The 144,179-nt window shown below is 41.5% G+C and overlaps 5 protein-coding genes and 1 long non-coding RNA gene across 22 annotated transcripts in view; 4 read left to right on the plus strand and 2 right to left on the minus strand.

The window, feature by feature from the left end:
* Positions 1–704, plus strand: part of npy2r (neuropeptide Y receptor Y2) — a 2,208-nt gene extending 1,504 nt beyond the window's left edge. The window contains exon 1 of the mRNA XM_086297563.1: positions 1–704. This exon is cut by the window's left edge and continues 1,504 nt beyond it. The gene's annotated coding sequence lies outside the window, so the exon portion shown is untranslated.
* Positions 705–8,170: 7,466 nt separating this feature from the next.
* On the minus strand, positions 8,171–20,196 carry LOC147327579 (PDZ and LIM domain protein 3-like). 2 transcript variants are annotated; one of them, XM_086295287.1, is made up of 7 exons: positions 20,079–20,196; positions 13,566–13,717; positions 13,057–13,141; positions 12,773–12,960; positions 10,966–11,093; positions 10,163–10,274; positions 8,171–8,670 (listed from the first exon to the last, which is right to left on the minus strand). In XM_086295287.1, the coding sequence occupies exons 2-7, from the start codon at positions 13,631–13,633 to the stop codon at positions 8,481–8,483; spliced, it is 771 nt and encodes a 256-aa protein (XP_086151413.1). In that variant the 5' UTR covers positions 13,634–13,717; positions 20,079–20,196; the 3' UTR covers positions 8,171–8,480. The 2 variants fall into 2 exon arrangements, with proteins under 2 accessions (XP_086151413.1, XP_086151412.1); XM_086295286.1 differs by lacking the exon at positions 20,079–20,196 and adding an exon at positions 19,721–19,998.
* Positions 20,197–24,193: 3,997 nt separating this feature from the next.
* On the minus strand, positions 24,194–88,403 carry sorbs2a (sorbin and SH3 domain containing 2a). 15 transcript variants are annotated; one of them, XM_086295281.1, is made up of 29 exons: positions 76,108–76,703; positions 68,604–68,755; positions 58,991–59,046; positions 58,205–58,294; positions 56,971–56,997; positions 56,718–56,842; positions 54,678–55,094; positions 51,531–51,657; positions 50,992–51,167; positions 48,743–48,809; positions 47,942–47,992; positions 47,596–47,812; positions 47,341–47,455; positions 45,648–45,719; positions 40,914–40,970; positions 40,045–40,094; positions 37,985–38,160; positions 35,714–37,546; positions 34,185–34,261; positions 33,854–33,951; positions 33,351–33,465; positions 33,112–33,240; positions 32,332–32,526; positions 30,644–31,684; positions 29,395–29,856; positions 28,846–28,929; positions 28,490–28,527; positions 27,173–27,279; positions 24,194–25,794 (listed from the first exon to the last, which is right to left on the minus strand). In XM_086295281.1, the coding sequence occupies exons 3-29, from the start codon at positions 58,998–59,000 to the stop codon at positions 25,733–25,735; spliced, it is 6,018 nt and encodes a 2,005-aa protein (XP_086151407.1). In that variant the 5' UTR covers positions 59,001–59,046; positions 68,604–68,755; positions 76,108–76,703; the 3' UTR covers positions 24,194–25,732. The 15 variants fall into 15 exon arrangements, with proteins under 15 accessions (XP_086151407.1, XP_086151395.1, XP_086151397.1 ...); XM_086295269.1 differs by lacking the exons at positions 28,846–28,929; positions 29,395–29,856; positions 30,644–31,684; positions 76,108–76,703 and adding exons at positions 55,778–56,401; positions 87,959–87,997; positions 88,265–88,379; XM_086295271.1 differs by lacking the exons at positions 28,846–28,929; positions 29,395–29,856; positions 30,644–31,684; positions 76,108–76,703 and adding exons at positions 55,778–56,401; positions 88,265–88,403.
* On the plus strand, positions 85,109–98,197 carry tlr3 (toll-like receptor 3). Of its 2 annotated transcripts, XM_086295285.1 has the most exons (6): positions 85,110–88,682; positions 91,805–91,947; positions 92,863–93,330; positions 94,701–94,895; positions 95,055–96,907; positions 97,280–98,192. In XM_086295285.1, the coding sequence occupies exons 3-6, from the start codon at positions 92,872–92,874 to the stop codon at positions 97,509–97,511; spliced, it is 2,739 nt and encodes a 912-aa protein (XP_086151411.1). In that variant the 5' UTR covers positions 85,110–88,682; positions 91,805–91,947; positions 92,863–92,871; the 3' UTR covers positions 97,512–98,192. The 2 variants fall into 2 exon arrangements, with proteins under 2 accessions (XP_086151410.1, XP_086151411.1); XM_086295284.1 differs by having other exon boundaries at positions 85,109–91,970; positions 97,280–98,197.
* A 2,376-nt stretch (positions 98,198–100,573) lies between these two features.
* cyp4v2a (cytochrome P450, family 4, subfamily V, member 2a) lies at positions 100,574–106,575 on the plus strand. The gene is made up of 11 exons (XM_086295288.1): positions 100,574–100,869; positions 100,972–101,084; positions 101,671–101,756; positions 101,939–102,129; positions 102,670–102,739; positions 102,822–102,948; positions 103,051–103,224; positions 103,427–103,529; positions 104,866–105,000; positions 105,187–105,366; positions 105,468–106,575. The coding sequence occupies exons 1-11, from the start codon at positions 100,677–100,679 to the stop codon at positions 105,644–105,646; spliced, it is 1,551 nt and encodes a 516-aa protein (XP_086151414.1). The 5' UTR covers positions 100,574–100,676; the 3' UTR covers positions 105,647–106,575.
* Positions 106,576–139,035: 32,460 nt separating this feature from the next.
* Positions 139,036–141,395, plus strand: LOC147327583 (uncharacterized). Its single transcript, XR_015130027.1, has 4 exons — positions 139,036–139,427; positions 139,796–139,948; positions 140,310–140,399; positions 140,984–141,395. It is a non-coding gene; the product is annotated as an uncharacterized LOC147327583 (long non-coding RNA).
* The last annotated feature ends 2,784 nt before the right edge of the window (positions 141,396–144,179 follow it).

Genomic DNA, 144,179 nt, shown 5'->3' on the forward strand with positions numbered 1-144,179 from the left:
CACCAGTACAGCTCTCTTACAATATCTGCATAACATGAATTGATTTTAAGCTTTTCTGATTTTTTCCTTCAAATTCTTGGTTCGGCTCCCACCCTTAAGTTGCCACAAAATCTTCTCAAACATCAGAATAAGCTTCATCGACACTAGAATGAAACAACAATATATTATTGTGACAAAAAAGCGGAAAAGCAAAAACCTCTCATAATCTCACGTTTTTCTGATTGTTCACCCTAATCATTTATTTTCCTGCTCACGCTGATGCCAGGCTGCACAGACTTTAATGGCGTATTTATCGACACATTTTACTGAAATGTAGCAAAGTCTTGACATGTTTAATTAATTAATTAATTAGCTAATTAGATTATTTTCTCACAATATGAATAAATAATTAAAACAGTAAGCATTTTTATCATAAGCAATTAAAAAAAATTGATGTTTGTAATCATTAATTTATTTTTATTTTACTTTTTTTTTTTTTTTGGTCCCTGCCACACTTTTTTAAGGAATTTGTCTTGTTGTGTTAGAAATGCACACACTGATAAGACACAAGACTTGAAGACAAACACCAAACTTCTATGTCAAAATGAAACTTTGCAGTCTAACCTAGCAATTGCTTTTCAAACAATTAAACCTTTAGAGGGGCAATAACTGTATCTGCTGCTCACATTTGTGAACACAGAAACAGAAAAGTTTAACAGCTGTATTGGTTGTTCTTATAGGGTTATATAGAAACTCACTGAAACAAAATAAATACGGAATAATGAAAAAAAGTACTGTTTGATCCTGTCATTTGTTATGCTCCACACGTCACATCGTCCACATCACGAGCTGTGCCATCCGTGGCTTGGCAACGGGGAAGATATCACCCTGCTCTTCTGTCGAGTGGACTGAAATCACATTGATGTACTTGCATGCCTTTCATTGCTTGAAAAAGAGGACCGGACCAAGGTATGTTCTTGGTTCTGATCTTCTCCCTCCTATTCCCCTTATCTTCCTCTTCCTCCCACCCTCTTTATCTCAAAGTTTGCAGAGTTCTTACAAGGGAGTTGAGCTACTAAGGTTCAGACTGCCTGTTGTATAACTGAGTTCAAGCATGTGTGGGTGTTTCCAGGTATGTTTGGCAAAGACTGGAGAGAAGTGTTATCTCAATGATTGCAAGAGATTTCATTCTTCACCAACGTGTTGGAAGAAACACGTGTGGTGTTTAACAAGCAGTGTTCTGCACAACTGCATCAGATTACAAAGTATTAAAGAATATCTGCTCTTGCAGATATTCTTTAATACTCATTTTGTTCCATGAATCTTTGTTCGACAGCAGTCTTTTACACAGGAGCATGTAGAATAAATAAAATAAGAAGAATAAATAGAACCTAGGCTGTACTAAATTGGCTGTTGCTAAGTGTTTGACTTGGATTGGGCAATTAAGAATAAATACTTAATAATAAATAACAGACAAATTATGATATAATTGAAAGAATTGAATATCCAGTGAATTTAATGTTTAAGTTGCCAGTTCAGCTCAGGCTTCCAGGGTTGTAAAGATATAGTTGGAAAAGTTAACGTATCCATGCTTCTGTTTAAGCATTCACTTTCAACATGCAAGAAAGCAGCAAAGCTGTAATGGTTTACAAGGTTAACAAACTGTGGCAAAATGAAAATGTGCTATTATGAGCTCAGTGTTTGCAGTGATGGTTCAAATATACTATCATTATGTTGATCATGTGCTTTCTTGTGCTTCTCATAGCATCAACACGTTTAGAGACGATTCAGCAGAAGAGCCCAGCTGAGACAAGCAAGTGAAACCAAGAACAGGCTTTTTACCCGAATTATCGTATTCCCGTTAAATCCTTGCATCTATTTAATTTTTCCTTAAACTTTTACGTGTGGTTAATGCTAAACTCCTAAACTTTATTTCTGACATAGAGTGGCTCTTTTCTAACTAATCTGCATCGTAAACAACACTTAATCTGACTGGGTTTTAAAGATTTCTTTGATGCTCTTGTTAATGGTCATGATTTGAATGCATGGTTTGAAGTACAGGAGTCGTGAATACGTTGAAATTTTGACTGTGATCATCTGTGGTCACAGTTATAAAACTGTGTACAATGATGACGTTATTGCCTTCCTGTGTGAATTAACCTTCATACACACTTATTTTATTGATAGATAATGAATATGAAATACATTTTAATCCGTGACATGTAAATGTAACAAATTTAAGAAATGGCATGTGAAGTAAATTCCACTAATTATTCTGTTCTTGCTTTAAATTTGAGAATCATTTGATATTCAGTGGTGTCTTAGCTGTAGTTGCAGATGTTTGCATGTTTTTGTTTTTTAATTTAATTCTGAGTTCAACAGGAAAGTAAAATAGTTCCCACCCCTCCCCGAATTGTCTTTGTTTGCAGTGAGCATTGTAATCACCACTATTCACTCTTACACTGATTATCTCGGCACTCAGGTTTTAAAGTGTTCTTCCTGTTGACCGCGTCCTTAGTGATTTACTTTACGTGTACGTGAGGACCCAAGGGACTGGGATATTGGCTGTGGGTCTCCATTTTTAGTAAGCTATTCATGGTGTATTCAGCATTAAATCAATAATTGTTTCTTTGGCTGTTTGGCAGAGCAGGTGCTGCTGTCACAAAGCATCTGTCCAGGATGAGGGTACATACTAATCAAATAAATTGAACAATAGCTTGAAAACAAATTCGATTTTATTATTTTTTGCTGATCGCCATGTCCTTTGGCTTTCATACAAGAAAGCACTTAAGTCATCTGCCATGTCAATCTCACGACTTTCTGTCAACATGTATTAATATTTAATTAATGACATTTTGTTAGATATCGCGAGCATTGATTTTGCCAATTAATTGTATTCCCATTGTGAAATAATTAGATGGTGTGGCAGGATACTAATCAGTTGATTCACATGTAGAGAAGAAAATTTTATTGGTTATTGGTGATTCCCTGGGTTTCTTCAGCCACTTGAGTGGCTTTCTGTTATTATATATACAACACAGTGTAAAAGTCTTGAGTCCTCCCTGATTTCTTCACGTTTTCCCAGGAAAATTTGAAATAAGTGCAGTGATTTACTGAAATGTGCACACATGGAAATACAGCATATAAGGCCAAAACAAGGTTTATAATTTTAATGAGCTTGAAAGTAAATGTTCGGTATGACCACCTTTATTCTTCAAGACAGCCTGGAAGCTTTCTTGTCTTGTTTCTTTAAGTGGTCTTCAGGAACAGTTCTCCAGGCTTCTTAAAGGACATTCAAAGCTCTTCTTTGGATGTTTCTGCCTTTTGTTCTGCTCTCTGTCAAAATGATCCCCCCACACTGCTTGCTGAGTCCGGGCTCTGGTGAAGCCAATCCATGACTCCCCGTGTCCCACAGTGTGTTTCGCTTTTGTTGCATTAGCAGTGTGTTTGGGATAATTGTCATGCGAAAAAATGAAGTCATGCTTTCCCGGTCATACTGCATGGTGAATCAAAATCTGATTTTTTTTTACAAGATGTCCAACACTACTGGCTGAAACACAGCCCCAAACCATGACAGAGCCTCCACCATGTTTTACAAATGGCTGTAGATACTCACTGTTGTACCTTTCTGCTGACCTCCTCCATACATACTGACGACAGATTGAGCTAAAATGTTCAATTTAGATGAATTACTACAAGGCCACTGATTTTCAGTCCAGTTCCTGTGTAATTTGGCACACCTCAGCCGTTTCCCTTCACTTCCTTTCCTGAAGAATTGCTTCTTGATATGCACCCTTCCACTGAAAGCGTTTCTGATGAAGCTTCAGTGAGGAGTAGATGGATCAAAGTTTCAGATGTATCTTTTAGGTCCAGTGTCTGGTCTTTGCTGGATGGTTCCCCCCATTTCTCAAGGACATGACTTTCAGACACTGGTTATCTGCCAAAGATCAGTTTTAAGCTTTCCACTTACTCTTTTGTCTTACACTTGTCCAGTTTCCTCAAAGGACACACTGCACATCATGTTGGGATATGCCAAGGTTTTGGCTAATAGTTCTTTGGGAATCAGTGTGTTGGTACAACATGGTTATTTCATGTCTGTCAAACTGTATTATCTTTGACATTTCTGATGTATTCAACAAAGGAAATGGAAACAAATGTTGTGTTTCTGCAACAGCGTCATAGTAAAACTTAAATCTTGGTTCTCTCTTAAGCTGTCAGTTACTTGTAGAAACAACAATTTTTCATCCTTTGGTCGTTTTTTTATGCTTGAATCATTCGTAGGTCAATGTTAAGTGTTGTAACAAACAACAACATTTATCTGAAAACGATCAGGTACAAGTACTAGACTGAAAATGAGTGGAAAAGCAGTATTTTCTTTCTACTATACGTTAATTGCACAACTGAAATAAATTATATCTGGTTGACTGAAATTTGCATCAGATGGTAAAGTGGTGCAGGTGAAGTCTAAAATGTATGTTAATGTGTTGATCTAAAGTGAAAGTTTGTGTGCAAACCTTTTCCAATAAACTTTTAAGTAATGTGACCAACATCAGATTTATTTTGTATAAGCAAACAACATGTTAGCAGCAGCTACAGAAACAGAAAATGTCCATTCATATATCATATAAAAAGTAGCTCATACCTACCGTGACATCTCCAACTGGTGTGTGAGATACCAAGTCTGGCATTTTGGTCCCTTATTTATTTTATTTTTTTAAAACTTGGTCCTCGGAGTGGATAAAGCTAGGTTTGTTAGCTAGGCGCGTCACTGATTATGTTGTAATAGTAAATGTTATAAAACCTCCCGAGCATTTCCTCGTTGGAATCGCTCAGCTCTAGGTGTCACAGTTTGTTTGTATCCTTAGAAGTTTTTCTTTCCTCAGAGAAAGAGTATAAACCTAAACAGTAAATGGCTTTTGACTGTGATTTTGTCCAGCTTCTGCAAGAGTTTTCTGAATATTCAACGTGCTAGATTTGTAGATTAGTAACGTGTTGTTGATAGCAATTATGTTTTAATTGACTTAACCTCCTGCTCGGGTTAATGTGTGAAACTTCTGGCTAATTTCCAGCACCTGATTAAGATGTAGGTCAAATATACTGACAGGTTAAAAAGCTTAGAAAGTGCTGGAGGGTTTGACTATCAGCCGTTAATCAAGATGTTTTATGAGTGCAGATTAAAGAAATTAATTTAGGTACAATCTCTTGATTAATAATTCACAATTATCTTAAATGTTAAATTCGGACCTAGAGAAAATTCACCACAATTGCTACTTAGGTAATTAATTTAACCTCAAAACACTTCAGAAACATCATGTAGAATGGTCATAACAGAACAAACAATAATGCTATGGCTCCCCCTGCTGTCTCAACAGGTTCATGTCATATAAACTAAAGTTACTCTCCAATATTTTAAGACAGTTAATCATAGTATTGGTAATATTGAGTATTATTGTTTATTTAACACTGGACTAGATCCAGCACTGCAATAGTTGAGATCATGGAGAATTTCAAGGATTTTATAACACTTAACCACATGCTGTATTTTTATTTTATGACTCCAATTGTGTGCTACCACAGTTTCAATCTGACATCCTGGAAATTAGAATCGGATGTTGACTGAGGATAAAAATAAAGTTATGCGGTTTTGTGCGTCTGCAGTGACAGATTCATCTGCCTGTTTTGCTCTTTTGCAGACTCAGTTGTGTAACTCTCCATTGTTCTTTGAAATGGTGCATAACAAGGTTAGCTACTCATTCACTCAAGAGGAATTGTGCGATATGGTGCACAACAAACAATACAAAGAGGCCAACGAACTAAGGAGTGGCTGTCGTATTGCATATAGGTGATCTCACAGGGTGGTTGCTGCTACGTTGAAAGATATATACATGAGTGCAGGTGGTGATCAGTGCCAAACATGGAATGATGCAGTGAACACAGCGTAGGGTCAGGTGTTAGTGGTGGGAACAGTCGTACGTTTATTGTTCATGTGTCCAACAGCAGAGGGGAAGAAACTGTTCTTATGGCGAGAGGTTCTGGTGCGAATGGACCGGAGCCTCCTGCCTGAGGGGAGCAGGTCAAACAGACTGTGTCCAGGGTGAGAAGGGTCAGCTGAGATCCGAGCTGCACGCCGCAATGTCCTGGAGGTGTACAGGTCCTGCAAAGATGGGAGTCTGCAGCCAATCACCTTCTCAGCAGAGCGCACAACACGCTGCAGTCTCTGTTTGTCCCTGACAGTGGCTCCAGCGTACCACACGGTGATGGAGGAGGTGAGGATGGACTCGATGATTGCGGTGTAGAATTGCATCATCGTCCGTGTTGGCAGGTTGAATTTCTTCAGCTGCCTCAGGAAGTACATCCTCTGCTGGGCTTTCTTGATGACGGAGGTGATGGTGGGCTCCCACTTCAGGTCCTGGGTGATGGTGGTACCCAGGAAGCGGAATGAGTCCACAGAGGTGATGGGGGTGTCAGTCAGGATGATGGGGGGGAGTGGGGCTGTGTGCTTCCTGAAGTCCACAATAATCTCCACTGTCTTCTGGGCATTCAGCACCAGGTTGTTGTGGCTGCACCAGGACACCAGACGTTCAACCTCCCTCCTGTAGGCAGACTCGTCCCCGTCCGAGATGAGTCCAATAACGGTGGTGTCATCTGCAAACTTGATTAGCTTGACAGACTGGTGGGTGGAGGTGCAGCAGTTGGTGTACAGGGAGAAGAGCAGAGGAGAAAGAACACAGCCCTGAGGGGAGCCGGTGCTGATGGTCCGGGAGTCCGAGACATTCTTTCCCAGCCTCACATGCTGCTTCCTGTCCGTCAGGAAGTCAGTGATCCACCGGCAGATGGGATCAGGCACATTCATCTGGGAAAGCTTGTCTCGGAGATGGTCTGGAAGGATGGTGTTGAAGGCAGAGCTGAAGTCCACAAACAGGATCCTGGCGTAGGTTCCTGGGGAGTCCAGATGCTGCAGGATGAAGTGTAGGGCCATGTTGATGGCATCGTCTACAGACCTGTTGGCTCTGTATGCAAACTGCAGGGGGTCCAGGAGGGGGGCCGTGAGGGTCCTGAGATGGGAGAGAACTAGGCGCTCAAAAGACTTCATGACCACAGATGTCAGAGCCACAGGTCTGTAGTCATTTAGTCCAGTGATCCTAGGTTTCTTGGGGACAGGGATTATGGTAGAGGACTTGAAGCAGGCAGGCACATGACATGCCTGCAGTGAGGAGTTGAAGATGCCAGAAAACACTGGGGCCAGCTCGTTTGCACAGTGTCTGAGGGTGGCAGGAGACACACCGTCTGGGCCGGGAGCTTTCCGAGCATTCAGGTTCTTAAACTGCTTCCTCACATCTGCTTCATGAATATGAAGAGTTGTGGTGGGAGGAGGTGGTGTGAAATCCTCTTTTGTGTGGGGTGAGGAGGGGGGTGTTGTAGGTGAACGGTTTGAAGGTGGTGATGGCTCTATGTAGGGGGGAGAGGTGGGGGAATTAGTGTCCAAAGTGTCTCTATTGTTGGGGCCGTTGGAGTTGTGAAGGCTGCCTGATGGCTCGTCAAAACGGCAGTAGAAGTCGTTAAGGGTGTTGGCTAAGAGCAAGTCATCAGTGGAGTGGGGGTTTTTTTTTGTTGTGGCTAACAAATGCTTATAGCCATAAAGCTTATAAACGGCCAACATTTAATATCCACCTTTCAAATATGAAGCAGGTGGATATTTCACACCAATGATGGGCATACAACCATGCCAGAGATTTAATGAGTTTGTACATGTTGAATTTTAACAAATACATTCATCGTTTTAATTTGCTAACATCTGTTAGCTTAAACCACAGGTGTCGAACTCCAGGCCTCGAGGGCTGATGTCCTGCAGGTTTTAGATATGTCCTCGATCCAACACAGCTGATTCAAATGGCTAAATTACCTCCTCAACATGTCTTGAAGTTCTCCAGAGGCCTGGTAATGAACTAATCATTTGATTCAGGTGTGCTCACCCAGTGTGACATCTAAAACCTGCAGGACACCGGCCCTCGAGGCCTGGAGTCCGACACCTCTTGCTTAAACTATGCATAAACAGAGCTGGATCTGTTAGAGCAGGGGTGGGGAACTCTAGGCCTCGAGGGCCGGTGTCCTGCAGGTTTTAGATGTCACACTGGGCCAACACACCTGAATCAAATGTTTATTTCATTACCAGGCCTCTGGAGAACTTCAAGACATGTTGAGGACGTAATTTAGCCATGTTGTTGTTGTTATTAAGGCTACACATACAGAGACCTTTAACATTATGAGCAGAGGCCTTTATTGGAAAGACAGATTGTGGTTTCGCTGGACTCTCTAAGCAACCAGGTGTTTACATTATTGCCTAGAAAATACATCATATCAGTAAGAGTGAAGAGTGTATTCTTACTGAAATATTATTACACACAGCACCAAAGTGCAGACGAACACATGAACACATATGTAAGGAATAGAAGGGCTTCCTAGATTTTATGTGTCTGTGCTCATATAAGGGAGGCAGGGTTCTATACAGAGGGAAATGTTGTGACGAGGTCGTGTCCCTCCGCTGGTCTCATTCTGGCACGAGCGTGGATCTCACAGTACAGCTGTCCCTCCACAAAGAAATAGCCCTTCTGTTTCAGGTTGACATCACAGTCAGAGCACACAAAGCAACCAGGGTGACGATATTTGTCCCGAGCTTTCACCACTGTCCCACTGAAGCATCAAAAACAAACTGATGTCAGGAGCACAGAATATACGGCACTTAAAAAGTGGTACAGCTTCACGATAAAGCATAGAACCCAGTTACTGCTGTGCTAACTGTTTATAGGTTAGAAACACTGGTAGATGTACTCTAAACAGGCTCCAAGTGTAAAGACAATAGATGGACACAAACCCAAATAACTGGAACACTTGTTTTCCTGCAGTGCAACCTCAATGCGACTTGTGTTTTTGCAACCAGAAAAGTCGCCCTCTGCTGCCCATCTAAAAACACACAGGTTTAACAGACTTCTCTTTCCCCCAGTCCCAGAAGCTTTTGATAATGTATTGAGTTTCAAAATGTAAGACATTTGTGTTTCTAGCTGACATTCAGTGGCCACTTTATTAGGTACACCTTGCTCGTACAGAATTGGATCCCTTTTTTCCTTCAGAACTGTCTGAATTCTCTTTGGTACAGATTCAACAAGGTTTTGGAAGCATTTCTCAGAGGTTTCGGTCCATCAGACAGGTGCTGCACATCTATATTAGCAATCTCTGATGATGGTGGAGGCCATATGAGTGCAGTGAACTTACTGACACATTCAAGAATTCAGTTTTTGATGGTTTGGCTGTGCGATTTAAATGACGCTGAGCCAGTACTGGTGGGCTGAAAGTGTGCCAAGAACACATCCCCCATACCAGGAGCCTGAACTGTTTGTACAAGGAAGGATGGATCCATTAATTGCATGTTTATAACAAATTCTGATCCTGCCATCCAAATGTTGAAGCAGAAATTGAGACTCGGGCCAGGCATCATTTCTCCAATCTCCTGTGGTCCAGTTTTGCTGAGCCCATGTAAACTGCAGCTTTAGTTTCCTGTTCTTAGCTAATAGAAGTGGTACCCGGTGTGGTCCTCTGCTGCTCCAATCCATCTGCTTCAAGGTTCGACGTGTTGCACGGTCACGTATGCTATTCTGCATAACTTGGTTGCACTGAGTTACTGTTGCCTTCGTATTAGCTTAAAGCAGTCTGGCCGTTCTTCTCTGACCTTTGACGTCAACGAGGAATTTTCACAGAGAGAACTGCCGCTCGCTCGATATTTTCTCTTTTTTAGACCATTCTCCGTAATCCCTAGAGGTGGTTGTGAGGGGAAAAATCCCAGTATGTCAGCAGTTTCTGAACTACTGAGACCAGCCTGTTTGGCACCAACAACCATGCCTCATTCAGAGTCACTTAACTTTCCTTTCGTCCCCATTCTGATGCTCAGTTTTCACTTCAGCACTGTGTTACTGCCACTCAGTGCATTATTAGGCTGATTAGATTTTTGCATTAACAATGAGGTGAACAGGTGTACCTAATGAGGTAGCAGGTGAGCGCATATAATTTATGCAGTTTCTGCGATCTTCAAACGATGCTAGAGCCTCTGGGTGTACTGCGCTGAACTGTGCTGTTTCTGCATAGATGGTCTTAATGTAAATCGCAGATGAGTCGTTCTATTTTTACTCACACAATCCCATTCCCACACTTGTCACAGACAGGCAGTTTCTGCAGGTTTCCTGTGGGCGTAGTTGGTTTGGTTGTGGGCGCTTTTACTGTCCTGGTCACAATGGGGCGAGTGCCTGATCACATTAGAAAGAAACCACTCAACACAAAAACCCTGCGTGATCATAACACACACATGAAAAGAAAAACCACGAGACGGGGACAAAGCGGCATGAATGATCATTCATTTTGGGTTTCTGTTTTTTGTTTTTCAGCATATTATACGTATTCTGCTAACAAAGGAAACACGTGGAAAAGTGCTTTTGTATTAATAATACTCCAAAAATAAGGAGAATGACACACACTGTGGAGCTTTAATAGGGTGTGATATGAGACATTGTCACAGTATTGCATAAATGATCTACTTACTTTCAGTCCTTTTTGTCCAAGTAAATCACAGTGTAATTTATTGAAAATGTATTAATGCCACAGGTAAGTCATCAACATGTAATTTCAGCTATGACTTTAAGCCAAAGGGTTTTTAGATCAATCCCTGAGCCCTTCTTCCAACCAGGGTTGAAAAAGATATGAAACCTTCAAATTTGTTCTTTATTTTTCTTACAGGGGGAAAGCTGAAAAAAAAAAGGTTTAAAACGGCAACTTTATGTGAAAAAACAGCATCTCGTGAACTGAAAAGTGTTTGATGACAAAACTACTGCCTGTCAGTGTCACTACAACCAGGTGAAGACTGAAAAAGTGGGAAGAATTATGAATGATTTATGAATTGATTTTTTGAGGAAGAGATGCATAATTTAGGAGAGAGCTCACCATCACTGTCAATAAATTCCTGGAGGGCTTTGAAGGAGCCAGACTGCCGAGGCTCCTGGGGATCCTCCTGGTCTTTCTGTAACATCCGGTAAACGTCAGAATCCTCAATGCTGGTTAGAGCTCTGGGACTGAGCAGTGCATCGAGACACACACAGAAAAACCCCATCAAATTCTACTAACTGCAATACAGGAGTTTTCTTATAATTCTGACAAAAAAAACCCAATGAAAGTTTCACCCATCACGCTTTAAAGTTGGTGTCTAGTGTGTGCAACAAATGTGCGTAACCAGGTGACGATCACGCAGCATGATGGGTCAGCCTTACAAGGAGAAAATGGATGCGAGACAAAAATAATCACACGGATTTGATTAACGTACAATTTGAGCTGTAATTTAACCATAATTATGGTTTAATAAACAATGATCCCTTCCAGTGTACTGATAATGTGCTGCAGTGCTCGTCTAAATCAGTGCAGAAGTAATGCATGAGTGAGTGGCTTTGGTCGGATGTGACCTATTCAGAAGTTGTGGTTGAGCCACAAAGAGATTCTTTCCTATATTCCCTAAGACACCGTACATCAAACAAGCTAATGGAATCCATATGACTGCATGGGAAGGCTGAAGGCTAACATGCTGTAGCACATCTGTGTGACTCACTGGACGGGTGATTCTGGAGGTGAGTTATGTAAAACGGGCAAAAACAATTGGTGCAATAGTAGCTCTGTAGGATCTACAGTGGTTATTATTCATTCCTGTTGTTGTATTGCTGGATCCTTATCACCCAAATAAAGAGAGTTGCCATAAGAGAGGCTCCAGAGGAAAGTAATTAGTTAATCAGTTATTTGGTTAAATATTCTTAGGTCAGCTCAGTTATTTTCAACCATAAACACACACACGCACAATCTTAAAAGCTTCCCACATACTTAATAGAAGAGTAAACAGCTATTTGCTGTGTATAATTACAACGATGCAATGATGTCCTTCGCAGAGGAAGAAGGCCTTTGTAAAGTGAGACTAAAAGCCACAAGGCAAAAACTACTCCAGAGAATCAGTATGTGTACTCATTTCATTTAAGCTCATGTAAGAATTTCCACTTATGTTTGCTGTGGCAAAGTAGACACACAGGGCAAGTGACGCAGAACAGCTTTACATTAGTTGGTTAAGTGGAGTATATAATGTGTACAAAAGTATTGTGAAAGTATTGTGCACCTGTTAGGCTTTGGATTCAGGTGCTTTCAACCACAGGTGTATAAAATAAAGCACCAATAAAGAATCAGTTGTACTAAAGAGCTCGCTGAATTCAAGCATAGTAGTGTAATAAGATGCCAGCTATGCACTTGCAACAATTTAGTACATGGAATTTCTTCCAAAATTAAGTGTAAGTGATATCATTGCAAAGTGGGAGCATTTAGTAACCCTAACTGCAAAGTGGCAGACCCCAAAGTTACAGAGCAGGGTTGCCAAGTGCTGAGGTAGTGCATAAAAGTCACCAATGCTCTGCTCACTCAATAGCTGCAGACCTCCAAATCTCCTTGTACATTAACATCAAGCACTGAAACTGTGCGCTGGGAGCTTCATTGCATAAGTTTCCTGTTGATGTAATGTGTTGGTGGCACAGTGTGGCATGCTGTCGTGCTAACATTTTTCTGTGTGTGTGAACCATTAGGCTTTACACTTACGCACCTTTATATTTCTAAACATACCAACACAATGACTGATGGAAAAGTATTTCTAAGCAACAGGTTTTTAGCACTTAGTTTGTGTAATGTGGTGCTTTTAGACAAACTAATGATTATTTGCACTGATCACCTCTCAGGCTTGTGCTGGACCAAGCCTCGGATCTGGCCCTCCATAGCATCCTGGATGTTGCCACTGGAGTAGAGGCCTATAGGCGTGTTGTAGGATGTGCTGACTACCTGGCGCTTGTCATCAATGTTCGCTGCTGCCACAAATGGCTGAGCTCTTCTATTGTGAGCTGTGCCAATTGGTTTATATTCCTGGTAGGAGAAGAAGGAAGCAAGGACACTACTGAAGCAGTAACAAGATACAAAGATTTAAGGCATCATAGCTACTAAACATACAGTCTCACAGACCTGCTGCTCTGCTTCCAGGTTTATTTTAAATGGGTGAGCTCTCCCGTCCTCCATGGCACGTGGAGTCCACAGTCTTGATTCGTTTCTGGAATTTAAAGGCAGATCCTGGTCAGAAGTTCACCACGATGAACTGACTGTTAAATGCCTGTTTTTGAAGCTTGTGCGCACATGTGAGCCTAATCCTGGCACATAAAACATCTAAACTGACCTTAGATTTATGTCTTTCCTTAAGTACCACAGGCTACATATTTCTTCCACATTTTTTCCCACAGCTTTTTTTGTAGTAGCAGTGGATATTATTATTAAAATTAAGGGGTCAACACACAAAATAATTGCAGTAACAATCTGTATTACAGAATGTGGATACATTAGTCATGGATTTATACCTTTATAGTAAAGCGAACACCTGTGAAATAGCTAACACCAAAAAATCCAACTTCAAATTTAACTTGAATCAAAAGCTGAATGATCCAAAAAAAGGTTTGTGAGCATGTGTATACTCCCGCAACCTTTCAATGGTGAGACAGAGCTGATGAGTGGATTCCTTTATCTTGTTCTGAGCTTCACAATGCAGCATGTTTGTTGCTGGGACTCCCTCAATAGCCAGGATGACATCACCAGGGCACAGGTTGGCAGCAGATGCCTTACTGCCAGGAGTGATCTGGATGGGAGTCAACAAACAAGGCGAGCATCATAGACAAGTGGATAACAAAAAAAAAAGGAAAAACAAATATCCATCCATTCTCTTCAGCTTGTCCTTATCAGGGTCGTGGGGTTGCTGTAGCCTATTCCAGCTGGCATAGGGTGAGAGGCAGGGTACTCCATGGACAGGTCGGCAATTTGCCACAGGGTTCACACAGTGACAGATCACCAATTAACCTAACCCCACTGACTGCATGTCTCTGGACTGTGGCGAGAAGTCAGAGTACACGGAGAGAACCCATTCAGTTCACTGAAGGTTAGCCCAAATCCTCACCCTTCCACCACCGTGCTTGACTGTTGGTACAAAGTGTTTGTGCTGCTATGCTGTGTTTGGTTTTTACTGAAAGTAGCACTTAGCCTTTGTAGAGATAAGAGGCTTTCTCCTAGTAACTCTTCCAAATAAGCCATACAGGACTTTTCTATACGTACTGCCATGAACTTCAATATTTGCTGTCCCAACTAAGGCCTGTAGAGTCTAGGATGTAGTTGTTGGTAATTTTAGTGTTTCTCTGAAGATGCATGGCCCAACCTTGGGGCAAGATTACTCCTGTGAGGATTAGCAGCTGCCTTAAATGTTTTTGACTTGTAAATAACGTTTCCCTGTAGAATGATGGACTTTAGAAATTGCCTTATAACCCTCTCCGGATTGATTGGCACCTGAATGCTCCAGGCAAGCAAACTCCCAAAATTTGCTGATGATCAGTTAATCTGGTGAATTTGATCAGTAGCTCATGGCTGCTACTTATCCTCTTAAGCAATACAGGTGTACTTCACAGACACAGTTCATCTGAGGGTGTATTTATCCAATTGTAAGTCCAGATAAATTTTAAACTGGGTGTGCTTTCATTTTACTGTGGCGGTCAGTAATAATGCAAACAGCTCCATGTAGGACAAAGGATACTTTAACAAGCATATTCTATGGCCTGTTTCAGTTCCTAGACAGTGTTCCCTGGGAACACTGAATGGGGGATCTTTAAGAAACACAACAAGTTTTTCACCGAGCAACTATTTCTGAAAATTATGGGAGTTACACACTTTACTAAGACACACCATTCATTAGCTAATTCCTAATTAGTCTGTCCAACGTCCAACTTTTAATTTCAGCAGCAGCTGTCTTCATTTGCTTTTCGTCCTACGATTTAACTAAATTTTCATATCAGTTTATTCCTCTCAGTTTCAGTGACAAACAAAAACATGCCCTCGACGAATTCAGGGATGTACGGCTGTAGCTGGTGGGGTCATGGGAAAAGTTTGGGACCAGAAGACCAAGTTATGCAGCGGAAAAGGTTGAAGCAGCCTGAATTAGTATCATTATCAATAGAGGGAGTGGAAAATGAGCACGATATTTACGTCTGTATTAAAACTATTTCCTGTTTGTTGTATCATAGTTTGCTAACAATCATAACAAAGTGTTCTTTTCTCAAAAACAGAAAACTTGGCATGTTTGAGCATTTAAATCCAGCTTCAATAGAGTCCAAATGCAGTTCTTTTCAACAACACCTTACACGAACGAGCAAATACATAATATGCTTAAACTTATACATGCTTACACACAAAGACTTGAGTAAAAAAATAAAACAAAACCCCAACATATTCCGGTGATCTCATTTCTACTGTATGGTCAAGATTCTTACATGGATTGAAGCTTTAGCTTTATTAAACAGAAACTCTGCCCTTGACTTGGATTCCCTCTGTACATTGCCTTTATACAGTCCAGTACGTCCAGATGTTGCAGTGCTGTGAAAAGTCTGTTCTCCATCACTGGCACGTCATCTTTTAATACAGTACTCAGGGGCTGGGCCCCTTGTTTCTGTTCCCCTGCTTGGATCAAAGCTTTATAACCTCCCCCCCCCACACACACACACAAATTCAAAACACAATTCAGACCATTGATGAGCTAAATCTATAAATTCAGCAGCTCGTGCACTCTCCACAGTAGCTGCTAACAGAGAGACGTTGCTCTGGTTGGTATGCATGTGTGTAAACTCTCCTGTCATGGAGCCAAAGTAAACACCGAGTGACAGCGTCCAGATGGTAATATGTATTCTGATGGTCAGGAAGTGACTGGAAAAAAGAGCAAGAACTGCCAGAAAGCCACCAGGGTCACAGCTCACCTCTCCCGAGGCAACATCAAACAGTACCCAAAATGTCCACTTGCGCCACACAGGGCACGACCTGTGCTCAGTCATATTGCATTACTGGACATTGCAGACTGAGCTACACTGAGATGTTACGGTGAAACTTAAATTAGGTCATCTGCCTATAAATAACAGCGGATAAAAGTGGTGAGGGGATGTCTCATGCTTCCAAAAGAGGGAGCGGTAATTTACAGTGGAGCATTTGTTTGAGAGCGCTGTCAGACTTTGTCTCGCTGCTCTCATGTCTGGATCGAGTAGGTACACAGCCATGCTTTTATTTTTTTCTTTAATTACATTCTTTTGCTTCCTCGGAGTTCAGCTGTCATGTCAAACGTTTGTCTTTGTTTAAATTACAACCACCTGCCTGCCTTTTCTTTCTGCTTTTCTTCCGTCCTGCCTCTCTCTTCTCTTTTTACCTCCCTTGCTTGCTCTAAAACTATTTTCTTAAGAGTCCGGGATAAAATAGGGGATGCAAGTAGCAAGACTGGGAATGTGACAGGTTGAAGCTCGTTGTGAAGGAGTACCTCAGCCTTCTTGTCAGCTGCAATCTTCTTTTTTTTTTTTCTGCCTGTTTGGACCGCTGGACTCTGATAAGCATATACAGTTGTAGTCTTAAAAATTAAGCCAAAGTAATGACATCATGGGAGTAGTTCTCTCACAGAGATCCTGCAGAGACACGTAATGCATGTTAGGCAATTGAATCCATGTGCTTTACACCCCTCATGGAGACATCACACAGAGATGCAGATCTTCATGGGTAAATCTAGAGCGGCGCCCACTTTACAGCCCCTGTGTGCTGAAGAAAAAGATGATTATCACTTGTGTTTACTTTCACCAGCTGGGAACACCAACGGCTCATGAAGGGGAGGATGTTCCTAACCAAAAATGGCATTGAACGGAGCGAGTCGAATCACTTGTGCTCTCAAATAAATCTTGTGGGTTCACTGAAGTAGCAGCTTTTTAATCTGCCCTGTAGCCATTTTTTTTAATCATAGTTTGTTTTGGGGTTTGGTTTTTTTAACAGTTGTCTCTGTTACAAATGCATTTGAGGATACAGCTTCTCATATTACTGATCTCATATCGTTTCCGCTTCCCCTCTCTCTTCAATCTCAGCCTTCTTTCATCACTGTGCTCATACAGGCCTCTGAGTGTCCACTAACACAACAGGTGTGAGTTTACTGGAAAGAGCTGGTGGTTTGTGAGCTAAAATTGCTTTTGGTCAGTATTTCCTGAGGTCCCTCTCTAAATATAGATTCACATAACCCCATCATACATAACAGGATTACTGATCTCCATCTCTGGCTGACTCTGGGGATTCAGCCCACAGGCAAGTTGTAACACAGATGGAGAAAGCAGTGCTCATCGTCAAAATCCTAACTTTTGTATTTTGCAGTGATCAAAACAGTTATTTGGAGCAGTAGCCAATATAAATGTCTGTTAACTGTGTGCATCCTTTGAAATTCTTATGTGTTTATTAGGTTTGTGGAGTCTGAATTATTAAAAAGCTAAAAAAAAAAAGTTTTGATTTTGACCAATATGGAACAAAAACGCTAAAACTTCCAACTACAAGGGACGATGTAATCTCATTTAGAAATAATCCTCATCAAAGTAACAGAGACTGGTTTTCTTACTCACAGGCTATGCTCAAAAAATATTGGATTACCTACATGTTACACCCCATGAACGTCTGCAGTTGTGCAGTTCGCAGAGCATCTCCTAAGCACCACTTTCATCCCCGCTCAGCAACTTACGTGGCTGGCATTGCTGTGTTTCCTAAATGCTTCCACTTTGGAATAATGCTTAAAGTTGAAGACTTTAAAGTAGTCACCGTATTATGATCAAATTCATTGAGCTGAGCATGGCTGGACACTTTATTTTATATGCCTGTGAGAATGGAACTGAAAACATCTGAAGTTACACTAAAAGCTGACAGGAAGTCACCATTTTACAGAGACTACAACAAAAATGACAGATTTTTCACCCATAAGGAATAAGTTCACATCCCGTTTAGGACATCTGTTGAGACTTTGCTTTTGACGGTATGATTAGGTTAGATTTTGGCAGCAAAAGTTAGCTAGCTCTAAAAAAACAAAATAGTTAATATAATCCTTTTTAAAATATAAATTACATACTGGAAAGCAATTTCTACCATCTACATCTAATGGCTTCTGTTTTAGATGTTGGAGGGTTTTATTGAAGTTTATTGAACTACTTGGTACTGTTAAAAATTTTGCTAGTGTGTGAAAGAGTGGCAGCGAGGTTTCCTGCCCAAGCATTAGTAAGCTAGGTGCTACACCACTTTTCTGAAGTTGTAGATATGATTCCATAAATGAATGAAAAAACATTTTATGATAGCTTTGACTGGCGCTTCAGAATAACAGTCTAAGTTTGCTGGTGGCAAAAACAAGCTTTTACATTCACACAGATCTTTGCTAAGTGGGATTAGCGTGCTTGACGGTCGTTGGTTTCTTGCTCTATTTTAGAAAGTACAAACATTTTGGTCAAAAATTATTTAGGTCAAAAAACATTTAGGTCCCCCAAATTAGAAGATATAAATAGGTTTGAAAATTACCTGAATTTTCCTTTAAAAATGAGACAATAGGAGCCACTGGTTAGCATAGCCTAGCTTAGCGTTCTGAAGCGAAACAGATAGTTGGACTCTCTAAGTTTACCTGCACTCCCAAAACTTACTTATTAGAATGCTATTTGCACTCTCACACACGCAAACCACAAAAACAATAATATAAAATTTATACAATTAGACTAGAACCTGGTGACTTAAGGACAGCAACATAAAGAGTCAGTGAGGTTTGAGATATGAAAGACTATCTGTTATCATATTTGTACTAAACTAACAACAACACCCAGTCACTTATCTACAGTATTTATCTTCTTATCCAGCTTTGGCCTACAAAATACATGAACATATTTAACATATTTTCAGAAACAGAGAATGTGAACTGTACCATTTAATTTGTGCTAAATTTACAACATCATTATTGGTATCTGTGAGGATTCCCTTGTTAGTACTTCGTGTCAACAGGAAATACCTAATTTCTTCCAGGAAATTATCGTTTTCATCACCGATGACCCCATACAGATAAGAGTTTCTCCATTTTCTTATCTTCCAAGTCCACCTACAGTCAGTCATTCACATGTCCAAATGACTTAATCTAGTTGGAATTTTTTTTTTGTATTTGCGAGTTATTTTTGTTTCTTCTCTCATCTTTTATCTCTCTCTGTGCTGTTGAGGATGACGAGCTGCCTGATGCTGTAAGCTGATCCAAAGTTGGTGTACTTTCTTCTCAACAGCTGCACTGTTCTAACAGACATTTCATAATGCTGCGCTCATCACTCCAGCGTCGGCACTGTCTGTTCGTCCTGTAACGTGAGGAGGTTCACACAGGTTTGTCCAAACATTTGTTTAGATCATCGGATTTAAGTTGGTGATTATTCACACAGGCAGCGGGATTAGAGTATGATTTTGGAAATATTTTCCATGCTTCAAAATTTACTCAATGAGACATCCGTGTTTGTGTGTGTATTCGTGTGCGTGTGTGCACATATGTTGGATAACAATGCAAGCTGCTATTTGTATCTAAGCCTCTTGCATTTACTGCGGCACAGGTGCAAGCTTCATACCACACCAGAATGTTTCTAGAATGAATCGTCTGGAAGCACAATGTTTACCCTCAAGCTATTTGAAAAATGCACTGGGAAAAGAAAAAAATGATTTAAAGAACTACTTAAAAAACTGGCAAACTGATATCACTTTGCTTCTGTTCTTATAATGCAGACATTATGCCACTCACTCACTCACTCACCCTGGAGATGGTCAGGGGCTGGTTGAAGTCCTTTCCTCCTGTCAGACGAAAGCCCCAGGGGGCCGGCCCATCCAGCACCACGTTAAGTGGCATGACCCTTTAAAGTCTCCCTGCTGTTTTGACAGCAGCACAGACAGTAAACTGCACACTGTGGGGATCACAGTTAAAGAGCAGTGGAATATCAAAGTGATGGAGATTTTGAACCAAGTGAGGGGGTCAGGGGGAGGAGGATGGACAGCTCCCGCCCCGTGAGTGAGGTAATTGGTCAGATTTTGGGAACTGACTCTCAAGTCTGTCTGTACTAATTCTGTTTGAGCGTGTCTCGTTGCTTCTTTTACAGTACTCAGTAACTGCTTACCTAAATGAACTCGTGTCCACACACAGACTGAAGATGTAAACCAGCTTCTGTCAGAAGCCAGCCCCCACTAATGCTTCTCATCCCTGGGCAGCTCGAGGTCTGGCTGGCCTCCTCTTGCTCTGGTTGATGGGTCTTGCTGCTCCTGCCCTTATTTGGTCTGAAGGCAAAGCTTCTCTCTGAGGCCTTGGAGGTCTCACAGGCACATTCCAGTCACTATTGATTTGGAAGGGACCCAGGACTCTCACTCCTAGCCGAGCTTGATAACAATCCAGCTCTGACTTGAAGTTTTTTTTATTTTTTATTGTGTTTACAGCAGAAACCGGGCTTTGTCTACTCTATTAAACTGAGCCATTTTTCATGTCTTTAAAGACTTCTTCTAGGCCAAAATCTGAATTCGCTCTTTGTGATCTCAGGAATTTATTTTTCAGCCAATACAGAATTTTCTTTGCTCCCCTTTCATATCTGTGTAGTACTATTAATAAGTTAAAATAAAAAATAAATAAAAACATCAAATGGTCCATGCCTGTGAGTAAGGCATACTAATCTGTGTCAACAGTGATAGCCATTTAGGCTGAGCAGGGAGCGGCTTCATCATGTAAATGTGCCATTATGAATCCACACCACAAACTCCGCCTTCGGCCTTGAAAACCCTTTCCCACTTGCAGTATTTCAGCGTGGATCAGATTCATGGTTTGTTTCTGTGGTTGCCATGACATGGAATCACTTGTGTTTCCACATTTCTTTCTCTCTGGACAGAATTAACAGGCCGTAACAGTAAGAGTACAGATCTAGGCATCCATTCTCTGTAACACCAAAACCATATTTAGCACACGTGTAGCGTTCAAGTACATAAGCATATAGGCATTATATGAACTTTATGTTTACCTTGCTTTACCTGAGGAATGGAACAGTTATATATGTCATGCAAGTTTAATGCAACATAGATCAGGACTGCTCTACTGGTTCAATGTGTGATGAAGCTTCAAAATCCACCAATAGCAACACAGTAACTCTGTAACTTCTGTCGGTGCTGTGCTTTTTTGGAAATCGAATTTCCCAGAGGAACCCACCTGAGGGATTAATAAAGTTCTATCTAATCTAATCTAATCTAATCTAGCGCTGTTGAACGTGACTGAAACCAGGACTCTGCTTGTTTGCAGACCCACTGAAAGAGCTCTCCTTATTTATCCTTTATTTATTCTTGTTTTCAAGTCTGCCTAGAGGAGCCGTGCATATGGTGGATTGTAGCCAGAGTGTCGTGACAAACTGCAGGGCACACGTTCCCCTCCTGATGGTGAAATTTACATCGCTTGGACTGAAGCGGACCTTCCACACTCACAGACACCAACTGCTGTTTCTTTGCTTCTTCGCAAAGAATTTGTGACCTTTTGCAAAAGTTTTGTTTGTAAGAAGAAAGAAATGTCCTTGTAGCTGAGAGCCAAAATACTGAGATGGTTTACTTGAACATGCAGCTGCCTTCTTATTGGCACACGACCGCCTTTTACTGCAGATTGGTTTCCTCTACTGGCTCCAAAAGAGAGTCAATCTCTGTCAACTCCTGTATTAAAAGATTGCCTCTGGGGTTGGGGATTCAGTTCAGTGATTTTACGTCACCTGAAGCAGAGATGGGCAGTAACGCGTTACTGTAATCCGATTACTTTTTTCAAGAAACGAGTAAAGTAAGGGATTACTATTGCAAAAACGGTAATTAGATTACCGTTACTTTCCCGTAGGAACGCTGCGTTACTGCGTTACTAAAACAGTGATTTTTTGCGAGAATGTCTCATGACAGTGACATAAGCGAGTGCGCCTTTAGTGACAACAGCTGTGTGCAGATCAACAATGGATCACATATCGATTGTGGGAGAGAGTATGAGCGTGTAGCGTTTAAAGCGTGGAAGTACTGACCTTACTTTGAGTTTGATTCCATAAAAAGTGACAAAAACATTAGCGTCCGTTGTGCGTGGGAAGAAAACTTCTTTTTACAGCGAAAAAACCCCAAAACTTCCAAGCAAGCACCGAGTAGCTACGACGTAATGGGAAACTCACAGAGAAACTCGCGGATTCTTCCACTGACCGCGGCACACCTGCACCAGGGTAAACCTCCGCCTACCGCAGTCCTGCTTTACAGGTGAAAATAGAGCAACAGGACCGCTGAGTCTTTGACTTTATTTATTTTCTGCTGTGTTTTACTTGCATCTATTTGAAAGACTGAGTGTAAACACAAAATTTTTTTTATTTTATGTGCTGGAATGTGCAGAAAATAGGTTTAAATGTTAAACTAATTTATTCAAGTCAGAGAATGTTGCATATAATTAAATTTTTGCTTGATGCATAAAGTTAAAAGATTAAAACTGATAAAACAAGCTTTAAAAAGAGACTTTTCCATTTGATTACATTTTGTATGATGGATTATGCAGAAAAAGTAGAATTGGGCTGAAAGATCTATCGCTTTATCACCTATTCAGGTTGTAAATCGTGTTTTTAAAAAGTAACTAAGTAATTAATTACTTTTGAAAATAAGTAATCAGTAAAGTAACGGGATTACTTTTTTGAGGAAGTAATAAGTAATTAGTTACTGATTACTTTTTTCAAGTAACTTGACCAACACTGACCTGAAGTCAACTGGACTGAAATGGATGTTTGAATTCTTTTTGTGGCACTGACACCACAAACACTTGCCTGGTTGCAGGGAATGGAATTACGTGCCCTGCTTTGAGTTCCAGTCTACAAAATTTGTGTTTTTAGTCAGCTAGCACTAATTAGTAGGTACTCGTGTCCATCTAAATTATATGTCCTACCTTAGCTAGGGCAGGCAACAATAAAATAATTCAAGTCTGAGAGGGAGCGACCCGCCTCCAGCTACTCTGGGCTCTGTTTTCTGGTTTAAAAAACAAAAGAAAAAGCATCCGACACAAGATTTCTCCAACCACAGGGCTTTTCACCGGTTATACATTGGTAGTTTCCAGTAGTCGTGTATACGTTGTAGCAGTTTACTGTCACCAGGGGGCGGTGTCCATGACAATCGGTCTGTTGGTCCTTTAGCTTAGCGTCTACTGAGAATAGGGCTGAAGTAATAATAGACAAAGACCTTCTTAGTAGTGAAGTGAAACCAAGTGTTAAAAACGGTTTAAACGGTTGTTCTCTGCAGGTGCTTCCTTTGCTTTTCGTGCTGCTCTTTTGATGTTTTACGTTTTAATGAAGGGGGAAAAACCCTTCATGCTGAATTCTGACGTTACTCGCTTTCGTATTCCAGCCCACATTTCTATCAATCAGCTTTCAACCTATGCTTAATGTGAGCACCTAAGAACATCTGTGTAGGTTGTATACCCAGAACTTTTCACTCTGTTCAGTCCAATACCGATGCAAACCGCTTTGCAGTTTTTAAATTCTGCTTGACGTCAAAAGTGAACATTAATTCACGCGTGTGTCCTGTGACCTTCTGGTAGGAGAGGATTTATGCCAGGGATTTCTAGATTTCTGCCTATGGCACCTGAGATTTTCATTTCAGGTGGATGACATAATCTTTTTCTGTTGAGCTGAAAGAAAAAAAATTGTTGGAATATTTGATCTACCAGCTGGATTTTATTAGCAATACAGCCCCTTAAAATCATCCAACAAGTCCTACAAGAAATACTCAGGTCCAAGAGTGTGCATTGAGTTCAATAATAACATGAATAACATAAGATTTACACCTTCATACACGTATAAACATATCAGCAATCAAATTCATCTCCTTGCTTCGAATTTGTTCTTACGCTCGTATCAAAGGCAGGCAGAGGGCCTAACGTTTAAACACTGAACACTTTGTATGTTCTCTGCACACTTTCATACACTTTCTAAACTACATATGCATAAATTATTCTTTTTGTTTTTGCATCACAGGTTTACATATACATGGCTATTAAATTAGTGAGCTGGATTTAAGGCAGCGATCACCAACTCTACTCGGTCTACCTACAGTAAATTCACTTTAAATACCCCACCAACGTAAAAACGACGAACTGGAGCAAAGAAAATCCTACGAGCCCGGCTACACGAGACGTTCTCAGAAGAATGCGGGTTAGCACCACTGATGATGCGAAATGGAAAGAAAGAGGAAACCAAACGTGATGGTGGATGAGAAAAAGCCGACTTTATAAAGCAAGTGGATGTTGGCCATTTTACAGCTCACATACAAAAACAAAAAAAGGCTTACAAAAACACGACACGCTCACACTCGCACACAGTGAACTCACGCCGGCTGAAATGGTGAATGACAGAGAGTGACGTGAAGGACAGTGAATGATAAAATATTTTAAGGTGCTTTTACATCGTTTTGTTGTCAGTGTCCATTCTTTGTGAAGAAAACAAAACAGAGATCAGTTACTGAGAACGACACGCTAAGATGGAAATTGCCAATCATTTCACAACAGTACAAACATGAGTAATGACACACTACCCACTCACTCTGACAACAGCTATAAAAGATCCAACAGCAGTTCTGTGATTTCCAAAGGTTTTCAAAATTCCCGTCCTGTATCTGACTTAAATAAATTCATCATAAAACAACAGTAAGTTCTTTTTAGCCCATTAACCATTGTGTTTTTGTTTTTCTGTAATCACTCAGAACCTGGACTTTGAATAATGATGACCATAAAATAACAATCATTCAAATGTAAGTTAGGTACTGTTAAAATATGCTTAAAAAAAATCCCAAAAAAAACAATGTGGTGCTCCGTTCTTTCTAAAAATCATCGTATAACACAGTGAGACCAGCCTTCGTCTTCTAATAAATATAATACCTAAAAAAGGTCAGTAACCTTTCTGCATACACTTTCAACACACTCCTCTCCCCCGAAGCCAGGCGCAGTCAAAATGACCTCTGCTGTGTAAAATCTGAAGTGAGGTTAAAAAAAGAAACCAAAGAGATTGTTTGTGATCAAGTTCAGTAAAAGTGCTTCAATTCTAACGTGAAAATAACTGAACAGCAACAACGTGTTTACTAATCTGGAGCTAAGTCTGTGATAGTGTTTTTCTTCACGTCTGCAGTATTTAAACTTATTGTTCATTTTATTAAATAATATCCCCCAAAGTAAAACAAAAAAACATTTGCTGAACCATCCTTTTACCTGGCATGATGATGCAACACGTTGGCTCCTAATTTGCCAAAACACATCTGGCCTCTGACACAATACTGCTTTCCTTTAACACTCTCTGCACTAAATCTTTGTGGAGACATCTGTAAATAAACACTGAAGTTAACTATAAGTGATTTAAATTTTGAGTTACTGGAGAAAAAAAAAAGGTATTCTTGGTGATCTTAATGTCCTTAAACAACTGAAAAAGAAAGGAAAGCATCACTGCAGATATACTTCCGTTATTGTCAAAAGTCAAAGGTCACTGGGTGCAGCACAAATCTTCGGTTCTCCATAATAGAAAAATAAGGGTAAAAAGATAAGTTTAAAAAATGCGTTATTACTTTATAGAAGTCTTCCATTAAAGATGGCTAGTTAGAGCTAAGTATTTTGTCTGTGTGAAGCTGACAAGCCACACACATACACGCAAACACAAACGTGTGCTGCAGGTCTTTGTTGATGTCCTGCGGGTGCTGTGCTGAGGAGGGCGATGAACGGGTCATAGAAAGGGGCGGGGTCAGCGGGAGTTTGGAATCATTATAGCTGCTTCACGTAGTTTCCTGGGAAGGTTCCAAACAACTTGCTCCTTCGAGAGGTCCCTTCACAAACACAGAACAATGAAAGGAAACTGTCAGGGCTGAAACACGACTATGGCACAAATGTCAGCTGTAGTCTAGAAATCTGCCAACTGTGGAGATTCAGAACTACACCAACATTTAAGCAGGTTTCATTTTTGAAAAACAAAGAAATGACACTTAATCTGTGCTCAGCTGTGAGGGATATGGTTGTTTTGTCTTCTCCCCCAGTCAGTGCTGAAGCCACACTGACATCTAGTGGTGTGTCTAGTTTTTCTACATTTTTATGCTTTAGTTTTCCTCTATTTTTTAGAAGGTTTTAGGTCGTGTTTGTCTTTACACCCTGACTTTAGACATTAAATTAAGGAGGGGGTCCAAAGTTGGTGTTCTCAAATCACATTAATTTCATGGTCCATTCGGTCCATTGTAACTGACTAAACCTTTAACTCATACATTAGTAATGGTTAAAAAGCTAGAAACCAGCACAAACACAACAGGAAAAAATAACAAACAAAAGCACAAAATGCACTGTATAAAGTGTAAAAGGTCCTTGAGGTAAATTCTGTGATTTTTGTGAGTATCTATAAAATTATATCGATTTTTTTGATATATACAGTGGTGGACAGAGTTATCAAATTCCTAATTTAACTGAAAGTAGTTCAGCACTTTATTGGAGTCATTATCAAGTTAAACATTGACTGTATTTATTTTCTGCATTCTTCCTGCTTATTCAGTCAGTGCGCTCATTTCTGCTTCATTTATTATGACAATTATCGACGTCTTGCTGGTACTTCCTTAATTCTTTGTGCCACAGATTGAACAAAGTGCTGTGGAAACATTCCTCAGAGATTCCAATCCACATTGGCACAATGACATCAACAACCTGCATGCTGCAGCAGAAATCATTTTTTCAATCTTCTGATGTCCAATTTTTCTGAGCCCATGTAAATGGTAGCATCGGTTTCCTGTTTTTAGTTCACAGGAGTGGGTCCCTGTATGGTCTTCTGCTGCTCTTTGTATTCAGAGATGCTCTTCTGCATAACTTGATTATAATGAGTGGTTATTTTAGTTACTGCTGACCTCCTATTAGTTGGAAACAGTCTGGCCATTTTCTATTTTTCAGGCTGTTCTGCAGAGATGGTTATTTGGGAAAATCCTGTACATTTTCATCAGGTCCTCCTGATCATTACTACATGCCTAAATTCATTGAGATGCTGCCATGTGACTGGATGATTGGATTTTATACATTTATAGAAGAGGCAGGCAAGTGTAACAATATAATTCTACTACTTTATACACTTATATAGTGATAAACTCACTTTTAGTTCATCATGTGTTTGGCTCAATGCATTTTGTATTTCTATCTCTATTACTTTTGTTGGCTGATGCCTGTTCATCTTACCAACAAACCAGCCATCATCGCACTTCTCCATCACATCAACGACGTCTCCCTCCCGCAGCTCCAGCTCATCCTCATTGCGAGGCATGTAGTTGTACAGCGCCTGGTACCTGGGTTGGAAAAGATTTGATTTTTATTCTTTGGCAAGTATTTCTTCACTATTAAGCAGAGATGGGCAGTAACGCGTAATCTGATTACTTTTTTCAAGTAACGAGTAAAGTAAGGGATTACTATTGCAAAAACGGTAATTAGATTACAGTTACTTTCCCGTAGGAACGCTGCGTTACTAAAACCGTGATTTTTTGCGAGAATGTCTCACGACAGTGACGTAAGCGAGTGCGCCGTTAGTGACAACAGCTGTGTGCAGATCAACAATGGATCACATATCGATTGCGGGAGAGAGTATGAGCGTGCAGCGTTTAAAGCGTGGAAGTACTGACCTTACTTTGAGTTTGATTCCATAAAAAGTGACAAAAACATTAGCGTCCATCGTGCGTGGGAAGAAAACTTCTTTTTACAGCGAAAAAAACCCCAAAACTTCCAAGCAAGCACCGAGTAGCTACGACCTAATGGGAAACTCACAGAGAAACTCGCGGATTCTTCAACTGACCGCGGCACACCTGCACCAGGGTAAACCTCCGCCTAACCCACTCCTGCTTTACAGGTGAAAATAGAGCAACAGGACCGCTGAGTCTTTGACTTTATTTATTTCCTGCTGTGTTTTACTTGCATCTATTTGAAAGAGTGAGTGTAAACACAAAATTTTTTTTATTTTATGTGCTGGAATGTGTCAAAAATAGGTTTAAATGTTAAACTAATTCAAGTCAGAGAATGTTGCATATAATTAAATTTTTGCTTGATGCATAAAGTTAAAAGATTAAAACTAATAAAACAAGTTTAAAAAAGAGACTTTTCCATTTGATTACATTTTGTATGATGGATTATGTAGAAAAAGTAGAATTGGGCTGAAAGATCTATCGCTTTATCACCTATTCAGGTTGTAAATCGGGTTTTTAAAAAGTAACTAAGTAACTAAGTAATTAATTACTTTTGAAAATAAGTAATCAGTAAAGTAACGGGATTACTTTTTTGTCAAAGTAATCAGTAATTAGTTACTGATTACTTTTTTCAAGTAACTTGACCAACACTGCAGTTAAGTACAGCTAATTTAAACTGGATGGGTGCAGTTGTTTTGATTACAGTTAATGCCACACACACACACACACACACACACACACACACACACACACACACGCCTTTTAAAGCACAGAGAAAGATGTTAATAGCAATTCAAAAAAAAATTAAAATCATACTACTTACGGGTCTCCTCCACCGTGGAGTGCATCTTGTACTGACCGCTGAGTTTTAGAGACAAAGAGAGAAACACAAATGATTAACACAAATTTGTGTTTTGCCATTTGTGGAGCTTTTGTTTAGTGTTTGAGGAGAAAAGATTTTAGCAAGTTTTTTTGCTCTAAGATACTTTTGATTTTTATCTTCTCACAAAGTGAAATTATAAATCATCATATGACAAAAGAACAAAAAGAAATGAACCAAAAAAAGCATACTGTAGCACGTTATCAGTCATGAATGATATGGTTATTCCCAACATCTCCCTCCTGCACAGAGACAGGAGTGCACTATGAGCATGGTTGAATGAAGACATGCCCCCCTACCCTTCGACCTCTAACGGGTGACAGATAGGACCTCCGGGACAAGATGGGGCTACGAGGGGGTTTACCACCAACAATTGGATCCTGCTTAACAGGCAGAAAGACCAGAAGCAACACACCTATAATCTTTAACAGTAACCAACAGCAACCTCGACTCTGAGCTCTGCACACAGACAGAGAGTCTAAAGACATGCTGTAAAACATCATCAACATGCTGATGCCAATAAAAAGCCTCCTAATCACAACACAGTACAGTTACAGCTCACAACTCTATTAACAGTTATTCAAGCATGTATTCTGCTGCCTCTAAAATCATCAGCTGGGTACTTACATGTTAATATAATGAGAATTAGTGCCTGAAACTAACAGTACTGCTTGCATTGCATCTATAAATCTGATTATAAATTGTAATTAATCTTTGATATATATAACCAATCAGTTACTTCTCAATTCAGTTCACGTCTTAGTAGTTAGAGAAATACACTATTATGAGAGTTCTTATCATCCTCATCACCACAAATCAACGGCATACTCGTTACATGCCAGCTTTACCTTCACCTTAGGCGACCTACGTCCTTGATGTGGTACAGTTGGGGCAGTGGGGGGACAGCGCTGAGTGGAGGGTGGAGGGGCAATGTTAGCGGGAGGAAGGGGAAAATTTGGCTCTGAGATGGGACATGTCGTGACCGGACTACAAAGAAAAGGAGAGCTTGAGGGGTGAGAGACAGACCGCTGAGAGGGATCGTCTGGAGGGAAGTGGAGGGGAGGTGGTGAGACAGATGGAGAAATTGGAGGCAGCAGTGACGTTGTGAGCTGAGGAAGGGACGGAGGACGAGGGGAGGCATGGTCACAGGAAGGGACGATACTACGATTGTGCTGCTGTTGTGTGTGGGAGAAAGAGGATGAAGGGCAAGCAGAGGAAAAAGAAGTGGAAAGCAGGGAGGTCACAGGGGGTGGTGTGGAGGGGGAGGAGGGACCATTGTGGGGAAACTGAGTAGATGGAGACACTTCAGCCTACGGGGTAAAGACACACATGTGAATACTCAAGTGTAATCACGGGATGAGCTGTTCTGTTTGTGATTTACTAAACCCCAGACGGGACATGGAGGAAAGTATAATTATATATATATATATATATATATAAATAAAAATCTTGTGATAAGTATCCTAATTAACAAAAATATATCCACTAGTTTCCACTGAGTATGAGATGTTTCCAAAAAATCTTGTGATCAGTGTTGAATGGAAATAAGAACACAAGTCTATAATGCGCCCTAGACTAGACTAGATAACAATAATAAAAATAACGTATTATTTTTTAAATCAGATGCCAAAAATAACACAATTTTTAAAAAAACTGGAAAGAGAACTCGAGTGCCTCTTGAACACTAAATACACCCCCCCACCCCAAAAAAACAAACAAACAAACAAACAAACAAAAAAACCAACCCTGGGTGTACTGCACCTACAGGAGCTGCTCGGCCATGGAAACCAATGCCAAGAAGCTCCTGGTGAACAGTTTCTATGCTGATGTTAATGCCAGAAGAGGTTTGGAGCTCTGCAGTTAATGAGTCAGCATAGTGCTAGCGACTTATACGCACTATGCGCCTCAGCATTTTGCAGTCGCGCAGCAGGAGATGGGAGAAAACAAAACAAAACATAAAAAAAGGACGATGGGACACACTTGCTAATTTTGGCGGGGAATGACATCATACAGTATATTAACTTAATTCCTCAATGTCCCTTCTAAGGCCCTATAGCATTTCCAAACTCAACAGATGTAGTGCACACCATGCTGTACCTGTGGGCTGTGCATCTGATTTAAAACTCTAACATCCTGCTCTTTCTCACTTCTAGCTTCATCGTCTTCTTCAATGAACAACTCAGTGTATTCCTTTGCTTGTACTGACGGTGGTCTATGTGAGTCAAAACGTTGCCCATTCACATTTTTTGACTGCTCTCCCCACGAAACACATAGGGGCTCCATTGTTACAGGCTTGTGAAGCTGCACTGCTAACTGAAAGCTGCCTGTTGAGTTGCTTGCAGGAGTGACCGCTGGGGGCTTTACGTCCGACTGATGGGATTCTTCCGCTTTTAATGGGAAGAGCCTGCTTTGGGACGTTTTGGTCAGCTTAGCTGCTGAAGAATCTACTGGAGATGATCTCAAAACATCACCATCATCTGTGCTGCTGGAACCATCCAAAAACATGCACAACAGCTCATCATAAGGGTCTTTGACTTGCAGTTTAGTGTCCGGGGTTTCCCTGCTTTTGTTTACTCGTACTGTGGATTTGTGCTCTTGTGCAGGAGGTGTGGCTGATTTTATCGGCTCTGATAAAACCTCAGGCGTAGTAATTCCTAAGTTTGAGTCTTCCTCAGTGATATGCAGTCCTCTGCCACAGTTATATTGAAATGAAGAGTCAGGCAGTGGAGAGGTTAATGAGAAATGGGGGTCTGGAGGAGGAGGAGTAGGGGGGGAGATGGGTGAGACAGCTGTGGTGTGACCTAAACTGAGGTTTGCGTCTTTAAAAGTGGGCGTTCTGGAAAATTCTTTGCAGGCTGTGGTTGCTAGGGATGACAAGGTGAAACTTTTTTGTGGCTGTGCAGATGAGAGTGCTTTGGGCTCTTGAGCCTTTAGGAGAGATGCAAGGTCAGAGGGGAGAGGAGGCGGTGTGGGCGGCAGAGGGGTGTTCGTGAGGGAGCGAGCTTGAGTGGATGCTGACGGCTCCACTGTGAGGGACAGCCACTCGGTGGTGATGGCTTGCAGGTCAAGGCTTCTCAAAGAGGGGTGAGGGGAGGGGGGTTTGTGGGTGGTGGGTGGTGGAGGTGGATGATAGAAAGGCTCCATGAAAATAAAGCAAAAAAAGAAGGAACAGTGGGTGATTTATGAAACTAGAACAGAGACGTGCTGTGTGTTTTTATGTACGTTTTGACTCTTCAAGGTAGAACAGAAGACTTACTATAGTTAAAGTATTCACTAATTACTAGACTACCGTTACACCAGAGGGAAGTTTTGGATCTTTATTTTCTTTTTATTTGGGGTGCAAGTTGATAACCAACAGCTTTTTTTAAGATGAAGAAATGCCCCCCAAAATCACATCTTAATGAATTTATGAAGCCCCTGAAAGAGATGCATTATTTACATTATTGCACTGTCGTACAGTCAAGTAAAGTTTATTTATAGAGCGCATTTGAAAATAAACAGTGTCCTCTGTAATAAACTTTGACTATACATACATCCCATACAACTGTGAGGAAAACTGCATAAAACAGGAAATAAAGAGACCATCACACAAACACGTGATTTTAAACAGTAACAATGTAATTTAACAATAATTAGGCTCTGATTACTTATAACTTTGATAAAATAAATAATAAAAGCCAAGTTCAAGTATAACTTAATCAATATCTTCAAGGCACAAATCTGATCTGAAGTTGCTCTATTGTTTTTTGTGGCTTGACGAGTAAGCAGGCTCTAGACTCTCTTACCTTCACGGGTGTGGAGCTTGGTGTCCTGTTGCTGGGGTAACCATGTGGATCTATGTGATGGGCGGAGCTTTTGGATGGAGATCGCTTGACAAGGTCAACGTAGGACACAGGAAAGATCCCCTGTTTGGTTGTGTCTGGGATTTTCCCCTCATACCAATTCTGATCCACCTGCCTTATCACAATCACTCTCTCACCCTGCACACATCAGACACACCAACAACACACAAACAAGGCACTTAGCTGCAAATCAGGAACGGTGGAATGAACAGGACCCCACAGCAGGTCCTCTCACACTTACTTAAACCACAATGTGGCTTTTTTCCCCATGTCATTTTACATCATTTTGTCCCACTCTTCTTAACGGCGTTGCTTCAGTTCTTTGTCATCAATTTATGCGCATATCATTATGCACTTTCTTGCTTTTGACTCAATCATTGTAACACATCGATTCTTTTCTTTTTCAGCCTTTATGTTATAAATTTGCTGCTGTGCTTGAGATCATTGTCCTGTTGCATGGCTCAGTTTTGGCCTAGCTTTAGGCCTCAAATCTGATATGAATAGAGGAATTTATACAATATGTCTGCTTTATCAAACTGCATTTGATTAGAAGTTCCTTCCTATGGAACAGAGAATACCGGGAATTTAGTTCTTCAGAGGACTGCATTTTTTTTTACTACAATTTAGTAACATCTTTACCTTTAGATATAACTGCAAAAGCCAGCACTTCAAATATTTAAATCAATGACAAAAACATTATAAACATGCTTTAAGTTGAAATACCTTTCTCAGTGACAACTCCACGTTAGTATCAGCGTTAAAGTTGTAGCGGGCCACTGCCTCTCCAATCTCTCTGACATGTGCTGGAGGAGGAGGACGGATTGGCTGCTGCTTCTCTGGAGACGGCATCTTCTGTAAATGTGTGAAAAATGGTGTAAACCTGTATGCGTGTCATGTTGGAGGAGATGCATATTCAAATACAACCAAGCCATATTCAGACCAGAAATCAGCAGCCGACTTACCTCTACATATGCTATAGGGAATATTCCCACTCGCCCACGGTGTTCTCCTTCATACCAGTTGTTATCTATCTGCCTGATGATGTTCACTGCATCACCCTTTTTAAATGTCAGCTCCCTGTAACACAGTTTTATGAGTGAAGGGCCTCTGCATGCATCTTTCATCCACTGCATGGACATAACATAGCAGCTGAACAAGACACGGTGACTTCTGCAGCACGAGCATCGGTGACAAAATGTCAGCCAGGAAAGCAAAATAATATAAGTAATAAGAGCAAAATAATAAGAGACAGCAATGCAGAAAGCAGCTTTATTCATGCATACATCTAAAAGAAAAAACCCCCCCATCAGATTATGGTGGTAAGGTGTTATACTGGTATACATGAAAGCAATATTACAACTACAAAATGTAAATAAAGGACATTGAGTTTGCTGACGTGCAGTTAGATGTCTGCGTTCTTAGACTCGGCTCTCTCACGCGTGCACTCTAAGCTTGTTGTACTCACTTGCTCGTTTGTGCCTTAAAATCATAAATGGCTCTTGCAGGTTGTTTCTGATGGAGGAGAGAGAACAGAATAAGTTGTGTCATCTGTTTATGGGAGACCTAAAAGAGTGGAGTGAGAGAAAGAAAGCCCACAAGCATTACCAGGTATATGAAACACGTATGTAACATAATTATTTTGAATTTTTAAGAATAAATATAAATATCAATGTGCTACAGAACTGGGAAATTAAAGACAAAGACGTTATCCTTTTGAGCACATTGATTACATGTTATTTGAGAGAAATGCACCGTGTATAAATGTGTTAAGTGCACCACCAGTTCCAATGTTGTACCTCTCTGTCAGGAGTGGGTCTTCTGTTCTGGGGTGTGTGGCGTCCATCCAGTGTGGAACTCCTGGAGATGTCCTGGTCTGTGATTAGCAGAGACGCATGAAAAGGTTCACAGGAGTTACTAAGCGAACATGCCACATCACCTACAATACAAAGTGTGATCTGGGAAACAGTGATGATGCCACTCAAACAGGTAAATGAGGGAATGGAAGCTTGGGTCATAAACAGGTGTGTTTTATTTGTTTTTCATTGGAGAAAACAAGGTGATTGGACAACAGCACAAATAGACACATGCGATGCTACAAAATACCCGGAAAACTAAATGAAACACGGGGAATACAGAGCAAAAAAATATGGCAAACAACAAAAACGTAGGATCAAAAGGATTACGGGAAAGAAAATGACCTGGTAATAATGCGATAACTATAAATAAATGTTTGAAACAGACAAATGATACAAGAAAAACAAAATGCATTAAAAAAAAAAAAAAGGAACATTCACAACAATTTACCCCAAACATCAACCTTGTCTCTTAGAAGTTATATTTCTTTACAAATAAACTGAAATAACAAATACGGTTTGAAGGAAACTGTAACCAGATTATTATTTCTTACTCTGAACATGAAAGTAGATTTTTTGAACACATTCACTGACAACACATTTAAAACAAAAGTGTTTGATCAATATCCACCTGAAGTAACTACACATCCTGTTCTGTTTTGTGATTTGAGGTTTAGACACTGCCTAAACCCAACTATAAATTCAAGTCTACACGTAAACCTCGGCTTCTGGTGAGAGAATTCAATTCTTTGTATAGCCAAACTCCAAAATCCAGTTAATGACTCGTTCATTAGGAGCCTAAAAGTAAGGTGTAAAGAAATATTACATCTTTGAGACAGGATTACAGAGCAATATACTGTAAATTCTCAAATATCTGTCTTCCAAAATTGCAGAAAACAAAGCCAGCATTTGAAACAATCCCTCTCCTGTTTCAAACCCTTTTCATCAGTGCTAAAACAGACTTATTATACTTGGACCATGTTATTTGTATCCCTCACTGTACTTTTGTACTATTTCACTGTAATAGTTCAGCTTCTCCACTGTTTTCTTCATCTGTTCATTGAGGATCTGCCAATAAAACTCCACATTCTGTGCAGTGTTTCAAATTAAAGCAGAAGCACTGTCCTCTTATTTTACTAAAAAAATAGCAGGAAGCTTCACTCACATTAACTTAACAAAATAAACAAATAGCCAGATTTGTCTCGAGAATTTACAGTAAATGGGTCTTAATCAATGCCATACAATTAAACAGAAAAGCATGGTAATGGAAGTGTCGGCAGATCAATGAGGAGAACTGGGCAACGAGTGCAGACAAAACTGAAAGAGACACTGAGATAAATGTAAGTGGATGTATATGTGCCTTCGTGTATTTATGCTTGTATGCATGCATGTATTTGTTGTGAAACACACTCATGTTAAGTGACTGCTAAGTGTAGTGTGTATCTGAGGTGTTACATGTGTGTTATTTCCACCTGAGTAACAGAGACCATTTCCATTGCCCTGCTCCTCTCCATAATCATTGTTGTTTGAGGTCTCCAACTGTCGTCCATAACAGGCACTGATTGGTGACTGTATCCGTGGTGACTGTAACCGTGGTGTTGAGGGCTCTCCTCTATATGAGGCATACCCAGTGGGGCTACTGTCTGGGTACAACGATGCAGAGGAGTGACCGCCGTGCCAACACCCCCTCCTTCCCCGCAACGAGGAGCTGCGTTCTGGCACATTTGGCAGCAGTTCTGCCAAGATTCTTCTCAGGATGCTATCATCAGGTGCCCGAGGGTTTCTGTGGCCTCTCTCTGCTTGAATGTGCTCATATATGTCTCTCAAAGCTGCATCTAGCGCTTCGTAAATTGCCTGTTTAGACTTGGGTCTGCTACCTCGACCTCCGCCCCCACTGCATCTTCTAGAGGTAGGTGGTGAGCCCTTTTTCCTGCGGAAAGGCACTGGACTGACCAGGAAGGCCAGCTTGGACATCGATTGCTGGGATTGTGAGCTCTGGTTTTGGGAATGGCTGCTGCGGGTCTGCTGTGAAGGTCTCTGGTGCTCCTGTCGCGCGCGTTCCCGCTCATGACGTATCATGGTTGTGAAACGGGTATATGAAGCCGGGCAGCGGCCTTTGCAGGTGCTGATGAGATGGCGGTGTTGGTAGCCTTGGCTCTGGCCAAGACTCTGGTGACCAGGATGATGGTGGTGATGGTGGTGGTGGTGACGGAGGTGGTGGTGATGGTGGTGGAGGGTGGAAGAGCCGTATAGGCTCTCAGAGGAGGTTAGTGAGCAATGGTCAAAGTCACTCTCACTGCAAAATGACGAGCCTTCAACCTGAATGAAGTCACTGAGGTCAGAGGCAACAGCGTCTTGTTCACTGTCAGAATAGTCTGGGTTGGCTTGGGGGCCTTGGAGAACAGGAGGAGCGGGGAAGGACCGTCCACGCCCGGGGTCTGGTCCAACACGAGGCTGTCCCTCAGGGGGGCTACGAGGTCGGTGTAAGTGATCCATGGTTTGAGGTACTGTTCCACTGTTTCCATTGTTGTCTTCTTCCAGTAAAGACTCTATTGAAAAACGGCGTTTTGGATAACTGGGTGTGACACCACCACCACTGCTAGCTCGAGATGATGAGCCACCTGGTGTGGTGGTGCCTGAAGGCACCTCGCCATCACCCAAGTTAGGCATGGATTTGGATTTCTGAATAAGACGCTCATATTCAGAAATGCGGTTTGGCACCATATCACGTGGCACTTCCACACCCCAGGAGGGTGTCCAAGGAGAGAGGCGATGCCGAAGCAGATGAGGCTGACGCTCTAGATCCAGGATGCGCGCACGGACCGACCGGATGACTTCAGATGGAATTAGCTGAGCTCTGTCGATCTGGTGCATCTTTCGATAGAGCTGGAGAAAGCCCGGCGAGTCGTGTGCTCGTCGTCGATGGAGACGGGGTAATGAACGAGTAGATGATGATACTGTGGAGAGATTTCCATCGCATACCAGTGACCCAGCACTCTCTGAGCGGGTAGCATTTCGTCCACCCGAGCTAGAACGCCCATCGTTGAGTAGGTCATCACAACTGCGTGACTTTAGCTTGGCAGGAGAAGCTGGCGCTTCCTCTGCACTGCTCCACGTCTCAGCATTCTGGCGTTTTGTCTGCCAGCTGTTCTTACAACAGACAGACTGTTTGGAGGAAGAGCTGCCATCTTGGCTGCCATCCTCATTTGAATTGAGAGGGTCAGATGGGACTGGGGGAACAAAGGGCTGCTGATAAGGACCTGGAGAGGTCAAACTGTTTGAATACATGCTGCATGCGTCCCCACCTTTTAGATGTCCAATAGAGAGCAGCGTGGTGAGAGAGAAGAAGGAGGAAAGCAAGTTAAGAAATAATACCCAGCAAAACAGTAGAAGAGCTGGGGAGAGGGAGAATAAACAGGAGAGAAGAATGGATGGAAAAAACAGATGACTTGATGTTCTTTTTTTTTTTCCTTCAGACTTCCACCAATCAGTGAACTTTAAGGTTTATACCAGAAAGGCATCATATTGCAAAAAACCCAACAAAATCATATAAGCACAGTTCACATGCATGTGTTGGGAAAAGAAGGGAAAACAAACACAACCTGACCTAGGGTGAGCCTTTGGTGGCTAAACAGTAATGGTAACTTTCTTCTGGATTTGCCAAACAGCAAAATACAAAAAAATATCTCTTTTCATGAAATACCCAGAAGTGAAAGAAGCTGCATCTGTGAAAGCGTGGCTACCTTTGGCTCTGGAGGGTGAGGATGGTGAGGAACGAATGACGGGTTTCTTTAGGCTGCTGCTGGGTCTGTAGGCATCCACTGGTTTAGGGGAAGTTGCAGCTCGGCTCTGAGATGGAGCATTCACTTGGGAGCTTGACGGCTCAGACTTCCTTCTCTTCCTGTAGTCACTGGCAGCACTACAATAAAGAATGGGCCAAACAGTCAGTGAATCCAGTTTGCAGAAGGCGAATACAGACACTATAAATCTCCTGTGGGAGCACTGTTTATTTACCAAAGTCATGAGTAGTTGAATTGACAACAGGCAAAAAATAAATTAATTAAAAGTAACCCAGTAGTTTTAAGAAATAACCTCTTTTGTAAGAAATGATGCTACTGACAAAAGGAGATGTTAAATTTACATAGAATATGTCTGTGAAGGTTCTCAGTCATCCAGGTCATCGTAGTCAAAGGAGCTTGCAAAGAAAAGTGTCTGGACTTCTTTAAGTTGCTTGAAGACGTTTCACCTCTCATCCGAGAAGCTTCTTCAGTTCTAAGGTCAAATGGTGGAGAGTCCCAGATATAAAACTAGTGGGAGTAACCCCCCACAGAGGGACAAAAGGACCCCCTGATGATCCTCTAATCGCCTGAGCCAAGGTGTGAGACTGGGTGTGGGTCCCAATCAGCCAGAGTTTCGGGTGTGTTCATTGTGAAACCTGGCCCCACCTTATCATGCGAATTCCTGAGGTCAGATGGCCCAGGATGTGAGTGGGCGTTAAGGCGTCTGGGAAGGGATCTCAAAACTGGATTATAGATGGCAGACAGTTGGTGTCGTAAACCCCCGCCTCTGTTCAAAGATGGTCGCTCACAGTGGACATAGATGGCTTCTTTCACTCCTCTTTCAAACCATCTGTCCTCTCTGTCCAAAATGTGAACATTGGCATCCTCGAAAGAGTGTCCTTTATCCTTAAGATGCAGATGGACTGCTGAGTCTTGTCCTGTGGAGGTGGCTCTTCTGTGTTGTGCCATGCGCTTGTGAAGTGCCTGTTTGGTCTCTCCAATGTAGAGGTCTGAGCATTCCTCGCTGCACTGTACAGCATACACCACATTGTTAAGTCTGTGTTTTGGCGTTTTGTCTTTCGGGTGAACCAGTTTTTGTCTGAGCGTGTTACTGGGTCTGAAATGCACCGGGGTGTCATGCTTGGAGAAAACACTCCTGAGTTTTTCTGATACACCGGCTACATAGGGGATGACAATGTTGTTGCGTCTGTCCTTCTTATCCTCCCTCGCTGGTGTCTGGTCTTCTTTTCTGTGCCTCTTTGCTGACTTTAAGAAGAAGAAGGCCCGAAGAAGGCCACTGAAGAAGCTTCTCGGATGAGTAGTGAAACGTCTTCAAGCAACTTAAAGAAGTCCAGACGCTTTTCTTTGCAAGCTCCTTTGACTTTACATAGAATACTTTATAGGTTTTATATATTGAGAGAATGTTAAAATCACTATGATCAATATGAAAACCTTGAATACATTTCTAGTATATCTAAGATCATCATACAAAGTACCAGATTATACTTAAATCCAAAAACAAAACAAAGGGAATAAAGTAACTTGAGTTTTAAATGTTAAAAATCCAAGGGGGCTTTCTGTTCAGGACAGTTAAATAAATGACCCGGCCTATTCATCACATCCCCGCTCTGCCCTCTCTCTTCACAGAGTATAATGCATCTGAATAAGCAGGCCATTGATGAAAGGGAGTGGGATGAGGGGAGGAATGGGGGTTGAGGGAAGGACAGGAGGTGAAGAGCAGCATCAATAGGTTTGCTGGGTTCATTTATTCTGGCTCAGCTCATGAAAAAAAAAAAAAAAACGAGGCAAAGCGCCCTACCATCAGTGACAAAAGCAAAATTAAGACTTCACAAGTCATCATTTACTGCACACGCACGAGATGTTTGTGCGAGCGACAATATGAGAAAGACCTTAGTTTTTCTACTGAGCTGAATCACAACACGGACAGCTGCTGGTGAAAGGATGGGGGAGGGGGAAGAGGGGATGAGGGTGATGCAGAGGAAAATAAAAGAAGCAGCAGTTACCTTGCAGGTCTCTCTGGAGCCTTGTCAGCAGGAGTGATGTGGAGGGATGTCTGGAATAGGGCAGACAACAAAAGAGAAAAGTGAGCCCCGCAGGAACAAAGACTTGAGGCAGAGCAGCTTACAATACACAGCCTGCATGCGGTTGTTGCTGTGCCACACTCAAAACACTCCCCCAGCGTAAGGCGCAATGGATGCTGGTTCCACATGGCACACCTGACCAAGAAGAGGCCCTGCTGGTGCACACATACCGAAGACAAATTTCTGGTCTCTGTCGTGCTGCTCTGAAGGATGATGGAAAAGGTGATGCACTGAAGGGTGTTATGGAGGTTCAGCTCAGGGGGGCAAATGTTACCCTGCAAAAACTGGCATGGATCAGCTGGAATGGGTCTTAGTGGTATAGAGTGTTCAACGCTGATGACAAAAGTAGGGAAATCAACAGCATCGATTGCAATCACATTTATACTGGGATAAATGTGTGATTACCCTATGATGACTTGGGTAGGTGCAAGTCCCCAATCCCCATGATCATGAACTAGACTGAATTGGATTGAGAAAAATGATGGGTGGACACTTATGTCTGAAGCATCTATTGGTTTTCTAAAGTTTTGAGCTCATACTGTAATGTTACCAAAGGCTGATAAAAAAGAATGACGTGAACCAGCACTTCAAAGCTTCAAATGTTCAACAGCCTTCACAAAACAACCCACTCAAATTTTAGTAAATGGCTAGCATTTTAATTTAAACTCACAGTACATTCATTTTTAGCAGTCGTATCTTAAATATGTCTTAGCAATCGAGATCCTGATTGCTGTAACGGGTTAGAAATGGTACAATTAACACTACTGGAACACTTGTGAATGTGAGATTACCTCAATGCGCTGGCGAGCGGAGATGTCTGGATTATAATCCAGCCGTTTTTTAGGAGGCTTGAGCCCCAAGCAGCAGCAGTGAGCAGGAAGGGGAGGAGAAGAGGAGGAGGAATAAGAAGGTGAAGATGGAGGAGGTGAAGGAGGAGAAGCGGTGGTGACATCATGGGGGGGAAACAAACAAAAAAAAAAAAAAACATATGGAGAGAGTGACACCTGTTAGAGAATCTGAGTAACCACAGACAACCACAGCACATGTGATTTGCTTGTATCAGACACTTGTGCACTTACACCAACACATTGACACACACCTACATATATCTATTCATCACACACGTTCTTTGATATACACTTTCTAATGTATTCTATTTATTAGTTTTTTCCCTTAAACTGCAGATTGTCGAGGCTAAAACAACGCAGGCCTACTACACCAGTCTATAAACCACACCAACACACGCAACTGTGCCTATTTACCACACACACATGCAGAGTGTAAGAACAAGCTGTAAGCAAAAAGCAAAGTGAAGCACAAGCTGCGACATTGTGTTTCTTTGAGAGTGCAAGGACTTGCACAATCAAATGCTGTGACTTATCGCCTCAATCGAAAACTGAACACAGTGTGTGGTTCTGACCGTGGCCGTATCAGTCAGATAAAATGTCTACACTCTAAGGGCTTATTGAATGATGTGAAACAGTGAAAACATTGCAGGTAGAAATCTCACAAAACAGCTAAACATGACTGTGAGAAGACAGAAAGTCATGCTAGATCTGAATGTGAAATTTTCACCTGAACATTTCGAATAAGCCCAGCAAGTCAACACCTGATGTCATGCGCTGGCATGGACAGAGGCATGTCCATGTGACACTTTGTAAATCAGACAGGTTGTGGGTAATTTGATCCCACATTTATGACTGGAGGCGATCTCTGTTTCAAGTCACTATGACATTATTACCACTTACATCCATCAGAGGGCACTAAAGCATTTAGCTTCAAAGTATGCAGAGAGTTCCCTCATAGTACTGCAAGGATCAAATGAATAAACAGGGTATGTAAAGGCAGATTGACAAATAAATACTGGCATGTACAGTACTACGCAAAAGTCTTGAGCCATTCTTATTCTTTATGTTCTTCACCACAGTCTGAACTCTCTCAGGCAGCTTTCTTGTCATTTCTTTAAGTAGACTTCAGCAATAGTTCTCCAGGCTGCAGCTCTTTTTTCAGTGTTTCTGCCTTTTGTTTTGTTCTCTGTCAAGATGATACCACAAGGCTTCATTAATATTAATGTCCCGGCTCTGGGAAGGCCAATACATAACTGATAGTGTTTTACTTCCTAGGTATGCTTTACAGCATTGGCATTGCTTTTGAGGTCATTATCATGCTGAAAAATTAAGCCACCAGACGCTTTCTCCCAATACCACAGGCTGAAATGCCCCAAACCATGACAGTGCCTCCACTGTGTTTTATAGATGGCTGCAGACACTGTTGTACCTCTCTCTAGACCTCCTCTGTACATACTGATTACAATTTGTGAACAAAAAGTTTCAAATTCAGATACATGATTATAAAGCCTGCTGCCAATCAGCTGAAGGATTAGCTGCATCTCTCAGGTCTTGTCAGGTCTTTACTGATTTTTTCCTACTTCTCGAGGACATGACTTTTAGCTGTAACCATTTTTTTATGCCTTCTTAGGTCATTTCTTATTTTGTCCCCAACTTGTCCAGTTTCCTAGAAATTTTTAAAACTCACACTGCACACCAAGTTTTACAACAATAGTATGTTATGCCTGTCAACTATTTTCATGGATTTAGCTAAAGAAATGGGAACAAATTATGTGTTTTTTGTGACAGGCTGCTAGTAACAAAGTGCCTAAAGGTAATATTTAAAACTGCTTCTTTGCCAAGTTGCCATACAGTGGGGCAAAAAAGTATTTAGTCAGCCACCGATTGTGCAAGTTCCCCCACCTAAAATGATGACAGAGGTCAGTAATTTGTACCAGAGGTACACTTCAACTGTGAGAGACAGAATGTGAAAAAAAAAATCCATGAATCCACATGGTAGGATTTGTAAAGAATTTATTCGTAAATCAGGGTGGAAAATAAGTATTTGGTCAATAACAAAAATACGACTCAATACTTTGCAACATAACCTTTGTTGGCAATAACAGAGGTCAAACGTTTACTATAGGTCTTTACCAGGTTTGCACACACAGTAGCTGGTATTTTGGCCCATTCCTCCATGCAGATCTTCTCGAGAGCAGTGATGTTTTGGGGCTGTCGCCGAGCAACACGGACTTTCAACTCCCGCCACAGATTTTCTATGGGGTTGAGGTCTGGAGACTGGCTAGGCCACTCCAGGACTTTCAAATGCTTCTTACGGAGCCACTCCTTTGTTGCCCGGGCGGTGTGTTTTGGATCATTGTCATGTTGGAAGACCCAGCCTCGTTTCATCTTCAAAGTTCTCACTGATGGAAGGAGGTTGTGGCTCAAAATCTCACGATACATGGCCCCATTCATTCTGTCCTTAACACGGATCAGTCGTCCTGTCCCCTTGGCAGAAAAACAGCCCCATAGCATGATGTTTCCACCCCCATGCTTCACAGTAGGTATGGTGTTCTTGGGATGCAACTCAGTATTCTTCTTCCTCCAAACACGACGAGTTGAGTTTATACCAAAAAGTTCTACTTTGGTTTCATCTGACCACATGACATTCTCCCAATCCTCTGCTGTATCATCCATGTGCTCTCTGGCAAACTTCAGACGGGCCTGGACATGCACTGGCTTCAGCAGCGGAACACGTCTGGCACTGCGGGATTTGATTCCCTGCCGTTGTAGTGTGTTACTGATGGTGACCTTTGTTACTTTGGTCCCAGCTCTCTGCAGGTCATTCACCAGGTCCCCCCGTGTGGTTCTGGGATCTTTGCTCACCGTTCTCATGATCATTTTGACCCCACGGGATGAGATCTTGCGTGGAGCCCCAGATCGAGGGAGATTATCAGTGGTCTTGTATGTCTTCCATTTTCTGATGATTGCTCCCACAGTTGATTTTTTCACACCAAGCTGCTTGCCTATTGTAGATTCACTCTTCCCAGTCTGGTGCAGGTCTACAATACTTTTCCTGGTGTCCTTCGAAAGCTCTGGCAGGGCGAAGGACACTGTCTCAGCTGAACTATGGACACGCACACACATACATATACTGATACTGATAAGCACTCACTGACGCAACACCCTCCCTACCCCGGCTCCAACGCCACCTCCAACGCTTACCTCCCCCATGATGTGGACATCGGGTCAGCTGGAGGCGCAGTCGAAAGATTGTAGCGGTCCCAGATCAGATGTACACACTGGAACTCTTTCCCATGTTGCTTGTCTGTGTTTATTGTGTTATTGTGAGTTGATACCTGTGCATTCCTGTATTATCCTTTTGTGTTGTACATTTCAATGTTTTTTTTCCTCGCTACCTGGCCTGACCTGTCTCCCCAATGTGATGTTTGTATTGTATGTATGGTCGGCAAGGTCTGTCATCTCGGTTGTGGGCAAAAGACCTGCAACTGACAAATAAAGGCTATCTCATCTCATCTCATCATCTCTTTGGTCTTGGCCATGGCGGAGTTTGGAGTCTGACTGTTTGAGGCTGTGGACAGGTGTCTTTTATACAGATGATGAGTTCAAACAGGTGCCATTCATACAGGTAACGAGTGGGGGACAGAAAAGCTTCTTACAGAAGACGTTACAGGTCTGTGAGAGCCAGAGATTTTCCTTGTTTGAGGTGACCAAATACTTATTTTCCACCCTAATTTACGAATAAATTCTTTACAAATCCTACCATGTGGATTCATGGATTTTTTTTTTCACATTCTGTCTCTCACAGTTGAAGTGTACCTCTGGTGCAAATTACTGACCTCTGTCATCATTTTAAGTGGGGGAACTTGCACAATCGGTGGCTGACTAAATACTTTTTTGCCCCACTGTATGTGTAGAGACAACACTGATTCATTCCTTGACTTAGGAGCCTGTTTCATGCTTGAATGATTCATAGGTCAGCGTTGTGAGGCTTAGCTAACAAAAACACATTCTTCTGAAAATGGTGAGGCAGAATGACTGGAATGAAAAAGCAGATTGAAAAAGCAGCCAATGTCCAAAGAAAAACTTCAGAAAGCCCAGAGAACTAAAGAAATTACAAGAAAGTCTGGCTTCTTAGATGCTAAATATGAAGAATTTAGAAGTGGCTAAAGACTTTCGCAAAGAACTGTATGATAGATACTGAACAAAATTACACAAATTATTTAAGAAAGAGTTTAGAGCAAAAAGTAAATATCAGTCGAATCTCTGCTACTGCATCTTTTTTATTAATGTTTTGACTGTTCATGACCTCAAGTTATCTCAAACGTTTGGAGGCCACTGCCTTTAAACCATTTCCTGCTTATTTTTGAACAAGATGCAGAAATGAACCAACTGAAACAAAAGTGTCGAGGTTCACGTGTGAGCATTTTAGTGCCTGCTAGTCAAAGAACCAAAAACCCAGCAGCAGAGAGATAAACCGCAGTTTGTCACAAAGGTGTTTTGGGGGTAAGGAAGGGGGCACCAAACAAGCACCAAACAAGTATCACATGCCCAAACAACTAGCCCCACCCAGTCTAATAGCACAGACATAAAAAAAAAGTCCCGGGTGGAGTGGAGATAGTGGGTGTATGCCTATGACAGAGTTGTGTTTAAAGGAGTAGCTAGGCCCTGACTTACCGGCCGCCCAAACTCCAGCTCGGAAAAGAACTTATACCAAGGCTCGTTCTCTAAATCTATGTCATCATAGGTCTGGGAAAGCATGACAGTGACAGAGAGAGGAAGTAGAAGAAAGACAGGAGAAAGGAAGTGTGGAAAGAAGTCACACACAAAGAGAGACATGGTCCTCGTGGTTAGGAATGGGCACAGGTGGCAAAGGGAGATGGGCACAGGATGAACCAGGATGAAGGCTTGCCCATGGAAACAAAAGTGTTGCAGCAGAGCCCATTTACAGCTCAAGTTTCACTCCTACAGTACAGTGGTCAGTCAGTCTAGAGCAACAAACTGCCACAATCCAAAAAGGGCTCAGGCTAAACATGTAAATAATAACTGTAACTGACTACGCTTTTGTGCTGCTGTATGCATTTATACAGTCTATAAACATCAAACACAAACAGCACCATGAACCACTCAGAAGTGAATGTTTGTGAATGAAAAAAGACAACATTTAGATGTTTTTCACGTTTTAAAATGATGTCCATATTAATGTTTTAGTTGCCTTAGTTTTCTTGTATGTCTTGATGCCTTTTAAGACACATTTTAATAAAAGGTCAGCTTGTTTGATTTGTTTCCATTTACTGTTACTTGAACTGTAGAGATGGCATTGTGTGTTTTACCACGCTGTCTGCTCTTTCTAACCCCAATCCCACATAAAATTGAGTTTTCATGCCAAATGAAAAACTGCCAGGAGATGTTTTGTAGGTGTTGTAGTGCTACATCTCTGGCTTAAAAGGAAATTCAGCTTTCAGATGGATGAGTCACCCTGGAAAACAAAACAAAACAGAAGCCTGGAGCAGAGACTGCCAATCACACAAATGCATTAGGGACACTTGCACACACACATCTAAAGAACAAGAGTAACAGAAAAACATTTTTTGCCTCTTAAAGGCCATAATTACCCAAACGAGTGCGTCATCAACATACAGGTTGTTTTAGGGGTGACACTTTTTTACTTTGGTTAATGGAGAAAAAAAATTATACCGAGCAGCACATTAGACAGCGTGGGTCCTTCTACAGCTTTCTCCTTTATTACCTCTGTCTATCAGGAAGTGACTCATGCATTATTGCCCTGGAAGCACTCTCAGCAGTCATCACATAAAACATCTGCGAAACAGCCTTTTTTTTTTTGCAAACACAACTCATTTATAACACATTATTCATTATTCCGTCCTAATCTCAAATACTATTTTTTTCAGTCCCGCCTGTCAACACAGTCAGTTTTTGCATTTTTTTCCTGCTATCTGCTTTGTCCTTCACCCCACACAAACATTAACACTGAGTACTGTCGCTAGCGGATGTAAGCACTGGAAGCTTTTAACGCCCACATTGTCTCTGACAGAAGAAGAGCCATGTGAAAGCCAACAATATAATGACATACTAATGTCTGTCTACCAGACTAGCAAGTTTCAAAAAAAAAAAAAAAAAAAAAAAAAGGCGCTCTTGCTTGTGACTATTTTTTCACTCTAAAAACAGCCTGAGCAGTGACTGAATTATTTAATCTTCTACCAAACGATACCAAGAAACACTGTGAGGAAATCACTTGATGTTCTCACACGATGCCAGGGTGAAGATAAACAGGGAGGCATTTCTCTGCATATTTTAAGAGGGGTGGGAATTTCAGTATTTAAAAAAAATAATAATAATAATTACTCACTGGTCTTTCATGCTCCAAGATAGAGGACTTCCCAGGCTCGTACTCAAAAATACTCTTGGGCTCTGCGCGGTACTTTCGCGTGTCCACTTTTCGGTCTGGAGGACCCCATTCATTGCTGGTGTGAGAGAAACAAACACATGCTTTTTCAGAAAAAAACGCTTGAGATAACTGACATTAAAATAAAGATTATTAAAAATATTACAGCATATCAATATATCATCAATATTAGTTAATATTGAGAAAGTTCGCACTTACGCGTCTGTCAAGTCCCTCTCGCGATCACTGTCTCTCGCCCTCAGTTGGAGAAGGGATGGCATGGGTGGAGGTGGTGGGGGTACAGGGGATGGTGAAAGCTCCCGAGGTCCAAGATGCCCTTCATTGTTATCCGAGGGGCTCTTGGACAGAGGCCTGTACGTATGTGTCCGAGGGGCAGGGTGGGCCATGGTGGTGCTGGATGACAGGCTGTAGTTATCTGGCAAGGACAGGATGGAGGAGAGAGTGGAGGCAGAAGCAATGAGGCCAGTAAGCCAGAAAGGAAGGTTGGGAAGAAGTTATTGATTTTTAGGAAATACAACTTGTGTTACACAGGAGCAGGTCTCACCATTGTTTACGAGAGCATATGAAGCATTGTATGTGTCGGAATAGTCGTCATCTGTAGAGGAAATGTACAAAACAGTTGATTGGGAACACGTGTAAGCACACTTTGTTGTACACAGGGTACAAGTTTGTCCTCAAAGATAGCACTTTTAACCAGCCTGGAAATGAACAGTTACACAAGTGATTTTCTTTTCAGCTACAAGTATATTAAAAGCACCAAAGCAACATGATCCACTTTCCCAGAACTCTTTCTGAACTTTAAAGATGAAAGATGACTGAAATTCTGACTAAAACGAATCAAGGTTGCAGGATGGGGAAAGCATACTACTGCCTGTGCTTCCAGTAAAATCAAAAAAATAAAATGCATCAAGACCATAATGAGCCTTTGGATGAGTTCTCAGCGCACACACCCGTGAAATAGTCTGTGTATCTGAGAGTGCATGAGTTTTTTGTGTGTGCTCTTGTAGCAGAAGGCTGAGCAGTTTAGAACAAACAAGCCTTGTACTGATTCTGTGATTCTGTCAAGCCCACAAAATTAGAGCAGATTTCCCAGGATGGCTCTGTGTCTATTAGAGGTTTCTCTCCATTCCTCCTCCTCTCCAGGCTGTTGCTCGCAATCTAACGAGCTCTGGCTCTGGGATCATCTGGGTCTTTTGGTTTAATGAGAACTGGCATGCAAACACACACACACACACAAAATATGCACACGCATACAAACAGCATGCATACATGACCAATTCTGCATGAAATGTCTAATAATCTAGTCGTTGCACATCATTTCAGCACGCTACAGCAGAGGCCTTACCTGCTTTGTGAACTTTGTGAATCTGTTTGAACATAGTTTTGTACCAGTCTTTGGGCCTATCCACCGTCTGCAGACAAAGAAATAACCAGAGTTATGTGCCGTTAAATGTAACACAAATGTGAAGGCTGAATTTAGAAACTATAAACGGACTCACAACATGTTATTGGACATTCTAGAGCTGAAAAAACACAGTAAGCCTGTTGAAGCATTTATACTTCACACAGGGATAATATAACTAATATAAATAATTTAACTAATATAAACAGACTAATACTAATATAACTATAACTAATATAAAGAATAAAACCAAGACTGCGTCTTATCCGAGAGAAATATTTGTATTTGCCAATAAGGTTATTCTGTCATGGCCACTTGTGTGTTGTCGTTTTCTGTTGATTAAACAAACAAACCCGTTAAATTAAGTAAGCACTAATTATGAAACCCGGGCCAACGTTTAGTTGGTGCATCCCTACATCAAATATCAGGCTAGTGTCTGACCACTGGCTAAAGTTGCTTTATTCACACAACTCCTGCTCTGTATGGCTGCTTTTCACATATAGTGTGTTTGTAACTTGTATAACTGTTTTTCACTTGACATTTGTTAAAAGGTTAAGATAGTCTTTTGTTTAGACAGCTTTTAGACAGAAATTTTGATAATATTCAGTAACCATACAAGTCTCACCAAGAACTTACACTGAATATTCATATGAAAAGAAACACAAGAGCTGTGAAAAAACAGATTTTTAGAATATTTGGCAGTGATAGTGTTTAAATATGTGGATAATATGTGGAACCTCTGTTTGTGTCTGCATATTCCTCAGAGACCTTTAGGACATTTTTTGGTTATATCAACTATTATATTGTCATTTTTGCAAGCAAACAAAATGGCTAAAATTACTAAATTTTAGCATTTTGTGCCTATAACACCTTATAAAATCATTTCATAGGTTTAATTTCATGAGAATAACCTTCAACAGATATACACAAAACTCAAATTATGCATGATACATTATTATTACATGACATCATTACTTAGCAATGGGCTAAAATGATCCGTTATTAGCATATGGCCTGTATTTACCACTCCTTTTTTATGCTTTTCTCAGTGTGATTAAGTGTGAACAGGACAAACGATACTGTAGCATGGGCAACTACTTTTGTAATATTCTAAAATCAGGCACTTGCTGCAGCCCTTAGTAGGGCTGTGGGGTCCTTCTTTCTAACTATGACTTTGAGATCTTAAAGTGAGCAATTAAAAAAACATGATGTTTATGTAAGGTCAGAATATTTAAATGCATAGTTTAAATAGCCACAAATGACACACTATCACTTACCTGAATGACTACTATGTCAGTTTGTTTTGGTATGACTATCAGTGCGTATGTTCGAGTCAAGCTGCCTCAGCAGGTTCAGTTTTGAACCACAAAGGTGTCGAATCCTTGTTGGTACAAAGTGGGGGCTCTGCTTGCTGTGGCTGGAGAATCAAGGAGAGACCCTGGTATGTGTGCCTTTGTGTAAACAGTATAGATCTAACAGACACTTAAAAAAAGACCCATCAAATGGCAGAGAGACTTAATCCTCTCTTTATTCAGTAGCACTAAACAATGTGCCTGGATTCCGGTCAGAGAGGAGGCAGTTTGGCTCCACAGAGAAAGAGCATGTGACTGTGCACGCAGCACTGGCACAGCCAAGAGACGCGCCAATTACCACTTCACTCTCCACGGTTACCAAACAGAGTGGCCACAAAAATGTTTGCCCGCTTAAAACAAGGAGCATCTGTTTTTCTTCTCTCCTGCTTTCGTCTCTTTTCAACTCTTTTCGTTTATTGCTCGTCTCTTATTCTCCCCATTTCTCTTTCTCTCATTTTGTAGCTCAGCGAGCATTCCTTTAAATGCTGCTCTTCAACCAACCAATAACTGAGTGAAGTGTTAATACACGGAAAGCCTTAACAGAGATAACACACAGGGACACGCTCCTTGACAAGTAATCAGCAAGGACCTTGTAGTACCAAAGCAAAGACCTTGTTTGAGCTCATCTTCATGACTAGCACACAGAAGGAAGCGAAACTGAGATAGTGAGAGCGGGAGAGAGTCTTTGAACATGGGGTCAAAAGCTGCTGACAGCTTCAAGTAATTCCTTGCTTAAAAAAACCTGTTCACACAAGGAGGCAGGAGAAAATGGCTTCAAAGAAACTCCTCTGCTTTACTACAGCATCTACGAGAGCAGGTCTACTGTACGAGTTCTCTCACCGTGCGGATGGCGATAGGAATGCCTGACTCATCAACTGGGCCGATGCCTTCGTAGTGGGGGGCTTTAACGACCGACACCTTCTTTTCTTCTTCTGAGAAACGGGCAATGGGCACAGTGCTGCTGATGCTGGTGTGCCCTGACATCACAGACTCTCTGGTGACTGTTTCACTGCCCTCTGGATCCAAGAAGGAAGCAGAGAAAGAGGAGACAGACGTGTTAGTAATACAGGTCCTCCACAAGCTCCAGTTAAATGTTTGTAATGGATAGACTGCTACAGATATAGATTATATATGAATCCTGAGACATAGATACATACACCTTACTTGGCATCTTAACGTTTACAGTTACACTGTAAAGATCCTTTTACATTTACAATGATGTAAGCAATGATGTAACGTTTGTTCCTCTGTGAGAGGTTTCAGTTCAATTATCTGACTGAACTTAGGTTCTATTTTCTGCATGTGCTTGTGTAGTCTTAAGTCTAATGTCTTTCAATCTTTTTAGGCATGTCATATATCACCACAGATCAGTGACTCACCTGAACTCCTGCTCTGTCTCTGAAGCCCCGTGTGGAGTGAGACAGGAGGTGGAGGATATGACGGGGGAGACAGCGGCCTATGTGGATGGCTAGTACTTCCATTCATTGCGTGAGAAAGAACCTGGCCCTAGGAGCGACCCAAAACCCAGAAACAGGGAGTGTAAGAAAATCACCAACAGCAGACAAAACCTACACTACTTACAGTTGTAAAGCTCTATAACATTGGCTTAACATAATATATATATTTTTTAAAAATTGTGGAAACAAAAGGATTAGCCGCCAGATAACACTTCATGATAACCATTGCTAAGGATGGATACTAGTGGACTAAAAATCATAAGAGTTGGGAACCTGGACAGTGACGTCTCTGTCGGTGTGTAGTTTTATTGTCACTTGCTGTTTACATTTGTTGTTTGGTTTGGTGCAGGCCCTCAAAATACTGCATATGTTTATGAAAAGATTGTGTTTTAGGTAAATATTCAAGGAACCAATATAAGACCAAGGCTAAAGGACACCTTGTGCATACATGTGAGACACCTGCACAGTTGAATAAACAGCAGCATTTAATCCCCCGGGAGTGAAAACAGGCAGGTTAATCATTACCGAAATGCTAATGCAGTTTTGCAATAAACACATAACAGAAGTTTATAAAATGTTGCTTGTGTTGGTGACATCATAATGTAACAGCTACTAAATCTAAGTTATAACTTCATTAACACTAAAACAAATCATTGTTTGTTTCTAGTAAATTAACCGCTTAGTAAAGATTAATTAACAATCAATTTGTGGTTTATTAGCAATGGCTATTACAAAGTCTTACCATCCAACATTAGTCATCACATTGTTCCAATCAGAGCGGGTAAAAGAACCAGTTCTGATTAAGAGTGGATGGACATGTGAACATACAGTGAACGTGATTCACAGTAAGTTGTGAATCTGAAGTGACTAAAACATAAAGACAGTTAGTGGGGGGAAGGGTCACTCACTGAAACACGTCACAGTGTACATAAAATACATGAAAAAAGAAAAAAACAAAAGACTAAAACAGAGACAGTAAGCCCATTCACATTCACACACATCTCATTATTTAGTTAACAAACATCTGACATAAACAAGATAGTGGACATGATATATTTACAATGGGATGCTCTTCCCATTCAATATGCCACAGGAAGAAGTTACATTAACTGAAAAAGAATAAAAAGCCTGTACAGTGCTGTGAAAACCATTTACCCCCTTCCTGATTTCATAGTTTTGTTATTCCCCAAATTTCTCCCTCTTAAATGATTCAGATCATAAAACAAATTTTGACATTAGAAAAAGATAACCCATGTAAAAGCAATGCAGTTTTTAAATGATGATTTAATTTACTAAGAGAAAAAAAAATGGCATCCATGGGAGAGTTCCAACGAGCAAACCACTGCTGACCGAAAAGAACAGAGCGACTGTCTCACATTTACCAGAAAACATCTTGATGATCCCCAAGACTTGGATACAAAAGACAACCAACAAACCAAACCAAACCAAAAGGTAAAGTCTGGACTTTAATCTCATTGAGACTTTCTGGCATGACCTTATACGGGTTGTTCATGCTGGAAACCCCGCAAAGCTGCTAAACTGAAATAATTCTTCAAGATTCCTTCATAGCGATCTGACACAGATCATTGACAGTTATACTTGCTGCTGTGGGTGGCATAGTTATATTTTCTGAAACGTGTGAGAACTAAGCAAAGATCTATGAACTCATGAAGGGCGAATACTTTTTCACAGCACTGCATTTCAGTTTTAAAGTTTGCCTGTTCACACCAAAGATTCATGGTGAAGCAAGAGGGAGGTACTACAGAGCCAGAGCACCATCATCTTCGACTCAGATAACCCAAAGAAAGACTGACTAAAAAATGAATTGCTTTTTTAAGTGTGCTTGGCATATAATGCTATTATGTTGTCATATGAATAGTATAAAATTATGTAAAAAACACACACACACACACACACACACACACACACACACACAATTATTTTTATACATAGGTTCAAGTGAGATTGCCTGCCTGTAGTACCCTAATCTACTTACACAGAGAATACTAATTAAAGCTACTTATTAGAATATGATTTTTTAATAAACTGAATAAAGAAAGGCCAATATGATATTTTAGTCATAGTGGTCATATAGCAGAAAGATAAAGTATTATTTATAAAGCGCCAATGTGCCTCAATGTGTTTCATGCTGTAAGGTAGGGACCCTACAATAATAGAGAAAACCCCAATATCAGACAACCCCCCTATGACCAAAAACTTTGTAACAGTGGGAAGGAAAAACTCCCTTTTAACAGGAAGAAACAACAAAAATGACTAATTAACTTCTCATGGTAACATTGTATATCTCATTGAAAAAAAAGGTTTGAAGAATTCTGTATTTAGAGTACTTTTGCAAACACTTGTTATCCACATAGTGATTAGCAGTGTAGTTACATGCATTTACAAAGCACTGCATGCTCTCCCCAAAGGCAAAAATTAGATTAAAATACTAAGAAACAAGTTTACCAAAATGAAATCTACTGCTTTCAATATCATACTTGCATAACTGCAAACACAGCATACACATGTATGTTCTCCTAGCATAACATAGAGAAACAATAAAGTAGAATATGTCTATTTGCAGTGTAATATAATGAGATGAATGGTCACATAATTACAGTCCAAACACATGCTGCAGTGCTAAAAAAAAAAAGAAAGAAGAAAAACAGCAGGAGTTCAGTCTTTTTAGATGCTAATAACCCATAGCTAATGGCTTCCAGCAGTGTACTGCACCTTCACCTTAGAAAAATCACTCCATTGCATCATGAATTTTTGATATGAACTGGCCTTAAGAAACACGATGGCAAAAACGACAAAAGGAGAAATATAGACACGCATAGACATGTTTGAATGAGTACAGACAATAACATAATAAGGGAACGAAGAGGGCTGGATTTAATTTCAGTATCTGACAGGTAGGGTGTAGATAACAGTTAGTGAAAGTTAAAAATTGGTAGTGATCACACACTTTGTAGAGTTCTGATTCAGCCATCAAAATGAGTGGAGGGAGCGTGGGAACCAACTGTTCTTGGTAATGATGTATGTTATAGATGTGACTTGGATAATTACATTAGTGAAAGTGGCTGCTTCAGCAGTGGAGGCCACAGAGGTTGTTAGCACATCATCACGGCCAGCAGTGGGCGTGTAGGTAGAGACATGGCTCAGAGTGGGCGATGGCGTGGGTGAGGCGACAGGCGAGTCCAGGCTACAGATCTGCAGCTCGTCCAGCAGACCGACCGTGGATGTCGAGTAGTGGCTGAGAGCTGACACGGTAACGGGGGAAGCCGAGGGCGAGGCACAGCTCACACTGCTGACTGCGCCGTGGCTTGGCCCGCTGGCCGCACCAGCTGTGCCACCAGCTCCACTTGGGACATACGGAGTGGGTGATAGTGCCTTGGGCATTAGACCTGACAGGTAGTCAAGTGACTCTGAGCTGTGGTAGCGATAGGGGGAGTGCCGTGCTGTGGGGTCAGGCGAGGGAGGCCCCTGAGGTTGGAATAAAAGGTAATTCATTGGAAAAGGAGGAAAGGAGGAGAGTGCTTAGTGATATAATTTATTAGACATGGCGTCAAAAGGGATGTGTAAAAATAACATGTGACAACAGGTGAATTACTGTTGTGAAACCACACTGTGTCATAAAGCTGCAGCACCCTCTTCTGAACGCATTAATGCTGGAAACTGAAGATGTTTTGTTAATTCACACTTTACAGAAAAAGCACCAGATTACATGGTAATTAACTGTGGTGTACAACATATTATACACTTGGTTAAAATGCAGTACAAGTTCACACAAATGTAGAATCACTGTTTGGTTCAGTGGAAGGTATTATCAAGAACAAGAATGAACTAAAGGGCAACACACACAAGTAGGAGACATGCATTAAAACCCCTACGGTATATCTGCTTTAACAGAATGCCACAGTCAGACTCAACATATAAGAAAAGAAGCTAGTTTAGAATTTGGGCCATCACTGTAATAGTAGCTTGACTACTTCTGTTATTTCTGGGGACCTACTGCAACCAAGTGACATGATGGCAGTTGGTGTGTTACCCTTTAATCAGTCTTGATGTCACCAAGACATAAACCCAGTGTCTGGATTAAAGTGACCTTTAAATGAACACAACTGTGTATTTTGCTCTGCTGTACCGGTCTGTAGTCAGTTATGTACCAACAGTTTCGCAGGAGAAGGCCTTGGTGGAATTGCAGGAGGAGGCTTCGTCATCTCCACCTGGGATGGAGCTGGAGCTGCCATTTGATCTGAGACCTCGAGTTCCACTTTGGAGTTTGTCTTAGATGAAGCAGGATTTTTTTTATTCTCTTTGTCCAAGCGGACAGAAATCGAAGCTGTCTGTGTCACGGGTTGAGATAGGATGGGACTTCTTTGTGGAGGTGAGGAAGTGGGTGGAGGGGACCCTGTGGTTTGGGTCTTATGTTGGGGATCAACACAAGAATTGAGGTGTGCAGGAGGGTCAGGGATGGTGACAGGAGTTAGTGTAAGGGAAGACACCTTACGTTCTTTTGTATTAGCATTGCTTGTGTCATTCGAGACAACGGACTCATTCAGCTGCTGGACTGTGTTTGCACTGGTTTCTGAGTATGAGTAGGATGATGTGCTTCTTACAGTGTAGGACTCTTTCAAGACTGCTTGCTCATTTTTAGTGATTGTTAGCATTCCAGGACTCAAATCATTAGCCAGGCCAATAAGGGAACTGTAATTTTGAGGATTAGTGCCTGCAGGCGAGAAGTGAAAACTCTCTTTTCTGGGGGGTGGCAATGGCAATGGACTGATATCCTTGTTAGCCAATTAGAAAGTAGCAACCAATGTAAGTTCAAACAGCAAAAAAGAAAAACAAAACAGAAAAAAAAAATCATCAGCACAAAGCATGAGATCAGAAAGTTTAAAAGACTTGTTTCAGAATACAGCAACAATATATGTATATTATCCAAATTCCTAATGACGTTAAAAATAACTTTTTTCCCCACTCAGACACTCAAAAGCCAACAGAAGCACATCACATCATGAAATTACACTTGTAATTAAATTTTAAATAGCAACAACAGAAATAAATGCGTGAGTGTCTGTCAGTGTACTGTGAATGATGTTTCACCTGTGAGGGGGACTTTTTGTCCTGCAGATTGGGTCTGACGCTGCGAAAGCCTTTGGCAGCAAGCGATGAGCTGCTAGCATCTCCGTTTTTAAGGCCGTCTGTTGCGCTGTGTGACCGCCAAGAATCTGAAGATAAATTTAGTAATTTTACCATTACTAATGTTTTCTGACCAAGTTTGCTGGGATCATGTGGGATGTTTTACAGCAGTGTTAGGATTGTCCACCAGAAATCACCAAAAGCATCAGGCACTTACCCAAGTCCGATGAGTGAGAATCACTCCCTGGGGAAAAAAGGACACAGCAATAATAAGCAACATGGCTGAGTGTTCCTTACATTCATCTCTGCAACAAACTCCAATATACACCTACTGTGCAAACATTTTTAAAAAGCTCTTAAACATCAAGATACAATTCACACCTAATTACCAAGAACTGCTTCTACTGCATTTTTAACAGCTAATGATTTTCCCCCCTGCATGCTACAACGTGTCTGTGGGTTCCCTCTTGAGGTTGCTTTCCCGTCAGCTTAAAGGATAGAGACAGAAAACTCATTCTTGAAGCAATTTTCACGCTTCACGCTGTAACAGGAGCATCATCTAAAGCAAACGTTAAAATCCACTATGAGCCACTTCAAGAAAGGCAAGTTGGAGCTTTAGGAAAATATGTGAGATAACCTAAAAATGTCTTTGAGTGAACTTGAAATTATCTAAAAGGAAATCAAAGAAATCGAGACTCTATAGAGACAGTTATCAAACTGTAATATCAAAATCTATGCCAAAATGATTTTTTTCTGCATTTCAAACTCCTGGCATAAAAAAATATCAGCATTTGCTTCAGTGACTGAACTTGCTTCCTATGACTAAAAATACAATCAAATAACTGTAATCTAATTTAACACTGAACTCACAAACAATAGTACTCTGTGGTGAATCTAGTGTAACAGTAATTTCATTAACGATGCCATTTTCTGTACACAGAGTATCTGAGGATAATTTAGCTTAGGTCAAGGAAACAGTGTAATGCCTAACCAAAAAAAGAAACATATATTAAAAAAACCCTTTAAAAACATTAAGGTAATATACACATAGACAGGGAGAAGACATTGTGGGATGTGAGAACATAATATCACTTCTACAAAGAAGAAGCAAAAGAATAACAGCACATAGATACAAATATGACGAATGAGTGAAGGAAGCAAAAGAAGGAAATGAACAAAAGGAAATGAAAGAATTACACAATGAACTGATTAGGAAAAAATAGCATCCCACAATCCAAACATTGCTTAAGCATACCGAGGCAGCCACAGCCTATTTCAAAGTATTTCAAATGTGTTCAAGCCATAACAGGATTTTCAACAACAACAAGCCACTTAGATGTACCTCATGTCCTTGACCGATAGTTTGGCTCAGCCAACACTTGCAGCGGCCTTTTATTTGGGTTATTTTGGGAAATAGTTATGTTCATTTGTATGTTTGTGAGTGTTAGTACCTGTGGCTAGATTTGGTGAGCTCTGGACCCTCTTCATGGGAGAGAGCATGAGTGACAAGGCCACACATTTGCGAGCATATCCTCCGCTATCTGAGAAATCACAGCCAGGCAGATGATCATAGAAGCAAAAGCTGAAGCATACATGCACATGCTTGTGCGCATACTGCCATAAACAAATGCATTCAGCCGGAAAGATAATAATTACAGTAACAATATTGCAAACAAAGGCAGATTTGGAGGCAAAGCACATGCATTTCAAGTAGCTGATTTTTACTGGCACTCAATAGAAAATTAGGAAAAAGCTGTGCAAACACGAGAACTGCAAAAGTGAACAAATCAAAGTCAATATGATTTACTGCATTAGCTTCCACTAACCTAAATATTTACAAGAGATAAAGTGAGACATTAGTTGTTTTTAAATCAACGTGATTCTGAACTGGGTTATTACCAAAAAATAAATTTAAAAAAATCCCAAACTAATGATTTTATGATCATGACATGACGACAGGCAGAAATGTAAAACATGCTCTTTCTTGTTATATTTCTCCCATTTTTCTCATAGATGAATACATTTTACACTTATAACCTGAAGTCTTATATAAGACACTGTTTTGTAGTAAAAGTTTCATGTATGCTCATCACCGTCATGGCTGATAAACCCACATGACAAAATTATTTTAACTTTTCCAAACAAAAGCAAGACATGGATCGGACAGGTGGATGGGGGACTTCCCAACGATCCTGTAAACGCTGCACTCTGTACTTGTTTTTGGATATATACTGTACCTGTATTCATATTGAAGAGCACTTCTTACTGATCGGCAGCAGGGGCACACACTTTCCTAAAAAACAAAACAAAATACAAAGTATTTTAGAAAGAGATTTAAACTGTTTGAATAGAGTTTCAAATCCAAGACCTCAAATAGATCTTCTTGAGGGTAAAACCTCAAAAGCAGATTTTGGAGATTCCGGTGTTAAAACACAAAACTGTAGCGAGGTACCTGCTTTACTGCAACCAAGCATATGACTGTGATTAGTTTTTAGTGTGCTCACTAATTTGGCTTTTTTTCCATTCTGAGAAATGATGGCAGGCTGGGTGCATGATAGTATTTTGTAAACATGGAATAGATCATTTTTCACTGAGAAACAGCAATAAATGATTTCTAAAAAACTATATAAACTATATAAACTATTGGATATACGAGTGACAGGAAAAGGACACAAATCAAAGGCAAAGAATCATTACAACTGACAAGCAAACAGCACACCTGTTTTACAAAGAAACAAGACTCACATCGCTAACACTGCCTGATTCTGTTTAACTCTGTTTTTTTATCTTTCTATTCTTAGAGCTGAGGAGAGAAATGCACAGATGTTTGGGCTATATGCCCCATAGCTGTATGTTGCCAGTTTGTTAAAAAGGATGAAACAGATTATATTCACCAACAAAACACATGTATCACCAGACATTTGTTTCAACACTGTGACAGCTTAGGGCCTCTTTGCACGCATGTGAGGTCCTGATAATTACAGCTGTCATTTACTGGTGCTTATTTGGGGGACGGTATGCAATTGTATTCTGACATAAATGTGTAAACTGCCTTAGCAGTTGTCCCCAGTAATGAGTGGCACGAGATGGATGACCCAGCATTTTAGTACATACTGTATTAGACCATACTCACAACTCCAGTCTTAACAAGGAGATAAATACAAAACAGTTTTAATGACAGACTAAGTTTGAAGTAACTAAGAAACATTTATTGCTGCTAACTATACAAGTAACTACAGCACCAGCCTCTCAGAACCATTTCATTTACAACTAAGTAGTTTATGTACACATAACAAACAAAAGACAAAAAACATGCAGCTACAACCATTAACTTGTAATACAAAACATAGTGAAACACATCTACCATCACAGGGACTTTATTTTCCTGTCAGCAGATTCTATTTGATTGCTTGTAATGGTTTTAAGAAATGCACAAGGTGTGATGAAACTGTCTTGGGCCCCAGTCACACAGAGCTTAAACTCATTTGGGGCTAAAGACCATCAGGAAACTACCCGCCATGAGGGAAAAATCTATAATCCCTGATCGGTTAGCAGACAGTTGCTAGCATCTGCTGTGAAATCAATTGATGCAGGCGTAGAGACTGGAGACCCCTGGTAACCACTAGTCATTAGGGAAAAGTGTGTCGTGGGAGCCTGTTGACAGTCGATTTGGTTGCAGGGGTATACAGTGCTGCACGACAAACCTTCTTGTGATTGCTTTGGTTCCCAATTGAAGACACAGAATCTTCTACAAATAGTAACAAACTACTTGCTAAGCAATAGTAAAACTAAGAAGTGTGATGCAAACGGGGGATGGAGACTACTTTCCTTCATAGTAAATGTTTTGAAACGTGTTGGTTGCAGCAGTTATGAACAACTTTTACTATGAAGGCAAACATTCTTTGTTTCCAGATTGTGTTGGACTTTGAAAAGTTTCTCAGCTTGGAGAGTAGACGGCGAGTGTTTGTAGATGAGGGGCATCTGTGCAACAACCTCTTTTCAACTGATTTTTATCAGGCATCAGCCAGATGCCTCCAGCCAACACTGGGGGAATAGACTACAGCAAGAGGTTGCCAGGGGGTTGCCAAATGGCCCAAGCCAGTGTGACTGAGGCCTTACCTGATTTGGCCAGTCACCCAATAAGGTTGTCCTTTTAGATCACCCTTTTGGCCTGATAATGCTCCTCACTTGACTGTAAGGAGCATCATCATTGATGAGAACAGCGATGCAGAAGCAGTTTTCAGCTGCATCATATCCTCGACCCCAAGGCTGAGACCGTCAGCTGTACTATAACTGTGTTTTCTAGCCACACAAACACAACCTTCACTCACCACCTGGACTAGGTGCCAATCTTTGCTGCCTGCAACTTCAACCACTTTCCAAAATTCAAAATCAAGCTGAAGGGTAGTCACTTTGACAATGGGGGAGATTCAGCATGCACTGCAGAGGCACAAGTGCAAAAGGATAAAATGTAGCAGGTACACAGTGAGCTCAAAATGCTCGAGAGGTGTGTAACAAGTTGAGGTGGGCCAAATATAAATCAGGTAAGGGTTTTTATTTTGGCCATAGATCTTTATTATCATAACTTATAGATATTTTGCCCTGGCTTTGAGATTTTGAGTGCTGAATCTTTTATCACTTACAGTTACACAATATTATTTTTACTACACTTTCCTCTGCTCAGCCCTGTGTCCATCTGCTTCAGAGCAGGGTAGACCCACAGTAAAGCAGTTATATAAGCAAACTCACCCTGAGATGGAACGAAACAAGAGTACATTAAATAGATAAATTAAATTACAAGAGGTATCCTGCTTATCACCCAATAAGAGATGGGATCAGCATGTTTTTATCATGAAGTAACGTTTACTGACAAATTCTTTTTTAATCTGTATTCTTCTTGACATAACCTTCAAGCACCATGTCTTTGATTAGTTTATCCATATTCACTGCTTCATTCTTCCAAACACAGCTAATTTTGGTTGGCAAATAAAATCCTAATATTTGTGGGAGTGCATGAAGACAACATGGGATACTTTCTGTCCCTCAAGACCTAATCCTCACCCTCATACCCTGTGTCCTCATAAATCTTGCTCTCAGAAACAAACACGCACACATACACACACACACACGCACACGCGCGCAGGCACCCAGGGGTAAATCATGGGTCTGGCGTCGCAGGCTGTCGGCGTCCAAATGATGGTCAGATTATAAACAGCATCATGTTTCTTGGGGACAGATCAGCGGCGACACAGCAGCTGTGGCCGTGGTGTAATATTAAGGCTACACACTGGAAGTAAAACGCTCCGGGCTCAACACCTCAGTTCAACTCTGCCTGCTTGTCAATATAGAGCTTTTTAAAGCTTTTAAATACAATCTAGCAACCCCGTCTAAAGCCTGGGATAGACCATTAGTAGCTCTTTAGCATGTGCCTCACTCTATTTGAAAGAAAGTTTCCAAAATAATCCTGCAAATACTCCCCTAAAATGCTTACTGTGTTGCTTGAAAAGGAAGCCTGGAAATAAATGCAGACAGACCAAACATCTGATACTCTGTCAGCTCTCAAAACCTTAAATAAATACTCAATAATAAAGAAGAGGACTTTGTTTTCCAGCAAGATGCTTTGGATTCTTGTACTACTTTTTAAAGTTGGTATGTCAAGTTTCTTTCGAGACATTTTTTTTTTTTTTTTTTACTTTGCTGTGGTTTTTCCACCGACTGTAATTTAGACATCGGTTGGCCACTCTGGAGACCAGTGTGTATATAATTACTGAGTGTAATAGCTGTGGGACAGCAAATATACAACTCAGAGCTAGAAGCTGCAGAAAGCTGTGATGTCCAGTATCGGGGCCATCAAGTCTCGTTAGTCTGCCATGTGGCCCTCTGAGACCTACCTGGTTTACATTATTGGACTAATAGGGCTTAAACTTTATAAACTTTATTTATAGACAAGAGACTGTTACTGTAAGAGGAAGTTTGTGTTGTTTTGTGTCAGTACTAGAAAAACATTTTTGCTAATCTGAGTTTCTCACCATGAGCCGTTTTCTTAATTTTCCTTCCCTTCATCACATGGTAAGCTTAAACAGGAAGACTTTTAATATTGTTGACTTAATCAATCACGTGTTGACACAAATGTCCTTCTGAAAACAACTGATAAGTTTGAGTACATGTATGGGAAATTCCATGTGTAATCTGAGCGCTGTTTTAATTATCTCATAAAATCCGAGCGGAGACAGCACAACAAAGCTGGACCACCAAAGACCGGAAGGAACAAGTGTCTTTGCCAGTATTAACAAAAACAAAACAACAACAGTCACTTAGCTAGGATGCTGTGAAAAATAAAGATATGCCCTCAAAAAGTGTTCGACAGGATACCATTAGTCACTGACTGCTTTGACATAAACAAAACAAGAGTCTTAAGAATAAACATGCCACCATCTTTTAGGGGGAGTACTTAAAGAGCTGAGAGAAGCACTTTTCAATATCATGTGCCTGCTAAACGGACCTTATACAACTGATGGTGTTTTCTTATAAGCTATAACTGCATTGAAAAAAAATAATTATAAAAACAATACTTTGCTGTTCAAGATTATGCAGAAGAGTGTGTATGGGGGAAAATCACCAGGTGAGAGTGAATGGTCATTAGTGATGAGGGGACATCAGCCTCAAAGGTTCTGGTACTGAAGTGGTCACTCACTAAGATGCACTCACAGATTAAAATTTGTAGCAAATCTGTTAAAAGTGTTGCATATGACCCTGAATGTCCCACTGGAGGAACATCTGAGACCAAAACAAACAGTTGCACTGACCACACCTTTGTGTTTCATATACAACCAGAAACTCTGTGTGCACACAGTCCTGCAAAACACAAAGCCAGCCTGCTTCAATGGCAGCTTTAATTACATTTACATCAACATAAAGGCCAAAGTTAAACCAATGTAAACTCTGGCTGACTGAAACTGTACCTACTCTTTAAATGATCAATTGGTCTTGAGGAAAAAATATGTAAATCAATGCACTAAGACCACTGTATATGATAGCTTTATTGGACTATGAGTAATCAATACATTTAATAGGTAGCATTTGCAGTATATTAAATCTCTGTATTTTACACAGAACTGAGAACAACAGACTCAGAGCTGCCCGGATTCATCATCCGTATGATGTCAGAAAAACAGAACAGCTATATATCAACTTTATGTCCAGCTTGGTTTGGCTGTTGCTGCTTACTTGAAGGTGAGGCTGGGCATGCCTCTCCATATAAAGTGACTTTGATATTTTGGGCCTCTGTTTTGACAAACTATAACCGCAGCAATGTCTTCTTTGACTTCTTGTCTGTTTACAGTTGAGATTTGTGCACATAAGTTGCGTAAATCAAACAAACCAATTTTATTGTTACTCTTTATTTTCTGGGGAGACCAGCTGATGTGCCCGACTGCACTCTAAGGGTGGGGAAAATGTTTGATACAACAGAGCATTGAAATATTTTGCATGGCAATATTGTATCAATACAGGGGCACCAAATATCAAAAACTATAAATGATAACTCATCCCAAGATGAGCAAACTTATATTAAATCAGTTCACCTGAAAAAAACAAAACAAAACAAAAACAAACACTGGACACACTTAGCTTGACAAAGTTGCCCTTTTAATTTAGAACAAGTTAACGGCGCAGTCACACAAGTAAAATATGACAGCGGCCTCCGTACGTCACCAAAAGTCAGAGGCAGCCTGGTGATTGTATTGAATTTTCCCCACGTTCTGCCACATAACCCGTGGTGACTACCCAGAACTTGAGGGCGTTGTACACTCACAACCACTCTGATCTGATTTTAATGCAAAAAAATAATAGATGTGAGACAAGTTTGTCAATATCTTTCTTATCCAATAAGATACTGACAAAGTATAACTTTCTGAACATACTTCGCAGTTGAAAAAAGGTGATGAATCACAGTTTATGTTATTGCAATACTCAGCATATTGCAAAATGTTAAAACAGCTTTATCAATGTTCAAAATGCTTGTTACAAGCTTCAGTGAGAAAAAGAAGAAGCAAAAAACAAAAAATACTGAAGCAGAAATATTAATGGACACGAGTTGGAATGTGTGCTCTGCGTATTACCTGTAGGGATGCTACACAGTAACAGCCAGGCCAGTGCATTTTACGCAGATACAACAACAGCAAACAGAGAAATCTGGAAAACCTATCTAGGAGGAATCAGAGAAAACAAACTCCTTTTTTAAACAGGGAAACAGAAGGTCCCGGGAGATTCAACATAAATCTCAGTCAAGACATGACCAGAATGAAACCAAACCGACGGGGACAACAACCCCTCCAAAAAAGGCAGGATTTAGCATTGCTTCATTCCTTAATTACTGAAACTGAGCCAAATTTTTTGCTTTTTTTTCTTCAGTGTTGCATTTTTGTGGTAAAAATGTGGGGAGTGTGGGATTGTGGTAAAAGAAACGAAAGAATCAAAACAGTAAAAAGAATTGCCCACTGTGCTTTAAATGGACACTGTAGCCACGTTAGCCCAACAAATGTTAATAAAAGTAAACATTGAAATAGTTTATAAGCCTTTTAATAAAGCTGCAGAGGAAGCGTTAAGAGCTTGTAACCTTTTCCTTTTTCAAATAATGAAGAACATAAAAAAAAAAAACAAGTTTTTGTCTATGCTTAATTTAAAACTCCAAGTATCTTGGCATCATTTAGCCACACAAATGTCCTAACAAAGTAATGAAAAATATAACCTCCCATAATGGTGGCAACAAAGTCAGATTTAAATATTACATTCAGAAAGCGATGAGTAATCCATGTCACGGTGATTTTAAGCACTTTAACACAGAGGCATGTGTCAAAATCTCTGCTGAGCAGCGGTGTTAAAAATCCTTTAATGGCCACATCACAATGATTCCTGGTAATATGCCGGTCATTTCCCATTCATATGATTGAGGTGCTATTGTTTCAGCATGCTGCCTTTCCTACATACCTTAAGAAACTTCTGACCTGCAATTCACTTTAGAAAAGCGGATTACTCGAACCATGAAACAGTTTAGGCCCCGCACTCCAGCCTGTTAGAAGTATGTTAAATACCCGTCCATACCACTAAATCTGAATAAATGGTCTTTAATGATTCCTTTAAAAAAACGAAACCTTTCTAAAGTACAAAATGAACAGCTTCAATCCTCAAGCAGAACACAGTTTAAGCCTCTCACAAAAGCTCTAAAGTATTTGTTGTTAGATGCAGGAATGTTTTGTCGGTGCCATGTTACTGTTCTACCAGCACATTACTGCCAGTAGTTGAACAACAACCACTTGCAACAAAGTCTCTGTTATCAGCCTTGTTTGCTCAACCTTGCCACTCATTAGCGGACCCCCCTCCCCTCTGGCTGTAAGAATGGACAGGGGAGGTCAACACACTGACCCTGCGTGCCCACTCACTGCCCATACGGCAAACAACAGAGAGTGTGTTCTCCAGATTGCATCACAACGACGCTAACGAGCACAACCATTGGCCCGAGAGCACTAATGCAATTATGTAACACAATCCCTGGTACTTTGAGTCGGGGATATGGGAGAAAAAGAATGAATTGGATGTGACACTTGGTGGGTTTGTTATCTCAGTCTTCCTATACAGAATTTATGATGTGCTCTGTGTGTAAGGAGAGAGCAATTTAAAAATAAAAAATAAAAAAGTGCATAGAAATCTAATAAAATCAAGAGATGAAGAGAAAACCTTCCTATTGTGTTGTGTTTAGTGAAGGAAGTGCAAAATAACTGGCATCCTACTGAAAATGGAAAATTATATTAGTTGCATTATGTAAGCTCTGTGCCAAAAGCTGCCCGAGGACACATCTGAGCAGCCCCGCTCAACAATACATTTAGAGCTGCCACAGTTTCATGCCGGCTCCTTAAGAATAAGCACAACACACACAAAGATATCTAACAAAAGCTTGAAAACTATTATTCAGACTGCAGCCCACACAACAAGCTAATATAGGCAGAGCTACGAGAAGAAATGAGAGGACAGTGTGACATTAGGCTAAATGTCAAAGCAATTTCAAAGATGAAGCTTGAGCGTTTCCTGACTTGTCATTTTGACGTAATGTAATAGTCAAGCTCCAGCTTTCTGAGTGAAGGAAGAACAACTGTTGTTCAGCTTGGAATCTGAAACATTTTGAGTTTAAAATATGATGTTTGAACTACAAATACCATCAGCCGATGAAAACTATTCATTACAACTTGGTGTGGACTTCATAAAAGCAATATTTTCCTTTGTGCTTGCAGAGGATGCAGAAGTTAGTTTTTCCACATGCTACGAGTAAACACGCCCATCTCGAGGGCGACAAAGTGTGACGAGGTAAAGAAATGTATCCTGAAAATATGCAAACACGTCAGAGAGATGACAACAAAAAGAAATTCCAAATTACAATATGTAAAACAAAGTGTTTACGTCTAAGACTTTGTTAAGACAAACAGTTCAAAAATATATTTTTTGATTTGAGACAGGAGGTACGCTGAAGCGGCAGGGCTATCTGTTGTGCCCAAGATTAAATTCCCCATGCATAGTCTGGATTCCCCAGGTACCAGTGTTAAGTGTCGAGCATGAAGACAAGAGGAACTTGATTAGAGGAGGCGCTATATTTAATGTCATTAGCCGTGACCTTTTAACCTCGAAGCTGGTCAAGAACATTAGAAAAAACTTTTTCCTATTTCCAGGATTCTAGATATTTGCATGAGAGCCTCAAATAAGAGCCTTGCATTCGCTTTGATTCAGTAAAATAAAAAAATTTTCAGCTTTAGAACAAACAACCAGTAATCAGGAATGCGGAAAAGAAGGGCTGAAACAACAGTCCGGGTAAGCTCATAATCATTTATCTAACCAAAAAACCTTTACAAAAGTATCGCTGACCTCTGCAATCAGTTTTAATGAGGCTGGAATGACGCATATGAATGAAGAAAAAAAAAAAAAAAAAAAAAAAGAAGAGGTTGCCCTGTGACGTTTGCAGGGAACGCACAAAGTGAATGTGTATGTGAGATCCGGAAGAAAACAAATCCAGCCGCCCGTGATACAAACCGAGGCTGGGAACCACCCCTTACTGTGTACCCAAGGGGTCAAGGTGACATTCCACAACACCTCTGAGATTGGCCTAATGGAGGAATTGGTGCATGGCTTTTGTTGAATAGGAAATAAGAAACCATGAAAAAAGGCTGTAACAAGAGACTGAAGTATGTAAAAGGGCCCGAAGAGGGAAAGGATTCTGGGGCAAAAGTTAAGAGGTTACGGAGTTCTTATAAATATATTTACAAACAAACAAATACACAAAAATCTGATAAAGTCATGCTCAGGAAGTTAACGCTCACAACTGTAATCTAAGCTTTTTTTGTGATCCTATTTCTTAGGTGACCGCGGTCAAAACCGCTGTTTTTATTTGACACCATTTCCTCTGTCCACTGTCACAAAAGACAAAAATTCTACTCTTGGGCTATAATTTTTGGTTTTGGCAGCACAGATAAATACTATTCCCTTTGGGTGTTTGGGCTGTAAAAGCTATTCGGATCTCTTTTAATTTAAATCTTTTTAAAGCATCTGTGTTCATAACAAGTAAATATAGACACATGACAACCGAGTAGACAGCGCTGCAATATCTGCGTGCCTTGAAGAGGGTCTTTGAAGAAAGCAATATAAGATATTAGGACAGGTTAAATCCAAAATATCCACACTCGGATTTAAATTTGTTTTAATAAAAATGGTTTTCCTGTGAACGCCAACGAAATGCAATCCTGCCCCACTGCAGACAACAGAGTGCAGGTGCAATGGTCCATCAAGTAAAGTAAATGTAACTCTTACCGTCATAAACCCAAAAGACTGGAGAAGTGCTAAGAAGAGTCACGTATGGCGTTGTGACTTAAAGTCCCCCTGTGCCTTCCACTTTCTCTCCTCTGCTCAGGACAAGTATCTCCTCCCGCTCAAGCTTTAGTCCCAAGATCCCCGTTCAATGCCTGGGAAGCACAGAGACAACAGACCGAGGAGAAAGTTAAGAGACGGAGTCGAAGAGTGGGAGTGACAGGGAAAGAGAGTTGCCTGTTTGGGTGAAGCAGTGATCAGATACGGTTATTTTCAGACTCTGGCATGCTTGTCTTTGAGACTGGAAAGTAACCCCCCGGTGTGGATGGGTGGGGGATAAGTGACAGGCCTGAGTATCTCTATTTTGCCACACACATGTTTGCATGCATGCCACGCAGTATAAGCGCACGCATGCCCATGAAGACAAACTACTTCTAAGCACACGTTCACACAATTCATACATTCCAAAGGAGTCGCAGAGTGATTCTACTGTATGCTACATCGGGTAGATACACCTTTCAGATGTTAGGCTCGCCTGAGGTGTGAGAAGGGTGTAAGAGAACCTCAATGTACTCATCTCCTCCTAACAGGTTTTATGTCACAGTGGCCAGAGTTGTCAGTTTGTGGCTATGTAAAGTGGCAGCATCCACACAGAAACTGACAGGAGTCTTAAATCCTTCTCACATGAGATTTTCTTTCTTTCCTTTTTTGTTGTGGTCAGCTTGACTTTGTGTCAAGAATGCTCCCTCGGAGATGTGAATATCCAGCCACATAGACATGACATGCAATTGCACTTTTTCTTTTCCCTTTTTAAATCCATGTAAATACATCTTGTACTGTCAACGTCATACCAGGCTCTAAATATACAAATTATATGACCACTCACCTGTACCATTAATAATCTTTCCCGCGCTGTAATCCATATGGGACTGTATATTTGGAAAATGACCACACACATGCACACAGACGCCGAATATACACAGGAGAGAGGTCAGCCAGAAGCACCTCTAGACCCCAGACTCCCTGCTATTCCTAGAATGATGATGTAACTACTGCTATTAGCATGTCATATTTAGAGCCTGGATACCTAAAACCAGCCAGGCAGCTACTGTGTAACATGCTATTTGGACAACATCCAACGCATCCACTTAAAACAAGTTTTTAACAATAAACAGAAGAGGCGCAAGAATCCGCAACTTACAAATTAAAGTGCGGTAAAGGCTCGGGCAGAGCCGAGGTGCCACTACAAAAGAAATTAATTAGCTTCCATAAACCAAATCCTGAGATATGACAAAAACAGATGAGATTCATACTACAAACCTTCCACCAAACAGTGGGCGGATCTCTTTAGTTTGCTGTCATTTTAAATGTATTTATCTTACTCTACAGTAGCTGACCAGCAACTATTTTAGTATAAGGCCATAAATTAGAAAAAAAAAAAAGCTTCATAGGCTCTGCCAAACCTGTTGCCAACTTTTAAATCAAACATGGACATAGCTAAGTCTTGATCAACACTCTCTGTGCCTGCTGTCATCATGCAGATGATGAAGTGGTAATGTAAAAATCCTGTCTACATGGGCACGAATGGATCCAGTGACGAGTAGCGCTCCTCCAACTATGTCTCCCAAACACCTAGGCTTCAGACTTTAGGGTTCCTGAAAGCCCCACAGCAGCGATCAGTGTGTCAACAAACATAATCAAACAGCAGTTGCCCCCCCAGAAACATCTCATCATGTGGGAAGGATCACTGAGGTATGGTGAAAAGCTGACAACTGACAGGTGCTAATGATGCAACCTTGAGGCCAAAATCAGGGCAGTACCAGGGGACCAATAAAGTTCTATCATAAGTGCTATCAACTATAGACTTAATCTTGTAACCTGGCATGACAAACACAAGCAGCAGGATCTGCATCACACATCAAAGCAAACAGATTTTTGACCACATTCCTTACTTGAGATCATATTTTGGCTCTTCTAGGTGTGTCCTACTTAGTGCTGCATGTGGAAGAATGATTTATAAGACAATTTAAAGTAAACGGACAGAGCAGCAGCTTAGTAATGATCTTATTAAAGTACCAAAGCAAACTATTTTTATAGTGACTGACACAAACTCACACTCAAACGCACCGACACTTTGACCTATGAGCCACTCTGGACTACAGTAGCCGTGTCGACATGCTCTCACCCGTACAGTTTCAACACCTAATTCATTATCAGCTTCTCCAAGGCCCTGCCATTCCCAGTTAAGTAAGTGGTAGGATATAAAAAGCAGAAGAGCTGCGCATGTAGTAAGTGTCACTTACTGGAAAACACTTAAATCTGAAGATCAAAAAAGGAAAAGCATATTCACAAAGCAGCGTGCTCTTTAATAGAGATATAATAGTTTAATAATATTTGTTTTTCTACAAACTTTTTTTAACATGTATTACATAACTGGTGTTGTGAACTCCTTCAGTATAACTCATACATTCAGATCTGGCCATTTTTGAGTGGCCAAGTACTGTACTGGTTGGCCCTCTCAAAGACGATTCTAGATTTGAACCAGCTGGTCTGATGGGGGCATTTGCGTGATGAGTTTGCACATTCTCCCTGTCCCCGTTTGGGGTTTTGTTCAGGTTGCTCCAGCTTCCTCTCACAATTCAAAGACACAAATACTAGGTTGGTAGATAATTCTAAAATTGTCATATGTATGAGCGTGCATGTTTGCCTCATGTGGTAGCCCTGTCTATGACGGTATAGTGACTTGCTGAGGGTGTGCCCTGCATTTTGCCCTTTGTCAGTGGGGTTAGGCCTCAGCCCCTAATGATATAGGGATACACGGGGCTTAATCTGATGTATGACAAGCTGGATGTGACCACAGCAAGTAACTGTGGTGTTGCACGGGCTTTTGGTCCACTTTTCTAGATTTACCATAATTTGAAAGCACCTGGCAGGACTTGAATAACATGAAGTGTAACAGAGGTATAGCAGGCCCACTCAGTGTACTCAGAGGCTTAGTGTTTCTGCTGTTTAACAAAGCTGGCTGTGTATTACTTTCTGTGTTTAGCCTTTATATTTAGAAACCTGTGGTTGTTCTTACAACCACTGAAATAGATTAAAAGGCCTCATGACTGAAATAGGATTGATGTGCAAGGATTAAATTAGGGAAAGATCTTGGCTGGAAATACAGATGAAGATATACTTGTCAACTTGCAGTGTAAGTTTTTAGACTTTTAATTTTCCAGATACAGTATAATTTGAACATCCCTAGCGGTGTATAGATGCAGAGGTTTTTCACAAAGCCAGAAAAATGTGTTCAAGTCCATTTTATAAGATCAGATATTGCCATTTTTACACATTTGATTATTACACATCACATACATATGCACAAGTTTGCCACTAAGCAAACCATATTGGGTGGGATTAAGGTCCCTGTATGGTCATCCGCAGGTGCAACAGAGGCTGGCTGACCTGCGTCTGTGTGCTGTCGCTGTGTACTGTCTCCAGGGGGCAGTGTAAAAAATATGTGGAACAACCGGTAATGTGGGCTCTTGTTTGCACTCATGTTAGTCATTTTGGTTTGGCCACTGTCAAGTCATGATCTACTAGAACGTCTCTACAATGGAGTAGGACTAATAAAGAATCAGAACTGTCCATCACAGCCATTGTTTGTGTTTCCTATCCATGCTTCTTTCATCTCTGTTGTTTTTTGCTTTTCTTTGTCTTTGTGGTAACTCAACTACATTGCACACCACAATCAGCATTTGGCCTCGACAGCAGCTTTTTGGGGCCGTCTCTGTTGCACAGCCAGATAACTAAGCAAAAATGATTCCAATGCAGGACCGTATCAAGTCTTTTTTTGTGCTACAATGTGTTGCTTATTTGTCAGAATAAAGTATCTCTGGTTCAGTAACAAAGAATTACTGATTACTGTGCAAAAAAGAGGATTTCTTTAGATAAAAGTGGCTCAGCAGATGAGATTTAAAAAAAAAAAAGTCATCAGCATGACACTTTATGATGCACGCTACAGGACATTGTTAATGGGCTCTGGGAGCAGGCACACACCACTTCTCAAACACTACTTGAGCCATGACATCAGACTCTGGAGAAGGGCACAGTGAGGGGGAGATAAAGGAGGAAGCAGAGCAGAGGATACAATGAGAAAAGAGAGGGCACCAAAACAAAGAATAGACATGGGAAAATTAAAAATGAGTGTGAGAGAATGATAGAGTGAAATAAAGGCCACTGTGATAGTAACCCCCAGAGGTGTGGACTCGAGTCACATGACTTGGACTCGAGTCAGACTCGAGTCATTAATTTTATGACTTTAGACTTGACTTGAAAAAATGTTCTAAGACTTGTGACTTGACTTGGACTTTTACACCAATGACTTGGGACTTGAATTGGACTTGAACCGGTTTACTTGAAAAGACTTGATATTTTACCCCAAATATAAAATTTAACATGCATATTATATAGAGATTGAAAATGTGACGTCATTCACGGGTAGAACCGCAAAGGATTCTGGGAACTCGTGGCAAGCGGTACTAGCGCACGCAGGCTTTCAATTAAAATCAGTTATACAGCGATAAAAAGAAACACAAAAATGTCAAGAAGCCGTTGTATTATTAACTGCAATAGCTGGTCGCATGACAGCCACGGGAAGCCGACGGGTAAAGAGATCGGTTGTTATCGGATTACGTCGTTGAAGAGAAATTGTTCGAGCCATGTTTCCGAAGTAACAAAGATGCGACTGGATTGCAGCCATTCAAAGACCAATTATAACGTCCCAGAACACTCCAGCTCACAGGTTAGTCTGCTCCAAGCATTTCCACAAAGGTCAGTCTGCTGTTGTAGTTAATGCGTCATTTTTCTTAACATAATTGGTGATATAGGTTACAAGCAAGTCTGGCGCTGAACAGAAATTGTCGCGCTATGCTCCTTTATTTATTGTGCATAAATAGTGAATTGTCCTGACAGAATATTGTGTTTCGCTTCTGTTATTATGGTACATTGACAAAAACATATACTTTTATTCACAGGATAAAACAGGTTTTTTGTATCACTAATTGTCCAGTACGATTACAGCATACAATATTATTGTCACTGCTACATTTCTGTGATGCTACCAGAAATTATTTCCACTGCTAATTAATTACCGTTGAGCTCAAAGGTCCTATTAATAAACGGTTAACGAATGTGTATTTATGACGACGATTTGTGAGACTGGTAAACTTATGATACGTACGATGGTCTTTACTTTCTACACGGTGCATTTCAAGGTCCTGTACCCATCCGTCGGTAAACTGTACCTGGGCTTGTTGCAGTGACCGGAAGTTACTAAACTTCATGAGTGTATGCACTCACTCCAAGAAGCGTATAATTATAAATATGCATATAAATATGCTACGATGAGATAGCTGACTTCATCTAACTAGCAAATGTTTTCCAGGCTACGTTGGTGATGCAGTTTTTTTTTTAATTATATTTTTTTTAAAATATCATTTATTTATGTATGATATTTTTGTCATGCGATTTTAAAGCCGGTCCTACAAGCGCATCCAAGAATAACATGCAGCTTATCTCAGAACTGTCGGTGAAAATTATTCTTGGAGCTAGGTTTAATTGAGCTGCATTTTAAAGAGGTGCAATTTCACAATTTGTGTATATTTTCTAAGTTCACTATTTTGTCATGTGTTGAGAAAAACACAGATTTAAAAATTACATGGTCTAATATTTACATTTAGCATATAACTGCAACATGCTTTTTTTCGTTTTTTTTTTAAAGACTCGAAAGGACTTGAAATTCAAAATTTCAGACTTGTGACTTTACTTGGACTTTTACACCAGTGACTTGAGACTCGACTCTGACTTGCCTGACATTACTTGAGACTTGACTTGAGACTTGAGGATAAAGACTTGAGACTTACTTGAGACTTGCAAAACAATGACTTGGTCCCACCTCTGGTAACCCCCTCTGCTACATTCTGTACTTTCAGAAGAAAATGTATCACATTCACCCATTCCCTGACAACCTGCCTTGATCCTCTTTCTTTCTCTCTCCCTCTCGGACACACATGCACCACACAGCTTCTCTCCCAGTAACTCTAAACTAGCAGGTGCAACTGAGTTAGCAACAGAGACACTTAGTTTTGGGCTCTCTGGCCATTAATCAAATCAAAAATGCTATGATTGCTCATTATGAGTGTATATTTAAGTCCCTGTTATTGGTCCTCTGCGAAACAGTCAGTAGCCAACTGTTGCTCGTCACACTGCATCCTGCCCGCTGCTTCCTCATCAGAGACAGAAGTGTGTAGTCACAGAAATACAAGAAAGACAACATCAGAAACACCGGCCAGTATGGCCTAAGGCACACACACACACACACACACACACACAGCAAAAGACACTCACAAGGCAGGTAGAAAGGTAGGCCTCACTGGGAGTGGTATGTGGTTCCCGGAGTGATAGTGTTACAGTCTGTGCATCCTGGACACATCCCCATTTTCCCTGCTCATCCAGCATTCATATGCATCTTACGGATACTACCCGTTGCCCCTCATTACATCATCCGTTTAACCAAGTTAGAAGACTGGACAGAAAAAGCTGTGTTATCCGTTTTATTTTTGTTTGCTTGTTTTGAACTGGGACAGCAATGGCTTTGAGGAAGTCAGACAGCAAGGCAGCAGATGAGTTTTCCTATCTGCATAGAGACTGACTGATAAAGCTTTAATGGCAGATGAATGTGAACTCAGGAAGCAGGAATAAGGAAAAACTGCAACTCAGTGATGACTGTAGGGTGGCCCTGCGCAGAAGCATTGCTCTACATATTACACACAAGATGAAATGAAAGAATTGCAGGGTAACAGTGTTACTATTATCATCATAAAACCAAACTCAATAAGTTATATGTTCTTCGTCCAGTTAGAAAATAAATATCTGCTATACGCTTATATCCTTTTTTCTTACACATACGGGAAACTGTATTGACCAATGCACAAGTGCAAGCTAACAATAGAGATTATCCTAAGCGTTTAAGATCTAGGTTAAACGTGGATATTTCAGTTCATGTTTACAACTATCAGGAGGCTGCATGTTCTTCCCACACTGCTCTCATAATGTCGGTCCTTACGGTTTTAGAAATATTCTTTGTAAAGCTTAAAAGCTTGTGGTTTCGTCATTTATCATCCTCCCAGTCCCAACCGCATCTTCCTCTAATGCACTGGAGACACCAGTCCACCGGAATGCACTTTAAATGGAAACCGAGTCGACCCGACCGCATCCCGGATAAGCTAATTCATTTTCTCGAGTTTCGTCAATTACAACTGCAGGGTCATAACTGCTTGTAAGGCAGTTAAAACAACCCAAATAGCCTTGTTTACCAGCTCTAACACCACGAAATTAAGCCGAGGGTCAGATCTAGTGCTGCTGCTGCTGGTGGTGCAGCTGCTAAAAGCGACGCGGAGGGAGAGATAAATATATAGCCCCCCTGTGTTTTTTAAACAACAAACTGGTAGTGTGTACTTACCTTAACACAGCTGCCACCTCACCGGACAAATTCCCGAAACATGTCTAATAACATGTCTTTTCCATATAAAACGAGTGAAGTCCTCGGACAGGCGCAGAAGTGACACACACCGTGAAGCTACGGCGGCTTCGGGAGCTACTGTGTGATGAAACCGTACACCTGTTTTCAACGCGCATGGATGTTGTGCCAACCTTGACTGAAGGCTACTCCCTCTCTCCCGGGGGGTCACTGGGCCTCGGACAGCAATGCGGTGAAAATAACCTGTCCCCTCTCCTTAAGACACTCCAAGGAGAAGGCGGCACAATTAAGTTACCGCCTGCCTTTCTTTCTCGACTACATGCGCGAGCCGCGCCGCAGTCCCGACCCTAGCGACTCTGGAGAAGAGAAGCGGCGTCAGTCCAGAAATGGACCGGCTCTGCCTCCGTTTCCGTTTTTCGTTATTAGTGAATGATGTCTTGGCTTCGTTCGCAAAATGGCCTCTGTTATTTTCATTCAGCAACAGTCTACCGCGAGCTTCTCATTGGGTCTGCGTGTAGCCATGGCAACGCCCGCGGTTCAATCAGTGTTTGCAGAGGACACACACAGCACACGGGAGGCCTGTGTACGGCTCACCAACAGGAAAGTGTCACTTTGCCTTCTATCTGCAGCAGAAACACACAATAGACTGACCTCAGATATGAGGCGGGGTGCTGACGGTTTGTTTTAATGGTTAGACCATGACACAGGCTAAGGCTCGAAGCCTAAATAAGAAATGATTCATAGATGTTTGCTAGGAATAACTTTGAAGCTGTGTTAAGATTTATATCTATGCTGTCCTGGTAGCATTTTGTCCATCACCATGCTTGTAGGTTTAAATGAGTTCTTTTAGCTACCATGTCCCTACCGTGAGCTGTAGGTATTTGCTTCTAGATACATTTGTTTCTACTTTTTATTATTATTATTTGGCAGCGAAATCTTTTAATTATCAGGAAATACTCTGCTGTGATAGTGTGGGTTTATTTGAGTGCTGACCATAAACTGTATATAAAAGATGCACATGTCCACTATGACATCACCTGGTCATAAGTTTGACATTTTGGCATGCACCATCTAGGTTTTTTGATGATCATATTTGGATATTAGTTTTGAGCTCTGTGTCATCAGCTAATGCTAGCTACCTGTTTTGCGGTTTGGAAAAGGCCTTGGAGGGGACTGGCGTCGGCTCTTGGGATGGGCAGATACACATGCACTTGTGAGAAGTGAATAAATTGAAAAAGAGAGGGAGGGTGAGGAACAAAAATGAGAACAAACTCGTAGCTTGTAGTGCAGGGGCGTCATATATAGATATATAGACAGAGAAGCAGAAGGGGAGTGTACGAGGTGTGGTCCTGCATTTGAAATTTAGATAAATTATCTAAGGTGAGATCTAGCAGAAAGCCAGCAGCTACAGATGCTCAAAGTGGCTACACTCTTCATGCATGACTTTAGGCCATAAAACAATTAAAACAGGTCAGTTTTAATTGTTTTATACGCTCACTGGCTAATGACTTGTCAGTCACATAATATAATCCTCCTCTCTGACACCAGACTTTACAAAACGGACTTAAGGTTTTTTTCATTATGCCCCAAAACATGCAACACAAGTCAGTTTTTACAGAGGTAAAGGGAGAGTGCTGTTATCTCATAGATTTCTGTAGGATCTGAAGCCTTTTATGCAACTACAGGTGTCACCCCCTGGTGGCTGTTAGAAAAGAATGCCTATTTAGGGCACTGCTGCATTGGCTTCACTTTGGAAGCTAAGTGCATTTCCCCCAGCCCCATCCGAACACACCCAGCTATTAAATAATATATAAACTTGATCTACTATAGGCCTTTATAGCCAACAGAAGATATTCTTTATGCACATTTAATAATTTGTCTTTAATGTGTCCAATAATATCTATCTATCTATCTATCTATCTATCTATCTATCTATCTATCTATCTATCTATCTATCTATCTATCTATCTAATTTAATACCTCTTTGTTGTGGCTGGTCTATTTATCTATTTAGGTCTCAGTGTAACAGAGACATAGACTGCAGATGTGTTGTAACTCTAAAGTGAAAGTAAGCAGCTTTTGCTCATAAATTCTTAAAAACCTTTTGAGGGCCATTAGACATGGTCTAGCGAGTTGATACAGAATCACACACAAAGCCAAAAATTTGAGTTGTTCTAATTTTCTAGTAATATGGAAATTATTGAAAACATTATATGCAGGGTTTTCATCTTTAGATGCCAAATTTATGTTTAAACTATGTCTGAATTTGATTTTCAAGTGAGTTTCTTTACTATACTGCACATTTCTGATACATTTTCACTGTTTAATGCTTCAGTAAGAGTGATTATTATTTGTGTCATCTTATAACTTCAATCACATTAACAGCATTTCATCAGCAGCGTTAAAGCTGAGGTGTTATGTTGCCGTTAGCACATCCATAAAGAGCCCTTTCTTCTGTCAGCTTGAAAGCTGTACGAATTTAGAGCATTATTGATGGCTGACCTTTGTGAGGTGTCAGCAAGACCACATCTGTTAGTGTGTATGTGTGCATATGTGTTTCTGTGAGCGTGCGTGTATGCAGGCATCTGCTCGGTCTTTTATCACCAGCACTCATGTGCTGTAAAAGCAGCCCTTACTGTCTGTTACTGTGGTCAAGAGGGTTCCTTTTTATAGGTGATATGTTATCCGCTGGCATACTATCAGGCATGCATTCTTACAGGGCCAGGGAAGACGATGATGATACATTGTGTCTGGTATGCAGAGATCCACAGGAGGTACAGGTATAGACATACCGAGGGAAGAGGCTATGGACTTTAAAGATTCAAGTAATAGAAATGAAATAACTAGGCTAGAATGCCCACCTGGTGGTAGGTTTCAGCGAGTTTCAGCGAGTCTGTGTAAATTGTAGCCTCAGTTTCCTGTTCTTAGCTGACATGTGTTGGTGCTTTTAGGTTCAATGGGCTGTGTGCCCTGAGATGCTGTTCTGCATACCTTGGCAGTAACAAGTTGTTATTTTGACACAGTGTAGCCATTCTCATCTGAACCTCTGGGATCAACAAAAGCATTTTTTTTCCAGCTCGGTGGATTTCTTTTTGCTCTTTCTCAGACCACTATCTATAAACCATAGAGATGGTTGTGTGAGAAAATCCCAGCAGATCAGCAGTTTCCGACGTAAGCCAGTAGCTTAACCAACCTCGCCACATTTAAAGTCACTTAAATCACCTTTCTTTAAAGCTTTGAGCTTCAACAGAACATGTTGACATGCTTAAATGGACTGAATTACTGCAATATGATTGGCTTTTTTGATATTTGGAGATGAACAGATGTACTCAAACAAAGTGGTCAATGAATATAATTGCAAGAATCCTTACCAGTCTCCACTGACGTTCAAGAATCATCCTCAGTGCGGGTGGCTCTCATAGTGCATCGTTCATTTAGTAAAGTCTTAAATGCATTCCAAATACTGACATTAAATACAAGACACACTGAAGCTGGCCACAGCCAGGAGACAACACGCTGCACGTCACACAGAGTATCCCTGTACCTAACCTTTAAACAACTGCAACTGTTTCATTTTCTCATGATTACAGCTACATCATACTGTAGAACTCATTCTAAATAAAATACATAAAAGTTCCCACAAGACACCCTCATAATCTACTGATGTTTTTATATAAATAAATGTATATAAATAAATATATAGCCCTAACATACAGTGTATACTAAAAGCACCCTCGCAGTCTCTCTCAGAATAGCCCACGGGACAAAGGACAGCAGGGTGGCACACTGATCTTGTGAGAAAATGACTCTTTTATCTGAACAGTGGCACTCTGTCACATCTTTCAGTCATTGCTATCCAAAGAGATCCACATTTGGAACAGCTGATACTGAGGTCCACTCGTCTGGCCAGTGTTAAAGAAGTGGTACAGAATGAGTGCATGGCGTATGAGTACAGGAGGACATTGTCTGGGAATGACATCATGCTACTTTCACTTCTATTCCTGACTTACTTTGATGTCTAAGAGCTGAGCAGGTGAAATGCCAAAGCAGATCTGTAAGAGGGCGATGATGTTGAAGTCTACGTCCTCTCTCTGTTTAGCAGAGTCATTAGAGACAGCTCAAGTATTAAAGTAAATCTTTGACCCCCTAACTTCCATTTGCTCTTATTTATTTTACCCAGCGTGACTGCAGTTAGTCAGATAACTATCTTAATCAAGCTAGCTGTGTTTTAGCTGTGTTTTACTTGGTCAAGAGTCAGTTTCCACCTTACACAGATAGAATAAAAAGGGGAAAAAAAATCTTTCCGCCTCCCATCAATCATCCAGTTGATGGTATAATTTACCGTGAACCCAGCACTTTGGCTTCTGCCCTGCTCCTGTGCTGTAATCAGTCAGAAAGAGTGAGCATTGCCCAGTGTGAAAGCCAGTGTCACTCATGACTCTTCAGTTTGAATAAAGTATTGCTCTTCCAGTGCTTTGACAGATGTTAAGGAAACTCTGATGCAGCAGAAAAAAAATGGTGCATGAGAGAAGTTCAGGAATACCAGAGAATTGAAATATAATAGCAATATAAAGGACTGTGAAGAGCTCAGAGGACGAGAGGGGAACCAGAGGTTGATGCCATAATAACAAAATTATACTTGATAGCATGTTGCTGCATGCAGAAATGTAATTGAATTAAATTATTTTGCAGACATGTGAAATGTTGAGCATAACCAACGCACACTATCATGTTTATTATATTTTGAATTAATTAAACAGATTACGCATTTCAGCCTTTTTCCTCGGCCATAAATTCTCACCTAGGCTCACTCGGAGGCAGATTCTCAGACTCTTATTGCCATTTGGATGATAAAATCAATCATGGCTCACTTTTTGTAGCATACTGCTACAAAACCGCTGCCGACTCGGTTTTTGATATTTTGCAATTACCAGTAATCCAATAGTGCTGAAGATGTTTGGCACAGTCAGACTGGAGGCAGAGGGAAAAGAGGCAGGACTAAATTAATTTTCTGCAAGATTTCCCATGCACGTGTTTTCAGTATTGTAATAGATCTCCCAAATGAATTTGCTGACTCAGTGGCTTTAATAATCTATCTGTAGCTGTTTGGAAATGCTCCCGGCAGTGTCTTTGGTCTGCTTGCGGTGCTTGTGAAGTCTTCAAAAAGTCCACTAATCAATATGTCCTATAACAACAACGGATAAAATGACTATGTGTATTGTGTAAATTGCCAAAGCTACAGATTGTTAGACCTGACTCTGCAGTACTATTGAGCTTTTTAGGCTAATTTCACTAATTGTTTTGATGGTACTGTCCCCAGGTTCCACTCTCATAAACTCATCTTACAGGGAACTGTTTTCATTCAAATAAATGAATAGAATAAAACAATACTGGACTTAACTTAAAACACAGAAGCCAAAGCAATCTCTATTTCTGAAGAAGCTGAGGTCTTTTAATATTTGTTGGATGATGCTCAGCATGCTTTGAGTCTGTGGTGTCCACGGGCAGCAGACTGAGGGTAGGGGGCATCAACAAACTGCTGCTGGCCCAGTAGGATCGTGGCTGTAGAGCTTGACTCTCTGATGTCAGTGTCAGAAAGGAGGATGCTGTCCAAGTTAAGCACAGTTTTGGATGCTTTACACCCTTTCCGTGGCATGTTGAACAGTCACAGCAGCATTTGCAGGAAAAGACTCCTTCCACCACAATGCAAAACAGAATGCCACAGGAAGTCGTTCATTATGGCCATCAAACTCTACAACACCTGACATCCTGGACTATTTTTTCGCTTGCCATTTTTTGGATACGCTACCTTCCCGGCACTACAATTCACAGAGACAAAGTTAGGCACTAGCTGTGTTTCCTTAAACTATGATTTAGCAGCTATTGAGCAATCAGAGGCCAACAGAGGGTGTAGCTATATAATTAACACTGTAATTACCGCAGCAGGGCACAAGGATGCGTTTAAGATAACTACTAACTTCTGTCTATATCATTCCCTCTTCTAATTTGTGTGATGCTACATAGGGGGATCAAACTTACAGCTGACATACAGAGATAACCTTTTAAAATGAGGAATAGCATGCTTTCTAGAAGGAAATAGCCAAATATTGGACATGTTAGGCAATGTCATCAAGATATTAAAGATCTTATGTCTCTTTCACTCTGAATGCTGGTAAGTTTCTCATATTGTAATAAACGTTTAAGGCAGATTAAAGTTCAGCTTTCACCCAATTTGAATAACCAAATTATCCTCACCCTTTAACCCATCATTATGGAAATCATTAAGTCCTAATAGGCCTATCTCTTTTTTTAGCCATGATAATACATGAATAGGCTTTTTAGCACAGTTCTATTGAGTGAATCCGTGTTAGTCTGTTATTTAGCAGGTCTGCTGTGGTCCAGACTGAAATATCTGACTAAATATTGAACAGATGAGCCATTAGGTTTGGAAGACCTTTCCATGGTGTCCAGAGGATGAACTGAAATGACACTGGTGACACTCCTGAAAGGGTAGCAATAAAGTGAATCATTATGTGTGTTTTGTTCAGTGCCTTCATTTATGATAGGCCTGCAAAAATGAATGGCATTCCATCAGTGTCAGATTAATACACACACTTAATACTTAGTAATCACATCCATGTGTAATTGTTGTCTTGTCAGTGTTATGAAGACTGCAACACCATTAAATCTGATCTAACCCTGATACTGAAACACACAATCTTACATTTGAAACCTTTGGAACCGCATCCACCTCTCTCCTTTTCCTTATCAGGGCATGAAAGGACGGCAGACTATCTTGTGCTCCTTACGCAACATAGCTACCTCTTCATGTTTCCCACGTGCGTCTTCTAAGCGTAATTGCTGACAGACTCTCTGGAACACATTTCTAATACACCTCTCTACTCTTCACTGTGGGTAAGCCAGGCCTCTCCTGTGTGACTGCTGAGTGGATTGATAAGTGGTGCTGCGAAATGTGGCCGGTTGCTGATGCAAGCTTTGTGTATATGCCAGTTGGCAGAGCCGATGCAGAAATGAGAACCAACAAATACAAAAGCAAACTTGATAGATGTGCAGCTGGGTGGGGGACCCTGACAAAAAAGAAGATAATGGACTATTAGCAAGTGCACTGAGAGAGTATGGAGAAGTAGAAAGTATGAAAAGTGACTGATAGTTAGAGGTGCTTGGCAAGTGGGGATGCCAGCTGGCTCATAGTTAGCCATTCCTCGCACATCTAAGTGTTTAGTGAGGATAGACACCCCTTCTCAGCTCAGAGCCTGAGTGTTTGGAGAGTCTTTGGTTGATTTTGTAAATGATTAGCTTACATTGTAATCAAAAGGCCAAGGATGGGGTCTTATTACAGTTCAATTTAAGAAATATTCAATATTCAATATTTGATAAGTTAACACAACATCTCTACTACTAACTACTGACGGCATAAACATTTCAAGTGTTTGCAAACTCTTTTAGCAACCTCTTTTATTTTACCATGTAAAATAGCAGAGTTTGGTCCATATTGACACGATAGCATCACGCTGTCGCTGCACATTTGTCTGCCGCACATCCACAATTGTACTGAGATCTGGTGACTTGCATGATCAACAAACCAGTTTGAGATGATATGACAGTGACATGACGATGCAGCCAGCAGGGAATGGGTGCATTGTGGTCACAAAAAGCGATAGACATGGTCAGCAACAATACTTAAGTAGGCTGCGGGATTTAAACAACTCGCATTTATTATGCTTGTGATTATTTGGCCCCCGCCCCTCTGCTTCCTTTAAGGTGTGTTCATGAACAAGTTGGAGCCCAAAGTGTGCCAAGAAGATATCTCCTACGTCATTACACTACAATTAGTTGCCTGAATTGTTGATACAAGGCAGGATTGATCCGTGTCTTTATGTTGTGTATGCAGAAATTGATCATCATCAGCCCAGGCACCATTTTTCCCATATTCTATTTTTCAATTTTCATGAACCTGTGTAAATTATGACCTCGGTTTCCTGTGTGGTCTTCTGCTGCTGTAGATGCTCTTCTGCATACCTTGTTTGTAACTTGTGTTTATTTAAGCTACTGTTGCCTTCATTAGCTTGAAAAACTCAAGCCACTCTCCTCTGACCTCTGAGGAGCTTGCTAACTGGATCATTTATCTTTAAAATGCGTTGTATAATATTCTGTAGAAGTATAATCTCAAAACATCAACTGTTGATCATACAAGTGAGCTCGCTGTACTCAAATGTACAGTCACCAGATCTCAGTACAATCGTGGATGTGTGGCAGACAAATGTGCGGCAATAGCATGATGCTATTGGGCCAACATGGACCAAACTCTCTGCTATTCTACATGGTAAAATAAAAGAGGTTGCTAACAGAGTATAGAAATACTTAGACATGATCTCAACTCTAAAGCAGTGTTTACACCATCAATAGTCAGTAGTAGAGATGTTGTGTTAACTTAGCAAATACTGAATATTTCTTTTCAAAACTTTTTTGCATTTGTAATGAGACCCCATCCTTGGTCTCTGAGTTCAATGTAAGGTAATTATTTACAAATTCAGCAAGCAATGAGAGTGTAGCAGTGAACCATTATGCCAAAAGTCTACAGTCTAAGCCTACAGTATGATGGAACAATTGCACTGCTTTTTTTTTTTGCAATTTAGAGCTACTAATCCTGATTGAACATTTTAATCATAAATTTATTAAACCATTTTCACATTCTAACAGTGAGTAATTACTGTAATACTCCTGACCAGCATTGGAAATGCTACCTGGATAACAGAATCAGCAGCAACACCAGCTCTTTCCTTCATTTCCTTGCTAATGATCCTGTTAGTGGAAAGCAGTTATGAAAAAAATCTGTCCTTGATTTATGGGAAGAGCTGTAAATCCTCCTCATAGATTTTCAGCTTCTTCTCAAGCCTGTAATTAAGTAATGGCTCGATTAATCCTATCAAACCGGGGGGGGGGGGGGAGCAGGGATATTTATTAGAAGCCAACAGGAGGAGACTAATACAGGTCAAACACATGATGGTGCTGGTAGACAAGTGTGCAGTCGCAATCACGACAACGCACAGTTTGCAGTGGGATTTGAAAACTAGGCGACCAAACAAAATGTCTAAGTTCATTCAGAGACCAACAAGGGGATGCAAACAGTAGCAAAAGGGCAAAGTGTTTTGTGTATAAAAAAACAGTGCTTACTTTTAGTTTGCCTAAAAAGGGAGAACTGCAGACAGAATTGTCAGCAAATATTGACTATCTCGTTCATCAAAATACTTTTGCTCTCAATTTTCAGTGTCCTTCGTTCTGGTTCTGTTGCATTAGGAGTAAAGCAGTCTGTCCATTTTTTTTTCCGGTGTGAGGAATGTGACCCCTGAAACTCCCTCTTCCTTCTTTGGTAACATTGCTGCTCTGCTACATCAAAAGAGACCTAAATCGCTAAATCAGTTTTGACCACATGACCCAGAAAAAATATTTGTGTGTTTAGCCCAAAGGGGATGAACTTCACACAGCAGTGAATGAAAGTATTTTATTTAATTTATCAGCTGAAAATAAGACATGTAGTAATTACTGCGTTGAGCCTAAATTGTTTTTTCCCGTTGTTTTTCTGTTTTAGGACAATCTTCCCTGTTGGACATTAGTTATATTGTAATTACACATTAATTACATGAAAAATACTAAAGGAGGATCTGCAGGTGGCTGGACTTTACTGTGCTCTTACATTAGAATTAACAAGACTGAAAAAAAATGTATTCTAAATATAATGCCCTATTTTTAACATAAAAGCAAACCACTGACTCTCAGCACTCACTCAGTCTGCTTGGCTCTTTAAATCAAGGCATTTAGTCCCATCTGCTAAACATAACAGGCAGGCTGGGTTGTTAAGACTGCCAAAGCTTAAGGTGTTGGAACAAAGCTGTTGCTGCCTCCTTTACTTTAAGGCTGGCGCTAGAAATGTGTAATCTCTCTTTGAAAAGGCCACATGTCCGACAGCATTTATCACACAGAGAAAGCTCAGGTCTCAGCTCTTCACAGAAAGGCTCGCAACCTTGGAAAACTTGGGTCGTGGGTCAGCTCGGGCACTGTTTGTGCTGTAGGCAAAAATAAAAATGTTTGCTGTAGATCGCGTCACATGCTTTCTCAGATCAGCCTGAAAAAGCTGCACACTATCAGTAAGTCTGCTTAAAAGGAAAGCCACAGCCAATTATTAATTCCTTAAAGCTGCTCTAATTTTTTATTTTATTGTAACACAGAGTGATAGAGATGTGAAATTATCACATGACTGCCAGTTTACCTTCTCAACTACAGCCCTAAGACAAGTTCTTCAAAATATGTTTAACTACTGTTTCGACCTACAGGTGTTCAGTACGTGGACAAACAAACCTCTGATGCTGACTCACTGCCCAGACAGCAGTAACTGCTGTTTGGTCTAAATGTGGCCCACATCTGCAGTTTTCTATGGGCCACTGAGAGAGATGACTCACTTTGACTCAGACAGAAGTTCCACCTTAAACGAGCCAGATGGAAGGTATATTGCAAATTTTAGGCCACGCATAAAATAACAGAACATTTTCTAACACTGTAACTGAGGATAAGAACAAAAATCAATAGAGATTAATTCAAATGTGAAAGAAAGAAAATTAGAAAAAGGAAAAGATTTCTAAAAACAAGAAGCTGATTTCAGGTCCTTCAAATCCATACATGCATATGTCTGGCATTTTATTCAAACTGTGCCTCTTACACACTGAATATCACTGAGCTGCACTGCACACTGCAAAGAGTTAAGAGTATGGTAGTAGATCCATGCTGCTGATTCCAATTCAGTATTGATGTCCTGTCACCCCCGGGGACTACTTCTAGTGAGAACAGACCCGAGTAAGCACTTAGTGAGCACTAGCCACTGATGAGAAACACTCACATGCAGTAATTATTTTGTTTATTCCTCAACAGCACTCTTTTTAGTCAAAATAAGGACAAAACTGTTAAAAATCTGAGTTTCCAAGTGCGTGCAAAAATTATCTGGCCACATCTCTGTCGTCTGACATCGGCTGCTCGTTTTCCTGCACTGAAGACAAAACAGCCGTTTCTGTGCGGGGTGACACATCATGCAGTCATCCGTGCTGAGCAGCTTTATTTTTTGGGTAACAGTATGCTGAATGCATATATTTGCACATTTTTGCTCACTAGCTTCTCAGCAGATGGCATAAATATGTGCATATATTTTGCTTGTGATTATTTGCCCCCCCTCCCCCGCGCTTCCTTTAAGGTGTGTTCCTGAACAAGCTGTATGTCATGGGGCTGACAGCAGAGCTGGGAGTCTGACCTCCAAACATCATTGGTCAGCAAATTGGGGAGGGGGAGATATGCTGCAGTGTCTTTTTTTTTCTGCAGAGGGAACATGCTACAACATTGCTTCTACCGCCTGCACATCTCCTTGTATGTGCATTAGCCGTTCCCTTCTTCCCCATTCCTCTCTGCAAAAAATCTCTTCATTCCAGTTTTCCACTTCACCTATTGTGAGAATTTATCCCATCGCTGCTAAAAATGTCAGGCTAACAAAGACTTAAAGTAACACTGCTTGTCTTTTTTAAGTCCACACATGTCCACCAAACAATGGCAGTATGCTGCTATAAGACTGCAACTCCCTATAACTACGCACACAATCATATTCTGGGAGTAAATAAATGGATGTCCAAAGCACAGGTGTCACTCAGTCAGTGTGTAGTGAGGGTTTGGACACGCTGATGATGAAGATTTATTTGTGAGTTAAAGCTGTTGACATAATTACATAGCACAGGTTAACAACCGCTACAGCGAAGAGCCAAGAGGGGAAACTCACCTTTTGTGTTAGGGCATTCCAACACTCCGGAGACTCAATCTATAAATGAGGGAGAGGAGATTAACCCAAGCCGCACACATACTCCCACTGATGGAGCTGTTGCCTCCCACCAATTATCCCTTTTGCATGAGTGCATTCAATCACACGCGTACGCACAACACGCACCGGCCACAATCTGGCAACAGTAAGTGAAATAAGTACAGTAACGCCTGTCACTGTCCACAGGTAAGTAGGGGTGCTTCTCCTTATTCTTAATCCCTTATTCCAGCGCCAAGTTGTTCCTCTTGGTCAGAATCAGATGGTTACCTGATGGTTACTTTTCTTCTCTTCGCGAGCTGATCAAGGTGCATCTCATGAGTTAGTTGGTGTTATGGCAGAGGCTCCTGTTCTCATCACAGCCCTTTCCACTCCATGCGCCTTTGATCTCACTTCATTTGATTGCCCCTATTCCTGCCCCCCCCCCTGCTGAATCCTTTCAATCTATTCTTCCTGCTTTTATTTATTGCATTACTAGCTTGACCTCCACCAGCACCACCACAGTGCTGACCATGCCAGCTGTCTTCAGTTTTTGCAGGTCTTCAGCAATCCAGGAGTTGGCACAACGCCCTGTAAGCTGCCTCAGCTTAAGTGGTGGGGTAAACCAATCAGTGGCCTCAGGTCTGTTCCAGGAAGTACCTGCTCTGCAGCCCAATAATCTGAGGGGGGGATGAAGGAGAAAAGGGAGGTGAGAGAATGATGTGTTTACATACCTTCGGGTCTGACTACAGAGAGAAGAAGGCTTTTCTTTTTCCAAACTGAAGCAATGTAATGTTTCCTCCTTTTCATGCAACACAGCTGTCCTCATCCATAGCACTAATCCAGTTAATAGACAGAGTAAACATGCTGTGTTAAAATGTTGCTGCAGGGTCAGTGACCTTCCTTCATCCATCTCTGCATAATTAATCGATTAGCAGTGTGCAGGAGAGATGGAAAATGAAAAAGACAGGAAAAACGCTGACACGGTCTGTGGAGTTTAAGAGATTTAAGATGTTAATCGCACGTTGCTATCTCCACATTTAAAAGATAGTACTTATGTATGCAGTTCTATGATACTATAAATCCAGAAAGTGCACAGCTGCAGCTCTCTGAGGCTAAATGTTAACACGCTCACAGTGAAAATTCTTAAGATTGGTCCATTTTTTTCCTCTTTTTTTTCAGACCACAGTTAAAAAACTAAATGATGGCTGAAAATACAGGAAAAAATATTTTTAAAGTTCAGTGAAAACGATTTCAGTAGCACTTCATTGCAGGTTTGAACTACGGCAGTGTTGTATGGCAAAAGATGGGACATGCAACCCCCGCAGTATGATAATTGATGTTAAGATAATGAAAATGCTTTGGCTCAACTGGCACTTGTATCTTTATGCTTCCATAAAAAAAATAAAGGTTTTTATCTCAAGTGAAATTCAGTTTAAAGAATAATTGTCAGTCTAACATTATAGCTTTTAATTTTTTTTATGTAACTTACACCAGCTGTAAGTAATTTCTGATTTTCTATCACTGCTGACCTTTTAAAGGCCTGCCATGGTGATTACCTTCAGATTTATAGGTATTTGGACTGCCTATGTAATGCACTTAGCTGCAGCCTACAGCTGCAATCATAGTAACTTATACTTTAAAATGAAATTACCTGCACTGTACATCTCTGGTGGAAGTCATACATCTTTGACTCCCTGCATTAAATAATTAATTTGAACTAAAATAAATATAATCAGTGTCATCGGTTGCAAGAGTCAGGAGTGAAATAACATTGATGCTTCATTTATGTCCATAGTGTAGATATGATTGCGTTCTGAACTGTGTTGTTCTGGGTCCCTACCAAAAGGACTTCTTATTATTCTATTTTCTAATAGAATAATAAGAAGAAAAGTTATGTGGGGTCAGATAATATATTCAATTAAAGCACCCTGCAAAACAGAAACAAATCCATAGATTTTAGCACATTATCCAGTATGTGTAATGCAATCTCCAACACAAAGATGCATACAAACTGTATAATACGGGCTCATTGACATTTGTTGTGTCATTCTGTTGAAAGACCTGTCACTATAAATATGTGCTGTACCCTGAAAGAGGACTCATAGCGCCCACCAACAAACAGCACAGCATTACTTAAGCTCATGGTTTAATAGCAGCGTTTTACTGCCCTCCAGTGGTTACTAACACCAAGTTCAGATTTACAACAACAAGATTTCACTTCTCTGTCGTTCTGAATAAGGACATATCAGGTCATGTAATGAGATGTCAGTTTGTACGCTGCAGTGTTCCTGCAGGCCTCGGAACAATCAGGGAGAACTTGATACTCTGTGAATAAATGTAATAAAATTAAAGCAGAGAGAGAGAAACTGTAAAGTGTGCTTTCTGTACATTTGTTTAGGGTGTACTCTTAAATATAACTTAACAAAAACACAGTCTTAAATGACTGTGTTTATGCCTCTAAATAACAAAGGTTGACCAAAGTGCTGTACATAGTAAAAAAGTAAAAAGCAGAACAAACACACACAAAGAATCACACAAAAGCCCAGTCACAATTAAGTGATGATGGGTTTTTAAAAATGTCAAGTGTTGGAGAGATCCTAATATGAAGAGGCAGACTGTTCCAAAGTTTGGGCACAGCAATCGCAAAGGCCCTAGCTTGTTTCTAGGGACAACTACAAGCAACTTATTAGCTGACCTGAGAGTAGGTCTGAGAGCTAACCCGTCACAGCTAATTTAGAGACTTAAAAACAAGAAAGAAAATCTTAAAATCGATTCTACAACGTACTGGAAGCCAGTATAAACGAGCCAAGACTGGACAGATATATTCATGTTTACGAGTGCCTGTCAAGGGTCGGGCAGCTGCATTCTGAACTAGCTGAAGATGAGAGAGCAGAGCCTGGCTGATACCAAAATAAAGAATATTACATGTATGAATGACCATGAGGGAAAAGCCATGTAGGAAAAGCTTTAAAACACAGTTGAAAGTTCAAAATTAAGTTTTTCCAAAGTTATGCAGTGGGTTGGATTGGACTCTTAGCAGAGCTTATTCTGGCACCCAGGCCTTGTGTTTGTGACCCCAAATCGAAACCTCATCAGGGTAAGGGAAACCATATCCCACAGGTGTGTGGTTCACTTGCTATAACAAGTGCTTAGCTATAAGATGCTACTCCTCTTAAAAGAGAAGCAGCAGTTGTTTTTTTTGGATAGTGAAAACCTCGTATTTATTCTGGTCCTGTCACTATAATAAGTGTGCGTTTTAGAGTACCACATATAAACTTTGAGCTACCTAAATGACATCTGACTAGTTTCATATCCTAAAAAAAACGAACTAACTAAATAAATATAAAGTAACAATTTTTTTGTTTTAATAACTTATAACATAATAAATATAATTAACTATTAATTTAAAGGATGCCTAAAAGAAAAAGAGAAATAACTACAGCTGTCTGTTGTTACCTGCACATATTTACGACACTTTTCCTACACAGCAGTGTATTTGCTCAGGCGCATCTCAGTCGCTGTTTAACTCACCGCGGATGTTAAACATGTTTAAAGAAACGGTTCCCGGTTTAATATATGAAACCACCGACAAATGTTTCAGAAGGCACGAACATAATAGACGACCGGCTGACTCAACCTGTTCAACCTGTTTACACCACGCCTTCCTGAATCCTGTCTACGGTCTACACGCAAGTCCAAAAAGTTTGTTCGGAAACTAGACGTCAAATCACCCGACGTGTCTCTGGAGTGTAGGATATGATGCATATAAATTTTATGCAAACTTAATATCTCAATATCTGTGGCTATCCGCCTGCGTGAAATGGTTAGCTCTCCAGTGGATACCCACCACCGAAGAAGAAACGAAACCACAGTTTCATTTCCTCATAAGCGCCGCTGTGGCTGTGTGCGTTCAGCGATAGAAGCCGTGCAGCTGCAGGGGGAATCTTCTGTCTGGACTCTGACTGTCGAAGGTATTGTGCAATGTTCACATCTGGTAAGAAATCTGTATGGACTGCATTCAAAATATTAGTGTGCTTGTAAGGTCAGCGTGGGAGCGCTGTAGTCACCCTGTAATTACGAGGGCGGATATTTTTGAAAGCTTTCAAAGTTACAGAACTGCGCAAAGGGCTGGATCCACCGCTCATCTCTTTATATTTTGATAGGAAATACGAAAAGGTTGCCGCGACTTATTGAAACATGAAAAGGTAAAAACAACGAGCTCGACAGTGAATATTTGGTATGATCATCGTTGCTTTAAACATAGCCCGAGCTCTCTTAGGCAGCTTTCTTCTAATATCTTTAGGTAGTCTTCAGGAAAAGTTCTCCAGGCTTCTTGGAGGACATTCAGAGCTCTTCTTTGAATGTTGGCTGCCTTTTGTTCTGTTCTCTGTCGAGATGATCCCACCCTGTTTCAGTAATATTGAGGTCTGGGCTCAGTGGAGGTCAATCCATGACTCGTAATCTTTTATTGTTTATTTTTCCATTCAGGTTTATCCAGCCTGTACTGCAGGCAAAGTCTAGTAAACTACTGCCCAAGAATGTTTGGCTCCTTGGAAGTAAACTACTTGTATAAAGAAGTGAGGGGTGGTCCAAGACTTTTGCACAACAGTGTTTACTAGTTCTACAGTGTAGTGTCACAATTGAAATCGTTGGTACATTGTTTTTGTAATTTTCCCAGTATACCAAATATTATATTTTTATATAAACAAATTGTGTAGAGTTATAATTGTTATTAATATAGAGGAAAGTAAAAAAAAAAAAAAAAAAGTAAGAAAAACATGTCTCAGTTCCACCCAGCTCCACAGAGGGCTTCTCAGCCTTTTCTTTAGTCTTACCATCCCAGCAACAAATTTGAATGCAAATCCACCCTTCTCTCTTCTTTAAAGGTCTTTGAAATGATGTGCGCCCATCGTTCCCGTCTCCTGTCATGGATCCTCGTCACGTGTTGTGTTTTGACGGGACCGTACCGTTGCGATGCCTCTGAGAAGAAGACCTCCTGCTATGTGGAAGACGGCCGAGCTGACTGCAGTCGCCTCCGCCTCAGTGCGATCCCTTCAGACCTTCCCAGGAACATCACCAGCCTGGATGTGTCCCACAACATACTGAGAGGGATTACCCCGCTGTCACTAAGCCTGTACCCGGGCCTCCTGCACCTCGACGCCGGTTACAACAGCATCACCAAGGTGGACGCGGGTTTGTGCCAAACACTGCCTCTGCTGCAGATGTTGAACCTGGAACACAATCAGGTGCATTTGCTGAAGACTGGAGATATGAGCCACTGCACCCGACTGACATCGTTGAACTTGGCTAGTAATAGACTAAAGCTGCAGGGAGAACCCTTCTCGTCACTGCAGGTACTGATGTGTCGGATCACTTAGATGACTAATTATTGCTTGACTCAATTATATTTCAAGGCCAAAAACTGTACGTTTGCTCCTCATTATTAATATGACAGCTCTGTTTCAGTTAGTTTTCTTTTTATCATACAAATCATCAGTGATCAGTGTTTTGGGGATTTAGGTTAGGTTAGGTCATGGATTTAGGTTATACAGCCTGCTGCCCAAAGCTTGCTGCCATTTGTTTGATATCTACAGATGTGTTGGTATCCAAACAAATTAAATTTGGGGTAAAGAGTATGTGTGTGTGTGTGAGGAAATGTGGAGCTTCCTACTTCCTCTGAGAGAGATATTGAAATTTTGCCACATATAGCTTCAAAAATCAAGTCCCACAAATGTAAACGGAAGAGGTTTGTGTATTAATTTCAGTTCGATTTTCCGAACTTCCTATGATTAGCAGGAAGTGAAAGTTACTGCGTTTTTTTTTCCCAGTCTTATTAAATACACATATCAACTTTTTCTAAACTAACTGTTACAGCAGTTGTTAGCTGTTGTTTCATCACGGATTCTGCCTTCCAATCATCTTTTCAGCTGTGATGCATCTGTTGCTCAGCGCATTTCTTCCAAGCCACATATTTCATATGCGTGACTCACCCCACCCCAACAAAGTCTGACAGTCTTTTTCCGCTTGCTTCAGCCAGTCTTCATTGTAGCCGTATTTCCTTTTTTTAATGGTTGTTTCCATTAAATTACAAAATCTGCACCACTTATATCTTTGTGGTGACGTGTAGTTCTCTCAGTTTTGCATGCATCTGCAACAAAAGACACGGACATTGTAACCTGCACTTGATGTTTCCTGGTTTCTTCACAGCCACTAGATAAAAAAGCCAGACATTTTGACCAAAAAAGCATCCGCCCTGCAGTGTTAACTTTGGAAAACTAGAGCCAGTGAAAAATGTGGGACGCTTTCTTTATGATTGGAACGATGATGGTGTTGGGGGGGGGACCCTTTGGAGTTCCTCTGCCATTCTTTAATTTGTACTTAATGGAAATAAAGGCAAGTAAGAACAGTTAAAACCTAATAACTATGGACTGTCCTGCAAAAGTAATACACATGAGTAACGTAAATTCCACCTACCACCAAAAATAAAATAAAATAAAACAATAATAAAAAAAAAACAAAGAGCCGAGGAATTTTAATATGAAATGGATGGATGGTGCATATGTGAGCTGTCTTTGTAGAGAGATGGAGCAAACTATCCTGTGACCTGAGAGAAGTGCTGCTTATGAAATTTTGTCTGACATATGCTGTGGATCAATTGTTTGCCTCTTGTGCACAGCATTAAATAACCCTTCTTCTTGTCTCCCTCTTCTTTAATAATCCACAGAACCTAACCTTTCTAGATGTTTCTAAAAACAAACTGCAGTCACCCAAGCTCGGCTCCCAGCCTCAGCTGCCCAGCCTGGTGAATTTCAGCCTGGCATTCAATGACTTCACCACTCTGAAGAAAGATGACTTTTCATTTCTTGACCATTCATCCTCTCTGCAAGTCCTCAACCTGTCATCTGTGTTGTTAAAAACAGTAAGAAACTTGTTTAATCCAGAAATGGGAAATGAAATTCCATCAAAATCGGAACTGGCAGTAGAAAGTAGAGTTACTGTAGCACATTCCTTTCGGTTGTCTGTTTTGTTTCCTTTTTCCGTCTCACTAAAAAAAATCTCTGTGATTGTTTGTTTGCAGTTGGAGCCCGGCTGCTTTCAGCACATTTCAGGCCTGCGCACTTTAATCATGGATGGGGTTAACTTGGGAACTCTGATGGTTTCCAAACTGTGCTCAGAGTTGTCTGGGACAGCCATCGATGCTCTCTCTCTTCGGAAAATGAGTCTAGTCATGGTCACAAACAAAGTCTTTACAGGACTGCAGAAGACAAATCTAACCTTCTTGGATCTGTCCAGTAATGGCATGGGTAAAATTGAAGACGGCTCATTTCAGTGGCTATCTAAACTTCAAACTCTAAATTTGTCGCACAATAACATTAAGCACCTAACCAATGGGACATTTCAGGGGCTCAATAGATTGAAAAAACTGGCACTTACAGAAGCACTGGTGAAAGGTCGTACCGCTGCCCCAGTTATTGATGATTTTGCTTTCCAGCCATTAGGCATGCTAGAGAGTTTGATGTTACAGAGGACTGCAATCCGGGAAATCGGAGAGCACACCTTTGCAGGCTTAAAAAGTCTTAAAAAACTTGACATAAGCTGGATTAGCTGTCCGTCACTCCGAAACATCACCAACAAGACCTTAGCATCTCTTGCAGATTCACCAGTCAGATGGCTAAATCTTATAAATACAAATATAGCGCAGATCAATCCCGGAAGCTTCTCTGTTTTGCGAAACCTCACTGTTCTTCTTCTAGATTACAACCATATCAAGCAAACTTTGACAGGCAGAGAATTCGAAGGCCTAGATCAGGTTCAGGAAATTCACATGAGCAATAACTTCCAGTCAATTGACCTAAGCTCCAGTTCCTTTATTAATGTGCCCAACCTTAGAGTCCTGACTTTGGGGAGAAGTCTTAAAGCTTTAGCCCTAAACCTAGATCACTCTCCATTCAAACCCCTGACCAACCTCTCTGTCTTGGATCTCAGCAACAACAATGTTGCTAACATCAAAGACAATCTGCTAGAGGGGCTTGTAAACCTAAAGGTGTTGAAACTCCAGCACAACAACTTGGCCCGACTGTGGAAGAGTGCCAACCTTGGTGGGCCGGTGTTGTTTCTCAAAGATGCGCAGAGGTTGGAATCCTTACAGATGGATTATAATGGACTGGATGAGATCCCACTGAAGGCTTTGAAAGGTTTGACTCACCTCAAGGAGCTAAGCCTTAGCAACAATCTCATAAATAATCTCAAGGACTCTGTTTTCGATGACCTGAAGTCGCTGCAGGTATTACGTTTTGAGAAGAACTTGATCACAAGCGTGAGACCTGAAGTGTTTCGTACTCCCATGAGCAACCTCACCCAGCTTATCATGGGCAGAAATCCATTCGACTGCACATGCGAGAGCATCCTGTGGTTCGTGACGTGGTTGAATACCACAAATACGACGAGTGTGCCAAATGTCAGGGACGAGTATGTGTGCAACACTCCACGAGCTTACTTTAACCACTCCATCATGGATTTCGACCCCCTTTCTTGCAAAGACATGACCCCATTTCAGACTCTTTACATAGTGAGCAGCACAGCCGTCATCTTGCTAATTGTAACCGCACTCACGGTGCGGTTTCATGACTGGAGGATCCACTTTTACTGGAACATAATGATCAATCGCACATTAGGATTCAGTGATGCCAAAGTTGACGAAGGCAGAGAATATGAGTACGACGCTTATGTCATACGTACGGAGGAAGACTCCAGTTGGGTGGAGAGGAGGTTGGTCCCTTTAGAGAATGAAAAGTGCCAGTTTTGTTTAGAGGATCGAGATTCAGTCGCTGGCATGTCACAGGTGGAATCCATTGTGACAAATATGAAAAAGTCCAGAAAAATCATGTTTGTCGTCACCGAAAGTCTCCTCAAAGATCCCTGGTGTAGACGGTAAATAAAACATACACTAGATTATGCTTTATTGTGACTTTATGTATCAGGTGAAAGCTAAGTACAAGAAAAAAAATGGTGATGTGCAAGGCAGTTTTATCAAATTCTCCTTCCTTTGATTAAAAATCAGTACACTTACACCTTTCATATAGTGTTTTTAAAGCAATAGTAGTTCATTTCAAGCAATATGTAGAACTTGTCCCTATTCACCTGTAGATTTAAGCGCTCTGAATTGCTTGTTTTTTACATGTTCACACACTAACTCTATAATTTTGAGATCAAACAGTCATTTATTTATTGCAAAAGTTGCAAAATTATCTTAGTCGGATAATATTGTTTAATAGCACAATGTCTTCTCTTTCTTGTCACCAGATTTAAAGTCTATCATGCACTTCAACAAGTCATCGAAGAAAGCAGGGACTCAGTCATCCTGGTCTTTCTTCAGGATGTGCACGATCACAAGTTGTTTCACTCACTCTTCCTCCGCAGAGGAATGTTACGTTCACGTTGCATTCTGGACTGGCCTGTCCATAAGGAAAGGATACCAGCATTTCACCAGAAGCTTCTCATTGCGCTCGGCTTGACTAATCGGCTGAAGGACTGACTTGTTTATCCTTGATAATCATGACAGATTGCATTCTTGATTCTTTCCACAATAAAGACAGGATTTGAAGACCTCAAGTCTATTCTTAATGATGAGTTTCACAACTCAGTGTATATCAGTAATGATGTATACAGTGAGAGACCGCATTCACTTAATTTTAATGTACACTCAGTGATTTTATTCTACAAGTAGCTTAAAATATGACAGAAATCATTCCGTTTGGAAAAGAGCCTCAGGGGTTAATGGGTAAAAGAATTAACATAAACTAGTGTTTGTATGTTACTTCCAATTTCTGATTGTGTTGCCTTTTGTATAAACATTGCACTCAGTGGCGGTCCTAGCCTGTTTGGCACCCGGGCGAACACTCCCTCTGCCCCACACACATATGAAGAGAGAGGAAGTATGCATTGTATGCAAACGGCTACCAAACAGCCATCATAATTCGTCATACAATGAGAACAGGACAAATCAACAATTGACAATGACTAATTAATACTAAAATCTGTAACATAATGTATTGTTTGGAGTTTAGTCTGTTACTGTTACTATTTTTACCATTTCTTTTTGGAGCAACTGTAATCCACATTATTTCCTTAGGGATTAATAAAGTATTCTGATTCTGATTCTGATTGTTTCAGGATGACCTGCCAATGACACATCTGCTTACCTGTATCTTTTGCTCGTTTCTCCTCCTCTTCTTTTCTATTTTTTCTAAACTGAGCACCTGATGGCTTTGAACTTTTCTTGTCCATCTTACATTGTTTTTTTTTTTCTTTTTCATTTTTTCTTTTATTAGTTATTTTTATTCTAAGTTATTGTAATCAGGCCAGACTGGACAAGAAGAAAAGTTCAGAAGAAAGTTAATGGAAGGAGAGGGAAAGAAAAGGGAGAAAAGAGAGAGAGAAAAGACAATGAAAATTTGCTTCATCACCTTTTTTTCCCTCTCTTTTCCTGGATCACCTGTTGAGAAAAAAAGCAAACAAGCAGAAGAAGACTAGAGCAATAGAATAAACAACATCATGATGATCTATGGGAATATAACAGTAAATACTAAATATTAAACATTATTGTGCAGCAAGTAAGATCGACAGCGCACAGTGTGCTTTAAGGTAAAAAGGGTGTAGTTTGTGTGTGTGAGCACCCGTGTGTACACCTGTGAGCATGAACACACTTGTTTTTAAAAGGTTCCTTCATGTAATGATCTGCTAGAGGGTGTGGGGGAGGCCACAGCCCCGTCCTCCAGGGCATGAAGCAGGTATGGAGGAGATCAAAACTCCAGACATCCAGAGGCCCCCAGAACACAAGAGACCAAGGAAGACCAACAGAGGGGCAGCCGCGCCACTGTCCCAGAAAGAGCTGAGGAGAGTCCCAGATGGGGGGGGGGGTCACTCAGCAGCCGCGGAGCAGAAGCCAGGGGGGTTGCAGTGACATGCCCGGGAGCTCCACCGGCAGGCAGCTGCGCCAGAGTGACCGAGCCCCAGGCCGAGGGCACCCCACCCCCGAAGTGGCCCGAGCGAGCCCCAGGCTCCAGGCCCCGATAAGCAGCCTCATGCTCTCATATGCACTTACTCAACACTCACCCAACGTGGAGACAGACATAAAGAGACACTGTACACACGATCACACTCCCCAAGCGTACTCTAAGCCCCGGGGTCTAGGTATCCTTGCCCCATCTTACATTGGTTTTGATTTTGCACTCCAGTATGAACACAAACCCCCCAACTCCAGGATCGCCACAACATAACCTAATAGACCTACACCTTAGTTCACAGATTCACTTTGTCTAAGGTTTATTTCTGGGATTTCACACAACCCAGGATTCAAATCATGAATACATAATGGGCTTGGATTTACATCATTATGAATGAAATGTGCTCTATCTGGAAGCAGCCGGCCCCCCTCCCCCTTTGAAGGGTTGTGTGTACTTTAAATCATCAAACTGTAAATTATAAATTTTAAATTGTTATTGATCCCTTTACCCCTTGTCCTAAAGTGTATATTCATTTTCTTACTCTTCTTATATTTATTGTTTGTTTACTTGCACTGCTGTAACTGGAGCCTCGTCGTCTCGTCTCTCTCTACACTGGACTGTATGTAGCGGAGATGACAATAAAGTTTACTTTGACTTCAGCAGCAAGCAGGCGCACTGAGGGCTCTCGCGCTCACTTTTCACGTATAGAATTTCGAAAAAACATCGGCGCAAATTATAACTCTGTATCATGATGTCTGGTGTTTTCGTGTTTGTTGGTTTGTTTTTATTTTGCGAGTTGGTTATTAGATGCCGCTCCAGCCACCAGTGAATCCGTCGCCGCCCCGCCCTCTCCTCCCTGTGCCGCAAGCAGCAGGCGCACCTGGCAAACGGAGGGCGTCCTTACTCCCAGCAAATGGGCCATAGAAAACCGATCGGTGCCTATGCCATTCCCAATGTGCGCTGGCTGATGTCGGGGCAGCATGAGTACGAGCAATTTTTTATTTTTATTTTTTTTGCCGATGCCCGTGATGCCGCCCCGGGCAACCGCCCATGTCGACCGTATCAAAAACCGCTACAGACTGGCAGACCACATATTTTAAAGCAGGGCTCTCTAGTAAAGGAGTGTAAGTCCTTTCAGTAGCTGTGGGGCCTGGGCAGCAGAAATCCTGGCTCAAACAGGAATGAGATATTACAGGCTCACTCCTTCCATTGCTAAAGGTAATTAGCGTGCAAAGCTGAAGAGCTATGATGACATAAAAAGAAAAAAAAACACAAGGCAATCACAGATAAGACTGTCACTTATTAACCAGGCAGGTAGGACACGAACTGTTAATGTGGATAAATACACGGAGATAATAAATCGGACAAAGTTCTTGATCACGCAGTAAATAATTAACACGGGTTATTCGTGCCAGCAGAGAGCACGTTTTTCATATTTGAAAATGTACATTTACCTGTTATCTCATGCTATAAATGTCAATTTAATAAACTTTCTATGAAGTCCCTCACACATCCTCCTCTCCTCCTGGGCAATAGATGGCAATGTAAGACCAGGGGTCCCCTTTACCCACTACAGGACAGTAGAGGAGAGGAGGAGTAAAAAGCTAGGGCAAAAACATGTCACAGAGCTTTTAAGGACAGCCTGGCACCGACATTTCAGCACACACAGGCTGAGCACACACACGGCATGAAAAATGGCAGTTTTAATTGGCAGTTACAGCACAACTTTACTCGGAGTTAGCATCTTTGTTGCTTTTCTGACCTACTTAACCTACAAGCTGCTGAGCGATTACCTGCACAAATGGTTTGAGATGAAGCCGATCCCTGAGCTGGGAACCACTTACCCCTTCATTGGGAATGCTCTGCAGTTCAAAAACAATGCGGGCGGTAAGCAAGCAAGCAACGTGTTCATTTAAAGTACTCAAAGTGATGAAGCACATTGAGTTTCTCGTGATTTTTGTACCCAACATCTTTATTTTTCTCTTTAAGACTTCTTTCGTCAAATTCAGGATTTTACCTGGGAGTTCCGAGATAAGCCGCTGTTTAAACTCTGGGTCGGGCCGGTCCCCTTTGTGGTTCTGTATCACGCTGAGACGGTTGAGGTAAGCGGACTGACACCTATCCAAAATACAGAGTGGATGCAGCACGTCTTATACTGTAAATATGCCTGTGATGAGTAAGCCTATGGACAATTTCCATCCCCGTTCAGCGAAGCAGGTAAACAAACCACACATGTCACTGAAGTGGAAGCTGCACTGTCGTTACAGATGGATTGGATGAGATCCCGTTGAAGTCTTTGAGATCAGCTAAGCAGTCTGTGATGACATCTTAGGATGTCTTTGCACTTTTATACAGTGCAGGATACAGAATTCCTGCCACCCACCACTCAAACATTAAGCTGAAGCCAGTTACTCCTCTTAGCACAAATTCCTCATGTTCCTTAAAGAAGTTACAATATGTCCCACCTAAACTGTATGTGTAACTTGTTTTCATCATACATCTAGATAAGATAATGGACTAAGGTGGATGCTTGCAGGGTCAGTCTGAGTGAATCATTTCTTTCCCCCTGTGACGACAGGGACTGTTGGAACATAGCATGCTCGATTGTGCACTGAAGATTTCTTTAAGTAAACAACTTTTTGCCTCAAATATTACTCATGACATGTTTCTGTCTACTTTTTCTTTAAGCCGGTTCTGGCTAACAGCATTCACATGGAGAAAGCTTTTGCATACAAGTTTCTGCATCCTTGGCTGGGAACTGGTCTGCTTACTAGGTATAACTGTGGCATAGCAAACATCCCATCTGTCCATCAGGAAAGATCAAAAGATTTAGATCGTTCATATATCAAAACTTGAGCTAAGACTATGCACAAAACAAAAAGAAGCTCCTATCTACAGCATTATTATTGCAAATGAAATAATATAAAGTGCATAACGCCTTCTTATCTTTGATCAGCACTGGGACCAAGTGGCGTCAGCGGAGGAAGATGCTGACGCCCACCTTTCACTTCTCCATCCTGGAGGACTTCTTGGAAGTGATGAACGAGCAGGCTGAGATTCTGGTGGAGAAGTTGGAAAACCACGCAGGGAAGGGTCCATTCAACTGCTTCAGTCTCATCACCCTCTGTGCTCTCGACATTATCTGCGGTAAGCAGAATGTGCAAATCTGGGACAACTTAAAGGAAAACCCTGCGTTAAGGTGATACGCATCCAGAACAGAGCAGATTCAGCATGGCATGGTTTCTCCTTCCAAAACATATTCTCTCATTAGAATTGGTAATGGTAGGGATTAGCAGTGAGACCATTCATCCACTCATGCAGTCTAATTGGGTTGAAATGATGAGTGGGTCTCGGTCGCATTTTTTGAGCCCTCATGCATTATGTCATTCTGGAAGCGACGAGTCCAGTCGTCAAATGATGACGGTGATCTCCCAGAACAACTCTAGATTCATTTTTCTCTATAAGGTGGAAGGCGAATCCAATCCAGTGAAATATCTGCAACGACATAACGGAGACACCAGATCCCTTTACTGTAGGGGTTGAACTGTAAAGGTTTTTCCTTTAAGTTGTCAACCCTTTGAGTTGGATAAACCTTTGACCCTTTTTGTGCTTAACAAATGCAGGTATACAAAATAAATAATTAGAAAAAGGGCGTTTTATATTTATATACCCTTAATTTCTTGACAGAAACTGCAATGGGAAAGAAAATTTATGCACAGAGTAACTCTGATTCGGAGTATGTTAGGAGCGTGTACAGGTGAGTTACTGCTTTTATCATTCTAATGCAAATTATAGTAGAAGAAAAAGATCTAATCTGCTGTCTTTCTCTTTATTCTCAGAATGAGCGACATTGTCAGTCGCAGACAGCGGTCACCTTGGTTATGGCCTGACTTCATTTACACTTACTTTAGTGAAGGCCGCGACCACGACAAAACACTCAAGGTCCTCCACTCCTTTACCTACAAAGTGAGTAACGGAGCGGGTCGCTTTTCCACGTTGCGCGATCATGCAGAAATCATGAAATTGTTCAGAAGAAGCATCTCTTCTTCTCTTCCCATTTATTTTCAGGTGATCCATGAAAGAGCTGAGAACATGTCCTGCAACGAGTCAGACAGCGAAAACGACCAAGGCAAGAGGAAACGACGGGCATTTCTGGACATGCTCCTGAGCACCACCTATGAAGACGGCAGCAAGATGAGCCATGAGGACATCCAGGAGGAAGTGGACACCTTTATGTTTCGGGTTGGTGGTTAAGCAATGAAAAGGAATACTTAAGGCTGCTCTTATTAATACATTTATATTACCCAAAAAACTGCACTTTGTGCCAATAAAGGATTTACTTTCTGAGATAATGATGTGAGCCTCTTCTGGGAGAATAATCCACATATCCTGTTTCAATAAAGGGTCTTTAAAAAAGTCTCTAATTAACTCTCTTTATTTGCAGGGCCATGATACTACAGCCGCCGCTATGAATTGGGCTCTCCACCTGCTGGGCTCGCACCCTGAGGTGCACAAGAAAGTTCAACAAGAGCTACAGGAGGTGTTCGGTAATAATAACAGGCTCTACCACTTTAATGGTGTTGTTTTGTTCCTGCCTGAGGGCTTTTTGACTCATCTTTGTTCAAACTCATTTGTTCTTTGTAAGGCACGGGGAGCTTTTTCAGGGATAAGAGCTGTGAACATACCCGCCAGAATACACAGACAAAAAGTGCAGCATAATAACTTTCTTTACCGATGGCCTTGTAACCATAGGCAACCAGGCTAATTTGTCCACAAGTAGAGAAGGATAATTTTGCCATATGGTCATCACTTATATTTCCAATGTAAACCCTATGCTACAGCCACACCTGGGGAAGCAGTGATTGGAGACCGTGGCATGACTTTTGTAGCCATGTGCAGTGAACTTATAACCTTTTTGTCTTTGAAATGGTTGCTTTGAAGACGGGGACCAGGGTCAGTTGCTGTCTTCAGGTTGACTGTGGTGCATTAAGATGGTGATAAAACAGCAATAACATGGAGTCAGTCTGCTATCACTGTGATTGTGATTGAATGGGGGCAAGTTAGCGATAACTTTCAATGTGTTTATGATAGTACAGCAATTTACTGCAGTGAATCACCCAAATGTACATACACAGAAATTAATATTAAACAGAAACTGACATCAACCACTTATATTCAGATTACAGAAAGAACTGCATAGATCTAAAAAAGAATTTAAAAATTCCGATTTAACTACCGACATAGATGCAGCTTTTTATATAGGACTATAACAAGAACGCAAACAACTGGTATCCAGTTGAGTGAAATCACCGATTGCAAAGAGTTGCACCGCAGATGAGTTGCACTGACTGATCCAGATTGATTGCAATGTCCTCGTGATCTGTCTGCATTTATAAATTTGGCCACAAATGTCTGCAAACCTTCACCAGCCCATATGGGCTGATTCGGATCACAGTTATTTGGAGACAGGTCGACTCCCACCATGTGACCTGTGCAATGACTTGGAATCAAAAGTGGTTGTTCTGAGATAGCTGGCCACTGCAAGTATGTGCAATTGGTTGTTAAAAGTGCAAAAAGTTACCAAAATCCTTGTAACCTCACCATATTTGCAAAGAGGTTACTATCCTATTTTTATCCTGTTGTGTCTGAGCTATTAGATTACCTTACCACACCTGGTTATATAATTAATTTGTTATGTTAATGATTGTTGATTTACAGTCACAAGGTTGATAACAATTATTGCTCTATAGAGAGTTACAGATCTTGAGTGCTGTCCTATTTACAGGTGAATTTTAGGATGTACTGTTGCACTTTTACCTACTGAGGCAGGTTAAGTATCACTGTATGTCTAATCTGTGCTGTGGTGCTGTTTAATGTTCAAAGGTACATCTTCCCGGCCCACCAGCACTGAGGACCTGAAGAAGCTCAAGTACCTGGAGTGTGTGATCAAGGAGGCTCTGAGGCTGTTTCCCTCTGTGCCTTTCTTTGCTCGTAGCCTCGGTGAAGACTGCTATATCAGTGAGTTAAAGATTAGATCGTTGGCACCTGAAACAAATGGCTCATTGACCCCAAACACAAGACGGTGCTGATACCTCTTCACAAAAAGGGAAGCCAGTCTTCCTCTGTTGTCGTGGCCACGTAACAGATGCATCTGAGTAATCGGTTTTGCCTGTTTTTGGTGTCATACTTTCTTCGTACTTTTAGACGGTTTCAAGGTTCCTAAAGGCGCAAACGCGATCATAATCACCTACTCTCTTCACCGTGATCCACGGTACTTCCCCGAGCCCGAAGAGTTCAGGCCTGAGCGTTTTCTGCCGGAGAATTCGGTGGGAAGGCCTGCCTATGCATACGTCCCCTTCTCAGCTGGACTCCGCAACTGTATAGGTAAGGACTTTTAAATTTATAGTCTCCATACGCGCTTCGCTGTGTGAGGTTTCCAAATAGGTGCGTCACGTCTTCGTTTGTTTTACTGTCATTTTCTTTAGGCCAGCGTTTCGCACTCATGGAAGAAAAGGTGGTGCTGGCGGCTATTTTGCGGAACTTCACAGTCGAAGCCTGTCAGAAACGCGAAGACCTCCGCCCGGTTGGAGAGCTCATCCTACGACCAGAGAAGGGCATCGTGATCAAATTAGAAAAGAAGACGCCTCAAACGTCATCAAACTAACACCTGATGCAGCATCCTGGGGAATTTTCTCTGCATGGTTTTTATCTAATGACACATAACAATGTGACATTTTTAAAAAAATATTTTAGTAATTTTAGGAAATTCCTATTTTCATAATGATAAATATTCATAAATACAGATGACAAAGGAATCCTGAAATGCTGTTTGCTGTGTTGTGTGTAGACACAGCACTGGTCCATCTTTGAGCTGAATGATTCACAGGTCAGTGTGAAGAGGCTTAAAAAATCCTCGTTTTTTAAAACTATAAGATTTACAGTATAGATTTACACCATATTGTGAGTTACATTAATAAAAATGAACCGACGATTTCAAAACACGCGACTGATTAATTGTGGAAAATGAGATAAACAGCTACTTAACTGGAGTCAGTCACAGATAATTATTTTCTAGGTTACACCCATTTTACGAAAAAATGAAAGCATTCATCTTGATTCCCAGCTGGGATAGGCTCCAGCCGCCCTGCACCCTGAGTTGGATAAGTGTACGAGAATGGACGGATGGATGATTCACATCCACTATGCACTCTGCAAGAGTTTATACCCATGTATGACACATTTCTGTTATTTTGTATGTGGCTGTGTAACGTAGATAAACAGTATGGAGGATTAAAAACGGAACTTATGTACATGCACACACATATATGTATATATATTTTGTGGTATCAGCTTGTAATGAAGTCCTGAATCACACTTTAAGATATTAATTACACTTACAGTACAAACAAGATCTGTCTTTTGACTGTGCAGTGTTTCAAGTGCTATAGTAATTTTTAACCTTTAGCCATTGTGTTTTCTGTGGATTGACCCCCCTTTAAAAAAAATAGTTGCTGTCTTTATGTGTAGCTTTCATTTTCTTTACTTACCAAAAACCTACTATTCTTTCTCCAATAAAAAGTGTTGCTTAAACTGTGTTTTTCTGGGATCATTTCAAAGATTTGGACATATGAGAGATGCACATATGAAACGGTCAATTTCCACATCATCCATCAGCTCACAAGCCACATTCGTGCAGCCAAGTCTGTAGCCTCGAGTCAAGCTGAGGCTGTAGACTTCATGGAAACGGCCGACACAGCCACCGTCATGGAAGCGTGGACTGTGGAACTGAGATATTCTGTTTGATCATAGTTCTGCTCGATCACAAGGCTGGCCTGCTCCAAAGTATACCTTTATGTATTGTTCTTGTGGACACTGATGTGACCATAAATGTACAAAATGAAGATCATAGTGAATTCATAACGAGTCCGTAAACCTAATCAGGAAAGTGTTTGCTGTGGTCAAAGAGAAAGTTAGCCTTGGGTCATTTTCTTATAGACTGCTATAAAACTAGGCGATTCCCCCCCCTCCTGTTGGTTACTGGTCAGGTTTAAGGTACTTCTGGGCTAAATCCATCTTTTGTTTAGCGTTGTTGGTTCTGTCATTCCAGCTCTGAGCACACGTCTAAAAACTTGTCCTTAAAACTTTTTCCTAAAACTTCTAAAACTCTCCTCGGTGTACTTTCAGGCTCTCGAGTATCAAGACCAAAACTCACTAAATCAGAATTGAGGTCAAAAAGGCTCCTTTGTAAGAATAGGTAATCACAGCATGATACAGTTACAAATGACCCCATTCATTATGTCATCGAATGATTTAGCAGGTGCGCCTGCAAGGGTCATTGCCTAACACCCAAATGACTTGACTGATGATGAATAGCATCTTCTTTCCCAATGCTATTTTTTGAATTATTGAGCACATCTCTAATCAATGAGCAGAGCTGAGGTGCCCGAGCTCTAAATGAAGCAGGAAGAGTTCATTTATCTGAGGATCTCTAATAAATGGCTGAGATAGAGGAGCTTTATGTGGGGCTCGAGTATAGATGGATTATAAGAGATGACTTTTTAGGACACCTTTATAACAATAACACATACATTTACTCAAACTGAGCTCATAATATGCAATAAATTAAAGTATCAAAACACTGTAATAAAACTATAAGTAGAAAAGTATGTGATACATCATCATACAGTGTGATGTTGTTGAAGTTTGAAACCACATTGGCTGTAAAGACTGTCAAGATCAATTTAATCTTACAGTAGCCTCGAGCAACTGTTCACTTTATTGGGCATTTCTGTATAAAACAAAGTAAGTTTGGTATGATAGAAGACCTGGAAAGAAGACTGACCCCATTAATCTGCTGAAGTAACCTCATCATGTACACCCTGGCTGCTTTTATTTTACAGCACACTGCAGTTACGTAATAATTTCAACAATATTTTAGATTCTCGCTGTAAAATCTTTGTGGTTTTTTCTCTGTGAACAACTTTTTTTCCCCCTGCTCTGCAGACGTAATACTAACTCTGAGTTCGCCAAAGTTCAAATGTTTCTAAAGTGCAAAGGCAGGTTTGCTGAAGAGGGACAACAGACAGTTCAAAGTACATGTGCAGTTGCCAAAATAGCACAGGTTCATAACTGGGCCGTGCATGGGCTTGCAAGATGAATTTGAATGGTTGTGAGATGATTCGCAAGACATAAAGAAACAAAATATGGCTAATTTGTAGGGTTTTTTCTGAGTTTTTGTCAGTCTTTTAAATATTGTTTCAGTTTAAATTGCTGGTTAAACTGCAGTTACTTTGAATACTTTACAGGCAGAAAGTGAAACAATCCATCAGACCTGTTAAACTGTGGACCCCAGAGTCTGAGAGCATCCTGCAGGACTGCTTTGCCCAAACAGACTGGGGTGTGTTTCAAACTGCAGCCACTATGAAGAACTGCTATGTGACTGGGTACATCAGCACCTGTGTTGAAAATATTGTGCCCACCACACAAGTCAGAATGTTCCCCAACCAGAAGCCCTGGATCAACAGTCAGGTACGACACATGCTGCGTACTCAGTCGCTCGCATTTAGATCAGGCACTGAGATGGAGTACAAAGCTGCGAAGTATGGATTGAGGAGCAATGCAAAACTCTGTGAACTAACAATAAAAACAACATAAAAGACTCCTATCACATTTCAATGTCAGCAAGCTTTATCCGAGATGTGCGTGTGCCTCATGGGGCTCTCTGACGAAATGAAATGAAACCAGAGGAGAAATGTGAAGACAGATTTTTTTCCTCCCCTTTTCCTTCAAAATTCAGGTTTTGCTGAACGTGTTATGAAATCCTGCTACTTGACAGAGAAACACATCTGTACTGTATACTCCGAGATCAGAGAGACCACACTGCTGACGAATACAGTGCAGTTCAAACTAACGCCCAGGGAGTGGCAGTAGTGTATGGTTTTTCTAGAGTGCAAAACAAAGACAAGGAGGACTTGGTTCTGTGTGTGTGTGTGTGTGTGTGTGTGTGTGTGTGTGTGTGTGTGTGTGTGTGTGTGTGTGTGTGTGTGTGTGTGTGTCAGACAGAGGGAGAGAGAGACCAACACACACAGCAGACTGTATCTACATGTTTTTCTGTATCACTGCCCAGCAGCTTCATGTCGATGTGACTGACAGCTGTCTTCAGCACGTGTGCAGCCTGTGAGTTTCAGATTCTCTGCATCTTTATATTTGAATGACACGTTATAAATGTATGCAATGTTCCTTTAACAATCCTTAATTAGCACCATGTGTCCAATCTTAGCAACAGCCAACAGTGAAAGCCAGATGCAGAAAGACAATGAAGGAAAAAAAATCTAAATTCCGAAACATATTTAAATTAAAAACTCAAATGACATTGATTTACATATGACAAGATCAATCTGAGTGTGAGACGAGCAGCGTCCCCCAAAGCTGCCAAATAGCTGTCGTGTTTGCAAATGGCACAAGGCATCGTAATCTCTCAGCAGTCTCTCGTCTCCTTGATGTGGCAGACCTGAACTGACCTGCTTAAAAATCCTCGGGATTTTCTCAAGTTTAGAGTATAGCAACACAGAGTGACCTGCTGTCCAAATAAGGTTTCATTTTTCCACTTCCTATGACTCACAATATGAAGTCACAGTAATATCATGAACAAACGGGCACTCTAGCAGGCTTAGATCACATATGTTTGCCAGGTGGTGCATTGCTGGTTAGGCTTCTGCTACATTTGTGCCAGCTCCCTTATTTTTTGTCATGTTCTGTGATCCTTATAAGGTATTGTTTCGCACAGAAACAGCCAGAACATGAAATTTAAAGGTAAAATAGAGATTTAAAGGATCAAGCTTACAGCATTATACTTCCATCAAGAGACCAAAGGCGTATTAACTGCAGCTGAAAAAAGTTCCAACATGGGCATGTTTAATTTTATTTTTTCTCTCTTGTGTTATTTTATTTCTTGATGGAAAATTCCTCATCCTTTAAAACAATCATTAATTCTTTTCTACAACAAACCTAACTTGACCTCACAGGAAGAAATTGGATTGGATCTGAGTCCCACAGAAGGACTGTAAATGAAAAAGTAATACAAGGGCAGTTTCAGAAACATGATAAAACTTAGAATGATGCTGGTGTAGTCTGAAAGAAAATCTGAACTAACCAGTTACCACTAATAAGGGCATTAAAAGCCATATCATTGAACGTTGAAAGGAAAACAGAAACACAGTTAATGTGCATAGTCTGACATTGGCAATGCATAAAAGATAAAATTTAAATATCTGAATTCCTGATGATGTTATGCACCTGATCTACTGAAGCACAGACGTCTGGTTATACACAATGAATCCTTGTATTATTATGATTTTAAGTGCTTTCTTGTATGTTACCAATAAATCATTCATATGAGCGACAGACTACCAATTTAACTTTCAAGTATTTCATGCTAATTTAAGGACCCATTAAAAACAATGGAGTACTGTTGAGTGAAGCTTCACTCACTCCAGCACCAGTGTTGGGTTCCAAGGTTGTAGGGATATAAAGCTGTTTGCATCTAATCTTAAATTTAGCAGATATTCACTATACTAACGGTGTAAATGGAAAATCTGACTGACAAAAGGTGGGTTGGCTAAAACATGATGTTTTTTTCTTGTCGATTTTGGCTCTGTTGGGGGCAGTGTTGGTCAAGTTACTTGAAAAAAGTAATCAGTAACTAATTACTGGTTACTTCTCCAAAAAAGTAATCCCGTTACTTTACTGATTTCTTATTTTCAAAAGTAATTAATTACTTAGTTACTTAGTTACTTTTTAAAAACATGATTTACAACCTGAATAGGTGATAAAGCGATAGATCTTTCAGCCCAATTCTACTTTTTCTACATAATCCATCATACAAAATGTAATCAAATGGAAAAGTCTCTTTTTAAAACTTGTTTTATTAGTTTTAATCTTTTGACTTTATGCATCAAGCAAAAATTTTATTATATGCAACATTCTGACTGGAAGAAATTTGTTTAATATTTAAACCTATTTTCTGCACATTCCAGCACATATTTTTTTGTGTGTGTTTACACTCAGTCTTTCAAATAGATGCAAGTAAAACACAGCAGAAAATAAATAAAATCAAAGACCAGCGGCCCTGTTGCTCTATTTTCACCTGTAAAGCAGGAGTGGGGCAGGCGGAGGTTTACCCTGGTGCAGGTGTGCCGCGGCGGTCAGTGGAAGAATCCGCGAGTTTCTCTGTGAGTTTCCCATTACCTCGTAGCGCACTCAGTGCTTGCTTGGAAGTTTAGGGGGTTTTTCGCTGTAAAAGGAAGTTTTCTTCCCACGCACGATGGACACTAATGTTTTTGTCACTTTTTATGGAATCAAACTTAAAGTAAGGTCAGTACTTCCACGCTTTAAACGCTGCACGCTCATACTCTCTCCCGCACTCGATATATGATCCATTGTTGATCTGCACACAGCTGTTGTCACGAATGTCGCACTCGCTTACGTCACTGTCATGAGGCATTCTCGCAAAAAAAATCACGGTTTTAGTAACGCAGTAACGCAGCGTGCTTAGGGAAAGTAACGGTAATCTAATTACCGTTTTTGCAATAGTAATCCCTTACTTTACTCGTTACTTGAAAAAAGTAATCGGATTACAGTAACGCGTTACAAGTAACGCATTACTGCCCATCTCTGGTTGGGGGTAACCAACATATTTAGCTTGCACTACATTGCTAAAAGTATTCGCTCTTCTATCTGCACACTCAGTGGCTTGGATGCTCAGTCATTCCATCAAGCTCTCTATGCACTGTTCTTGACTCTGCAGAAAGTTGTCAGCATCTGCCCACTATGCACCTCAGCATCCGCGACCCCGCTCTGCGATTCTTTGTGGCCTACCACTTCATGGGTAAGGCGCTGACGATCCCAATTGCTTCCACTTTGTTTTAAAATCACTAACAGCTGACTATGGAATATTTAGCAGCGACAAAATTTCACAACTTGCATTTGTTGCACAGGAGGTGTCCTGTCACAGTACCAGTGCTCCCGAGAGCAAATAATTCTTTCACAAACGTATGTAGAAACAGTCAGTTTTGATGTGGGGAGTAGTGGCTCTACTCTGAGACAGAGAAGCTAATTTATGCAGTTCTTTCAGTCACTAGCCAGAGTAGAGGAGTTTAAACATTTGCCAGTTGAGAACCATGGCCTCTGACTTGGAGGTGCTAATTCTCATTCCCACTGCTTCACACTCAGCTGCTCATCTCTTGATGAAGAGATGAGCACACCGAGCCACATCATCTGCAAATCTATGAATCAAATCTTTGACGAAGAACAGCCCAGGTGGAGACCAGCATCCACCATTGTGCCAAGAAATACAGCTAAAAACAAACCACAAGCAGTACAAACACGTGCCTCATGCTATGTTCAGGGCATGCTAATATGTGACAATGATGATGAGTACTTACTTTAATCAAGAATCTATAGCAAACGTTAACTGATCAAATGGAGGAGTAGACAGTTTCTACCTTTTTTATCTGTTTTTTGGGAGCAAAACATCTTTTTCAAGTCAATTTTCCAGCTGACTGTTGGACAGTCACGTCAGCACTTCACTCCTAGTAGGGGTGAAGTGAAGTCTGGGCTTTACAGTGCAGAAGCACCAGCTCTGTTTTTTCATGTGTGGTACGTCCAGGGCACGAGTCAGTCATCTTTGGTAGATCTGGTGCATCTCCAACATTCTGATAACTTTAAATCATGGGAGTTCCCCTTCCAGATCATAATAATGATGATGATTACTTAATTTCACTAGCTGGGACCACATCCTCTGAATGATAAGCGGAGAGGGATGAGGGAGTATGACCTGGTGCTGCGGTTTGGAGAAGGCTTCGAAGGGGAGTGGCGACGGCTCACGGGCTGGGCAGAACCCCATGTACTAATGAGAGGTGAATGAAAGAAGGGAGGAGGAGAGAAGAGAGGGAAAGAAAAGGGGGGAAGGGTGGGGCATGGAAATGAGCACAGCGGGTATTGGAGAAGGGGGCATTTATAGTCTGAAGGAGGAGTGGTCCTGCTCCTGAAATTCAGATGATAACTCCACTTAATTTAGGATCTATAGCAAATATTAACTGATGAAATAATTGCATTTCTTAAAACTGCAATGGAAGAATTGGATCGTTTTGACTGGGGTCTTTTGAGACCCTACAACATTTTTATTTTTTAAGAAAAAGCACTAATCAAAACAGAAATGTGACACGACATCACCAGGAACAAACTGATTGAAGTTATTTCCATCTTTCATGTAGTTGTCCAGAGTTATTAAACTCAGGGTTCATGTCACTAGTAAAAGCAAAAAGTATTCTACCTACTGAGTTGCTTCGCTTTTATCCCTAACTCTGCTCAGGACAATAGAAAAAGTTATAGTTAGGATGGTGAAGTATTTACATCTGCAATATCTTGCAGATCTCGCTGGCACACAAAGTCTGACCAGTGATGATGAGGACAGGATGTGACAGCATCCCTAGATCTGACCGAGGGCCATTCTGGAACAACATGACACACTGCAATTTCTATTGGTTGCTTTCAGTCACTCTTCCACACACACACATGCCTGCACAAATGCACACATACACCACACCAGCACTTTCTTCTCAATCATCCTTGATTCCGCCAATTTTCACATCAAACAAATGCCCGCATTAGACAGTAAGTAATAATAAGCAATAAATAAGGATTGTGTTGTCCAGCGAGGAAAGATGCAGGGGGACGTGAAGGGAGAAAAAGCTGAAAAGGAATCAAGTGAAATCTGATTGATGGGAAAGCAAATAAGATATCAGACTGAGTAAAAGCAACAGATTGGCTGTCTAGAAGAAGGACAAACTGAAAATGGGGATCAGTGAGAAGCAATAATCAGACAGCTCAGAAAATATACCAAAACTATCAGCCAAGGATATCAGTGTCGCAACACAGAAGGCATTCTTCCATGTTAAAATAAACCCCAGTGCCCGCTAACTCACTGTTCGCGCAGAAATGTGAGGGGTAGGTAGCCACCAACTTTGAGGTGCACCGGTGCACAATGCTCAAGGCACCACGGCCACGCATTCTTCACTTCCTTTGAAGTACACCAGTACTTAATCTCGCTGCTAAATTGTTTGAAATGTGGGTCATGGCTCCAATTTTACTACAGTGGGGGTAAGACTTAAAAGCCATCCACAGCTCAGTATATCAGTCCCTTTTGTACCTTGACTCCAAAATAATCTCTCTATATTCATTTCTCATTAATCACAAGAGTTTCTGGACATGCTCATGATTAAGTTTCAATTATAGGAAGCTCAGGGTAAACAAAGGTGTTGGATTGGGGTCAAAACAATTTGCAGAAACTGCTGATGAGAAGTCCAAAGAAGGATTAGACGTAAATGGATGTTTGAGCAACTGAATGTTAACTATCTAGACTTTTACCTGTTCTTCTTCTTCTAATTCTGCATATCCGTGTGTTAGACTGCGCTTTTGAAAGCAGCGACTTTCTAAAAACTGTATTTGGTCATTATTATTATTATCATTTAAGCTTGCTGAGTTTTTATTATTCATCAAGGAATTAATCCTTTTGCACTCCACAGCTTCCCCCCCACAGCACATATTCTCTCACATGATCTGACAACGCTCCAAAGAACTTCATGCCAGGAATGTTTGGTTTTGTCAGGCTTCAAATCTCCCGACAAATAGTGAGTGGGGTTGAGATCAGGTGGCTGTGGAGGAAATTCTATAACCGCTTTGGCCTTCAAGTAGTTCATGCAAAGCTTTGAAGTGTGTTTGGAGTCGGTTTCCCTACCAACAGTGCAGTATGTCTCTGAAAAATGAAGTGCTATTTCACCACGGCCAGTGTGGAGCTAATTCAGTAAAGGTAACCAACACCAGTGAAGGTAAAACACCCCCCAGACCTGAATATTCCCCCCGCCATGTTTCACTGTAGTTTTGATACGCTGAGGTATCATTCTTAGTTATGTTCTTCCCCTCTTATTGGCCCTTCTTCTTCTGTTGCTGCCAGAATTCCTTATTCCTTCCCAATAACTAGACTGGGACCTTTTCCCCGGCTATCCACTGTGAAATGTATTTGTGGAGGTCAGTTCATGGTTTTCACAGACGTGTGAGGTGACTTTGAATGTAGATTCCATTTACAACCTTGCTCCAGGTCTGCTATAGTAGATCTGTTGCATTGCCCCTCTCATTTAACAAGGAAAAACACAAAACATCCACGGGGCTCCTGTGGATGCTCTTTTGGAAGTCTGACCAAGAAATTATAGCATCTCATCACAGATGCAGAGAGGTGTGCCAGGTGCTAAGAAAAAGCCCACAACTGTATTTTGTTGACACCCTATCTCAAGCACAGTGGTTAATATTTAAAAGTCAAACTTGCTTGGCAGCAACTACTTTAATTACAACTCTTTAACAAATGAATTACAAAAATGTGGATTAAGGCCAAATTTTCTCAATCATCTATGTGTTCTTGGTGACCATGCAGTCGGCCTGCTTGGAGTGTAATCCCACTATGTGCTTAATATTTTCAGGCTGCATGCAGAGACGTGTGCATGGACTCAAAGAGAAAGCAAAATGACCCCTTACAGTTCCTTGCAGACATGTAAATATGAAAGCATGAATTGAACTTTAGCCCAACGTAAGCATTTGGCTTTGTTTTCCTTCTAGTAGTGCGACATTACTTCCACTCTGAGACCACGACTGGATTCTTGATGTATTATACAGCAAATTCTGTACTTGCTTATTTCTCTTATGGTGGAGAGGAACGTTTGTGTTCAAGAATTGCTTTATTCTACCATTTATTCTACTAATACTATTTATTCTACTTCTAACAATAAAGGGGAAGTTACTCAGCTTGTGAGGCACTGTTTCTCATGTAGCTCTGTTTATAGTCAAGCCCTTTGCTTTGTTATTTGAGAGACTGTCTTGAGATTATTCTTTGTGTATTCTTTGTGAGTATCCTGATGCTCAGTTAATACAAGAAGGGATCCAACTCTACTTTTGACCCTTTGTAAAACAATGCTATTGTGTTTATCTGCAGGTGTAATTGTTGGCTATTAAAATAAACTTAGTTCGCTTTACGTTTTGTTAGGTCACACACACACACACACACACACACACACACACACACACACACACACACACACACACACACACACACACACAGAAATAGACCCACACACAACTGAAACTCTGTTTTATTAAGGCGCTGGAACACAAATACAGAGATTTGCTTCATGCCATCTCTGAATCTCAGAAATGTTCATTATCATTAAAACATGTATTTTCCATATTCATCGTAATGTTAAACACGTTTGTGGAATACACCAGGCACAGACACACGCACACACAGGTAGGTACAGCCAACTTCCACATTTATTCAAGTGTTTGTTGTTTTGACAGCTGACTCAGTCACACAGTCTGACAGCTCACGAGCCCAGCTGATCTCTCTCTTGGCCGCTCCTCCTCGTCTCACTATAAACACAGCGGAGGGAGACCATCATCAGTCCATAAACAACATCAGCTGTTCTTACCGGCCTCGCAGCGCCGCCCTGATGAGCCTTCCGCTCCACTCCTCCCCTGCAGCTGCGCCCGGGGCCACGCCTCCGCCACACACCCCCACCGCCCGTTCGAGGCCGGGGAGCCGTCCGGCCGAGCCAACTCCCCCCCCCGCGAGCGAGAGAGGAAATCGGCCACTGCCATCTGCGCCCCCGGCCTATGGATCACCTTGAACTTAAAGGGCTGCAACGCCAGATACCACCGGGTGATCCGGGCGTTGGCATCCTTCATGCGGTGGAGCCACTGCAGCGGGGCGTGGTCCGAACAGAGGGTGAATGAGCGTCCCAGGAGGTAATAGCGCAGGGAGCCGACCGCCCACCGGATGGCCAGGCACTCCTTCTCCACGGTGCTGTACCGGCGCTCGCGCTCTGCTAGCTTCCGGCTGATGTATAGGACAGGGCGGTCGGCCCCCCTTACCTGCTGGGACAAAACGGCTCCCAGCCCTCTGTCCGAGGCGTCAGTCTGCAGAACAAAAGGGAGGGAAAAGTTAGGAGTGTGAAGCAGCGGCTCCCCACAGAGAGCCTTTTTCACCTGCACAAACGCCGCCTGGCACGGCCCCGTCCACTGGACCAGATCCGGGGCACCCTTTCGAGTGAGATCGGTCAGGGGGCTGGTTAGCTGCGCAAACCCCGGCACAAAGCGACGATAGTAACCCGCCAACCCCAAGAACCGTCTCACCTCCTTTTCCGTCCTGGGGCGCGGGCAGGATGCGATAGCCGCCGTCTTCTCCACCTGTGGACGCACCTGCCCGCCCCCCAGGTGGTACCCCAGATACTGCACCTCCCTCCGTCCAACCGCGCACTTCTTCGGATTGGCCGTGAGCCCCGCCCCCCTCAGGGACTCCAGGACCGCGGCCACCCGCAGCACATGCTCCGCCCAGGTGTCGCTGTGGATGATCACGTCATCCAGGTAGGCGGCAGCATACGCTGCGTGCGGACGCAGTACCCGGTCCATGAGACGCTGGAAAGTGGCCGGGGCCCCGAACAGGCCAAACGGAAGTGTCACGAACTGGTACAAACCGTACGGAGTGGAGAAGGCCGTTTTCTCCCTGGCCTCGGCAGACAAGGGAATCTGCCAATAGCCCTTGGTTAAGTCCAGTGTCGTGAAAAAGCGGGCCGTGCCTAACCGGTCCAGGAGCTCGTCGACCCGAGGCATGGGGTAGGCATCAAAGCGTGACACTTCGTTCACCCTGCGATAGTCGACACAGAACCGTATAGACCCATCCTTCTTCGCCACCAGAACGATGGGGCTACACCAGGCGCTGTGCGACTCTTCTATTACTCCCATCCTCAGCATTTCCGCCAATTCCCTCTGCACGATTTTTCGCTTGTGCTCCGGGAGCCTGTAGGGCCGTGAACGCACCGTCACGCCAGGCTGCGTCACGAAATGGTGCTCGATGAGGGACGTCCGGCCGGGCAGGGGGGAGAACACGTCCGCAAAACGCTGTTGTAACGCGACAACATCCGCTCTCTGGGCCTGTGTGAGATGGTCATCACAAGGGAGGGAGGCGGGAATGATAGAATTTGGTACCTCAGGCCCCAACTCATCTCTCTCCTTCACCAAGCTCACCAGAGAAGCGGTTTCAACCTCTCGCCACAGTTTGAGGAGATTGAGGTGATAAATCTGCGTGGCTCCTCCCCTGTCCGACCGAGCGACCTCATAGTCCACGTCCCCGACTCGCCGTGTGACCACAAAGGGTCCTTGCCACTTGGCGAGCAACTTCGAGCTGGAAGTAGGGAGTAACACAAGCACTTTCTCCCGGTGAAAATTGCCTGAGCCTAGCCCCTCTGTCATACAGGCGTTGCTGACGCTGCTGAGCCTGGAGCAAATTCTCCCGTGACAACCTCCCCAAAGTGTGGAGTTTTGCTCTCAGGTCCAACACGTACTGAATCTCATTTTTGGCGGGGCTCGGACCGTCCTCCCAGCTTTCTTTAATCAGGTCGAGCACCCCACGTGGCCTCCTGCCGAACAGCAGCTCAAAGGGAGAAAATCCCGTGGAGGCCTGGGGCACATCCCGCACTGCGAATAACAGAGGGTCTAGCCAGTGATCCCAATTGCGTTCATCCTCGTCAATGAACTTCCGAATCATGGACTTTAAAGTCTTATTCAGCCGCTCCACCAGCCCGTCAGTCTGAGGGTGGTAGACGCTGGTCCGAATAGATTTAATGCCCAGTAATTCGTACAGTTCCCGCAGTGTACGAGACATAAACGACGTGCCCTGGTCAGTCAGTATCTCTTTCGGGATTCCGACTCGGGAGATGACCTGAAACAGTGCCTGCGCCACACTCTTTGCAGAGATGGTGCGCAGCGGAACTGCTTCCGGGTACCGCGTTGCGTAATCCACCAAGACTAACACAAAGCGGTAGCCGCGTGCACTCCGGTGAAACGGCCCGATGAGGTCCATGCCGATGCGCTCCAGAGTTTTCTCATAGCCCATATGCCCTGCCATGGGGTTATAGTGGGCCGCCTGGAAAAGCGTTTCCCGGCGGCCCTGCGGCACCAACAACTGGGTGTGTGTTTCCTCTGTCTGAGTGTCACGACTCACTCGATATAATCGGTAGTTTAATAAGACGAAACGCGGGTAGGTCTGCGCGGCCTCAGGGCGCACCACGTGACCATCAATAGCCATCACTTGGTCAAAGGCTGAGCGTAGGGTGCCGTCACGAGACTGCTCCAGTGGGAAATCACCCATGGGGGACACTTCCAGGGCCGGCGGGACGTCCCGTGAGGGACCCGCCGGCTCCTCCCCCCCGGAGTCAGTGTCGGACGACCCCGCGTCACCGCTGAACGCCGCGCACACGCTACACCCCGCTTCCGGTCGTGATCGCACCCCCGCGTACTGTCCCAGTAGCTGATGAAACCCCGGCCAATTGGTACCCAGAATCAGGGGGTGCGACAGGCGCGGGCTAACCGCCGCCGTTACTCTATGCGTTTTGCCCTTATACTTTAATAACAGCGGCACTATGGGATACCTGTGAACGTCACCATGCACACACCTCACCTCCACCCATTCTGCCTCCAGCAATGCCCCGGGGCGAACCAAGCTTTGGTGTACGAGGGTCTGCGTGCAGCCCGTGTCCACCAACGCCTGGCGTATACCCCCTCGAGTCCTTACCGGAATACTGTATGTCCCTCCTGGACCGGGGGAGGGTGCTGGGGCGCCAGCAACACGAAACACCTGCCCCACTTCCATAAGCGGACAATCCCTCCTCAGGTGCCCCGGCTGCCCGCACTTCCAACACTCCGGCCCCGGCGTCTGTGCTGCTCTCCGTGGCTCGGGGGCGGCTCCACTTGGCTCGGCTGCCCTGGACGGCACCAACGCCGCGAAAGGGTTAGTGGGGCTCAGCGCCGGCAGCCGCTCTGCCTGCCCTGGTGCCGGCACACGGCGCCTCGGGGCCGGCACCGGGGCCTGTTTGTTCGGCCTCCGTCCGGCGTCCCCGGGTTCCCCTGCTCCAGCGGCAAGGTGGTCCTCCGCCAGCGTCACCGCTACCTCCAAGCTTGCGGGCCGGTGGCACCGGACCCATCTCGCCGTCTCCGCTGGCAATCCCTCCGTGAACTGCTCCAGCACCACCTTGTCCACCAGCTTCGTCTCCCCCTCCGATGTTCCCGGTTGCAGCCAGCGTACCGCCGCGTTGCGCAGCTGCCGGGCCCAGGCGAATGGTCGGTCCGTTGTAGCCAGCCGACAGGCCCGGAACCGCCGGCGGTGGTCTTCGGCGGTGAGCCCTAGCCTGTCCACCACCGCCCGGCTCACGTCCGCGAAGCTGCTCCTCGACGCCGGAGGCAGACTCAGGGCCGCTGTTTGTGCCTCCCCGGACAGCAGGGGGAGCAGCCGCGGAGCCCACTCCTCCCGCGGCCATTGGCAAGCCTCCGCCGTGGCACGGAAGGTCTCCAAAAAAACCTGTGGGTCGTCCCCGTCCCCCATCCGGGGCACCGCCACCGACAGTGGCGAGGGCTTCGGCGTGGCAGCGGCCCCGACCAGCCGCTCCAGAACTTGCGTCTGCCGGTCCGTCTGCTCCCGCAGCGCGGCCAGGTGGGCACGCTGGTCGGCCGCCTGATCCCGGCTCATCGTCGCCATCTCCGCCAGCATCTGCGCCAAGAATTGCAGAGGCTGGGCGGGTGGCGCGGCCTGTGGGTCGGACATTTCCCCACCGGCACTTTCCTGGGTTTCGGCACCACTTGTGGAATACACCAGGCACAGACACACGCACACACAGGTAGGTACAGCCAACTTCCACATTTATTCAAGTGTTTGTTGTTTTGACAGCTGACTCAGTCACACAGTCTGACAGCTCACGAGCCCAGCTGATCTCTCTCTTGGCCGCTCCTCCTCGTCTCACTATAAACACAGCGGAGGGAGACCATCATCAGTCCATAAACAACATCAGCTGTTCTTACCGGCCTCGCAGCGCCGCCCTGATGAGCCTTCCGCTCCACTCCTCCCCTGCAGCTGCGCCCGGGGCCACGCCTCCGCCACAACGTTCTAAGCTGGTTTTTCATATATAAAAAGATGATCACGGTTGTGTTGAAATTGTTACAACAAAAGCTCAGTTGTGCTATTATCAGTCAAGTCATCAATTTGGCTCAAGCTGAACACCGAAGAGGATAAACACTGATAAGTGACCTCTCTGCATGTTCTCTCTGATCCAGTGGAAAAGAAAAGTGTGGGTTTTTTTTTTGTTTGTTGTTGTTGTTTTTTTACACCTTATCAAGTTCTCCAAGACTGGTTTCGTCACAAGCTCCTCAGGTTTTTCCGCACACACACAAAAAAGAGGAACGAATGGCTTGACGTGCAAGCAGATGGATGGCGTGGCTTCTAAAATTGCTCCACACCAAAGCAGCGTGCGATTACCATTTTCAGAGTGAAGGAGTGTGCAGAGAAGCAAAGCAGCAGAATTATTAGCAGAGCCTAAAATGCACAAGAGGACCGAGGCTAAAGCGCCACAAAGGTTAAAGCTGGACTTAATCCTTATCGGCTTTAGCTCCATATATGCTGAAGACTTTTAGTGACCATTCAACTATCAACTACCCCCCTCTCTTCAACACACTCTTGTCCAAAATGTAAACACATTCTCCAAAGATGGAAATTAAAAATTTTGCTTCAGGGTCCTTTTTAACCAGTGGCTTTGTTTCCTTGCTAAGCAATTTGTTTTCCTTTCATTAAAGCTCGAATTAGAATAACTGCTGTCACGCTTGACTTCTTGTCCTCCAGCTCCTTCACTGTCTGCTGAACTTGCTTATTTGTGGCCTGTGCTGGACATTGGAAAAAAATATTCGGCTCCATTTGAACATTGAGAAACTACCCCAGTATAATTTGATATTAATAAATTCATCTAAGTTCACTTTTGCATTTATTTGAACTGTCAGTTTGGAAAGGAAAACTTCACAGCACATCATGGAGAGGCTGGTGAGTGACGTGTGACGCAGCAACAAAAGACAGAAGAGAAATATTTAGTCTGGGAGTCAAATTCGGCCAGATGAGCTCTGTTTATTTTGATTGATTCAGATTTGTGTATAATTGTCACTCATGCTTAATTTGCTGGACTAAATCAGACCATCTGCTTGGCTTATAGAAGATGAGCTCATGCGTCAGCTTATCCTATATTTTAAATCAAAACAGTTTAAGGGTACTCATATTTCAGTTACCTACATTAACTACAGTTGAATAGGCCTGAGATGATAATGAGTAGAGGTATCTGGCTCCTCATCTGCAGGTGAAATAATATTCCACCTAAATAAATACATATGCCATTTTACCTCGTGTCCATCTCGATTTCTCATCCTAGTTCTCTTGCTCCAACCACCTAACCATAAAAGGCGATACTTTCCAGCGCTTCACAAATCAGTCAGGCAATCGCTTCTATTGCACATTAACAGCTACAATGACAAGGTCATGGTGTGATTATCAAGCATTTATCTCTGCTAACCGTCAGTTGTTAGTCCTTTGGTAAATAACTGCGTAATGGAGATTACGGCTGAATTGACTCTGTTAGCGCCATTTATAGTTATTACATGTTTTATTTTGAAAAGCCTGAAAAGGATATGGTGCTTTTGTTGTGAAAGGTTTGTGAGAAATAAAGTAAGCGAATGGCGGAGCGACACGATGGTTTTACCGTCGTTGTTGCACAAACCGACGCGTAAAACAGCCTCTTGTCCATCCAGACTCTTATTTTAGATATAAGAGAAATAGAGAACTCCAAGAAGAAACAAAGATAGCCATTACATTAAGTAAAACCATCATGCTCCCGAGCAAGACGACTGCATCGCTATGAGATCGTGCAAAGTTTGATACAGCAAGTCAGTTAAGTGCACAGAGCTGTATGCATGAAGAATCTAAGAAAAGAAGAAATAAGCTTTCATGGATAAAGTTTTGGACTATGATATGCTGCTAAGCTACAAGTCGTGTTAAAACTGAACAATTGCGATTCTCAACTTCTTACAAATAAGTCAGTGACAGTGTTTTTGGTCTTAAGAAGATGACACTAACTACGAAAGCCTCAGCTTTGTGTCATAGACCATTTTGTTTCATGAACACTTGTTGAATAAGAAGTTGTGTAAAAGGGGCAGAGATGGCAGATAAAGACCCGCAAGGTTGCAGGCCCAGGGCACAGAGCTGCAGTAGCGGGACTGGCCACAAGAGGGCGCAAAAGTACACCGAAAGAGGTTTGGAAGAACAGCTCGGCAGGCACATAAACGCAAGAAGGTCCAAGCTGTCACAATTAACTTCAAAAATGAATAAAATTAGTGGACTGATGAAAGAGAATGAAAGCCTTGACATTGTTGATGAACATTTAAGTAACTTTTCAAAGCTGCATGAAGAATTCTTACGGGCAAATGATGATGTACTGTCACTGTTGCCAGAAGATGAAAGGAATGTGGACCAGATGCTCTGGTTCAATCCAAAAAAGGAGCAGTTCAGTGCGTTTATGACTGAAGTTGAGAAATGGATCATCGTAACAAGACATCAGCATCACGACGACGTGAGCCCAGATGACAGCGTGTCAGTGACTGCTAGACTAACTGCAAAGAAATCAGGTACCAGCATTGGAAGAAGCTCAGTCAGTAGCCGCTCATCAAGATCGTCCAGAGCTTCTTCGGTATCATCTGTACGGCAGAAAGAAGAAGCAGAGCGCGCTGCTCTGCTCGCACGAGCCGCATCCTTGAAACAGAGACAAGCCTTGGACATTGAAGAATGTAAGTTAAAAGCAAGAAGAGAACAGCTTGAGATCGAGACAGCTATTGCTGCTTCTACAGCCAAAATAAAAGTGTTAGAGGACTGTGAATATGACAGCTGTAAAAATGATGTGGAACAGTGTGAATCAGCTGTTAAGCACTTCAGCTTCCAAGAGCCAAAGGTACAAGGTGAACATGATGGGCATTCAAAGGTAAACAGTCACAGTGTAAAACAAGAAGATGACTTGCACCAAACTGATGCCAGTGTTATTCCAATGAATCTATGTGAAGTCATGTTGAAACAAAATGATATCACTGAGATGTTAGTCAAACAACATAGACTGTCACATTTGCCTCAAAGAGACATTCCCATCTTTAGTGGTGATCCACTTGAGTTCATACCATTTACAAGAGCCTTTGACCATACAATTCATGACAAAACTGACAGTGACAGTGACAGGTTATATTACCTTGAACAGTTCACCAGAGGTGAGCCCAGAGATTTGGTAAGAAGTTGTCAGCACATGAATCCTCAACAAGGCTACAGTGAGGCAAGGAAGTTGCTGTTTTGTCATTATGGTAATGAACTGAGAATTGCAACTGCCTACATGAACAGAGCATTCAATTGGCCACAAATCAAAACAGATGATGCAAAGGCTCTTCATAGCTATTCACTGTTTCTCACTGGTTGTAACAATGCAATGCAAGACATCAGTCAACTGCAAGAGATGGAGATCCCCACGAACCTCAGAGTTATTGTCTCTAAACTGCCATACAAAATGAGAGAAATGTGGAGAGTCTCTGCTTTTGACATTCAAGAAACAAGTGGAAGGAGAGCAAAGTTCTCAGATCTGGTTAGATTCATAAACAGACAAGCAAAAATAGCTGCAGATCCTTTGTATGGTGACATTAAGGATGCTGAAGACAAAGCAAAGTCATCTGCAAATGTGAGAATGACTAGATCATCCAGGCAAAGGGGAAGCACATTTGCTACAAGTGTAACACAAGCTGCAAATGAAAGGTCACCTGAAATTAATAAAAGTGCTTCTTGTCACACTAGCAATGCCTTCCAGAAACCATGCATATACTGTGAAAAACTCCATACACTGGCAGAATGTCAAAAGGTCAGAAACCAGCCTTACAAAGAAAGACTAGAGTTCCTTAAAGCAAAGGGTCTGTGCTTTGCATGTCTGACACAAGGTCATCTGAGTAAGGACTGTAAGAAAAGATCATTGTGTGAGTACTGCTCTAAGAGACATCCAAGTATGCTTCATTGGACAAAGGAGGAGGACAGTAAGGCAGACGATTGCATCCAGAGAAATGTCTCAGACATTCCCACAACAAGTGATGAAACACACACTTCAGGCAGAATTTGTGGAGCCACGGGGGCCGGAAAAGGCATTCATGTGTTATCGATCGTTCCTGTGTGGGTTAAGTTGAAGAAAGGCAATAAGTTGATTGAGACTTATGCATTCATGGACAATGGGAGCCAAGCCACGTTTTGTTCAGAAAAACTGATGAGACAACTGGGTGTAGAAGGTAAGAAGACAAAATTCATGCTTCGCACAATGGGACAAGAAAAGATGGTGACAAGTTACCACCTGTCAGGATTAGAAGTGTGTGGTTTAAATGAGAACACCTATATAGATCTTCCTGACATTTACACTCATGCAGACATTCCAGTGTCTAGAGAGAACATCCCTACACAGGATGACTTAAAAAGGTGGCCACATCTTCGGCAAATCAAGTTCCCACATTCAGACGCAGACATTGGACTTTTGATAGGATGTGATGTGCACAAGGCTATGGAACCATGGGAGATTATTCATAGTAACGATAACGGTCCATATGCTGTTCGAACAGTCCTGGGTTGGGTTATCAATGGCCCTCTCAAGAGAGATTCTTGCTCTACTCTTTCTGACAGAGAGCTGAGTGTTTCAGTAAATCGCATCTCTATCACTAATGTTGAGAATCTTTTGATGCAACAGCTCAACTATGATTTTCCAGAGAAAGCTTCTGAGGAAAAACAGGAAATGTCACGAGAAGACATCATGTTTATGGATTCTGTCAATGGCACAGCTGAAAGGATTAATGGTCATTATCGCATAGGTCTTCCTTTGAGAAACAAAGCTGTCAAAATGCCAAACAACCGCAGTGCAGTAATGCAGAGGGCAGAGAATCTGAAAAGAAAATTAATCAGAAACACAGAGTTTCACGAGGAGTATCAGAGCTTCATGTCTGACTTGCTGAATAAAGGCTACGCAGTTCAGGTACCAAACACAAAGACTACCCCTGAAAATGAGAGAGTTTGGTACATACCACACCATGGGGTGTACCACCCTCAGAAAAGAAAACTCCGTGTAGTTTTTGACTGTGCAGCATCCTTTCAAGGGAAATCACTGAACGAAGAACTCTTGCAAGGGCCAGACCTAACTAACACACTGATTGGGGTACTAACAAGGTTTAGGTGGGATCACATTGCCTTGATGTCAGACATAGAAGCTATGTATCACCAGGTGCGAGTACCTCCAGAGGACAGTGATCTTTTGCGTTTTCTCTGGTGGCCAAATGGGAACTTGAATGAACCTCTGCAAGAATACAAAATGATGGTGCACTTGTTTGGGGCAACATCCTCCCCAAGCTGTGCAAACTATGCACTAAAAAAGGCAGCAGAAGATGCTAAAGAAAAAATGCCACTAGCAGCAGTTAATGCTGTTCTGAACAACTTTTATGTAGATGATTGTCTTCTGTCAGTTTCAGATGAAACAGAGGCATGTACTATGGTCAGGGACCTGACTGCATTGTGTGAGAGTGGAGGATTTCACTTAACAAAGTGGATGAGCAACAGCAGAGTTGTCCTTGCTTCCATTCCTGAAAAGGAAAGAGCAAAAGAGATGAAAGATTTGGATTTGAGACATGATGCACTACCAGATGAAAGAGTCCTAGGAGTGAACTGGTGCACAGAGACAGATGTATTCAAGATCAGGATAACTGAAAAATCTGTGCCAAAGACTAGGCGAGGCATCCTCTCATTTGTAAGTGCAATATATGACTCATTGGGCTTTTTGTCTCCTGTCATTCTGACAGCAAAAATCATCCTGCGAGAGCTATGTGGCAGGAAGATTTCATGGGATGAGGAAATCCCAGCTGAACTGGCTCAAAGGTCACAAGTTTGGCATTCAGAGCTTTCAAAACTTCATGGCTTTACCGTCAACAGGTGTTTGAAACCTGCTGGATTTGGAGTGGTCATATCTACACAATTGCACCACTTCGCTGATGCCAGTGAGAGAGGTTACGGAGTCGTTACTTACCTCCGTATCACAAACCAGAAAAGAGAAACTCACTGCTCATTCATTATGGGCAAGTCCAGAGTGTCTCCTCTGAAGCAGATAACAAGCTCATGAGAAAGGAGCTTCAAATGCCACAAGAAGAATCTGTGTTTTGGTCTGACAGTAGCACTGTTTTAAAGTACATTTCCAGCGAGAACATCAGATTTAAGACATTTGTAGCAAATAGAGTGTCACTTATTAGAGACAACACAAAACCAAGTCAGTGGATGTATGTAAACTCTGAATTAAACCCTGCTGACCACGCTTCAAGAGGAATGAACACAGAGACATTCATGAAGTGTTCAAACTGGATTGCTGGGCCAGAGTTTTTGACAAAAGATAAGAAAAACTGGCCAATTCCACCGGACATTAAAGAAATACCAAAAAATGATGTCGAAGTCAAAGAGGTGATGAGTGTGGATGTTACAAAATTACATGAAAATCCAGTGAACAAACTGATCTCTCACTATTCAGACTGGTACCGTCTAAAAAAGGCAGTTTCCTGGATACTTACATTCAAGCAGCTGCTTGGCAGGTTAAGTGCGCATCGGAAGCTTCTCATGTCACAAGCAAGTGGCTGTGACAGCACTAAAAGGAAATTTGAAAAGGTTGCAGGTCAAATGCAGCAGTTCAAAACATGTATTAAGGGATCTTCACTTACCACTGCAGATGTTGCAAAGGGAGAAACTGAGATTGTTAAGTTTTGTCAAAATCAAAGCTTCGCAGAAGAAATTGCAAGTCTTCAAAAAGGTGACAAGCTTAAAAGGAGCAGTCACATTGTGAAGCTGGATCCTTTTGTCCAGGATGGAGTTTTAAGGGTTGGCGGTAGGTTGCATGAGTCTGCACTACCAGCCGATGTTAAGCATCAAGTGATTCTCCCTAAAGGTCATCATGTTTCTACTTTGATTCTGAGACACATTCACCAAGAAACAGGCCATGGAGGAAGGAATTACATATTATCCAGGCTGAGAGAAAGATTCTGGATTCCACAGGCAGATTCAGCAATAAGAAAGATCCTGTCAAAGTGTGTAACATGTAGAAGGACATCTGCGAAACCTGGTGAACAAAGAATGGCAAACTTGCCACAAGATCGCCTGATTCCTGACAAACCTCCATTCACAAATGTGGGCATAGACTATTTTGGACCTTTTGAGGTCAAGCATGGGCGCAGCAGAGTTAAGCGATATGGTGTATTGTTTACATGTCTTGCTGTTAGAGCAATACACATAGAAGTTGCCCACTCACTTGAGACTGATTCTTGCATAAATGCATTCAGGAGGTTTATTGCAAGACGAGGTCAAGTGTCTGTCATGAGATCAGACAATGGCACTAACCTTGTGGGTGCAGAAAGGGAAATGCGTGAAGCAATCAAGGGATGGAATCATTCAAAAATCTCAGAAATGCTCATGCAAAAGGGCATCACCTGGATATTTAACCCCCCAGCAGGGTCACATTTTGGAGGAATCTGGGTGAGACAAATTCGCTCAGTTAGAAGAATTCTTAACCAGATCCTAAAGCAGCAACCTCTGGATGATGAATGCTTGCGGACATTGCTATGTGAAGTTGAAGCAATTGTCAACGGCAGGCCAATAACAAGAGCGTCTAATGACCCCAATGATTTAGACGCACTTACACCTAATCATCTACTTCTTCTTAAAGGGCAGCCAGTACTGCCACCTGGATTGTTTCAAAGAGAGGACTTGTATGCAAAAAAAAGGTGGAGACAGGTGCAGTACCTGTCAGACATTTTTGGAAGCGTTGGACTAAAGAGTATTTGCCGCTTCTACAAGAAAGACAGAAGTGGTTAGTGACTAGGAGAAATCTGAGACCAGGAGATGTTGTTCTCATAGTTGATGACAGTGCACCAAGAAGTTCCTGGTTAATGGGAAAGGTTGAGAGAACAGTTCCAGACTCACATGGACTTGTCAGAAGTGTGTTTGTCAAAACCAAAACTAGCGTTTTGGAGAGGCCTATCGACAAGTTATGTTTGTTGCTTGAAATGGAGGCAACAGTTTGAATCTCAGCCTCATGTGTAACAGATATATGTTCAACACATGTGACTTATGTTTCATATAATGTTTGGTTAAGCCAGTTAGATTATGAGTGTTGATATTAAATGACGCTCTATTGTGTTAATATGTAATTGTTATGCCTTAGCAGTAACAATTAGGGGCCGGAATGTTAGCGCCATTTATAGTTATTACATGTTTTATTTTGAAAAGCCTGAAAAGGATATGGTGCTTTTGTTGTGAAAGGTTTGTGAGAAATAAAGTAAGCGAATGGCGGAGCGACACGATGGTTTTACCGTCGTTGTTGCACAAACCGACGCGTAAAACAGCCTCTTGTCCATCCAGACTCTTATTTTAGATATAAGAGAAATAGAGAACTCCAAGAAGAAACAAAGATAGCCATTACAGACTCTCTGGAGAAAGCACTCTTAAAAAAAGAAAAGGAAAAAAAAGAAAGAAATTGCTTTCATTGTTCACCTTTCTGAATAAATAAAGGCTCTAATAAAAAATATTCATTACCTTGATTCAGCTGAACATAATTGCATTCACCTGGCAGAAAACTGCTACAGCGGTTATTATACAAAATAGATATAATTAGGTAAAAAGAGACCCCTGTTATCTAATCAGAAATGGGACTTTTTTGTTGGAGCTTGTCACAGATATAACGGCTCACACAAGATATTAATAAAGTCACAATTAAAGGAAGGCATGTCCAAATAATTTTTTCACATAGTTTTTAAAAAAAAAGCTGAATTAACTGGTTATTTGACAATGCTGCAGTGTGACTTTTTAAGACGCCACAGTTAAAGAAAAAAAAAACCTGCCAGTGTTTAATGTAGCCACCAGTGAACGCCCGCAACCTAAATGAAGAGGATGCCAAGGCTTTGTCTCTATGACCTTTTCCCTTGTTCTGGAGTTGTCCTCACTTTGATGTGGCCATTTGTAAAGACATAACAGTGATGAATTAACTCAGTCCTGTATAGGATGCCACTGACCGGGTATAAAGTGCCTTGCACAAGGCCTAAAGTTGTTGCTTGTGTCATATATAGAGAATCAAGACTCTCATTTTACTGAATATATTATATTTTATATATACATGTTATTCAGTTTTTTATGCCTAATAACTCATCATCAGAAAGCGATGGTACTATTTCTGAAAATATCAGTACTGCGCAAATGCACTAAAATTTCTTTAAGAGTTTTGGTTAAAAAAAACAAAAGCAAGTACATGATGTACCTGCTGCCTGGAGGATTATTGTAAAGATTTCAAGTAATAAAAATGTTTAATATGTTTTTGCTTTGGGATTTTTGAGTGTTTACTGGTTGCAAAATGTTCACTTTTATTCCTTTGAAGTATTTTAAGTTTTCAAAAAGTCATTATCATTGTGTGGACCTTATGAGGTATCTTTGACATTAATCAAATTTAGTTCTGACTACATGGACAGTGATGAATGTATATGAAGCCATATTAGTGTCAGGGTTTCTGGGTCTTTGACCCAGTATTCTTAGTTCATGTTCACTGTTTATATTCTGTCTGCTTCACCTCCTGTTTTATTGTGTTAGCCTTGGTCCATGTGCATTATGTTCCGTCCTCTTCCCGTTTATCATTAGGTCATTATGTTCAGCTGTGTACTCACCAGGTTCTAATCTCTCATCACTCAGCCTGTGTATTTATGTCCCTCAGTTCAACCAGTCCAATGTCGTGTCATTGATGTTATTGTGATGTTGTTCTCGCCGCTGTTAGGTTGTCCTCTGTTCAGTTCCGTCAGGTCAGCCGGTCAGTTGTCAGTCAGTCTTTCATTCATCCATTCAGTCAGTCGTCCAGCCGGCCAGCCGTTTCCTACTTCTGTTCTGTTTGTTCACTCCGTTGACAATAAAACACCAATCTTCACCTACCTGTGAGTCCAGCGTTTGGGTCCTCCTTCTTTCGTCCACGACCTCATCCTGACAATTAGTCTCATTCATCACCATTAATGCTTTGCAGTCTTGATTTCCCCCCCCCCCCCCCCCCCCCCCCCATAGCTATTATTATCTTCCTTTGCACAGCTCACACTGCAGAGGGTATATTGGGTGAGGGTATATTTTCAAATTTCAGCTTACCCTTCCATATGAAACATATTTGTATCAGATTTTTCATAGTGATTTGTAATCTCTTTACACTGATAGCTAGAAGCTGCAGTCAGGAGTCATGTGGCATTTAAGCAAAAAAACATCTGTTTGTGGTGATGGGTGACTCCACACGGTTTTCAGTTTTATGATCCTTGCAGTTTTGAATGACTACATCGCATGAGCTCATGGACATGGATCTGACTGATGTCTCCCAGTTATAAATATGTGCAGAACAAAAGATTATGTGAAAATGGGCTTTCAAACATAATAACTGAGATTATCCTGCTGACTCCTTTGACGTCACAACTTCTAACCTTTCAGGAAGTTGCACAATCCAATGTGACACCAATCAAACCATCAGTGGAGACAGGCACGCACACTAAGATTATCTTGCCTTGCTGATAAATAGCTTTGACTCTCAGCCTCCACTATTGTAAAAATGCACAGCCCAGGATGCTTTACACCTCCTGTATATAATAAAAGTTTGTGCTGTGGTACCTTAATCTTAGTGATTTAAATGGTAAAAAAAAGCAGTGGAATAAATTCTGTTAAATATTACATTGAGTATCTTGTAAAATTAATGCTTACTTCCTGAAAATTGTAGTTAGTTTCTCATATACAGTCATCAGCCACTTCATTAGGTACACCTGTTCAACTGCTCAATAATGGAAATATCTAATCACTTGGCAGGAGCTCAGATTTTAGGTAATATACTGAAGTTCAAAGTAAGCATCAGAATGGGGAAGAAAAAGAAAGAAACTCCTGTCAACCAAGAACGAGAAACAGTTGGTAAAATTCACATGGGCTCATAAAAACTTGACAATAAATGACTGGAAAAATGTTCTGTGGTCTGAAGACCGTAGATCAGATGTTCCACTGAAACATTCTGGTAGTAGGCTTAGAATTGGGCATAAACAACAAATGTGGATGCCTTTTTCATGTAACATGAATGGATAGGACATAAATTGGGGGCTTGTCCGAGATAAAATCAAACTCACTGGAAAGGAAAATCCTCTTGTGACAAGGGATATGGGACATGGAGTTTTAATTTCAAGGTTCAAATGCTAAAAAAGCTAGACATTAAACAACAATGAAAAACATAACCAACCAAATTCTGAATTAATATATAACTAACCATGATGCATATTGCATGGTTCCCTAGCAACACATTTTCTTTACACTCATACATGTGAAGGCTGCTATAATGTGAGCAAGAGCTAGTCAGATATGCTAGACTAGACTGTAGTCAGATAAAAGATGAGTAATTACTGCAGGGTGAACAGGTCACAGATGGGTTATAGAGGTGAATGAGGAATGAGTGAAGAACTGGGATGAGCTGGTTCCAAAGGAGCACTAATCTGAGAAAGTAGAGTGAAATTCAGAGCAGAATGCTTGAGGCGCAGAGCTGAGGAGGTAAGGGTCTGCAGACTGAGACGGAGCAGTGTGGATGATGGAATAAGAAAGAGGGAGCAGTTCCAGTGCTGGATGGTGTGATAAACTGCAACTGTAGTATTTATACAGTAATTCTTATCAGAGCTGCAGGGGTGCTGGAGCCTATGGCAACTACCACAGGGAGAAAGGTGGGGTACATCCTGGACAGGTCAGCAGTCTCACGCAGGGCTAACACAGAGAAAAAAAACAACCATTCACACTCACATTCACACCTATGGGCAAGTTAGAATCACAAATTAACCTAAAGGGCACATGTTTGGACCTTGGGAGGAAGCTGGAGTACCTGGAGAGAATGGGGAGAATATGCAAATTCCACAGAGAAAGGCCCTGCCCTGATGGTGGACTTGAGGGAGTCTATGTAAATAAAACTATATTGGGGTGTAGTTTAGGGTTATGCCAACAATCCATAAAATTTGGCTTACATTAACCACGGTCTTCAAGGTCTCCAATTTACTGATTTATTGGTCAAAAATTGACAAAAAGCCTCGTCTATTGTCAACTTGTAGAAAGTACTACATTAAAAAGGTCAAATGTCATGATACATTTGAGCTTTGGTTTTACCTTCAAGGTCAATAGCTTGATCTGATAATAATGCCATAAAGAGCTAATTAAAACTATGTTTGCTACCTTCATTGTTGATATTGATACCATTTAGGCATAAAAGGAATGATAGATTTAAAAAAAAAAAAAAAACAACTAATGTGCATTACAGTAACAGGTTAGAACCATTTAAATACATAATATGTACAATGTTCTTGAATAAGTATATTTTTTTCTGGAAAACAAAAAAACTTGTTTAATTAGGTCAGCTCATATGCACTTTATATCCTGTGCTGTTTTATGGACAGGACAAGATACTGACCATCTTGATGTGACCTACATTGATCACTTCAGGGTTCACTGCATGATTCACAGATTTATTGCATGAGAAGTCAAGCCCGAAGTTATGATGAAGCAGACACTACTGAGCATGATCTCACATTCCAATAGAGACCGCAGGGAAATCCACGTGATACGCATTTCGACAGTCAGTCAGAGTGTTTGTGCTTCAAGGTCGACCACTCATCCCGTACTGAGAACACATCACAACATTTATGTTTCACACACAGAATTAAAACCTAGCATCTGCCAGACACAGATGTTCCCACTCAATCTTAATGGGAGTGAAAATGTAAGAAAATCTATTTATGAAGCTCCTCAACTACTGTTATTTACCTCTGAAGTGAGTTCTTGAGAAGCAACCTATTCCAAATGGCGAATAAGACAGCTGGCTGCTATCATCTGTGTACTTTGATGAAGTGAGATTTTGGAGTGCCAAAAAATTAGGAGCACAACTGTTTGGCCTGCCAGTTCTCCTGCACCTACTAAACAAATAAACAAGTTGAAGGTTACAAAGTGCACTGACATTCTGCTCAGGTGCTGAGATTATGGAAGCATTTATTGAAATACTGTATAATATATGGCAAAACAAATGCTTGAAAGTCAATATTTGGTATGACCATCTTCATTCTTCAGCCCACGCTGGACTGTCTTAGACAAGCTTTCTTCTAATTTCTTTAAGAAAACTTCAGGAAAACTTCTCCAGGCTTCTTGAAGCACATTCAAAGCTGTTCTTCGGATGTTGGCTGGTTCTCAGTCAAGATGACCTCATACTGCTTCTGTATTGTTGGAGACTGGGGAGGCCAATCCATGACTGATATTGTTCCTTTTAGTGTGTATTTTTTAATCCAGGTATGCTTTCACTGCATTGGCAGTGTATTTGAAATTACTGTTTTGTGGAAAAGATGAAGTTGCTGCCAACTAGATCCTTTCCAGATGGTATTTCAGGGCAGATCCCCAACGGGTGCTATAAATCTCTGGTGCTGGTAATCCTTCTCCTGACTTCCTTCATCCATACTAACAGAAATTTAAAGGAAAAATTTCAAATATGGATTCATTATAAGATCTATTGGTGATTATTTTCAGTCTTCCTTAAGAATGGCTTCTCTGCAGCCACACTTCCACTGAGACTGTTTATCCACTCAGTTTATTTGATGTAGAGAGTTTTTTAATCCTTGTTGTGTTTTCGGTAGATTCAGCTAAAGCTTCGGGAGCAAGTGTTTTTGCAAGAAGCTGCCAGTCACAAAGTGCCTGAAAATACAATTTAAAATGTGTTCTTTTTTTAACTTTTAAACAAAGTGCAGACAACCATAAACATTAAAGCATTTTGATTCAATTCAATTCAGTTTTATTTATATAGCACCAAATCAGAACAACAGTTGCCTTAAGTTGCCTAATATTGTAAGGTAAAGACCTGATAATACAGAGAAACCCCATCAGACATTTCCCTATGAGCAAGCACTTTGGCGACAGTTGGAAGGAAAAACTCCCCTTTTCTTTTCTTTTTTTCTTTTTTGTGTCCCGTTTGGATCTTTAGCCTTCAGAATTGTTGTCTGAAGGCCAAGAAAGATGCCAAGCGGATTTACTTTACCAATTGGATCATCATGGCCTTACCATATTGGTCCATTTGATTGACCTTTATTATAATTATGTATTTATTTTATTTTATTTTCGGTTGTTACAGACGGGACAGACATGACTGGGGGATAGGACAGGGAGAAAGAATGAAAGAAAGAGAGGGAGAGAAAGAAAAATAGAGGGGAGAAGAGATGGTGAGAAAGGGGGGAAGAAAAAAACAAACAAACAAACAAAGCACCTAGATCACCTGTATGGAGATAAGAAAAAACAGAAGAGAAAACAAACAAAAAAGAGCAACATAATAAATACAGCACCATCACAATAAACTAGCTAACAGTAGATAACAGTAGATACTAAATATTACATGTTATTGTGCAGTACGCAAGATCGACAGCGCAGCCAAGAAAGGTGTAGTTTGTGTCTGTGAACACCCGTGTGTACACCTGTGTGGATCAGCACGCTTGTATTCAAAAGGTTTCTCCATGTAACGATCTGCTAGGGAGTGTGGCGAGCCATAGCCCCGTCCCCCAGGGCATGAAGCAGGTATGGAGGAGATCCAGGCCCCAGACATCCAGAGGTCCCAGAATGCGAGGACCCGAGGAGGACCACCAGGGGGGGCAACCGTGCCACCCTCCTGGGAAGAGCTGAGGAGAGCCCCAAACGAGAGGTCACCCAGCAGCCACGGAGCAGAGGCCAGAGGGGGTTGCAGTGATGTGCCCGCGGGCTCTGCAAAAACTCCCTTTTAACAGGAAGAACCCTCATGCAGAGCATGCTCAGGGAGGGGCAGCGATCTGCCACAACAAATGTCCAATTAGAGACCTTCAGAAAGTTTGGAGAAGTGTTGCTTAAGGCTGCTTTAAAAATGACAAGAAAGTCTGACTCCTTGGAAGCAAAATAAAATGAAATGGGGGGTGACTCAAGACTTTTGCACAGTACTCTATTATATATTCTTCTGAACTCTACAGGTGAGCCAAATTACAGTTTTTTCTGAATGCTTAAACCCTAACTGTGATTCCTGTAGCACAATCTCTAAAACTATTCAGACTTATAGCAAAACCACTCACTGAGTTTGCAAAACTAAAAGCACAAAAACTGCTTTGCACTCAGTTTGCAATTTTGTAACACACACTTTGCAAAACTGTAGGCACAATTCACTGCACAACACTCAATTACCAAATTTCCAACACACTCCTAGCAAAAGTATACACATGTATGGCTATCATTAACACTAACTTGCCAACTGTCTGGCACACTTTCACATGTCAAAACTTTCTTAGATAATTAGTTCACTTTGCAATCAGCCTAAGCACTATAATACAGGTAAGCTGTGTGTGCGGAGTACAATGGAGGGAGCAGAAAGAGTGAGAAGTAGAGGAGGCCGAGGAAGAGGACGTGGAGGTGAAGAAGTAGGATGAAGAGGACGACAAGGACAAGGAGGAGCAAGAGGAAGACGAGGAGGGGGGAGAGGAAGGGTAGGAAGAGTAAGAAATAGAATTGCTGATGACATCAGAGCTACAATAGTGGACCATGTAATCAACCGTGGAATGACCCTGAGGGTAGCTGGCCAACGGGTCCAGCCTAACTCGAGCCGCTACACTGTAGCAAGCATCATAAGGACATCTTGAAATGAGAATCGGTTAGTATAGTCACTTCGCACAAAGATTTGTAGCACTGCCATATGCCAATGAGAAACACACCAATACCACTGATGTAAAAATACTGAAATTGTTACTTTACAGAATTGCTAGATGACCAGATGCTGGGGGCAGAGGAAGCATGTTCACTGCAGACCAAGTAACCCATATAGTCATTATGGCGGTTGCAAATAATCCTATACTTGGAAATAGACACTTGTGTTTGTTTTGATGTGTTTGAATAAACACCAGTACTTGAAGTTTGGATCCCTCTATGCTTATGGATCTATGACAGAAGTATGAGCTCAAACTGACATGGCCTACCTTGTGCACAGAGAAAGCAAAAGCCAGATGTGTTTTGTATTCATACCATCAGTGTGCAGTTGGCGCATTGTGTGCTTAGTAGATGATGGCTTGTGTGTACTGTTTGATACGGAAACACCATTTTTACGAAGGTGTGAAGAGTTAATCTAGCTGTGTTTGCTTTTGCAAGAGAACTACAATGTTTTGATGATTGGGTGACAGGTTTTCTTATTTGTGTGAAGAGTTTTGCAAAATTAGCCAATGGTTACAAAAAATGTGCTTAAGCAATCAGAAAAAACTGTAATACTCAAAGTTTCTCTTGAATTGCCAAACAGTACATTTTTACTGACATCCCTGTCAGTCTGAATGCTGCTTCTTTTCCATCCCGTTTTGTAATTGATGCTTGCAAGCCCCCACGCTTTCATCTTAAGATACAGCATCTGTGGAAAGGGGAGAGCATTTTGTTTCAGCCTTGTCATCACATTCTCGCACACACATTGAAAACTGAGAAGCGTTCAAAAGCTTCCATTTTGTCAGCAGAAATGCACACATGCAACCCTCCAACAACACAAATCAGATTCGATGTGTTTTGGCTGTTTAAAACGCTCCTTTAAATGACCCAACTCACTGAAATTTCTCTCAAAATACAGCTTTTAAATTGTTCTCAAGCAAATCTCAGGAATGTGTTTTTACTGTGTAACTCTCACAGTAATGATCTTCAGGTGTCAGTAAATGTAATTCAGGAATATGCAGAATCATAAGCAGACCTTCCGGTGTTGGTTGCGCAAAGCTGCCTGCGTGAGGTTTTCCTGCAGCAGAAAGGACAAGTGCTTCATGAAATTGAGAGGCATGTGCGCGTTTATGCAGGTGACACAGTGGCTGACACTTCATTAATATAGGATGTCAGGCTAAAAATGCCCTGCTCTACTCTACACATCTGACTGGGCAGCTGTTACACACAGATCCCAGGTTTATACCATGAAATTGTTGGCAATAAAGCAGCCGTTCTCTCTGGTGTTCCTGTCTCTTCTGTTAGAGCTTTTTTTTTTTTTAAATATCATGTTTAAAATGACATTTCAGTGTTTAAATTGTCATAGCAGATAAAGCTGAAGAAGCGAAGGCTTTAGCAGCTCAGATAAATCTGGTCCTCTTCCCTGTTGACCAGTTTACAGGGTTACTTCACCCTTTTTCCCCTTACACCATTATTGGAATCATTCCATTCAGAAACTTTTGGCTGATCAAAAACCTGATGATCACAAGTAACAGATATCCAGCAAAGCAGGAGCACTTAACATGACAGGAAGAATAGGATTGGAAATGGCAGGCACCAACCCTGGTCGGAGACTTGCACGGACTGATTTGCATACTGAATCAAAACACATTTACTGGCCTTAGAGAAAGGAGTGCAATGATCAAAGGCTTCAACAACGCTATAGTAGTGTAAAGTTTATTTTCATTTTCTCAGTCATGGTGTGTTGCTCCAGTTTAACCCCCGAGGCATAGAGGCAAGTTGGTGAGCCTTTTTCTTGCCCTTTTCATCATGCTCCATTTTCAAACCCATGCCCTGTTAATCGCTATTACAAGCAAGGCATTCACGGTTCATTTACCAGCCTTTTACTGCAGCTAGATCACATTTATCAACAACATAGTTTTGTAATGAAATACACTGAAAAAAAGGGACTGGCCATCTCTTGGATTTATGTAAGCATCTTGCATGTATTTAACACAATTGCCTCATGTTTTAAAGATAAATGTAACTATATAGTGTAAAAACTACATGATATGCAGAAAGGGTGTATTAAATTGTTCATATCATGTTCAGGTGAAGTAAGTCAATAAGATAGCAACGTTAAATCTCGTGAAACCACGCGTGATTTCATCTCGCGGGCTTTGGATCGTGGTTTAAAAAAAGGCATCCATCTCAGTCAAGTCGAGCAGCCAACTCTACGTTTTTTGGTATGTCTTGATTTTTTGAATTAATGTTTACCATATTTCAGCCAAATGTAGTTAAATGTAACATGCTAAAAAAGAGCCGTTAGCTTATTTGCTGTTTTATCTGTTATCAAAGAATTGGCGCTTTTTCATTTGAATTTGTCTTTGGCACAAGAGCCGTAATATCACATTAAACCTAATTACGAGGCACTCACAACATAATTTGGTTTTCTGTGTGAATAGATTTGCCAACTGACTCTTCAGTTACATTGTGTATTTACTGCACCGTGGTGTTAGTGAGATTTTGGACATTGAACAGCTTTAGCTAATATCATCAGTGGCATTATGCTAGCTTACATCCCTACCCCTCCTGCCCTCACCTGCTGTCCTTTTGTTTTTGTTTTTGTTTTTTTTGCTGCACATTGAGAGACGACCTCTATTCTGCATTTCACCAGGAGTCAGCTGATGGATTGTGGGTTCAAGGTGTTATGGTAAGAAAGTATATTCTATTTTCGCTTAAGGTTTCTGTAACTTAATTATAATAGGTTTTTTATAATTATTAGGTGCATGCATACTCAAATAGACCACCCTATTAATACAACTGAGAAATCCAAAATCTGCCATAGGTTTAACCTGTATGTATTGTCAGAAAGGTGATTACTGGACCCACATTAATGCACACTTGAACTAAAATGAGGTTGTAACTTGTGGGTTCTTGGGTTGCAAATCAGAAACAAACATCTTTGGATTTTTTTTAATCCCATAAGATCTGGAAACACAGTTTTTATTCAACAAAACATTACTGATTAACCAAGCACAATGCCTGCTGTTATTTCAAAATAATTTTATGTCATTTTAGATGAAATGCAGCATTCCAGTGCATCCCAACCTTGCCTTTACAGTCAAGGTTTCTGACGGAGCTGAGTTTCTCTCTGACAGTCTGCTGAAAGTGTTTGCAAAGTGATCGGGGGAACAGGGCACAAAGCTAAAGGATGTAGCTGCCATGATGACAGTAAGAACTTTAAAATTCTTTAACTACAAAGTGTATATGTATTGCATTAGGTCAGTAAAAGATTTTTATGCTGCATCCATTGAAACAGTCAACTATTACCCGTGAGTACTGATTCCACCGAAAGGATGCCATAATTTTCGTTATGCATTTACTGGCCCACTGAGAAAAATTTATCTTTTTAAAAAAATAAATGTTCTGGAAACTATATATCCATAAAGTTGATGTCAAACAGGAACTTTTGATATTTCTTTGTAGATGCTGGTGTTGCATGTTGACTGGTTTAAGTTTTTGTCTGGGATCATTTTCTTCTGTGCTACTGAAAAGTTCACAAATCTCTGTTTTCTTTGTTATAATACTTTAGGATGACATTAATGCTCGAAGGGAGTCCCTCATCAAAGTGCTCCGCATCTGTGTGAAAGACAATTGCAACATCTTGGTGCAGGAGTTCATGGTGAGTGTTTTATGAGTAGATTGTGGCTTTGCAACATTTAAAAATGCATTTAGTTATCCACTTGATCCTCATTGGACTGGTTAGGACCAGTAGTCCTCTTTAATAATTTGAAGTTCACATGAGGCCTGGTAGTGAACTCGGCCGCCCCCCCTTGAGGCCCCACCCCCCTATATTAGGGGTCACATCAGTGTGAAAAAACTTTACATTTGTCATTCTAGTGAACAAAGGAAAATCCCACCAATATTTACATTAGCTTTTGTTTGAAAAAAAAAGACCAACAGCTAACCAAATTGTGGGGCTGAAAGTCAAAATTCTAACATCTTCTGAGTGACATAACCTGGATTTCTGATGGGCCGGTGTCTTTCTAACAAAAACGAATGTAAAGCATTTGAAATTGTTATGTTTTTCACTCTGTCTTAGAAACTCTGTTAGACCATGAATGGCAGCATGGCAGGCCACTCTTTGGCTATAGCTATTTACTATGTTGCTTGCATTGGTTTAAATTACTCTAACATTAGAACTGGTAGATTCAAAAGAGATGAGTTTAAAAAGGAATCTTAAAGAAATGTTTTGTGTTTAACCAGGACTTGACTGAGGCTACTGCACAGATTGAGAAAACCACAATGAACATCTGTCTCCAGAGGATGCACCAGGCAATGACTTTTCTGATGTTGGCATCATCATCGAGGGTATAGTAGTTCTTCAAGATCTGGATAACGTGACCTTTGCAGTAGCCATGCTGTTTGGACCTTTTTTATTCCTTCAATATGAGTTACCCATCACAACTCTGCTACACTTTTGAGGTGATTCAAAGGGTGGTAATGGAGTTGGATGCAACTCAGCTCTCAAGAAAAGCTCACAACTAAGACAAAACTGCTCCTGCAAGGAAAGCTCACTGTTATGCATGCAAGCTGATCAGCTCTAGGTGAGAGGAGATTTAAATCTCACACTTGTTCTGCTGCATTTTTGAAGCTCAATTCCAGGAACAGATCGCAGGGTTCATTTTTATATACTCTGCAACTGCCATGAGGATGAGCCGTTTTTGTTGTTGTGGTTTGTTTTTCCTTTTGCTCTGTACAGCATTTTGGCAGCATTTTAAAATTTCTCTTTGTATTTTTTCTTTCTTTTACTAGTGAAGAGATGTAGCATGAACAGTTATGCAGTCTAAATATCCCATATGGGTCGTGTGAAATGGTATTTTCAGTTTCATTCAGTTGAAGTAAAGAACGTTGAATATTTCTAAGTGTGCTGTTTTGAACCAAGATGTCACAGTATGATCAGTGCTGTAATTTTTGACAGTCACTGTATCAATGTTATTTTTGCATCTCTTGAATAAAGGGTTTGACCTGCAAGTGCTAATTTCTTTAGTTATTGGGGTAAAATGGGTAATGTTAATAGGAAGGTGTTTGCCAATTCAGTAACCTAATTTAATGTTAATGGAAACTAACATTACCTCAAATTGTTTAGTTATAATTGTTGTTTAACTGAATCTTGACGTCAGAGGCCTTAAATAGAATGTTTTGATTTGTTCTTTCCCAACATTTTTCAAAAGAAACAGTCTAATTTCTTTACTGTGATTGATTCCAGAGAACACGGAAGAACTGACATTATTTAACTGTTGATTTATGTAGATTCAGTGGAGGAGTAATGTCAGTTTAATTCTTTACCTACTGTCAATGCAGTGAAATTAGACATTTTGTTTTGAAAGGTTACTGGTGGATGCCAGCAACCATCTTGGAAGAGAACAATACAATCTGTTATAAGGCCTCCATTTGAAAATTGTGTATTTGATACTAGAATATAATAGCAAAATGTAATTTGAAGATAACATGTAGCATTTAAGTGACCAAGTAGTATTGGGTAAAAGTTATTGAATGGTGTTGGGATAAAGTGAGAAAATTGTGAAGGATTACAGTTTTTCTCGATTGCTTAAACACTATAACCAGGCTTTTAAACTAAAATTTCAAAACCGTAACGCTATTTTTCAAAAAGCTCACCCATTTCCCTGAACTATAAACACTATTCCCTGCTTTGACACATGAGTCAAATTTGGTGAACTGTTACTGCAAAACTCTACACACAAATCCCTACATTTTACAGTGCTTACACCATGTAGTCATTTAGAAAGCACTAGCATTCAATAATGTTAACTTAAGTCAGCATAGCTTGAGCTCAATTAGCACACAATTAACCAGGTGGAAACACTAGGAGTCAAAATTTAGCACACACCAATCAGAACCTGCGATGGATAGATAAAAGGGCCAAAGTCAGCTCATTCAGGTTTGAAACAATGGATCCAAAGAGATGCAAAGGAAGAGGACGTGGTGGAGAAAGAGGACGTGTTGAAGGAGGAGGACGTGGTGGAGGAAGAGGACATGGTGAAAGAGGAGGACGTGGTGGAAGAGGAGGAGGAGGTGGTCTAGGACAACAGGAAGGTGGTGGAGGAGGAGGGAGAGGTGGAGGAGGAGGAGGACGTGGTGAAGGAGGTGGAGGTGGAGAACGACGGCAACAAGGAAGGGGAAGAGCAAGGGCAAGAAGACAGTCAGTCTCGGATGAAATTCGAGCCACTTTAGTTGACCATGTCCTTGTCCATGGGATGACTATGAGGGAGGCTGGGCAACGAGTACAACCAAATTTGAGTCGCTTCACTGTTGCCTCCATCATCAGAACCTTCAGGGAGGAAAACAGGTAGGTGTACTTGCAGTAAGACTGCTTTGTACAGTAACTTTTAAGTTACTGAACTTATGTTTCTTGAGTTTCAGTATGTTTCCATTATTTTCCTGTAAAAAGAATGTGTGACAGTTACAGTAATGAGTGCTTCTATTTTTGTAGGACACAGAGACGACCACCTGGTGGAGGCAGGTTAAGGCTTTTGTCGGAGGAGCAAGAGAGGGAACTTGTAAACATGGTAATTGCAAATAATGTAATCCGCCTGCGAGAGATTCAAAGGAGAGTGATTGAGGATGATCATCTTTTTCGAGGCATAAATGCCATCAGCCTCTCCACAATTGACCGCATCCTCCGAAAGAATCAATTCCGGATGAAACAGGCATACCGAGTCCCTTTCGAACGAAACTCTGACAGAGTGAAAAACCAACGTGTGGAATATGTTCAGGTATGAGTTTGGATATTGTATAAAGTATTGTGTACCATCACAGCATGGCAGTTTATGCTGCCATTTCAGCACTCTTGAACTGTGGTTCAGGGTACCGATTGACTCTACTGTGTTATGTGTTTTGCAGAGAATCTTTGAGATTGAAGGACGGCCTGTTCCCCATGAAATAATCTTTGTGGATGAGGCAGGTTTTAACCAGACCAAAAGAAGGAAAAGGGGGAGGAACATAATTGGCCATCGGGCTATTGTAAATGTCCCTGGTCAGCGTGGAGGGAATGTCACTATGTGCGCAGCCATCAGCCAACGAGGGGTACTCCACCGCCATGCCGTACTAGGACCCTATAACACTATGCTTCTCCTTGCTTTTCTTGATGGTTTAAGACAACATATGTTCCAGCTGGACTACAGGGAACCAGCACAGCCAGAGCAGCCTCACTACGTTGTTGTGTGGGATAACGTCAGCTTCCATCGCGCTGCTCTGGTTCGTGACTGGTTTACCAATAACCCAAGGTTTTCTAATATCTTTCTGCCTGCATACTCTCCCTTTCTAAACCCGATAGAGGAGTTATTTTCGGCATGGCGGTGGAAAGTGTATGACCGAGAACCTTATGTCCGTGTTCACCTCCTTCAGGCCATGGAAGAAGCCTGCCTAGACATATCAGTAG

This window comes from Aulonocara sp. 'chitande type north' Nkhata Bay, linkage group LG6 (assembly GCF_057382095.1).
Source record: "Aulonocara sp. 'chitande type north' Nkhata Bay isolate Kocher_YH1m ecotype deep benthic linkage group LG6, A_spYH_male_GT1.1, whole genome shotgun sequence".
Lineage (NCBI taxonomy): Eukaryota > Metazoa > Chordata > Actinopteri > Cichliformes > Cichlidae > Aulonocara > Aulonocara sp. 'chitande type north' Nkhata Bay.

Excerpts from the sequence above, each read along its gene's own strand:
- LOC147327579 (XM_086295286.1), bottom strand. The coding sequence starts at position 19,813 with ATGCCACTTAACGTGGTGCTGGATGGGCCGGCCCCCTGGGGCTTTCGT. Across the intron at positions 13,142-13,565 it reads CTCTGTCTCACCATTGAAAG|AAACGAATCAAGACTGTGGA; the intron begins GTTGCGGGAGTA and ends TTTAAATTCCAG. Across the intron at positions 10,275-10,965 it reads GGAATTTATTGACAGTGATG|GCACTCGCCCCATTGTGACC; the intron begins GTGAGCTCTCTC and ends TAATGTGATCAG.
- sorbs2a (XM_086295281.1), bottom strand. Across the intron at positions 48,810-50,991 it reads TTCCTATCGCCATCCGCACG|ACGGTGGATAGGCCCAAAGA; the intron begins GTGAGAGAACTC and ends CTTTGTCTGCAG. Across the intron at positions 40,971-45,647 it reads AGCTGGAGTTTGGGCGGCCG|CCTCCTAAAAAACGGCTGGA; the intron begins GTAAGTCAGGGC and ends TTGGGGCTCAAG.
- tlr3 (XM_086295284.1), top strand. The coding sequence starts at position 91,797 with ATGGTTAGCTCTCCAGTGGATACCCACCACCGAAGAAGAAACGAAACC. Across the intron at positions 93,331-94,700 it reads AACCCTTCTCGTCACTGCAG|AACCTAACCTTTCTAGATGT; the intron begins GTACTGATGTGT and ends AATAATCCACAG. Across the intron at positions 96,908-97,279 it reads AAAGATCCCTGGTGTAGACG|ATTTAAAGTCTATCATGCAC; the intron begins GTAAATAAAACA and ends TCTTGTCACCAG.
- cyp4v2a (XM_086295288.1), top strand. The coding sequence starts at position 100,677 with ATGGCAGTTTTAATTGGCAGTTACAGCACAACTTTACTCGGAGTTAGC. Across the intron at positions 100,870-100,971 it reads GTTCAAAAACAATGCGGGCG|ACTTCTTTCGTCAAATTCAG; the intron begins GTAAGCAAGCAA and ends TTTCTCTTTAAG. Across the intron at positions 102,130-102,669 it reads TGCTCTCGACATTATCTGCG|AAACTGCAATGGGAAAGAAA; the intron begins GTAAGCAGAATG and ends ATTTCTTGACAG.